The sequence below is a fragment of the Archocentrus centrarchus genome, chromosome 10, assembly GCF_007364275.1.
Source record: "Archocentrus centrarchus isolate MPI-CPG fArcCen1 chromosome 10, fArcCen1, whole genome shotgun sequence".
Taxonomy (NCBI): Eukaryota; Metazoa; Chordata; class Actinopteri; order Cichliformes; family Cichlidae; genus Archocentrus; species Archocentrus centrarchus.
Window position 1 is genome coordinate 31,176,636 of NC_044355.1, and position 126,645 is coordinate 31,303,280.

The window sequence follows — 126,645 nt, forward strand, 5'->3', positions numbered from 1 at the left end:
ATTTTAAAAGTATGGATTGCAAGATAAATAATAAAATAAATTATGGATAAAATGGTTGTATGAAGATGTGCAAATACGCAATGTTCAAGTTTACAGTCTATTAGGTGTTGAGAGGGGTGATGGAGGCCACAGCTCTAGGGAAGAAGCTGTTTCTCAGTCTGTTGCTGAGAGCACCAATAGCTCTATAGCGCCTCCCAGATGGTAACAGAGAAAACAGATAGTTCCCAGGGTGTGTTGCATCCTTCCTGATGCTGTCAGCCTTGTTCTGTAGATGGCTGTTATATACACTGTCCAGGTTAGGGAGTTCAGTCCCGATGATACGTTCCGCCGCTCTGACCACCCTACGTAGGTCCTTCCTCTCTGAGGCTGTGCAGCTGGAGTACCACACGGTCATGCAGTTGGTGAGGACGCTCTCGATGGTGCTGCGGTAAAGGTTCACCAGGAGTAATAACGTCACGACTCACATTGCATAAATAAATTTGGTCCCGTATTGTTTAATGGTAGAATCTGAAATTTGAAACGTCACTAAATCTAGCGACAAAGTCGTTAAGTTGCCAACACTGTGTATGTTTCTGTGTGTGTGTGTGTGTGTCACTATCTGCGTGTGTCTGGATGTGTTTCTCTGTATGTTTTGTGTGTCCATGTGTGAGGTGCCTGACCTTCATCAACTGAGACCAACAGTCCAGCGTTGAACCACGTGCATGCTGAAGAGAAATCCATCAATCAGTTTAAAGTGTAATCTGCCAATCAGAATGCTCCTCTACATTTAAATCCACCAATTAAAAACAGCCTCCAAAGCTGTCAGCTGGACTGCATGAACTGCTGACATACAGCCACTCTGTGGCAATGTCATGGATCGGTGTGCTGTATCTTTGTTTTTTCTGGTTTTTTTCATTTCAGGGGGTTGGCAGGCTGTTTTCTCCTCCTCTTTGGGCGGGGCTGGAGGCTGCCGTGTGGAGGCTCTGCACACCTGTTGTGAATGCTATTTAAGGATCTGCTCTGGCCTCCTGTCCTTGCCGGTGTGTCTGCTAATGCTCGGGGTAAAACGTCTTCGTCAATCCTCTATCAGCAGCAGTTTTCGTGAGGACTCTCGCGTGTTTTTGTGCTCGAGTTTTGGTACTGGACGCTCTGTGCTTAACCGTGGATTGTTGTTTATTTGTTCTCTACAGAAGTCATCTCGTCCCCTAGTCTGCCTGCCTGCCCTCCTGAAGAAAACAGCACACCGCTCCAGCCATCTGCCTCCCCTCAGGACTCATATTGCTCCCCACGTAAGCCTACTCCTCTGCTACCCCCCCCCAATGTCCATTCATTAATGCTAACTACAGTCCCTAACGTATCTCTCCCTCTCCCTCCGTCTAGAACGACCCCTCGGCGGTTACACCCCTTCCCACAGTTTAAGAGTTCGAGTTCAGTGTTAAGGGAATCTCTGAGAGCCATCTCCTGGTTTATGGTGTTTCTGGTGATAATAAATTGCATAACCCACTATAGTCTTACCTCCGTCTGTGTCTGCAATTGGGTCCTCCTTCACTGCGCTCCTGGATTTGACAGTCAAATCCCTGCTGAGTTTACCTCGGCACACTTGGCGAACAACTGCTTCTGAATCAAAGACCGTAGCTTCTATCAAAATACTTTTTGAATTGTAAGCATCACAAGGACCTGTTCTACACATCAGTGTGATTTTTATATCCCTGAGGTCAATAATGTGGCCATGGGAGCAGTTTAAAAAAGGAGTTCTGTCCTGGTGTTGACAAAATCTTCTCCCTAAAATTACAATTGATCTGTATGGAGGAGTGGGAAGGTACTCCCTCTACTTGGACCCACACAGTTCAAAAAGTTGACATCTGTCAGGGTTGAGAGACACATCGTTTGAAAGAAGAGGAGCGGCGCTACATTTTGAGGGTAAAGTGGAGGCTGTAGAGTTAAAACTGTGGACACAGCGGCAGTTTATTAGAGTTCAAAGACGAGGAGGTTGGATGAGGATTTGAATACTATCTGAACCAGCATTCACACAAAAATACCCCCCTCCCCCCCATTAAAAATGTCATGTGACCACCTCATTTGCATGTGGAATAGAATAGAATGCCTTTGTTGTCGTTATACAGGATGTACAATGAGACTGGAATGTTATGGAATGTTGACTTTATCTGATACTTTGTGAATCACACAAATCTCTACATTCTAGGACTTTGATCTTCAGCTTTAAGTACACAGGAGAAACTTCAAGTGAACATTTTCAGTCTAGAAGTCAGTTTGCTCACAGCTTTCCTCTTCGCAGCAGTCAAACGTTTGACTTTGGCTGAAAAACATTTGGAAAGTTTGCAGAGTCAGAGAATTGAGATTGCAGCATGTCTCGCCACCCAAGAGAGAGCATGTTCCCCGACTCTCTTGACTGGGGTTATCAGCCGATTGAGGCTGAATCCCTCACAAACCCTGGAGAAATCTGCAGTGAACTTCTCGTGAACACACAAGACCGAGAAGTTCCAGCTATGCAGGACCAGCCCAATATGCAGATTGCAACTGATTATTGGGAAATAATGTTCAATCAAGCCCGGGAGCGCATTATGGGCTTGATGAGAGAGAAGAAACAACAAAGAGCTCAATACAACGATGTGTGCTTCAGGCTCCAGGCATCGGAGAAAAAGCAGGAAAAGCAGCAGATGATGCTTGAGCAAGCCCGGCAAAGACTTGCCGAAGTCCTTGAAGAGAAGGACGAACAGGAAGCCAAATGCAGAGAGATGGAGTTCAAGCTCTGCGACATTCAGAATAAGAACGAAGTCTTGCAAGCAGAGCTTGACGAAGCCCTGCAAAGAAATGGAGACCTGCTGAAGCAGAAGGAGCATCAGGAAGAAATGCAGAGAGAGACACAGCATATTCTCCAAGACACTGAGAGGAAAAATACAGACCTGCAAATATTATACAATCAACTCAAGGACAAAAGTGATAAAGTAGAGGAAGACAAGAAAGATCTGGAGAAAGTCTGTGCAGGGATGCAGAGCACGATCCATGAAATGGTGACAAAAAAGGCAGAACTGCAAAATTTGTGTGACAGTGCACTGCACACAAACACTGCAATGATAGAGGAGAGGCAACAACTGTTGAAAACACATGAAGACCTGCAGTGTACACTTCAAGGAGTGCTGAAGAAAAATCAGGAGTTTCAAAACATGTACGGCAAAGTACAGCAAATAAATAAAGACATGCACGAGGCAAAGAAAGTGCAGGAGGAGAAATATAGAGAAGCAGAAGAAAAGAATGCAGAAAAGCAGGAGAAAATAGAAGAACTTGAGAAAAAGTGCAGTACACTCGAGGAGCAGAATATAGAAAGTATCAATCAGCTGCACAACATCATATTGCAGCACAAAGATCTGCAGGAACGCTGCCTCAAGAAAAAAAAGCGCTTCAAGTTTTTCTGGAGTATCTAGACTGCTTCTTCAGTCCCACCTGGACAACACTAGCCTCGCCGTCCTTCAATCATCTCCTTCACTTTGACCTCTCCTCTCTGCCTAGAGCTCTCCCCTAGCCATCCTCTCCATCAGCTTCCTCTTCCCCCCCTCCTGGTTCTTTTTCTTTCACCCCCCCAGCCGGTGTCGGCAGATAGCTGCCCCTCCCTGAGCCTGGATCTGCTGGAGGTTTCTTCCTGTTAAAAGGGAGTTTTTCCTCCCCACGGTCACCTAGTGCTTGCTCAGAGGGGATTGTTGGGGGGTTCTCTTCTCTATCCCTTTCTTTTCACTCTTTATTTAAAGGAAAGGAAAGATAGAAGACTATCTTTCCTTTACTCCATTCTTCCGTATCATCCCCAACCTGTTTCTTCATCTCTGAAAACATAGATTAATTGGATTTGGTGTTAATAAAGGCATTTAAATGCCACCTAAAATTAATTCTGTTTGTGGATGTCTACTTTTTTCTCTTTGCTTACAGTCTGTGTGCAAAGCCAGACTAAAGGCTTAGCACACAAATATGAAGGTTGTAAAAAACTGTAGTGACCAAAAAGCATTTTTACAGTATGAAAATGATGGTGATGCTAATCCTTATGAAAATGACCAGAATTATGGATTCCATGTAACCGAGCTGAGACTTGCAGCAAACCAGTGAAGGAATGGTCCACAGCAGCACTGGCCTCACATTCACAGCTAAAACTGCACCTCTGCTTTGCCAGCTAGATGTAACACAACAATAGAAGTTGCCATTCTAGCGCATTGGTGGCCATGTGCACATTTTACCCTCCAGAGGTCAGGGGTCAGTGTGACAGGGTGGATTTAGACTGCCTTCTGTAAGGTGATGCTACAGTTGCTGTGTTTCTCTGGAGTGGTGTTCAGAGATGAGCTGCTGTTAGTCCAGGTAAACAGTAATAACAGCAATCAGAAACAGACCTGTTCTTAGAGCAGAGTGAATCCTTTAAACACGATGTTTAAAGAAGCAGCAGATTAAAATGAATGAATGGCTTTAAAAATCAGACCTGAAAGAAATGGAACTGATTTTATGAGCAAAACTGGAAAAAAAAAAAAGCACAAATCAGCATAAGGGAATTTTTCTGCAGGAAAATAAGCCCATGTGGGAATTATAATTATTATTTTTAATTATTAAGCTCTGACTTGCTGCTTTTAGATAGTGTTTGACAACCAAGAAGAAATTAAAGAACATTATTAGTACAACGCCCGCCAGAGCCACTCTTTACATCTTTACATGCTGTAGTGCCGTTTGAAGCATTTCAGCTTGCTTTACCTCTACACGTATATCCCAATGATTGAATATTGGGGACCTTCTAAATGTTATTCTAGCTGTGAGGCAGCAGTGCTAACCACTACACCACCGTGCTGCCTGCATAAAAAAACAAAACAACAATAAAAAAACACAAAACCTTCTGGAGTAACAGAAGGCAGGCTGATGAATGTCTGCTGAATCCTCCAGGATCTCAACAGTTCTGCACCACTAGCATCAACCTCAAACTTAAAATGGGGCAGAAAACTCGGAAGCAGCTCAAACAGGTGATCAATGTACAGGAAAAGTATCAGAACTGGTAACGTCATTCAGCTTTTGGTACACTGGGAGGCTCCAGGAAATTGTCCTTGGGACCATTTTTGACCATTTTTTAAAAAATGTATTCATATTTGCTCACATCTTTAAATTTAATCACCTTACCAGAGACGATGAGTCTGCAGCTGTTGTAGCCGCTGCCATCACCTGTGTTCACCTCGCACAGGTACAGACCCGAGTCCTCACTCCTGAGTCTGGACAGTTGGAGTCTGAGTCGTTCGTCTCTGAGGGCATCTTTGTCACTCTGGACTCGCTCTGAAAACTTTTCCTCCTGGGCCTCTGAGAACTCGACACCATCATAAACATAATAACGAATTGAGTGTTTTTCATCAGCTATCAGTCTACAGCGGACCTTCAGAGACTTGCTGAACGAGTCTGATTTGGTGGTGAACGTCCACTCAAGTGTGATGTTGTGGTTCTCCTCTGTGGGGCTATTATTGTAGCAAAACTGTTGTGTGTCCATGTGTGCGCATCACCATCTGTATTTTGATCTGTGTGTCCGTGTTCAGATCCGTGTCTGTAATCAGATTTGTAAATGTGCCTGTGTTGGGCTAACTGTGAGGTGCTTAATGTCAAACAGTTTAAAGCATGTCGGGGCCCCGGGAGTAGACTGCCTTCACCATCAGCTCCTTGGGGGGAACTGCAGCAGGGTTACAGGTGCTCCTCAGAGTCTGTTACAAAGACCGTGCAGACCTGTGAGACAGATCCTCTCAACTCAGGCACGCAACTCTGAACACTGAAAGTGTTTTTCACACAAAATGCAGACAATGAGGGACAGAGGAAAATAAAGGAACAAAAGAAGCCAGTTAGAAGGAAAGAAATGTTCTTAATAATAAAGCCACACAGGTTTAATATGCTCAGGCAGCACAGGTCTGACTGCTGATGTTACATTTCTGGCCTCTAAACTCCTCAAACTCAAACTCAGCTGCCATCAGTGCAGCTTCTACATCCTTGCTAAACAAGGTGAGTTGTTTTTTATTAGTTTTAGCAAATCTTTATTAATCCATTGTTAAAGACAGTTGGTCAGTTTAGAGAAGCCACTCTTACATTATTTTAAAATCACCCCAGCAGGGAAATAAAAAACCTGGAAGGATTCAAATATTCAAGAAGTTTTACTGCAGATATTTTTACTTTAACAAAGTGTGAAAGTTACTGTGAAATGAGTCATTATTTTCCAATAAAAAGCACTGCTGCTGCTGTTTCTGCTGTGGTGATGTGATGCAGACATTACTGAACAGCAGAGAACACATGGAGTCAAAATGACAAAATACAATTGTTGTGTACTTTAAAAACTCTACATGTGATGATTGTGTGACTTCATAGATCAGCTTTGTGTAAACTGTAACCTGACAACAGTGTAAAATGACTCATGCTGAGTTATTGTACCATCATTGTGTCCATTTGCCAGTGGAGCGCATACAGAGAGGTTTTCAACCAATGCGAATGTGCTACCTTGCAGTCCTCCAAAATCCAGACTGCATTTTTCTGGATGTTGATGATGCTGTGATTCAGTCGAAGGCTGATCAGCTGAAAAAGGGCCCGAACAGGGACGGGAGCAAAAGTGAACACCAGGACCCTATTCCAGGAAGCACGTTCAGCAAACTCCGTTTAAAAATACACTGAGCTGATTAACTCTCAGATCAGCCAGAATCCAGAACAGCCATCAGACACACTTTACTGATGGGCCTGTGATATCAGTTACCCAGATAGCAAGAGACTCCACAGTGATCTGTTTGCTACAGTTTGACAATTTCATTTTTTTCTTCAGTAAAATATTTATGTACCGATGGGAAGTAACAACCTCACTTTTTTAAAAAACAGAGAGAGTGTCAGGATTTCTTCCATTACTGGATAAAAATGCTTAAAGAGATTCACAAAAAACAAACAAAGAAGAAGCAAATCTCTGCTTTAAATGTTCTCAATGTAAGCATTGATAATTTGATCCAACATCAACCTTCACTGACAGATGATGACGTCCTGGCAGCCACATCAGAGATGTTTTACTGACTTCTTGCTGTTAATACTAAGAGTCACGTTATAGTTACTGTATCACATTTAACTAGTACCACTTTCCAAGTCTTTAATGAATGTAAAGTTTCATCAGAAAAGGCAAACATATTACAACTGCCTACGTTTTTATACAGCTATGTGTATGTTGGTCAGCTATATTAGATATTTCAGTAGTTAGTTGTGAAAGGATGAGACGTTTTAAATAAGGAATACAGATTATGTCAGAACAAAATAATCCCATCTGGATCTGGATCGAGACGGGATGAGCTGGGAAATGACCGGGGCCGAACTGGATCCAGACCTGAGCCGGTCTGACTCCGTGATCCTTATCGGTTTTGGATCTGTCCTGCAGTGCACTCGGACTCATTGTAACACCTTCCTGTGGATCTGATTCTGGATCGACCCACTAACACAGCTTTAGGTGATTTTCAGTGAAAACTAAGTCGAGGTTCACCCTGTTGTTTAATTTAATTTAATGACTGAATCTCAATGTGTGCACAAATTTTGGCATGAAATGAATCAGAACATAAACTCTCTGCTGGCTGCATTTTTTAAAAAAGTGCCTTTAAAACATTTCATTATTTCAGTTTCAGTGATTTCAGCCTCGTCTTCACTCAAATATTCACATCATCTCCAAATTTGACATTATTCCATCAGTGTGACCACTTATAATACATCAAGTGATTGATCACTGATCACTGTGTTAAACAGTGATTCCCACAGGAGCGTACATTAAATGTTTGCAGTGCCACCAAACTGAAAGTCTGACGGCATTACTGTCCTCAGAGTCAGAAAGATATAAACATACATTTTACTCTGAGCTGATAATAAATCACTGCCTCCGTCCTTAAATATTGTTAAGTACACAAAATAGCAAACTAATGTCTGACTGTGATTTTGTGCTTGTAAAAACTTAAACTTCTGTAAATGAATTGTGTTGACAGCAACTTCATGAATGAGGAAATGAACTAGGCTGGATTACAAACCAGGTTGAAGTTTTCTCCTATTATAAGTGAAGTATCAGAGTGATCAGAGAGTGAAAAAGGTCCATATATACTAGCAATACATATGTAAGTCCATATTTTGAATAGACAAGAATAATAAATCTACCTTCTGGATCTGTTGTAATGTTGCTAATGCTGAAGTTTATCTTCCTGCTGATCAATGACGCTTCTTTGTTTGGAGTTGTAGCAGGCTCAGTAAGTGTGAGGAGTGTGTGTGTGCAGATGTTTTAGACAGATGTGTTTCCTGTAAAATGTCCATTCAAGGGTGGAAATCCCATTTTTCCAGTACACACCAGTCCAGGGATTGGAACCAGCATCCACACACACACACACACACACACACACACAGCATCCTCTCAGTCACACTCTTCTCCTCTAGGCCGCTGCTCCCTGCTTAGTTTGGTGTTCTGATGAGTCATCTGATAAAACAAAAACAACTTCTGAATAGGTTTACCCAAGTTTAGCCTGAGTATCACAACAGTATGTGGAAGAGCTGGCTGATCAAAACAAGTTACAGCATATGAAATGTCCTGCTTTACTTCCACTTTTAAACCAGGCTCACCTACCTGTGATTCCTTCTGTGTCAAAATAGTTTTTTAGACCCTTGAACTTTACACCAAAGCTGACGTGTTTTGCATTTTGTTCACTGTAAACAGAGGTGTATTTTGGTTTTAAGTATCATCAGCTTTGGGGCTCAAATGTATAAAAGAATGCTACAGAGCTTGTAGTGTGAGAGCATTCTAACTCACATTCAATATTTAGCAGCTATGCTGTTACACTATGTGAAAAGAGCCGTTGTAGGAAAACCAGCGAGTATGTGAACATGCTCTACTTTTAAGTGGAGTTTGTTGCAGTTCAGTTTATGTTGGCATAGCAAGAGAGGCTGATAAGTGACATGTTTGCTTATTTGCCTCCACGATTGCACAGTTCAGAATTCCAGAATTGTTCAACCCAGTGCCGGGCCTGTTAGCTGCTGTACAGAGCAAAGTGCAGCACAACATGTAGGAGGTTTTGTAATAGCCTGCCCATAAATGCCTGGTATTGCAGATGTCAGGGAGAACAGTGATCCACAGCTACCCACCATGCCTGCTACACACTGGGCTTTTGTTCTCATCTCTCTGCTGTCCTTCAGCGCAGCAGCACCAACAGCAGACAACTGCAGCCAGCTGACCCAGCCTCTTCTAGCTAACGAGCTTCACCAGGTACAGGTCACGTCACCTCTAAACTCAGCTGTCTTTCTCCCACGCGCAGGTTAAAAACAAAATATGTGGTTTATCGAACAATTAGGCCCAGAGTTGTTTTGTCAGTGACTGAGTTTTCCCAACTCAACGGATTACAGCCTTCTTATGCGGTACTCTTTTTATTTATTTATTTATTTTTTCCATGGGCTCAAATATAATTGGACAGTTGATGTTAAATGGGTTTCATGGACATGGGCATTTCCATTTGGAAGCTTTGACAGTGAACCAAATAATGTGGTTCACTGTCAAAGCTGTGGGGTGTTTGAGGAAGTGGACCTAAATGCAGATTGATCAAATAAACACAAGCCAATTTATTGTGGCTGTTGCAAGGCACAAAAGCAAAATAAAACATCCATAAAACAGAAGGAAAACCATCAATGCATAAATAAAAGCCAGGACAGTACAAAGACTGACACTAAGGAGGGAAGGGCAGGAATTTTCCTAAAGGTGAGGGGTAATCAGGGGCAGCAGAAACAGGAGGGTAACAAGGTACAGCTGTAGACAATTAAGCAGCAGCAAAATAAAACAGGAAGTCCTGGACTCAGACGCGGTTTACGAATCTGTTATAGAGCCGATGATCACTGATTTAGGTGATTTTAAGTGAAAAATATGTTGAGATTCATACCCTGAATTTCAGACACTTTCAGAAACTTTCAAAATGTTGATTTAAGTCACTTTAAATCCATTTAGTTCAGTTTTCAAGTCTTAATGTCATTTCAGCTTCATCTTCACTCAAACGTTCACATCATCTCCAGGATCCAGACATTTATCCATCAGTGAGCTTTTACAGCATGACCAATTATTGATCAGTGATCAGTGATCAGTGTGTTCTGTGTCTAAAGCTTCATCCAGATCAGTGTGATGTAACAGTGATGCTACAGTAACTACAGTAAATGCTTCAGAGGAACTGACTGACAGTCTGACAGCTGCAGCTGCGCTCAGCGTCACAGAGTTAGAAAAATGGAGACTATAGATTTGATTCTGATTATAAATCCATGACATCATAGCGGTCTCCATCCTTACATCCTTTTGACAAGTGAACAATTGTAAAAGTGCTCATGTTATGTACAAAATAATGAACTTACATCTAACTTTTGCTCAGGGAAAAGGTGGGAGAGCAGCTGAAACTAATCACAGATAAAGACACAGGACTCAAACCAAGGCACACAAGAGACTATCAAAATAAGACAGAAAGAAACTAACACTGAGACCAGGACTAAGACCTACAAACTTAACACACACACTGAAGATAAACACTACAGAGACGGGGTTGACTTAACACAGAAGGCACGAAGGACAAAACACAGACAAACATGCCAAAAACAATACCCCACCCTCCCATCTGGAGTGGGGTAAATATTTCTGAACCTAACTGTATTTTTTCACTCTGAATAGATCATGGGCAGGTGGATCTTTATTGAGGGGCTTGCCACTAATGATAGTTTGGGTGACAGTTTGAGGTATGTGGAAAGTACGTGGATGGTGCTGAAAACAACAGCAGACAGTCGGACCCTGCAGGTAGAGATAGCTGGCCGACTGGTTCAACAGCTGCAGCCAGTGCCGCAGTGAGTATTTTTGGCTCCACATTTTTCCACATTTAGTAGCTGTCCATCAGACCTCCTCTTAGAAAATGTTTACAGATATTGATTTTTTTATATACTAAAAAAGCATGCTTGTGCAATTAATATACACCGATCAGGCATAACATTATGACCGTTGACAAGTGAAGTGGATAACACTGATTATCTCTTCATCATGGCACCTGTTAATGGGTGGGATATACGTAATAGGGAGAAAGTGAATATTTTTTACTCAAAGGTATCAGAAGCAGGAAAAATGGGCAAGCGTAAGGATTTGAGCAAGTTTGACAAGGATTAAATTGTGATGGCTAAACGATCGGGTCAGAGTTTGATTAAAACTGCAGCTCTTGTGGGGTGTTCCCAGTCTGCAGTGGTCAGTCTATATAAAGAGTGGTCCAAAGAAGGAACAGTGATGAACCAGCAATGGGGTCATGGTCATGAGCTGCCAAGGCTCACTGATGCATGTGAGGGGGAGAGTTGGCACATACAACCTACCTAAGCATTGTTGCAGACTGTGCACACCCTTTCATTGAAGACAGTATTCTCTGATGGCTGTGTTCAGCAGGATAATGCCCTGTCACAAAGCAAAAAGGGTTCAGGAAAAGTTTGACAAGCACAAGTTTGAGGTGTTGACTTGGCCTCCTGATTCCCCAGATCTCAATCCAATCGAGCATCTGTATGATGTGCTGGATAAACAAGTCAAATCCACGGAGGCCCCACCTCATAACTTAGAGGACTTAAAGGATCTGTTGCTAATATGTTGGTGCAGATACTACAGCACACCTTCAGGGGTCTAGTGGAGCTCATGCCTCAATGGCTCAGGGCTGTTTTGACAGCAAAAGGGGGACCAACACAATATTAAGCAGGCAGTCATAATTTTAAGCTTGATCGGTGTATATCTACATGTAAAATACACTATAAAGACAGAAGTACTGGGTCACCTACACATTACACCTACAGGAGCTACTTCAATTCAGTCCCCCCTCCCCCAGCAGCCTAGGTCTATAGCAGCATATCAAAGGGAGGGTTCAGGACTCAGGTACTTGGCCGTGGAAACCCATGCCATGAAGTTCCCAGTTTTTGATGTTAATGCCAGAGGAGGTTTGGAACTCTGCGATCAGGAGAGTGTTGGCAACTTTTCCACACTATGCACCTCGGAATGCTGCGACCCCCCACTCTGTAACTATACATGGTCTGCTGTGGTTCCTAAACACTTTCCACTTTGTAATAATACCACTTAGAGTCGTGGATAATATGGGTGGGAAGAAATTTCGCAAGATGACTTGTTGCATCCTCCTATTACAGCACCACGCTCAAATTCACTGAGCTCTTTAGGATTACCTGTTCTTTCCCAAAGGTTTGTAAAGGCAGAATACATGGCTAAGTGTTTGATTTTACACAGCTTCGGTGAGGGAACTGAAAACACCTGAATTCAAAGACGAAGAACTGTGGCCCAATACTTTTGTCCATATAGTGTATTGCCATCAAATTGTGTGTCACATAGTGCCAATCTGCCCTTCTAAACAGTACAATTCATACTGTTTCACAATTAGAATATTTGTTGGGCATTATGTCCTCTTGCTTGTGATGTTTTTCACATTTTAAGTGGATAATAATAACAACAACCAAATCTTTGTTGAATATTATTATCTGCTCTGTTAGTGGTATATGGTTGTATGGATAGCATTGCTGGTTGTGAGTCAGTCCACCAAATATAAGTCTTAGTTAGATCACCTTGAAACTTTGTAATTATTCCTGGTAGATAAATTGTACTGGCTAATGCTTGATCAGCACCACCTTTAGCTCAGTATTTTTGGTTTGGAGTTTCCCGATTTTTAGAATATTCTATTTGGTACATTCATCCAGATCCTGAAGGATGAACTATAACATCCCCTAATATACAAGTCACCATCATTATCTGGTTTTGACACCAACACTAAACCTAAACCTAAACCTATGTATTTGGCTGTTCAATTTATTATCATTCAACAAAGTGTACTAATATCAAAGACCATACCTATACATTTAATTTACAAAGCCTGACCTACATGTTTCTTTGCATATCTACCAAATTCTTTATATTTTGATATATTAGTGTTCCAAAGATGGAAGACACCACCATCCCGACCGATGTCCAGGGACCTGACAATTCTTCAATCCCTAGCTCCCACCCTGTTGGCAGTAACTCACCCGATCTGGACAGCATGAAGTAAGTCATACTTCTAATGTTGATCAGCCAGAATTAAACCCTACCTTTAAAAAAGGCAGGGTGGTCATCACTTACTGAAAAACGTGTAGTGGAAAAAACTTCAGAACTCTCTTAGTTACACGTGTATGTAACACTAGAATAGTTTAAACTTGATGATGCTGTTTCTTTTCTTAATCTGTCTGCCGCTCCACAATCAATGTAACTGTGAAAAGCTGTTTTTTATTTATTTGTTTTCATTATTAATTTATTATTGCAAGTTTGTGTACGTATACACTCAATTTATTAGGTACACCTTGCTGGTACTGGTTTGGACTCCCTTTACCTTCAAATCTGTCTTAATTCTATGTGGCACAGATTGAACAAGGTGCTGGAAACACGCACCATGAATTGAAGATGTTGATCCATACTGACATGACATCATCACACAGTTCTGCAGATTTGTCAGCTAAACATCCATGATGTGAATCCCCAGTTTCACCACATCCCAAAGGTGTTCTATTGGACTGAGATCTGGTGGAGGCCATTTGAGTACAGAGAACTCATTGTCATGTTCAAAAAAACTGTTTGAGATGATCTGAACTTTGTGACATGGTGTATTATTCTGCTTCACGCACGATAGTACACCATGTCACAAAATTTTGATTATCCTGCTTCACGCAGGATAATACATACATGCACTGAGTGATTATGGTGTGGGGTTGTTTTTCAGGAGTTGGGCTCGGCCCCTTAGTTCCAGTGAAATGAATTCTTAGTGCTTCAGCACACCAAGACATTTTGGACAATTTCATACTCCTAACTTTGTGCGAACAGTTTGGGGATGGCCCCTTCCTGTTCCACCATGAGTGAGCACCATGGCACAAAGCAGGTCCATAAAAACATGGATGAGCGAGTTTGGTGTGGAAGAGTTTGACTGGCCTGCACAGACAGACTCCTGACCTCAATCCGATAGAACACCTTTGGGATGAATTCTCATCCAACATCAGTGTCTGGCCTCACAAATGTGCTTCTGGAAGAATGAACATAAATTCCCATAAACACACTCCTAAACTTTGTGGAAAGCCTTCCCAGAAGAGTTGAAGCTGTTGGTGGGCCGACATCATGTTAAACCGTATGAATTAAGAATGGAACGTAATGACAATAAAGTCTTCTTGAATCTTGAATCTCAAGTTCATATGCATGTGAAAGCAGACAAGTGGATACTTTTGGCAATATAATTAAATTTCAATTACATTTTATTTATATAGAGCCATACTCAGAGCAATACTCACCTTTATATTGTAAGGTAAAGACCCTACAATAATACAGAGAAAACCATAACAATCAAATGACAAATTAGCAAGCATTTGGTGACAGTGGGAAGGAAAAACTCCCTTTTAACAGGAAGAAACCTCCAGCAGAACCAGGGTCAGGGAGGGGCAGTCATCTGCCATGACCGGTTGGGGTGAGGGGAGCGAGACAGGAAATAGTATTGAGTTTCTAATATTAGAATTGATCTGAAAATTGGGATCAAAAGTGTCAGTCAAAGATCCATTCAGATCCATTCAGGTGGGGAAAAAACTTCACAGGGGCAGCTGTGTGATTGAATATTTCCTTTGGTCCTTCATTAGTCATCCACATCAGATTTTTTAGATGTAGATATTCAGAAGGACAAACCCAAACCAAAGCAAAGTCTGTTGTTGTTGTTAACATACTTCGTTCATATTAGCAAAAGGTTTTTTTCACTCGATTTTTGCCAAAAACCAAGTTGCACGTCTGCATGCATGACTCGCCAGAGCATGACTGTAGACTCAATTCTTGTTTGTTCTTAAACAGCACAAGTTTTTCCACCGAACTCACAGAACCTCCATTCTGCTTGTTGTTTTAGGGAGGATCACTGTCTCAGGAATGCTCAGAACATGTCCCTGATTGATGGCAAAGATTTAGAGTTACACAGTAAGTTGCTTCAGTGAAGAGCATACAGTTAACAGTTTGTCACAGTGTATCAGAATTATTGTTATTATGTTTGTGTTTTGTTGTGCAGTGAAACTGGCCAGTTCCCATCACAGGCTCCTGAGGACCTGCCCTGACTGTCTACTCATGCACACCTACTATAAAGGAAACAGCCACCAATTGTTCTACTTGTTTGGTAGGCATGAGCAGTGGTGGAGTATTTACTAAAATAATTGATAATTAGTCCTGAACTGAAAATTATATATACTTCATGTACTATTATTTCTATCTTTTAATACTCAAATGAGTGAATAAAACTGTTATACAGCACTGATGTATTAATTGTACGTGGTTCACAAGATGACCCTAACCCACTCCCCTTTTTGCCTACGCTCACACTGGGCTCACACTGGGCTTAATGCTCCAGGACCAGGTTCAAGGAGGCAACTCTGATTCAGGAAGTTGCGTGCTTTCGGGCCCAGTTAGCAATCGCAATACATGTGCACTGCACCCAAGTAAAACTGAACTGTGCCCGATCGCACTAAAAAAAACAAACTGGACTGCAGGAGTCAAACATGCTCGAGCACATTCTAACACTGAGTTTCCTTCTACCGTCCTCTGCAGGGAGGAATAAGAGAGTGTCAGCTTCTGATCTGGAGACCTTCAGAAAACAAGGCGAGTGCCTCAAGCTTCCCCCATCACCAAAGTTTCACTACGACCCCAACAATGGTAAGCGCCACATGTCCACTTTGACATGGAATATGAAGTCATTCTGCTACATAACATGAATGCAGAAAAGCATCCAGTGAGCAATTTACAGCGCAGGGAAAAGGGTGCTATCTTGGAACACATCATCCTTTTCACATAATACAACCAGAGCGTGTTTTCACGTTTCTATTCATGAGCAGAATGAAGCTTTAGAGGTGCTGGTCCAAATACGTCTGGACCTAAAGTAGCTCTTTCCTCTGTAGTAGGCTGGGAAAATCCTTCTTTCAGTTTATATGCCATGGAGAATTACTTGGTTTGTGATGCAATCTGTTTCCTTGGGTAGCCCTGATAAATGTGAGCAAGTAAAATTTAACATAATTAGGTGTGCTATAGAGAATTCAGGGGGGGGGGTTTAGCAGGAGGTCTACATTGAAAAAGCAGATTCTGTGCACATAGACTCGATGAGCTGACTCATTTCGGTAGTTATATTTTTCAGCCGTCTGGAGTGGACGTTCCTTCTCATTCTCGTTTTTGCTGGATGATTTCTATGCTGTAGCAGTATCTCAAGAGCAAAATGATCAGTTCATCTAACCGTTCCTGTTTGTCTGTGAATATCTTTTCTTTCCTTTACAGAACTGTGTCCTGTACAGGAAAAGAAATCAGAATCCACACCACCGCAAAGCATCCCCTAACAGAGCTTTTAATAACAGTGCCACTAATATTGTCAGTCTTCAGCTGTTGATTGATTTGTTTTTATTAATGATTAGTTGAAATAAAGGAAGAAGAAGAAGAGAAGTTTGGATTTTAATCCAAATTTTTAAGCACTGATCTGAGAAATTGAGGAATGCTGCACAGTTACACAGCAGCGACCTGATGAGCAAGTCGAAACCCTGCTTTGCTGTGTTTTTAGACTGTTATGGGGGTCATACAGCATATGATATATATTGCATTCACTAAAACCTGAAACTAGTGAATCAGATGATAAACTCAGCTCAAAGGTGTTCCTGAGATCACAGGTCATGGGAGCCAAAGGCAAGAGGATTGGACTTTATACAGGAGTTTCTCTGCAGTGTTAACCATGTGTTTGGTCAAAATTCATTTGAAACAAGAATCTGTCAGAACTTTTGGGATTTTATTTGTTATTATCTTTCTGGTTTATGTGTCATTTTTTTTTTTCCTGTGCATAAACTAATGAATCAAGTGGCTGGTATTGTCAACTAACTCTGCTTCTAGTCTTAAGTTCTATGGCAGTTTTTACCTTTATTTAAAAAAAAAAAACAAGAGCTGGGTTATTCCATCTCAAATCAATGTGGACCTTCTGCTCGACCGTCAGCAGGTCCAAAGTTTGAACATATATAATGAGTGATGTGAAATTTTAGGTTTAAATATCAAATACTTTTTAACATTTTTTTTTTTTAAATGGTTCATCAGCCCACTTTTACAAAATCAGTCGTTTGATTCCCACTCATTCCTCTGTCAGTGGTTTGTTGTTTTCTTTCCACTTATGCATATAGTATAACATACAGAAAATGCACTGTTGGCTTATTGAAGGACTGTGTACAAGACAGTCTTGATTTTGGTTGAATTCCTATAATTCTTTTCTGTGCCAGAGACACATAAATGGGAACTAACACTAGTGGGGCATCTTTTAAAAAGTCAGCTAAAACCTTCAGCTAAAAAAGATCTAATACTCTGGTCAGGATTTTATAGCCATGCGACAGCATAAAGCACACCAGAATAGTCTCACAGTCACTTCCAACCATTTGAAAAATATTAAGAGAGGGAGAGAGTGTTTCAGAAAGAACTGAAAGTAATTATTAGGCATTTCTAACTTAATTAACAGATGGCCTGTCAACATATGGGACTGACTTATTGTTTTGTTTTCTTCAAAATGGTATCTAATCACAGTCACATGGTAATACCAGGTGTAACTGGATCATTAAGAATCTGTGTTCGTCGGCTTTATTCTAAAACCCTAAATTAGCTTTAATTTTATCGCTAGGAAAACACAAAAATTGGTCGACTTTAACCTGAACTAACATTTTTTAAAAGCTACTTTTCCTTTGAAAAATCTATATTTCTGTCAACACGTATGGTGTTACAGAATTGTAATTTTACAACCTAGTCCTCCTTTTTTCAAAGCTAACTTAACCACGGAATATAGACAGGCCAACTTCTAGTCACTACCTATAAATATAAATCTGATGACAGTTATGTACACTAGCAGAGTGGCGCAGCGGAAGCGTGCTGGGCCCATAACCCAGAGGTCGATGGATCGAAACCATCCTCTGCTATTTAGCTTTATTTATTTATTTTTTTACCCAGCAAGGGTCCATCACCATGAAAAATATGTTTCCCTCCTAGAGTTCAGTTCAGTAGCCTTCAAATTCCGCGTCCCTCTCTTTAATGATTAGCGGTTTCTCATATGAGACTTATTCTTTCTCACGTGACTTGAACGTCGCATAAAATATTATCTCGCGAGACGATCCTTGCGTAGACTACGTTGAACGTGGCTTCCCAGGTAGGCTGCGGAGAAGAGTGTTTACAGGGATGCACTTGTTTGGAGACAAAGGTACGGTGTGTACATTGACATCTAAAGATGGTTTACGCAGCAGCTACTCTTCGGACCCTGTAACGGCCTGAGTTCAGACTGAGAGCAGTAACTGCCTCGCAGCTGCAGCTGCAACTGACAGCTAGTGGCTGAGCCCAGCTTTCCCTGCTGATCGTCCAGCCCGTCGCTGTGATATGGCGGAGAGCGGGTCGTCAGCTGAATTCTCCGGCTCCCTGACGAGCTCCAGTCTTCCACCGCCGAGGACCCGCATCTTCAAAATCATCGTGATCGGGGACTCCGGGGTCGGGAAGACCTGCCTCACTTACCGCTTTTGTGCCGGCAAGTTTCCCGAGAAGACCGAGGCCACGATCGGGGTGGACTTCAGGGAGAGACTGGTCGAGATTGACGGCGAGAATATCAAGGTGTGTACTGCAGGCGAGGTTCATTGTTGCGCCTCTTGATCCTCTGGGTGTCTTGGCTGGACTCCAGGGTTCAAGTACAACAAATGACAAAAAACGGTATACAATACATATTGATTGACAGCTAGTGGTAGGTCTCATCAGTGGGCCACTTATCAGCAGCAAATGCCTTCCTCGGGGGTACATCAGTAGTACGTGAGCCGTATTTTACTTTAGCCTGGCTAAATGCCAACCCTGATGTGCACACCATTACGATAATTTGGTGACTAGTTTTAAACAGCAGTAATCCTTCGTGCAGTTCTCATTTGTAGGCAAGTGAAACAAAAAGAATCACCCACAGACTGTATTTAAAAGATGGACGTAGTCACTATGACATCAGCCATTTTAAGGCTTGGAAAATAATCAACAGTGAATCATTCAGAACTTCTAATTTCAGCTATTTATTTGTTGATTGTTTGATATTAAATTCTTCTAATACTCACCCCAGTATGTCTCCTTTTAAAACATACAACGCATTCCAGTTGAAGTCAGAATTATATTTACAGTACAAACCTACTGAGCTATGAGGGCAAAAACAATGGCTGACCGAAGGCCAGAGAGTCCTGATCCCCAAAGATCCTCAGAAGGGACCAGTCCAATCCAGCTACCAGCCAATAACCTGCCTCAGCACAACATGAAAGCTCCTGCATCACAGCAGCTAAGATGAACAGGCACATGCTCGATACATGAGCGGGGCCCAGAAAGGAACTGGCAGTAACACCAGAGGAGCACATGATTGAGAGGAGCTACTGGTGGATAGAGCAGTCACTCGAGACTGTAAGACCAGACTGACAAACCTGTGTACTGTGAGAAAGCCTATGACTGGAATGCCTAGAAATGTACAAGATCAGCAGGACCTTAAGAGCCTTCATCAAGAACTCAATGGGGATGTGGAGAATAACACAAGAGGCCAACTTCAAGCCAGCTGCACAAGTCACCATCAAGTGTGCAATTTACCAAGGAGATGCTCTGTCCCCACTGCTGTTCTGTATGGGCCGAAACCCTCTCAGCCCAATCAACAGAAACCCGAGAAAAAACAGGAACCAGAAAAATCCTGCCAATGGGATACACCCCCAAAAGAGCCAAGATCCAGCTAAGATCCATACGGACGTACTGGTGATCACTAACCAGGGTGGAGTGCTTGGTGTAAGCTAACGAGTTAGCTGTATCCATAAACAGCACGGGTGGAAATCAGAGATTGGTAGGCTGGTGCTAAGTAACATGCAAATAATCACCTGTAAGTGTTTAATCTTTTTAATAAGTTTGTATTTCTGGTGCTCAATAACAAGTGCAGCCACATTTCAGGTCTAGCTGACTCATCCCTAATCCCCAATACTGGTGCACAGATCGTGAAACCTGCAGCAGTGAAGTAGTTTGACTGGGTAGAATTTTGGCCTGAACCACCCATCAGACTTCTACTTCCAGAGACTCGGAGCCCAACCCAGGTTTAAGGGAAGCTCTCTTCCCGACAGCTGGCTCCAGCTGAAATCCTTGTTGTAGCAAAGCATGTGTAGAGTGGCAATCTTCCAAAAATCTTATGTTTTTGAATTGACTTTGGTCTAAAATTTCAAGAGTTACAACTGTTGTCCAAATATCCTCTGAAGACTACCAAAAGCAGCAATGTGTTGTCACTCAGAGCAACAGTGTGTCAATGTTGTGTTTTTAATGGTTTTTGGGTGGCAGTGGGACTCACCAGTAATAATATGGATATGGCTTTGGATAAATCCCAGTACTAGTTGGTACTGTTCTAACTAAAACCACTCTGAGTGGTCAGTAAGACTAGAAAAGCGGTATATAATTGTGAGTGCATTACATCGTTGTTTGGTTAATGTCTTCTGACAGGATTTCACTTCTCTGTTGTTTCATACAGATCCAGCTGTGGGACACTGCAGGCCAGGAGCGGTTCAGGAAGTCCATGGTGCAGCACTACTACCGCAACGTGCACGCCGTTGTCTTTGTCTATGACATCACCAACGCTGCCAGCTTCCACAGCCTCCCTGCCTGGATTGAAGAGTGCAAGCAGCATGCACTGGGCACAGAAGTACCCAGGATCTTAGTCGGAAACAAGTGTGACCTCCAAGACTCCGTCCAAGTGAGCACGGACGTGGCACAACAGTTCGCGGATGCCCACTCCATGCCACTGTTTGAGACATCTGCAAAGAATCCCAACAGCCAAGGAGATGGGAACTATGGAAACAGTGACCATGTTGAGGCTATTTTTATGACGGTCGCCCACAAGCTAAAGTCTCAGAAGCCCCTGGTGCTCAGCCAGCCACCTGAGGCATCAGGGGGAACCGTTAACCTGAGCAGGGGGAGGGATGATGCAGGAGACGGGACGAGGAGCTGGGGCTGCAGCAGCTGCTGAAAGAGGCACATGGAGAGGATAGAAGGAGATGAGGTCAGCCTGAGGCTGCTCATGGCCAATGAGATTGGAAGCAGAGAGAGCAGAGGGAAGAATGGATGTCAAGAAAGAGGAAATGGTTCCAGTAAAATGGCTTCACAATCGGGAAAAACACAGATGAATGTCTCCACTAGAAGAGGATACATTAGTTCACTGCTTGTGCTTAACTGACTTATAATGATTTGGGCTAGTATTTACTATGTGACCGTTTTAGGATTGGCACAGTACATGGAAATTATAAAAATGTGGCCAAAAAAATCTGATCTTAAATCAGTAATCATTCTTTAGTGATCGTTTAGCTCCCTCACCTAGCAGAGGCAGACATGTAGGGGGTGGACAAAATAACAGAGCACTTTACAATGTAATGCACTACATGCCATTTAATTAGGCTTTATGTTAAAATAGAGGTGCCACTGTGGTACTGTAAGTTTGTAGACTGCGTTATGTTAAAGGTGTTGGTGCTGTTTTCTCTGCCCCTTCTTGTACTTTTGGTTTGGATTCACTGTAATACTCTTCAGGCAGCTGGTTTTAATTGTCTCATAAAAGGCTCCCTGTGAAGTTTGCATCTAAACAGTGGTATTTGTACTCCAGAATACATCTTTTAATATGCTGAATGCATATTCAGCATATTAAAATATGCAAAGACAGTATTTTGAATATTTCAAATCTGGGATCTGTTCTGCTCATTCCATGATTTTTATTCTGTTCCAGTCAAATAATTCCTTATTTATCTTCCTCTGGAACTTTTAATTTCAAATGAAGCCCCTCTGTTCATACTAAGATGGACTATTTTATATATTGTCCACTACTCTATAAGCCCACTTTCTTCTGATTGGCCAACTTCTGGAAGCCTGCTGAGGGGAAGGACCCAGTGTTTTTGAGCTGTACCACCTTCTGCTAACAGATTACATTTCTTAGATTGTTATCACCCTCAGATGCTGATCAGTGGAATAGCGCTAAAATGAATTAAAAGAACCGGCAACAAGCGCATGCTAGCAAAGTGTGGAGATCATAAAAATAAAGGCTACTATTGTAAGTTGAAAACTCCTCAGGGTGCCTTTAAATCTTTTTGCTTAACATTCAGCGATTCAAAAACTGCCAAAGGAATTCCACTTATCTTAATTTGTTTGTAACTTATTCATATCAAGCTCACTGAAATACTAAAGTAGTATGAAATGCTCAAAGGGAATATCCACATTTTTCACATTTACTTTGTTTGGTTGAGCTTTAGCCAGTTTTGGCTTATCCACTCAGTTCTGAGTGGATTTATTGGGTTATAGAAGAGTGGGGGCTGATTGTGGGCCCTCTGTGGTCACGTAGCCCTTCTTTTTGCTCCCACTATATGAATTTTATTATTATGCTGGTGCTTTTACGTGAGTTGAGCCTTTTAAAGAAGGACCCACTGTTAAGTCTTTAAACAAGTAATGAACAAAAAATAATAATAATTTGCCAGACAGCGAACAATGGGCGTGATTTCCTAAACTGTAGTTTGCTCTCTGATTTGCTTGATCCACTCAGGTTTAATCTATGGCCTGGGTTTCATCCAGAGTTAAGAGGGGATGCAGATTAAAGATGGATAAGAAATTGAAGGACAGGCTAATATAGAGTGGTTTTGTAAGGTTTAGGTGAGAGCCTGACTCTGATATTATTGGCTAATATTGGCTATTTGCTGACTCATCGGTATCGGCGTTTATTGCAGCCAATAAATGAACATTTAAAAAGTAAAGAGATGTTGGTGTTGCATAGTTTATCCACCAGGGGGCACACTCCAATTTCTCTGTTGTTAGGAACCACAGCCAACCAGCTGATCTGAGTCAAACAGAGAAAAAAATGACTAAATGAATACACATAATGGCCATTAGGGAAATCTGCTTATGTCTTGTGTGTCTGAAAGAAAAAGAAAAATATCTGCCGCGATATCAGAACACCAGATTTTTAATTCACCACATATTTCTGTCAGTATGGGTCTTAAAATCCTGTCAGTCAGGTTCTTGTTTTGTCCTACCCAAAGACTTTCAGTGCTCCTCAGCACTGACTTCAAGTCTGTGGAACTTTCCTGCAGGGCTGAAACGACACTGACATGTTAGACCCCACCATCACCATGGAACACCATATTCATTTTATGGTTTGTGATGTGTCAGTTTAAAATATTCCATAGGTGTTTAACTAAGTTAAGATCTGGTGACTGAGAAGACCACAGCAGATGATTCAAATCATCTTTCATTGAGTCTTTGTGGATGGAAGGATTGTCCTCACACACCCGTCAGGATAGGAATGTTTCATCATAGCATAAAGGTGACGATTCAGGACAACTTTGCAGTAATTTGCAGTGACCCAAATGATTTCAGCATAGCCCCCCCCCCCCCCCCCCCCCCCCCCCACAGATGCAGGGGTCAAGAAAAGACTCAGGACATCCTCACACCACAGAGGCTCCGGCAGTGTGTACTTGCCTTCTCTAAAGCCTTCACGATCACTACATTATTATGACCATTTCATCAAGAGTTCTTCACATCTTTTTTAGCTAAACAATGGCTTTCAGCAATAAAAGGATTAAACATCAAGTTCAAGCCTTAGACAAAGTGCTGTCATTGATAGTGCCTGCTACTGGCATCGCACCTGCTGAGGAACTCTATAAACTCTGTTTCTGCTCATCGTTTGGCTCGAGGCTCTGCTGGTGCTGTTGACATCTGAGGCTGTTTCACAGAAAAAGACCTTAAAGCCCCACTTCATGCTGGTTGTTAAGTGCCAAACAGCAGATAGACATGCTTAGAGACTAGCCGCTGAACAGTCAGGAGACTAGAACAACTGTAAATTTGGTACAGCGCTAACAGGGGCTCCCAATGAAAGACAGTATAGTTACATAATGTCTTCTGTGTTTTTGTTTCACGTCTGAACAGTAGGAGGAACTTGCAGGTATTTGCAATTTATTTGCAGTCTGTCCGTCCATTATCCGAGCTTCAGATGAACCTTTGCTTACTGTACTGCAGTAGAGGACCAAGTAATCCATCTGAAAATCCAGAAAAGAGCTGGTATTATTTCACTACCTGATCTCTGGTCTTAGTCAGTTTTTGAATGGGTTTAGATGCCTATATAAGGTCTGTGAGTAACACATACTTAGCCAGTTTTATGTTTCCCTCTATAACATAAAATGTGAGAATAAATAACTGTGCTCATGAACTCTGAGTCTGTTACTTGTCATTTAGCTAGAAGTGGCTAAATGGCAGTGCAAAAGGTGTCAGGAGCATAATATTATGGGAGTTTAGCAGTGTTGATGCTGAAGCGATGTGGCCCCAGTGTAATTCATTTGAAGCGTGACCTTATCACTTTAGTTCTTGCTTATCACGTAGCTTATTTTCTTCAGTTAGCGTAAACTCTGGAAAAAAAAAACTTTCGGCTTTTTGTTGAGAAAACGGTCGAGATTGAACGTCCTGCAGCACTGTGGCTCTACTGATTCCTGCGCTCAGCTGTGACAACACACCAAGAATGTACTCAGTCATTCAAAAGGGAAACTTTGGTTAAGGAAACATTTTGTTTGCCTGCTTCTTTTTGTGTGTAGCTTCAGTGGCCAATCAAATTGTGAATAATCATACCTCCATGAAATTGTCAAGCTTTGTAGTAGGGATCTATTAAGGTGGTTGTGGCCTAAAACACCAGCGATCAGCCATCTGTGATGCATTCTTGAGATCTCTTCCAAGGCCATGAATTCCCCACTCGCACCTTTGTGTGACCGTAATATATGATGGGGGCGGGGGGGTCTCACACCGGATTCACACCTTGGCAGCTCAAGTGTTTGATGACTTGGATGACTGAGAACTTAGACACATGAATACCTGTCAGCCAAGTTGTTAATCTGAACATTGTGTCCCTCAGGTGTCTCAACATGTAGAATGATGTCCGTGTACCTGCTACTTAGATCATATGTAAGCCTGTGATACATTACAAAGCATGTCTTGCACTGTTGTACAATTATAAATGCTATCTTTCTCTCCATAAGCAACGACGGCCCCGTGGCTGGCATCCATATGGAGTTATTTTGCAGCTCTGTGTCCGTGCGTGTTTGACCACAGCTGGTCCTGTGGCCCTTCTGCTGATCACCACCAGGTTATGCTTATATGTGCTTGGTAGGCAGACTGTCAATCAAACCTAATGTCTTCCTCTCAGGACTTGCTATTGACAGGCTCTGTACACAGATGGGAAAAGCAAGAAACAACCCCAGCATACGTGGAGCCCCTCAGTGATGAGGAGGGGGGCAGGCACTGTGTGGGTGTTTTGATTGTTATGGATTTGGTTGCTGCTTTTTTTCTGTTTGCGAAGCGTCCTTTGTTTTTATTATAAAGCCGCCTTCACGCTGGGTTCTACTGTAACTTCCTTTGCTTTACTTTTGTTCTTTCAATCCACATGACAATACTGCTGTATATCTTATTATAAATGGCCAGAAAGAAACATGTCAAATACACAATGTGATTCATTTTCAAAGTGACTAATGGATTAAACTGGTGGAGTAAAAGGAAGATACTTGCAGTGGTTTTATATGTAACCTTGCAATAAACCACCCTCAATGTTTCAGTGTGGAGTCAACTCTCCAGTCCAAGTTTTATTTATTGCACGCATATAAAATATATTAAGTCAGAACAAAAGTCATATTCACACAACATAAAAAGAATTAAACATTAAAGTAGTATACAGATATTCAAGTTTAAAAATTAATCTGACTGAATTGTGTGGCTCTCCTACAGGTCGATGAAAAGTCCAGTTTTTTAAGACTTGGCATCTTGAACTCCACTGGAATTATGAAATTCCTCCTGTCTGAGCTCAAAAGTACATATACAGACAGAACATTAAATATAATGCGTCTGTGCTCAGAAGGAAGCGAGCAGGAATGTGAAGGAGCAGTCCCCAACAAGCATGTGTCTCAAGTCAGTCTGCTGTATGGGGGCAATTTGGAGGACCCCTCCTCTTCCTCTGCAGCGCCTCTGTCAGCGGATTGAGCTGGAGCGTTAAAGAGCCTGTTGTCTCCTCCTGCTGGACACAAAGGAGAACTAGCTCACTGGACTGCAGACAGCAAGCGTTTATTAGAGGTCTCAGGAACACAATGTAATTATTCGGGACTTCTCATCACTTCATAAAAGCGCACTGCAAGCCTACTGGGCCTACGAGGGTCTGCATCAGGAAAAAAGTGCAGCGGTTTTACAGGTTAGACACATGGAAGAAAACTGATTAATGGATTGATGGGTTTCGCAGGTCCCGTCCACTAAAAAGTAATGATAAAAGCAGAAATGATGAACCTAAAAACAGCATTTCCATTTGTCCATCTGCCACTGTTAAATATATTCTCTCTTATTCTCTGTATCAGAGACTATATGGTGATCTGATCAGCAAAAACAAAACCAAACAAAAACCTTTCAGACGTTTTTACTCAGATCATTTTCTCAGTGCTGTTAATTATTTGAATAATAATAATAATAATATTCAAGCTAGATCCAGCATATAAACTTCATGTTTAATATGCTGGATTTAGGTTACGAAAAATACCAACACACACTTTAACACGGGAGACATCTGTATTTAACTGATTGTTAGCTGGAGGAAATTCTTACCAGTTTTAGACCAACATTTTAAACTTACCCTGCAAGGTGCACATCTCAGTGTCCCCGGGATCGCACCGAGGAACCAAGGTCTCCTGGAAACCACAAACGAGACAGAACGTTTCATTTGAAGGCAAAATTAACTCAAATAACCACTCATTACAACCGAGGTATGCAGAAGAGCATCTCTGAAAGCATAAGCCTGCTGAACCTTGAAGCAGATGGGCTACAGCAGAAGACCAACTGGGTGCCACTCCTGTGAGCTTAGGGATCATTAACGCTTATCAACAAAGCGTACGCCGGGGGGGGGGGGGTAACATCCAATGTACACTTTTCAAACTCTCCTTCATTTGTACACCACTGCACTTTTGAGTGAGAACACTACCCAGGATAACATTTTTATCTATGTGCCAAATACAACGGTTAGTCCTGACAAATGACATCATGACTTTAGGGTCTGTTGTTCTATATGGTTTTCACTTTTTAAAGCCGTCTACAGTGGTCACGTGGTCCATACCAGTCCAGTTCTGGTGTCATAGCAGCCACACAGGGGGAGGCTGCGACAGCCCGTGTAGCCGATGAGCGAGGAGAGAGCCAGGCTGATGATGCAGCTTAGCAGTATGGTGGCATTGGCAGCCTTCACCATCCGATGGAGCACAAACGTCTGCGCGGAGAGACGGAGAATGTTACAGCCACAAATGTGTAAAAATGATGTGCAATCAAAACATTTCAGGAAGCGGTCAGAGTGACGTCTGAGAAGATTATCCAGATCTATTTGCTGCGCATCCAGAAGATAAACAGTCACAATAAAAATGAACAGCAATGACTTTCTTTTTTTTTTTTTTTTTTTTTTGAATGGTAACAACATAGTGGTGCCAGTCCAAAAACAAGTGTCAGGCTAAATGGCTCAGACTAAATTTGCAGCTTCATTTTCTAACAGTGAAATGAGGAGGTGTGTGACCCTTTGCATCACCTTGAGCACTCTCCACGTTCATGCAGACATGTTAGTGGGATCAACCCTTTTCAGCTCATTCTTGTTCTTGGGAAGTTAAACTTCCTCAAATTTCTTGTTTATTGCAACTGAGTTAGTCAAGAAAGGATTCACCGATTAAAACACTGATTGTGTGTCTGGCAGTTACCACTTGAGGACTGTTGTGGTGATGGAAGACCTCTTGGTCCTCCTCCCCATAGGTGAGGGTCAGACAGGAGTAACTTGATATGATGACTGCAGCCACGAAGGACAGCCCTGAGGCCACCACCATCACACTCACCTGAGGACAGACACACAAGTTCATCCACAGAAAGCGTCCTCTGTGTGCATGTGTGTGTATAACTATCTTTATAAAGCCCAGTTTGAGTTTCAGACTATAAGTGAAAGGATATTTTTGGCCAGTTCTCACACCCCTCCAAAGGGCAGTCTGAGTCTAAGTGTTGGTTTTAAGGTCAGAATGAGGTTAGATTAGGGTTGGGGCTAGGTTAGCTGTGAAAGTTAGCATTAGATTAAGAGGTTAGCGAACCTTTTGTCTAAAGAGGAAAATAAGGTAAAAGCAGAATTCTATATCAATCGTAACCCTTCTTCTTTCAGCTGCTCTCCTTTAGTGGCCCCCACAGTGGATCACCGGCCTCCACCTCACCCTGTCATCCTTGACTATCATAATCCAAATAATAATAATGATTTATGAGTCTGCAGCCTAACACTGAAAAAGGCGACACATGTTTTATCACTTCCTGTGACAAAAGTTCTTTCCACTTTAAACAATGTTGCTTGCAGTCAGCAGACTACAGTGCTGATAAATAAAACCAATGTGGAAGTGGCAAAACTGCAGTTCCTCTAATGTCCAATGGAGACTGGCTCCAAAAGCAAGTCAGTACTGTAAACAGCATATAAGACAGACACAGCCACTGCAGCCAGCATGTTAGCCACTGCCATGTCAGTGACCACTCATCCACCGGGATCCTGGTGATTCTTAAAGTCTGAGGCGTGGCTGCTTTTATTGGCAGGAGTACCAACACAGGCAGCTGTAGCTGATGTCTATCTCCTGGGGCCCAAGTCCACTAACACTGCTGCCAAGCTGGAATAATATGACTTAATTTGTGGTCCAGCCCATCAAGTTTGTGCTTCAGTTTCAGGGAATTATAGTATTTCATTTTTATTTTATAACTTGGCACTAACTAGCAGGTACTGTTACAACCATAGAATTTATGGAAACTTCTGGCTCAAAAATAAATAAATTTAAAAAACCAAAACAAACATGCTATAAAGGCTTCACAATGCAGTGGATGTGTCTGTGGATGCTGGCAGCATTGTAATCAGAGGGAATTTCTTTAACGTGTTGATGATGGCTTGGTTGATAAATCTTATGAGTCTTGCATTAGTAGCTAATTTTATTGCTTAATGTTAATAAAAGCTCTCTGTGTCAAACTTTATTTTGGTTCTCATGAGGCCCAAACCAACTGTATTTCACCAAATAACCACAAACTAGTTATGTTTTTAACCACGCAGAAGGTCTGATGAAGGACTCAATAACCAATACTATTTAATAACTGCTTTAATGTTTCAATTATGATCCCAATTCAAATGTTTCCCGCATTTTGCTCATTTATTTTGTTGTTATTTTTTGTTTGTTTTGGTTCCAAAGAAACAGACATGTTTGTTAGAAGAAGTAATGCTGGTAACCAGTATCAGTCCACAGTAAACCATCACACTGACCAGTATGGAGTTCTTCCTTTGGGAGGCAAACAGCGCCAGAACACCTGGAGAGGCCATGACCTAAAGAAAGTGGAAACAGTCCAACTGAAATGACAGAGAGCAGGAACAAAGACCGTTCACACTGGAGGAAAAAAGTCCCTCCCAGATCTAACGCTGCCTAAAGCTTTTGTGAAAACAAGCCTGAAAGAGTTGACCTGAGTATTAATAGGAGTGATGACCAAAGCAAGGTTCCTAACAGACTCCAAGAGACCTAAGCGACGAATCCTCTAACGTGTTCGTCACCTTATACCGTCACACAGCACACCTGGCCACACAGGTTTCGAGCCAGCCGATTATTTTCTACTGAATGACTTTGTTAGCGGGTCAGTCTCACCAGTCCTCCCCACAGCGGCGTCCTGGTGGTACTCAGCGGAGTGTCCTTGCGAAAAACAGCGTCCATGAACCCACAGACCACACAAAGACCAGCACAGGCCACCTGGAGGACGCCGAGAACAAGTACGCTCTTCTGGTTAAAAATGAAGTATCTGTGCCGGTCCATGTCCAGGTACTAACGCGATGCAAAGCCCCCTGAAGTCCTTCGTGTACCTCCAGTCAGAGGAAAAGTTAAGCTAGCTTGTGGTTGAAACCTGAAGTTAGTTTGATGCTCGGTGCCGTTTTCTTAGATTTTTGTGTCAGAAACATGAGTCAGAAACATTAGCGACAGGTGTCTCTGAAAATTAAAACCTAGTTGTTGTTGTCGTTATTGCAGAAAGTCCCATTTAAAGTATTTCTATCAAGTAACGTGAATCTTCCGGGCAGCTGACTGATCCCGATGTTGGTTCAGCAGGTAGGAAGTTTATCCATTAACCTGTGTGCCCCGATGATGTGTTGGTCAGGAACGAGCCGGGCGCTACGAGTCGATTAATTGTAGCGAACGAGAAGAGCCGAGTCCTGTCGGGGAGAGCCGAATCTTGGCCAATGGTATGCAGCTCCGGAGTTATGACATATGGCCAGCCGCCAACGCTGAAACGGTGCTCCAGGAATGATCTGAAGCTGTCAGCCTCATTAGATGCAGCCTCTCTGTTAACACAGAGTACACAGGACACAAGGTTACACGGTGTTGGTGTTATTCTGCATGAGGGGGCACTAAAAGGTGTGTCAGTCACGACCAGTTTAAGTGTACCTTTCTGTGCATTAAAGTCCAAAATAATGTATTTAAAGTTCATTTTGTAACATTTTGTTTGAAAAATGAATAAATAAATAAGGAATGGAAAATTCAACATGCTATAGATTATTTTGCTATAAAGTGTGATAATGTGTTTGTTCAATTATATTTTCACTTCTCTCTTTTTTCTTCTTCTTTCAGAAGTAGCTGCTGTTGTTGGCAGGTCAGCCAGGAGTCTCCAGTGGTCAGATGATGGTCCACTTGTATTATAAACAGACAGCTTTCCCAACTCCTTCATACCAGCTTCAATCGCACTTATTTAGCCTTTGATGTTAACGTCAAAAATACCGATTACAGGCTCAGTTGCCTACAAACTAAATTATGTGCACTGTAAAAGCTCTTTTAGTACTGTAGTTGAAGTGTTTAGAGTATTACTGAGCCCTTGGTCAGCAAGACTTGTTTGCTGTGGTTTTGACTAAAATGTTAAACAGTAGTAACTGTGTGTTTTTTGTAACATTTATAAAAAACATAAGGCTTTTATGAAAATGTTTAATACAAAAATTATTCCCAACACACAAACCATTCATAATTGCTAAATTAGGATTAAAAAAAGAAGGTGATACTAAATGAAGAGCCACTTGGGGGCAGTAAGAGCCGGCTCTTCTAAGGGAGCCAAGCCAAAAAAGCTGAATCATTCCAAAGAGCCGGACCTCCCATCACTAGTGTGCCCAGCAGCAGGTGGAGAGGAGGGAAAGGGATTTTTGAGTCCAGAGTCGACTTTAGGCAGCCAACCCCCACCTCCTACTCCTTGTTGTACGTTTTTTACCAAACTTCAGAAAATAGGACTGCAGGTGGTGGTGACTAGCACCGCTGCCCCACAGCAAGAAGATCCTGGGTTCAAATCCAGTCTAGGGCCTGTCTGTGGAATTTGCATATTCTCGTGTCTGTGTGGGTTCTTTCCTTCCTCCCACAGTCCAAAGATGTGCATGGGGTCAGGCTAATTTGTGATTCTAAATTGACCATAGGTGTGCCTGCAACAGACTGCTGACCTGTTCAGGGTGTACCTGGGGAAGCAGAAGAAAATGATGGATTCTGAAAAGCATGTGGAGTTTTGAGTATTTTGTGTAGTAATCCTTTAAATAAGTTGAGAATAACACATTTTGCATAAAGCAAGCCATATTTTCCACTGGAAAAAATTACACACTTTGGTGACTTATTTTTCTGTTAAAGTATTTTCATACATTTCTCTTGAAAATTGAATTAAAATAGACATTATTTTGATCCATGTCATATCTTTGTCAGATTAAAATGAGTATTGAGTTTTGATTATTGCATAAGTGGTTGTCAAATCTACATGAACAGCGTCTTACTGCAGTAAAACTATGTTTTGTAAACATTTCTTTCTACAAAAAGTCTTTGGTATTTTGTTACATCGTAGGTGCAGGCTTTCAAGTAAATCTTAGTCACATTTTATCTTTTTTATCAGGTCAGCAGATTTCCTACACAGGACTTGGTGTTTCAATCCCTGAAGATTCAGCACTCTGACAAGGTATGGATGCTCTTGTCATTGCTGGATGGAGCAAATAACCTGGCATATATTCAATTGTGGTCCTCAAGGTAAAGTGTTTCGGCCTTTTAACACAAGACACCCTCGGCCTAGGCATGCCCACCACAGGTGGATCAGACCTGGGTATGTGCCAGATTGTTGGCTCCTCCATGATCACCTGGAGGCCCAGAGAGGGTCCTTCCGTGCCGTGCAAATAGCGGCCTTGTGGTAGAACTTGTGATGAAGCCTCTGCACCCACCTCGACTGGATAGGTCTCAGCTTTCCAGACTCTTGACACAGCGGCAGCTATCAGGTCAGCATAGCGCAGCCTCTTGTGCCTCCTACCGGAACATACTCCCATGGGACAGTTAACTTGATGAGGAAAGCACACTGACAGGACTTTGATCAGAGAACCAAATCTGGCCACGAGTTGTTTGCTGAAATCTCAGGTGGAAATGAGAGTCTCTTATCCAAGTCTACGCACATTTCCCAGTCCCTGGGACCATGCAACTGGTTTGGTTGAGGAGACAATGGTCTTTCCACCTGTTTCTACCCCTGCTGGACGAAAGATGTCAAATGGGTGTTGAGAGGCATGGTGTTGGTGGTTACCCTCAGCTTCTCAAACTCACTCACCAGGCACCTTAACCCCTGGTTGTACCACCAGGTGTTTCGGCCTTGCGTTAGGCTGGTCTTGCTTCCTTCCAGGATATGTTTAAGTGTTCCTGGTGCTGAACATAATGGGCAGGCAGGATCTTCCCCCAGCCAGAGATTTAAGTTGGCGGGAGATGGCAGGACATCATCTGATGATGAAGCTCAGCAAGCTGGACTCCACGCTCCATATATCGGTCCATGTGATCTTCCTGCTCTCAACCATGTCCCATCTCGGCTTGGGATATGGCCTTGGAATGCCTTGCAGCTTCCTCCTGATGCCGTATCTCCTCCACCTCACCTTGTGCCAGACAGGTTATCCCTCTTGGATGTGGCCCGCTATGTCCCAGGGCTGGAGAGACACTTTTGCGTGTGCCACTGCAGTTGCCGGGGTCCATTTTCTCCCTGTGATGAGTGACTGTTCTCGCCACTGGCTCCTGAGAATCTGTCAGTTCCAGTCTTGCCTTGGCAGACTTGAACTCCTCCACCAGGCAGTGGGCAGCAGGACTCTGCTCCCATAGAAAGGAACAGGTCAGAGACCTGCTGAGGTGTCTTGGTAAACCAAGCCACTTCCTCACCTGTGCACCAGCTTTTCCAGCATATGTACAGGTAATCCATGTGAGCCAAAGCTCAGGCTTCAGACTGCACTAAACTGTTTCACAGTTTTTTTTCTACCCTTGCATCTGTATAATGTCACAGAGAGGGTATATTCTAATATGCTCTTATCAGACACTGGTCTGATGGCAAGCACAGAAATGAACTGTAAATCATGCAAAGCTTATCTTTTTTGAAATATTAATGCTTTTTTTTGGGGGGGGGGGGGGGGGGGAATACTGAATAAAAGGTAAACATTCTGAAGATAGAAATATGAATTCCAAGATTCTGAATACTTTTTGAGAACTGTAAAACACTCTTCAATTTCCCACAATTAAAAGCTTATAGTTTACAATCCTACACTGTTGAACATTAGGCCACAGTGTAAAATGGCTTTGGTTGCCAGGTCTATACAGGGAGCAGCACATTAAAAATAGGACTTTTCTAAATTGCTGCACAAAGAAACTATCACCCAGAAATCGTTATTATTACGTTATTATGTTATTGTTAACCAGGAAAAATGTAGACAAACAGTCTAAAGAACGATTATATTTTCCATGTCTTTATTGAACACAGTGAGTTTCTGTGCTAACAACGTCTCTAAAAGCCAGAGTCAGTTGTTCCAGTTAAGCAGATGAGAATGGGCCAAACAGAAGCTCCTGCCTGTAAATAAAAGCATACAAAGTGTGTCTACTTAAAAACTTTGCTCTTTTAAGAAAGACTGGTTTTACTCTGAGCCTCGCCTCAATCACAACGTTCGGAGGACTTTAGATGAAACAATTACAGATGTGCACAAAACTAGCTACAAAAGGCTCTCGAGACCAGGATCTTCATCAGTCCAGAATAACACAAATTTGCTAAAACTGCTGTAAAAGTAAAAACACTGAATGTTTGTAATGGAAGATAACAGGAAGGAAAACACTGTTTCTCCAAAAGAAAGACACAGATTCATAAAATTGCAGTGTGCGCCAAGTTTGCAAATAACCACCCAGGACAGCGTTCAGTGGAGAGATGAGAAAATAGATGAACTTTCTGGACACAATGCAGTGTTTGGAGGGAGGAGAAAAAAAAAAACTTCCTTTTTTTGGGGGGGCTGCTACGATAAATCAGGACATCAAGAACGTTTCCAGGAGAACGTCGGGGCCGCAGTCCACGAGCTGGAGCTTAGCAGAAGTTTGCTGACACACGATAATGAGCACACAAGGAAAAATCGAATGGTTACATAGAAGACAATTCTGGTAAGGCAATGGCAAATTTCATAGCGGTGACCTAAAAATCAAAATCAGGAAAGATGTCAGTGTGCACTGTGAGTAATGATTCAATGTGTTCAATAAAGATAAGAAGAGTACATCTGTTTGGCTGTTATTAGTTTAGTCAGATTGTGATTTAGATAAATGTTAGAGCCTAACTTTATCAGCAGTGGTTACAGAAATCCTCATTCCATCATCTGATGAGTCTGCATGGAGGCTGATTTTCCTCACCCTGTACTTTTAGTTTTGAGAGCATATGCACACACATCATTAGGTTAGAAAAGTGAAACAAGCTCACAGGTGACCAGGGGTACACACTTCATTATTTTCTCCCAAAGTCCTTAGATTACAAAGGCCCTTTACAAAGCTCAGGGAATACAGTACTTAACTAGTTTCAGATCTTATAAATAAATTAGTCACTGTAATGTTTATCCTGTATGCCAAGCAAACAGACCTGTAAAGTTAGACATTATTAAATTTATGGATTGGAATAGGTAAATTAGTGCAGAGCTGAACAGTTTAAAACAGATGGCATAAATACTGTGGGGTGTTTGGAGTGGAGCTCTGTTAGGGAAACAGCAGCTACGTGACACCTAAGAGGATACAGACAGTGGAAACTGAACGAAGTCATCATTACACAAACTCTTGACTTCCATATGAGTGATAGCGTATGTGATGAAGAGTATGGTGGCAATGTCAGACAGAGCAGCAACGCCAGCCGGAGCGGTGTCTCCTCCAATATCATTTGGTTTCTTGCATAGTTCTTGTGTTGCTTTGGCCTGATCGAGACCTACATTCATCCTGAATTGCTCAAGCAGTTTTCCATTTGAATACTATATGAAACTTAGGAACTTCCCAAATATTTACGTAATATCAATTTCCACAATGCTCCAGCAGTCTTGTAAGGTGGTAGCACAGGTAGGGGGGAGTGGGGGTTTTTTTTGTTTTGTTGTCCAGAGGTATTCATCTGCATTCTCACTGGCCGGGAACAGACGCCCCGCTCCGCTCAAATGCCTCTAGCTCTTGCTTGTACCAATCAGGAGCCTCTGGGCCGTTCTTTCCCGTCGGCTGGTGATCGTAACCGTAGGCGACTGTTAGCTCCTCGTCTTTCTCCACAGCCCTCAAGGTTCGGATGCACTTGATTGGCCCAAAACGAGGATGGACGAACCTGCGCAAACCCAGGATACACACATACACACCAAGTCAAGCAAGAAACACGATTGTTTTCGCCGTGCTTTCACTGTGAGATCTACTATGGCGAGGTCTGTAATGGCACCAAACTGACAGGTTTAGTATATGACTGGGTCCTGGGGTCAGTCTTTGGTACACTTTCAGTGTAGCAGAGAAAACATTAAAAATGGAGCCTATCACAAGCAATAATTATAATTTTTTTTAAAGGTTGAATGGGGTCTAACTGTGTTTTAAAATGATTTCTAAAAACCTCAAACATTTACTGTTTGGCATTTCACTAGATATGCAAAATTACACATACTGCACATTTTCTGTTAAAGATCAGGGCTCCAGATTTGGGACATGTGTTGCAGACACTCTACTGGCCTTTGGTTCTAAAGACAGTTTACACATATGACGCATTACATGTCACATGTTCAAAATAATACCCTACTTTCACTTAAAATGTCACATTTTAATAAAACACAGGACTATTAATGACAGCAATGTCAAAGAGTGATCTGAGGCAGCGACCGCAACGCTGCTCAAATCATCACGTGAAGTTGCTCCGAGCAGATAACAAAGACCTGTTGGCCTGCAGAGCTCTGCTGTCACATGTTTCATTTGTACCATACGTGACACATGGGTGCAGAAAGTGATGTGGCTGCAGGTCAGCCATCACTGAGCTGACCAAACAAGAGGCGCTTATTACTAGGTCACCTGATCCTGTTTCAATCAGACGTTTCAGTGAAACGTTTTGTTTATGACCGATGTGTCCAAAACTTTAAACATTTTCAATTTTAAATTGTTTCAGTCTGTTAAGCTGTGAAAAAGGAAAAAATCATCCAAACCCACAGGAATTAGTAGCATTTAGTTTATTAACCTCATGGGCAGTTTTTTGTATTCAGCATAAATTTGTGGAAGGGGTAAAAATCTTATAAAGTTAGACTTTAATTTCTATATAATTATGAAACAAATTTGACACGTGTTTGCAGATCTGATTCTTACATTTTAATTTTTAGTACTTTAGCAAATCAACAGTCCACTTGATCTTAGCAGAGCTGAGTTAACTAAAGTAAGCAACTGCTGTGATTTGGTGATATATAAATAAAACTGAACTGAACTTTGTTTGAAACATCTAAGTTTTGTGTTATAGGGAGATGTAAGGAGATATCTGCTGAACTTGTACTAGGCTAGTGTGCACTTTCATGTAACCCCACGTGGTGTAGCGCAGTCCAACATGAGGACAGGATATATGGAGCTTCCACATAAATTCTACTGAATGGAACAAGCAGCTGGAAAGTTACCCTTGTCACCACCAGAACCAGCTTTTTTTTTAAAGAAACCATGCTCAGTTGTGATCCTGAAATGTTTATTCTAGATGGGTACAATATAAACTGCTAATGCTAATATTTGTTTAATACCTGTTTAACTTTACTGACAGTGCTCATGTGTTTGCTAAGTTAGCTTTTTTTTAACATGTGGGTCAGTAAAGTCCCACAAATAAAGTGCTTCCAAGCTTTTCTCTTTTTCAGTGAAAGTCAGGGGGATTCAAGTAAAGGTACTATCTTTTACTGTTGATCTTTAACTGGAAGGAGACTAACTAAATATCATGTTTTCACTGTCTAGGCTCAATTTTCACCCGCTGACAGCTAAAAAAAGGCTCCAGCCCCTCCTACAACTCTCTATGATGCACTCTGTCAGTCAGACAGCATGACCAGTGAACTGTTCAAACTGTCTGAGGAAAAAAAAGCAATTCCATTAAGGAATTTAATGGAATTCCCTTAAAAATATTCTCCTATTTTTATAACTTAAGGATTCTTCTGGACCACTGTTTTCTATTGGTGCATGGCTACAGAAAGTTTCAGTTCAGTCTGATTGAGGTTAGCTCTGCCATGTCCACCAGTCAGTTTATACTCACGGGTCATATTTGCAGTTGGGGGTGAAGGAGTGGTTTGCTTTATGACCCAGAGAGGCACAGTATCTCTCTGTCTGGTCAAATGGCCGAGGGACATCGATCACAGTATCCTCATCCAGTGAAATTGTGTTTCCATTCAGCGCCCAGTCCCTGCTGTCCACCTGATGAGTCCATGCATAGATTAAAAACACAACAAAAACCCACAGAGTTCTTTAATGAGAACTAACGCTGAATGCAGGCAAAAACGCTCCACACCGTTACTTATCAAAAGAAGCCTCATATTAACCTGTGACTTTTTTGGGAGGACTGAGCAGAGATGGAAGTAAGTTATGATATTCAAACTGTAATTCTTTAAATTAGTTTAAGTAGTTTACCCAGGACACAACTGATCTTAATGACTTTTTCCTTTATTTGTGATCTGTGTCTCACACCTCAGTGTGCGTGATGCGTACTCCATTATAAAAAGCCATCACAGTGTTGGCCTCAGCATCAGTCTTGGCGAACAGGCCCTGTCCTGCTCCTTTGATTGTAGAGTCTGCCACAAACACCCTGACACACAGAGACAGTGCTGAGAGTATGAAGTACTGACCATGAATGCAAGAAGAAGAGTGTCATCTGTCAGCATCACGATTCCTATAAAGTTTATCTACCTTTGACTCTCATAGGGATCAGGGAGCAGAGCGTGGGTGGCGATGCAGGTGGATGTAGACTTGTCATATGAGTACACAGGACCTATAAAAGAAGACTGACACGTTAGAGTCCACATGCCTCTATTAACCAGGACTACAGAGCACAAACTAGGCAAAACTACACGAACATGGGTGGGTGGACAGGACAAGCAAGGCGAGCAGTGGCTGATGAGTGAAATGTGAAAATAGGGATCAAAACATGCCCGTTTTGGATAAACCTGTGCTCTTCGTTGGTAGTCTGATGGAAGAATGGCTACAGACGAGTGTGCTGGTCAAGCTGCCCCAGGCTCAGTTTGCAGTCAGTACATATCACACACATGCAAAGCTGTGTGAATTGGGAGGTAGTGGTTCCAAGTGAATGAGCAAATTACACTGTGACTTAAGCCCTCTCTTGTTAATCAGTTTGGACAGCATGCGTGATGAATAGAAGTTAGTGTGTATTGTGAAGCTGTTTTAATAAATCCTTTAGAACTTGAGCAAAGAAAGAAAGCCTTCACAGGAGATTCAAGAAGGAACGATCAGCTCTTTTCACGGCCGGTTTAATGCAGTTCAACGTGTTCTGGCTCGACCAGGAACTTTCACATTTGCACGTATGAAACTTGGCTGGTCTACACTTTATGTTAATCAAGTTGTAGTTGTGTATTTGTGAGCGAATGAAAAGCTGATTTTTTTTTTTTTTTAATTACTGGATTTGTAATGCTCACAGAACAGCCAAATTACATTAAAAAAAAGATGTTCCCCCTACAGTGCAGATTTAAAAACATCTTTTAACCTGGTGGGAGCAGAAGGTGAAGATGTCCAGGACAAATGCAGCAAGATGCAGGGGAGAGACTTTCAGTACAGAAAACACAGGCAGTGAAAATCATGAAGTGGTGTGTTTTAGGCTGCTCCATTTGTCAAGCAGGCAAACTATTAAGCTATTAAACAGTTTAATAGCTTGCAAATGGGTGCATGGGTGTGTTTGTGGTTTCCACTGTGTGATGCATCAAGTTTCCAGTAGCCAGGGCCGCAGCTATATACTTTCTGAGGTGTATGCGGACACATTTTTTCTGGCTAGAACCCTGTATCATCACTGCTGTATGATTCTGAATCTTGAAAATCCAGCATGACTGAGATGGGGGTAGTTTCTTATTAGACACATTAACTCCTTAATCCTCTAGTGGACATTCCCATTATAGAGATGACATCATTACTTACTATTGGGGCTGATGTCAAAGCGTGGTCTTCCAGTCTGGTTGGAAATCACAGCAGCGAGTCGAGCCTCGATTAGCTCCCCGTCCACAAAGCTTCCATAGAGAGCCGTGCAACCGTCAGGGTAGATATATGCTACGGAGTCACCAGTCATTTCCCCGTCCTCGTTTACCTCACCAAACACACAGCCTCTATCCTAGGCGCACCACAGTACACACCAACATGCACAATACACATGGTTAGAAATACTCCTGCTATGTTCTGTATGTGCAGAAGTTAAACAGTTAGCTGACTCACAGGGTAGTAGACCCAGCATTCCCCACAGCGGTTGTTGTCTTTGTACTGGCCCTTGAACACCAGGTGACCCTCTCCGTCGAACTCCTGAGCAGGCCCATTGAGCTCTCCGTCCATATATGTCCCGTTGAGGACACCCCCATCTTCATAAGTGTACACTCCCTGGCCCTGCAGAGCATCATCTACATAGAAACCCTCTAAAGTGCTGCGGGAAGGAAAAGAAGGATAGTTGCAATTAAAATTTTTAAATTAAAAGTTTAAATTCAACCACTTCAAGATGAGTAGGACCAGATAAAGGTTATTACTGTCTTGAGTATTTCTTTCTTAGTCCTGTCTAACTAATCCTCCTTATTCAGGAAAACCTCCAGCACTGAAACATGAAGCCGGCACACAGTTAAAAACTGCAGTTCCACTAATGGCCACTCGAGGCTGACACCAAAAGTGAGTCAGCCAGAAATAAATGTGTTTACAGTAATTTACAAAAAAAATGTTTTAGCTTTCTATGGACTAACTCTTCATTATGATTATGATTTTGCCTAGCCTTTTCGAGTGACAGGTGGGTGCAGCTGTAACTGCTTGGTACGCATCACCTCCACTAATTCCAGTCATTGAACTGGACTTCTCAACCTTGCCTCGGGTGTTTTTGCCTTGTGGTGGACCTACGATAGCGCTCTCTTACACACTTTGGATGAAGCAATCGCTCACTGAAGGAGCTGCCCAGTGCTGCCACAGTCCCACGCACGAGGTGGGAGCTGTTCCTCAGTATGGATGCCAGTTTTGCTCACATCCTCTTGTCTCCCACCACCTGCACAGGGTCTAAGTGCCATCCCAAGACAGAACCAGCCCTCATTATGATTTTGTTGTCTCTTCCTGTCTGCCGTCGTGATGCTGGTATCCCAGCAGACCACTCCATAAAAAATGGCTGCTGCCACCACTGAGTCATAGAAAGTCCTTAGGAGTTCCCCCTGTACTCCAAATGACCTCAGTTTCCTGAGTAGGTGAAGTCTACTCTGGCCTTTTTTGTACAGTGCCACAGTATTGTCAGTCCAGTCCAGTCTCTTATTTATGTGAACACCCTGGTACTTGTAAGAGTCCACTCTCTCAATATGTGTTCCCTGGATGTTCACTGATGGAGGGGATGTCTGCACCTGCGGAAGTCCACCACCGGTTCTTTGGTCTTCCCCCACATTAATCGGGAGGTGATTGCTCAAACACCAATCCACAAAGTCTGAGATCAGTCGTCTGTACTCGCAGAGTCATCGTTCATGATGAGGCCGCTGCTCGCAGAGTCATGATGATATATATCATTGATATATCCTGCTAACCAAGCTAGCGCGTGTTAGCTGACAACTTAAATCTGGAGTCTGTCCTTCAAATACTGACACGATGGCTAAATTAACAGAGGATGCACTGAATGTTAAACTATAAGACAATATTACAGGTTTCGCAGATTAGTGAATAAAATAAATATGTGATTACTAAAAAATAGATTCTGTGGTTAAAAGTATACTATTTATTGATGTAAAAATAATATTGTAGTATCTTAGGAGACTTTACAGTTTATACAATTGTGTACTGGAAGAAAATTTTAGGGGTAGTTTTGAAAGGAAAGGACATCTGTTATGATTTGATGATTAAATTGGACAGGTGTGGTCACAGGTGCACTGTTTCAGTGTTGTGCTGCATCTGGAATGGTCCCATTGACAAGTCCACTCTAAATGTAATATGAAGTGGGGGCAGGCCACTCAAACGTGTGTTTTACTGCATGTCTGGACTTGAAGGATGAGAGCAGGTGCTTTCTCGATGCCACTGCCAAAACCTTTGGCCACAAATGTAATGCTCAAGAACCTCGCTCTGTTTTTCTACAGGAAAGCACCCCGGCACTAACGAGGTATTAACAAGTGGGGTGAAAACGTGCATATGAGCAGAGCAAAAAAAGCTCACAGGAAGAATGTGTGGCCAAGCTTTTATTTTTCATGCACTGTGCTGCTCCAGTTTTTATTTTGATGTTTTTACATGATTCTGTGATACAGTGAAGAACAATCACGATGATGACATAAGTCATATAGAGCCATAAGACTGGTGTGTGCTAGGGTTTAATCCCGGGATCCGGGATTCCCGGGAAATACGATCAGAACCATTTCCCGTTTCCCGGGAAACGTTAGACGGGAAACCGGGAAAAAAGTCGCGCGCGTCGATTTGACTTTCAGAAAGAAAAGAAAGCTTCAGAATGTTAAATTTAAGGAAATATTGAGAGAAGGGTTCGTTTAATGCGAAAAGCATTACTCTTCATTTCAGGCACGTTCAGCCTCTGTTTAAGGCTTCAGCCTTCATCTCAAGCGTTTTAATAGAGGTATTACACAGTTGTACTTTTTTCCTCTTTAATTTGTTGAAATCGTAGGCAATGTGTTTACCCTAAGGTATTTTGTATTATATAATTTTATATTATTATATATTGTTATATTGCATTATATAGCCTATAAAATATGCCTGCCCTGAACAATAAAGAAATATCTGTTTAACTTCGAGTGTTTCTTTTCCTCGTTTGCAGCCGCTTACTAACAATCATGAATTAGGATACGGGCCTAATGTGTGAAGAAATTATCATGAAATAGATTGCTTTAACATATTTCGCTTTTAAAATGGAGTTGAGTAAAATGTATATTTTTTTAGGCTATAAGGATTGGCCAGTTTTTCAATAGACGATTCACAGCGAACCTACTTTAACCCTCAGACACGGTGTTATAAATTTGCTGTTGCCAGAATGGCAATGACCAAGTCGTAGTGCATTACTCAAGGCCCTGTGTTATGTCATATTATAGTGTAGTACGGTAGTTAACTTTTCAATGACTATTACAGCGTTCCACTGGTGGAGATATAGCGCAACAGATGTCGCCACGACAGCGTGGCTGAGCCTTTATCAATGCTGTGGAGATGAACCGTATTGTTTTGCACCAGCAGTTGTAAAATAGCTTGGTATAATTCCATGTACAATGGAGGAATATTCGAATTATATTTGTTAAGGGAGTGTTGAGGAACGATACAACACCGCATAGCTCGAGCACTCGAATGTCGAGATGTAGGTTTTATTGCGTTAATCAAGACGACGTTGCCCCCTACTGGGCATAACAGGACATAGCTGGAAAGCTACCTCTACAATATCACAATAGGTTAAGGCCGACACAGGCTACAGAAGGCCTAATTAAAATAAAAAAATAAATAAACTTTTTCCCGGGATTCCCGGGAAATGGCTCGTCATTTCCCGGGATTTGATCCATGTCATTTTCGGGAAAAATATTAAACCCTAGTGTGTGCAGTGTTACACTCTTCCTTTACTGTCACATACATAATCTTACAGGCTTACTTTTCTTTTAAAATCTCCATGAAAATAAGATGTTTGTCAGATAAATGCTGAACATATCTGACACTGACAGCTGTCAGATTCTGCAAGTGTTTTAAATTACTTGCAGAAACGTCAGAGTCTTTCTCCATCAGTGGTCCTGATAGATTATTTTGCAGAACTCAGTTTGTGTTACGTTTACAGTACCTTCCATCAAAGAAGAAGAACTTGCCCTTGCCATTTTTTTCTCCGTGGGTGAAATGCCCTTCAAAGCGATCACTGGATGAGTAGGTCACTGTGCAGAAACCATGGGGCTGACTGTCTTCATCCAGTGGACCTGAACACACATGCACAAAATATTTGCGTCTGGGGATTTCACTCGACTAAATGCATTCAGTCCAGTTGTGGTTTGTACATAAAAAAAAAAATCTAAGCTGCTTACAGATGCTTAAAGTCTATTTGGCTAACAGGAAATGCATAGAGGCAGCACGGTGGTGTGGTTGTTAGCACTACTGCCTCACAGCTACGATAACATCTAGAAGGTCTGGGTTCGATTCCACCTTGGCCCGGGCCTTTCTGTGTGGAGTTTGCATGTTTTCCTCGTGTCTGCATGGGTTTCCTCCCACAGTCCAAAGACATGCAGTTACTGGGTTTAGGTTAATTGGTCACTCTAAATTGCTCACAGGAATACTGAAAGGTTGTCTGTCTCTCTGTGCTGGCCCTGCGACAGGCTGGCGACCTGTTCAGGGTGCACCCTGCCTCTTGCCCTATGACAGCTGGGATAGGCTCCAGCCCCCCCCGCGACCCTGAAAAGGATAAGCGATGGATGGATGGAAATACATCATTGTTCTTTGAGTGGCCACTTTCACAGCAAACTTATTGCTTCTGGTGTCTGTTTGTTTGTTGTCAATATTACAGAAAAACTACCAGTCCAATTCAGACCAAATCTGGCCAGTGACCCCTAGATCACCCGGTTACATTTCTGCCATAATTGGGTCAAGGTCAGAGGTCAAGTTTTTCTGAAAATCGTGTGAACGACGTGACCTATGATGTTCAAATTCATACCATAGATGCATCTACTGAACAGCTCAGACGACTTAGTTCTTGCCAAAATAATGCCAATCACAGAAAGTGACAGTAATCTCAGTGGTTTATATTTATTATGATTTTAGCATTTCTTATTCCTGGTTTTTCCTGAGCCATCTGCAAGTCACTAAAGCTCATATGAACCCCATTAAGATCTACTGAGACCTGGTAATTCTTGTGCTTCCAGGAGATTTGTGCCACCTAAAGATTCTACTACCAGGAGGCTGAGGTGGAGCACTGACAGTATTTATTTTTTTGTTCAGTTACTGAACGCAGCTTTTCATGCTTAAATCTGGTACAAAAGAGAAACTGGTCGGATCCAGATTCTGGATTTGCAGGGTACCTGAATTTAACATGAGAAAAATTATGGGCATGGACAGTAAGACCTGTGTTATCGTTGTGATTCAGTGTTTTGAGAGTGGCATGTTTCTGAGACAGACAACGTTCAGATTAGCTAAAATTGTTGTGCCCAGCACCACTTGTCTATTCTTGATTTTTCCATTAGTGCAGTGTAGGTTAATTCAGGTGGTTTAAGTGCTGTTGCCATAGCTCAGCAGAAGCACTTCCTCATTAAATAGGGCAATGCAATTTAGAGCCCAACTGATTTAATACCAATACAGATATTTGGCAGTTTAGTAACTGGATATTCCGATATATCAGCTGATTTTTTTTTTTTTTTCCCATTCAGACACATGAAACATAATCAGATTTCCCCAACATGACAATGCACTACAAAAAAAAAAAAAAAAAAAAGTGAAATTGCAGAGGTGGACAAACTAAAGCACCAACACTCAAAGTGACTGAAGAGTGTTTCTGACATCTCTTCTTTTTTAAATTTTCATTTATTGGCTGTTTCAAATGTAGCTATCAATAAATTGTCAAATATCATCCAATAATATCAGTCTGCTGACCAGCCAGTCAGTGTCTATGTTCAGTTACCTTCTACAGTTCCTTCCAAAGAAAACTCACTCAATGTTCCAATTAGTTGTTAATTAGACACTGTAGCAATTGCAATACTTTACCTCAGCCAGGACATTAAAAGTAATGCTGGTGTCAATACATTTTGTGCTGCAACTGTAATTGTGAAAATAAACATTATTATGCTACGTTCCTGGAGTGAAAATAAACTTTTTTGGTAATAAATAAAAACTGATAATTTACAAGTGCTAATAAACCATCACTGAGGTTTGCTAACTCAGCTTTCTGAAAAAAAATTTAATTCGCCACACTTTCAATCAGCCACCGATAATGATGCGTTCAGGTAACATTTACATCTCTGTTATTGCTACGCTATGTTGACAGGGTTGACAGTGCACTTGCTTATTGTGGACAGGGAAATGTGGATATGTTATTAGCGTTTGCTTAAAGTATGTTTTCTTACGATCAGCTTTCATTCACAGTGAACAAGTATTGATGATTGAGATGACATAAAAGAAACAAAGTTACAGCTAAAAAAAAATATAAAGAAAACCAGAGCAATGCAGGACAATACCGCTGTATGTGCAGAATTCAATAGGCCAGACTACCAACGCTCAGAGCTGTGCTGACTCCGCGGCTATGGCTCAGGAAAACACGTTAAACCATTTTAACCAGCTAGTCCAGGGGCAGCTCTCTTACTCCAGGTGGTTAGAAAATCTTCAGGGAATTGAGAGATACCTTTATGACGGCGGTAAGACTATTTAAACAACCGTTAGAGTTTCTAAAGCGTGGCCAGTTAACTCACTTTCAAAGAACATAGTGATTAGCTCTGTGGCAGGACGCGTGCTAACGGGGGCTTCAGAAAAGGGTCCATTGCTTTCACTGTGCAACGCAGCAGGGTTTTTATTAATCCGGCTCCCCTAACATGATAGCACTACTTCACCCCGTAACGGTGAAATCTCAGTCCAACCACTGAACCAGGTGGAAAGACTCAAAACAACACCGCGGATATCCGTGCGTAACAGTGTTGCTAGTTGTCACAAAAGCGCAGCGTGGAGTAAAAACGTGTAACATTTCATGTCATTTTACACTTCCTGCCTTGTAGACTAAATACAACAACCTTGCTGGCAGCGAAAGGCTGATACCGCACATGCCGCCCTCGTGAGCCTGTCAGGCGGATTCCCTGGTCAAATAGAGGCCCTGGCGCTCCGAGCTAAGGAGCGGGCCCACCGACACGTTCAGTTACGGAGATTTGCTTAAGGAGACTCGACACCAGAAAGCCAAAGAGCTGAGAATACGCACCCCACTGAGCAAATTTACCGGTAAACGCTACAAATGGCACATGTTACACACCTTCTACGACCTCTTCTACATTTTCATCATCGCTGTCCATGCTGCAGGAGACTGCTGTGACCACACCACGGCTTTCACTGCTTTTCCTGCGACCCATGGGGCGTCGTTTGGGGACGACATGACAACCGGCAAGACGGTTTTTGTTTTTTTGTTTTGTTTGTTTTTTATATGCCAAACGTTAACCTAGACGTTTTCTCTGCATTATAATTTGTACGGAATAATAGGGTGTATTATATCATATAAATATGCTTATATTAGTAGGCTCATTACCTAGTGTGTGTGTGTGTGTGTGTTTTTTTTTTTTAACATAAAAGAAACATAAGTATTTCATGGCATCACTTTTAGCTGTTGCTGCTCAGTTTTTTCCTCCAAAAATCACTATTGTAAACCATTATATAAGGTGAGCTCTTCTTCCTTTGGCTGGAGAGGTGAAAAGATCATCTGCTTCCATCTCACCCTATCCCAAGCATGTCCTCCTTCACTACAGCCATGAACCTCCTGTGAGGTCTTCCTCCTGCCTGGCAGCTGCATATTCAACTTCCTTTGTCCAGTGTATCTGCTGTCTCTCCTCTGCACATGTTCAAACCATCTCACCCTTGCATCTCTAACTTTGTCTCCAAGCAACTCAACCTGAGCTGTCCCTCTGATATACTTATTTCTAATCTTGTCCCCCATCACCCCCAGTGAAAAGGTTGGCACCTTCAGCTCTGCCACCTCCAGCCATACATCAACCATACATCGCAGCAGGTCTCAGTACCATCTTGTAAACCTTTCACTTTTGCTGCTATCCTTCTGTCACGGCTCACTCCTGACACTTGTCTCCACCCACTCCACCCTACCTGCACTCTCTTCTTCACCTCTCTTGCACACTGTCTGTTGCTTTGGATGGTTGACCACATGTACTTACTGTAAACTCATCTACCTTCACTACCTCTGCTTTGTTTTCTGGGGTGGCTGTAGCTCAGGAGGTAGAGGAGGTCATCTACTAATCAGAAGGCTGGCTGCTCCAGTCTGCATGCCAAAGTATCCTTGGGCAGGATACTGAACCCTAAGTTGCTCTCAGATGCAACCGTCAGAGTACGAGTGTGTGTGATTGTTAGATAGAAAGCACTTGAGTGTAGAAAGAAGTGGTTGTATGAATATGGGTGAATGAGGCATGCTGTATGAAGTGCTTTGAGTGCTCAGAGTGGAAAAGCGCTATACTGTATAAGAACCAGTCCATTTACCATTTGTATTCTTCACCGATACCCCTGCCTCTCTGTGGTTCACACACATGTTCTGTCTTGTTCTACTGACATCCATTCCTCTTCTCTCCAGTGCGTATTTCCACCTCTCCAGGCTCTCTCCCACCTTAAATATTCATGGTTTGATCAGTTACAACTCTTCCACCTTCACTACCTTGCAGCTTCACTGTTACACCTGCCACCCTCCTCCTGACCTTCTCTATACTTCAACATCTGTAGTGCTGTTTCTCAGCATGAAGCCATACTGCTGCTCACTGCTGGTAACCTCTCTTCTTAGCCAAGCTTTAGGAACGCTTTCCCACAGCTTCATCATATGGTTCATCAACATTATCCCTCTGTAGTTACTACAGCTCTGCACGTCACCCTTGTTCTTAAAAATCGGTACCAGTACACTTATTCTCTATAACTCTTCTCATCTTCTCACTGTCCAAGATTGTGTTAAACAGTGTGGTTTAAAAGTCCACCGTCTTCTCTCTGAGACATCTCCATACCGTCACATCTTCATCACTCTTCATAGCTGCCCTCACTTCCTCTTTACTAATCCTGTGCACTTCCTGATTCATCCTGTGCACTTTTGTCTACTTTCTTTATCTCCCGACTATCCCACTTTTTCTTTGCTCATCTCTTCCTTTGAATTTTTTCATGTACTTCCTCATTCCACCACCAAGTCTCATCTTCTTTCCTCTGTCCAGAGGATACACCAAATACCTTCTTGGCAGTTTCTCTCACCACTTCAGCTGTATTTTCACAGTCATCTGGTAACTCTTACCTACCACCCAGCGTTCGTCTACTCCTCCCTGAACTCAGAGCAACATTCCTCCTTCTTCAGTTCAATCCAGTTCTTCACTTTCCAACATTTAATCCTTGCCTCTGCCTTCACTCGCGCCCTCTCCTAGAGGAAGTCATACCAACCAACGCTGCCTAGCTACAGTCTCCCAGGACACCACCCAGTAGTCTCCTGTCTCTTTCAGATTGCACCTTCTGCATGAGATATAGTCCACCTGTGTGCACCCTGTGTTCCTTCTTCTTGAAATATGTGTTCACCACAGCCATATATCTTTTCTTTTTGTAACATCCACTACCATCTGTCCCCCTTCACATATGATCCAGTCTGACACTCTCTTCACTTCCACAACACTGTTCACATACTCTTCCTTCAAGACATTATATAAGGAGACCAAGTAAGGTTAAAAAAAAAAAAAACAAAGCATTTTATCAAAGTTCTTCATCCTGGTCACAATAATAAACATGTACTTAACATTATGGAATGGCTGGTAAATAGAAAGATCTCCTCATTACAGTGAGATAAATACTGCTGAATGAATGTAAATTGAATGTAAGCACACACTGGCATCCATTCAGGTCTCAGAGATAACTATTAGTTTCTCAGAGGTAATTATTTACTTAATTCATATTTTATAGCTTTAACATAAGTCCGATATGTACAATATGTTGTTAATCTGTAGACGTCCATCTTCAACAATCAGGACACATTTCCTCTGTTTCTCCACAGCAGAGATACACAATACAAGGGAAAAAAGTGTTTAACTGTGTCTGTTTAGCTATTCTGTCATAAAATGTTTTCCGAAAGCAAAAACTGTGCCACAGTCCATTTAATAATATGACAAGCTTTAGTTTTGGATTTAAAGACTGTAGTTTTGGCATCAAATAAATAGTTTAAAGTCTTTCTTCATCCTGGTTACAATAATAAAGATGTGCTTAATATTATGGGATGATTGGTTAAAAAAAAAAGAAAAGAAACAATCTTGACTGTTGTTTGAAAATGAAAAGAAAGTAAAGTCTAGTGTTTTGTCTATCCACCGATCCACCCAGATATCTGAAATGAGTAACTTGATATTCCAAGATAATAACCTGAAATTTTGACTTATGGACTGAAAAAAAACAAACTAACTAACTAACAAACCATCCAGTGATGGAAACAAGCTTACATAAAGAGGTAATCATGGGTGTGTCCAACCTTTTGACTGCTACTGTATATTATATTTTGTTGTAGTGTTCACATACATTTGCTGTCTGCACAGCAAATAACTGGTGACGTCCGTCTAAGACATCCACTCACAATATCAGCTCTGCAGTATAACGTGTGTGCTCACAAGGTTTACACTGGCATGCTAAATGAAGCTACAGTCACTTAAGAACCTTCACAATTGTTTTGTATTTATTTATGCATCCCCATATATGAACACATAATACCAAAAATCAACATGATGTTTTAACCTGTAATTTTTTTTTCTTTTATAGAGTATTACTGGTGGATTTCACAGACAGCCCTTCTCACCCACGGAAGGGATTTTGCAGCAGAGTTACACAACTTGCTGTGGGATGTGCCAAAGTCCTTTTGACCCAGGAAGTACCTCCTTTTTGTGATGTAAAGCTGACTTTGTGTTGGGTGCAAACTGTGAGGTTTTCTAACAGAGCGATGGAAACCGACTCGCCTTTTTTGCTGGCTGCTGTGTCCCTTCTGTCTGCCCTTCATATGGGTAAGTCAAATATAACAGCTTAATGGTTGTTATGTAGGACACAGTACTGTCACAGTTTTATAAGTGTGTGTGTGTGTGTGTGTGTGTGTGTGCATGCGTGTGTGGTATGTACTGTACTACAGGATGGGCAAGTTTTCTACTTAGCTTTTCACTCACTCAGATCACTTAAGTCAGTGAACTTAATATGATCTTGTCAGCAGTTTGAAAATACTTTCCCACACACTGAAACTCATACATTTCAAAATGCAAACAATGTCCTTATTTAGTTTAAATCTGTGCATTTAACTTCATGCTAGTTTTGGGAGGTTACTGATAGATACTGAGATATCTGTACTTTTTGCACGCATGCTGGGGAGTGCAGATGTGCATACTTGTTTCATTTAATAATTTGTACTAAAATAGAAGCAGACGAGACAATATTCGGATCATAAACTTGAAGGAAGGAGTGGAGGGCAAGAACCCTATCCAGTTTTTCTAAACTTGGCTCCCCTCACTGCTCGGTCTGGATAGGAACCCCGTGGCCAAAACTCGCATTAAAATGGACCGCGCACATCGGGGTCTCGGCCCACAAGGCCCGCGACCCCGGCCAGTTATAATCAAGCTTCACAATTCCAGAGACAAGCAGCGGATTATGGCAGCGGTAAAGGCGACACCTGAGCTGAAACACGAGGGGCCGCGGATTTACGTGCATCAGGATTCATCCTCAGCAGTCCGCGAGAAAAGACGACGCTTTAATGAGACGTGCCAGGCTCTTATTAAGAAAGGCGATACCCCGCTACGCTCACTGTGTCTCATAACGGCACTCAACATGAATTCAATACGCCAGAGGAGGCCCAGAGCTTTATTGACGGGGAGCGGACTCCATTTAGCCCTTTACTCTCACAAGTATATGGATAGAGTCAAACCTTTTAAGTAATTATTCATCTTCATCTAAATATTCTGCTTCTTTATAACAGACAGTAGCCTGGTTTAATTTTTAATTTGGGGGAAGCTGGAGTGGGATTCTTGATTTCTGTTTTTCCCTGTGGAGTGGAGACAGCCTATAGCTACACCTGGTTTCTTCTTTTCACCACCGGTAGGTGTCTCTTTATGTTTTGTAAAATACCTACATGTACACTTGTTGTGTAACTCGCTTATTGTTTTTGTTTTGATGTATATAATTTTTTTGGCCATCAGGGTATGGTAACAGTGTTCATGCCAGGTAGTTCTGATCAAAGCTTAATGTTGGTTACTGATTTTATGTTTTGTTCTGGATCCTTTGATTTATTCTGGGGTAATATTCTGTATAAAATCGATTTGAGGTGGTTATATGAGTAATATAAGAATATCAACCCTCAACGTGAAGGGAATCAACCATGTTATTAAGAGGCGTAAAATACTCTCCACGCTTAAAAAAGACAGCGTTCAGGTTGCAGGAAACTCACCTAACTGATCTTGAACACCTAGAACTGAAAAGGGATTGGGTGGGACAAATTTATTACTCCTCCTATAACTCCAAAAGCAGGGGGGTAGCAATATTGATTCATAAAAAGTTAGCCTTTACTGTGGATAAAATTATAAAAGATGCAGATGGACGATTTGTCGTAGTCACTGGGCTCCTCCATGGTGAACAGATGCTTCTAGGCAGTGTATACGCCCCAGACACTCATCAGACACTGATGAGTGTCTGATCACTCATCAGTGTTTATGGAGTTGTTACCACCTTATTATGATCCAGTAACAAGAATTTGGCGTTTAAACCCAATTTTGCTGAGTGATCCTGATTTTATTAAATATTTAGAAGACCAATGGGAACTATTTATATCCAAAAATGACACACCTGATGTTAGTGCCTCTACTCTGTGGGAAGCAGGTAAGGCATTTCTCAGAGGCTCTATTATTTCCTTTTCAGCAGCAAAAAAAGAAGAACACCCTCAGCAAACAATTTGAACTTCAACAAGAAGTGGTTACCATGGAGCGGGACTTTAAACAGTCTCCATCCACCTCAGTGTTGAAAAAATTAGATGCAGCCAGATCTGCATTAGATCAATTACTTACTCAACAAGCAGAAAAAGCAATATATTATGCAAAACGTAGATTATTTGAATCTGGAAATAAACCTGGACGCCTTCTCGCCCGACTTGCTCAAGGGAAAAATGGGCCCTGTGTAATATCCTCTTTGAAGGACAAGAAAGGTGATGTACACTTTGAAACTAAAACGATCACCAAAATAATTAAACAGCTCTATCAAGAACTCTACTCTTGTGAATGCTATAATACAGCAAATCTCTGTGATGCTTTTTTTTTGATAAATTGAAGCTCCCTGTGTTGTCAGAGCAAAGCAGATCAGATTTGTGCAAACCCATTACAACCCAGGAGGTTTTGCAGGCTATAAGATCTCTGCAGGGCGGGAAGGCACCAGGCCCAGATGGGTTTGGGCCCGATTTTTACAAAAAAATGGCCAATCACATCGTCAACCCTTTATTAAACATGTTTAAAGAATCTTTTGAACTGGGTATACTACCACCAACTCGAAATGTATCCCACATATCCTTAATCCTGAAAAAGGATAAACCCCCTGATTTAAGATAAGATAAGATAGTGTTTATTTGTCACATGCACAGTTATACACAGTACAATGCACAGTGAAATGTATTTTGTACCTGCAACCTTATATACACACACATATAAATAAGAAGAATAAAAATAAAAAAAGTAATTCACACTATACTCTATATACTATACACTATACTCTATATACTATACACTATACACACTTTTTAAATTATAATATTTACATTGTGCAATAATGGTCCAGTTAGGGCTCAGAGTTGAGCAGACGGATGGCTTGTGGGTAAAAACTCTTCTTCAACCTTTCAGTCTTAGTCCTCAGGCAGCGGTAACGCCGGCCTGATGGGAGCAGGGAGAAGAGAGAGTGTCCGGGGTGGCTGGGCTGTTTTAGGATCTTCATGGCCCTCAGCCTGCACTGCTTGGTGTAAATGTCCTGCAGGTTGGGGAGGGTGGTTCTGATGGTCCGTTCAGCTGAACGAACCACCCTTTTTAGGGCCATGAAGTCCTGCTTGGTGCAGTTTCCCATCCAGGTGGTGATGCTCCCACGCATGATGCTCTCGATGGTGCAGGTGTAAAAGTTCCTGAGCACCTTGAGTGGGAGCTTGAAGTCTCTCAGCCGCCTGAGGAGGTAGAGACGCTGTCTGGCCTTTTTCACAGTGATGTTTATGTGATGAGTCCAGGACAGGTCCTGTCCTGGACTTTATGCACATCATACAGGCCTATTAGTTTGCTAGGGGTAGATGGAAAGATCTTGTCAAAGATCCTGGCAGGGAGACTAGAGAATGTGATGGCAACCTTGGTGAGGCCTGATCAGACGGGACTTATAAAGAACAGGTACTCCCATTCCAATGTGCGACGACTTTTAAGCATTTTACAATATTCACAGAATGCGAATTATAAGGCTCTAGCAATATCTTTAGATGCGGAGAAGGCATTCGACCGGGTGGAGTGGGAGTATCTATTTAATGTTTTGGGCAGGTTTGGTCTGGGCCTGGAATTTATTAGGTGGGTTAAATTGCTGTACAGTGCCCCCACTGCAAGGGTCTTGGTAAATGGCTCTACTTCTGAGTTGTTTCACCTGGGTAGAGGAACCCGTCAGGGCTGTCCCCTTTCCCCCTTATTATTCGCACTGGCAGTGGAACCACTAGCGGAGGCTATAAGAATCAACCCTGAGATTACTGGAATTCGTTTAGGAAATATTGAATACAAAATTTCACTCTATGCTGATGACATTTTACTATTTATTACTAAACCAGAAACATCTATCTCAAAATTAATTTCTGTTATTGATCAATTTGCTCAAATCTCAGGGTATAAAATTAACTTTGAAAAGTCTGAGGCCTTGCCACTGGGGGTTCAGAGGTCTGGTTGGGACCCCCCTGCTGACTTTCTCTTCAGATGGTCAACCACAGGTTTTGCATATTTGGGCATTAGAGTATCTGCAAATACCTCTGAGTTGTACAAATTAAATTTCAAAGCAGTTCTGGACTCAATTAAGAGTGATCTGAATAGATGGTTTGACCTCCCACTGTCCTGGATAGGTAGGATGAGTTTAATAAAAATGAACATCCTCCCCAGGATACTTTAACCTATGCAAATGCTACCTCTTAAAATTAATAGAACAACCCTCTCTGAAATTGAAAACTGCTTATCCAAATTTATATGGCATGGGAAGAAACCTAGACTTAAGCTCTCTGGAGCTTGAAAAAGGCGACTGGACTTCTTTTTGTTTCTTGAAGACGTTTCACCTCTCATCCGAAAGGCCCACGCCCTCTTCACACCTGGGCACATGTGTTCACGCACATGATCAATAGAGGGTCATAACCACCTCCAGGGGACTACGCCCACAGGGGTTTAAATACCTGGGTCTCTCCACCATTTGGTTGAGAACTGAAGAAGCCTTTCGGATGAGAGGTGAAACGTCTTCAAGAAACAAAAAGAAGTCCAGTCGCCTTTTTCAAGCTCCAGAGACTACTATGACCTGGATGACTGAGAATCTACACAGACATACTAGACTTAAGATGAAGTTTTTACAACTTCCAATTGACAGGGGGGGTCAAGCTGTCCCTAACTTATTATATTATTATTGGGCATGTCATGCCAGGTTAATATCAGGGTGGTTACTCTTTTTTACACCAATCTGAACCGCATGTAGACAGTTGGTGTTGTGAGCCCTGTTTGCTACTCTCTCTTTTGTCCACAGATCTAGCTGAGCTTCCGGTCGGGGTTAGAAACAATAACTTACTGCTTATAACATTAAAAGTTTGGCGTAATATTATGAGTCACATTGGGAAAAGGAAATATTCAAGTGCAATGCAGCAGCTTATTAAAAATAGAGCCTTTCCCCCTGGTATGGGTCCAAGTATATTTGACAATTGGTATAAAAAAAATTTTAAATTGGTTTGTGATTTGTTTGAAGAAGGTAGGTTTGTGTCCTTTAGACAAATACAAGTTAAGCATAATATCTTACAGAAGGACTTCTTTGGTTTCCTTCAAGTAAGACATTTTGTACAATCACTTATTTTTCCAGACGACCAGCCAATTTTAAACCCCATAGAAAGTTCACTGCTTAAATTTAACAAAGGTCCTGACCATAAAAAGAAATTCATTTCTTTTTTTTATAGGCAACTAATGATGCTAAATCCTCTCACAACTGAAAGGTCTAAAAATCATTGGGAAACGGATTTGGGGGTTGAACTTAGCAGTGAAACATGGTCGAGGGTTTTTTTCACTAATAAAAAAAACACTTACCTGTAACAGACTCAGAGAGAACCAATTTAGAATTCTTCACAGGCTACAACATACTCCACAGTTTATGCATAAACTTCACTCTCAATATTCACCTCTCTGTATAAAATGTAACACAGTTGTGGGTGACTATTATCATCTGGCGATGTGCATTGATAAACAGGTTTTGGAAGAATGTTGCTATAGAACTTTGTTCTATTTTTCATCAAACAATTCCTGTGGATCCTAGGTTGTTTCTTTTTGGCTTATCTGTGCATGGCCTGTCCCTGATGCCTGAGGAGATGAAGTTACTACGCAAACTTCTACATCTGGCAAGACGCTGCATTCTGTTACAGTGGATCCAAGGACAGCCCCCTTCTGTTACACAATGGTACAGAGAGACATTTAGGGTCCTCCCATTGGAGCGCCTCAGTGCCCTAATGAAGGGCAATTTGGGTGCCTTTTATAAAATATGGCAACCCCTTCTGGATTATTTACCTCAGGATTTAAATGATATACTTTTTTTTGTTGTTGTTTGGTTGGGGGGGGGTTGCTTTTTTCTTTTTCTCTCTTGTCATTTTTTTTCCATAAAAAGTAAATGTTCAATAAAATATATTTTTAAAAAAAATTGTACTAATGATTTTCTAGTGCTGAATATTTCTGCAAATGCAAAGACTCATGGGAATGTTAATGTTTACACTCAAATCCTTAATTTTGTAGTGTTGTCATCATTTATATTGCTTTTAGACTTTGATTTTTGTGGGTCTGCAATGTGTCTTCCAGTGTTTGTGTGCCCAAGAACGGTGGAAAGGTTAATAGTTAATCTTGTCCATAATTGTTTTTCAGTTGTTTGATGCATTTTCTTGACATTTCGTTCTGAGAAGCATCTCCAAAGCATGGTGATGCCAGCAGACTCTAGATGCTCTGCAGAGCATTTGCACAACTCTAAATCGGCCTTGAGGACGGTATTGGCCAGGAGCTGAGCAGAGCTGACACTGTGCTTGGAATTCTGCTCAGTTTTATCATGAAGGTTTACAAAGAGAACCTCATGGCTTGGATTTTGTTCCAACGTGCAATTTTATCCACTGAAAATAAAATCTACGGTTTATTAAACTGTCCAAAAAAAAAAATGAAGCAGTAGAATAAAATATGCATGTGAATCATATAAACCGCTGTCACTGTCTCCACTCAGGCTACCTGGCTCGGTTGGTTGGAAGGTCCAGGATGACCCACAATATCATGCCTCCTGTTGTCAGCGGACCTCCAGAATTTGAGAGGACTTTCCGTGCACAGTAAGAAGACTAGACTGTAATGCTATAGTCAAATGAGCATAAGGGTTAGACTGATCAATTAACTGTAGCTGTGAAAAGACACATCTTCTGAAACTGCTAATTCTTAACTCGTAGAATTAGCAGTTTGGTTACAGGGTGATATGGGTTACATTATTATACTTTCAGCTGTTTAAAAAAAAAGAAAATCTCAGACTCTTAGGAAACCTCACCAGAATGAAAAGTTGCAGCATTTAATGTCAATTTAAGTGCACATACAAATTTGAAACGGTCAGTTTAACCTCTTCAGATAGCAAATAAAAAGTGGGATAAGCAGGGAGGTGAAGAAAGTAGACAGGGGTACTGGGAAGCTAGTTAAACAGCAAAGAGAGCGGTGTCAAAGGAAAAGGCTTATAGTGGGTTGTATGTGAGGCTGGACACTAAGGAAGGAGAAAAGGACTTGTATTGATTGGCTAGGCAGCAAAATTGAGCTGGAAAGGATGTGCAGCAGGTTAGAGTGATTAAGGATAAAAATGGAAATGCACTATCACATGAAAAGAGTGGAAGGAGTACTTTGAGAAGCTGATGAAGGAAGACAATGAGTTAGTGAGTCAGGAAGTACAGAGGGTTAGTAAGGACGAAGTGAGGACAGTTATGAAAAGAATGGAGAGGGAAAGGCAGATGGTCCAGATGACATCCCTGTGGAGGTATCAATATCACTTGTTCATATATGGGTATGTATAAATACATTCAAAGAACTGAACAACACAAAAGCGAAGGTTCTTAACTACAGTGACTGTAGCTTCTGATCATCAATGGAGAGGTGGAGGTATGCCGGAGAGAAGAGGCATGAAAGTCAGGAGAAACAAGACAAAATACAGGGAAGGTTTACAAGATGTTAGTGAGACCTGCTATGATGTATGGTTTGGAGACGGTGGTGCTGAGCTGGTGGTGCCAGAGCTAAAGATGTATGGATTTTCACTGGGAGTGACCAGAATGGACAAGATTAGAAATAAGTCTGTCAGGTTAAGCAGTTTGGAGACAAAATTAGAGAGGCGAGGCTGAGACGGTTTGGACATGTGCAGTGGAGGGATGGTGGATATAGTGGACAAAGCATGTTGAAGATGGAGTTGTCAGGCAAGAGGAAAAGAGAGAGCTCAGTGGAGGTTCATGGATGTAGTGAAGGAGGGCATACAGTGAGTTGGTGTGACAGCAGAGGATGCTGGGGATGGGGTGAGATGGAGGCAGATGATCCACTGTGACGACTCCTAAAGGGAGCAGCTGAAAGAAGAAGAAGAAGTTTAAGCTTTTGAGATCAACCAGTTCACCAGTTAGTGTTAGGGTAAAGTTGTACATTCGCCATATGCTAAACGAGTATAATTTCAGACACTAGAAGATGTTACCTGTCAAATCAACTCTCCTACAGCTATTTGATTTTCTGTTTTAATCCTTTCATGCAAGAATTATGAGAACCTCAAGTCAAGATTTTTTTCCTGAGTGTTTTTATTCATCTTTAGGCATGAAAAAAAAAATGCAACTGAAACTTTGTTCATAAACCTTTTTTTCATGGAGTTACAAACATGTCCACTCAGCTGGGCACCATTCGTTTGACTTTTGAACCACCGAAATCTGTATTTAACAAACCAATAACAGAAAATGATCTCTGGAGCTTGAAAAAGGCGACTGGACTTCTTTTTGTTTCTTGAAGACGTTTCACCTCTCATCCGAAAGGCTTCTTCAGTTCTCAACCAAATGGTGGAGAGACCCAGGTATTTAAACCCCTGTGGGCGTAGTCCCCTGGAGGTGGTTATGACCCTCTATTGATCATGTGCCTGAACACATGTGCCCAGGTGTGAAGGGGGCGTGGGTCATATTTAATCAGTGGTTTCAGTTGAAACCAATTTAGGACTCCGCTCCATTGTTTCCTGTGGCCTATTGAGGTCACTGGAACAAAGGTGTGAATGGGGGTTGAGACGTCTGGGAAGGGAGCTCAGGACAGCACTGTAAGCGGGGGAAAGTTGGTGACGTAATCCACCTCCTCTGTTCAATGATGGTTGTTCACAGTGGACATAGATGGCTTCTTTCACTCCTCTTTCAAACCATCTGTTTTCCCTGTCCAAAATGTGAACATTGGCATCCTCAAAAGAGTGCCCTTTTTCCTTCAGATGCAGATGTACTGCTGAATCTTGTCCTGTCGAGGTGGCTCTTCTATGTTGTGCCATTCGTTTGTGAAGAGGCTGTTTGGTTTCACCAATGTAGAGGTCCGAGCACTCTTCACTGCACTGAACAGCATAAACTACATCGCTGATCTTGTGTTTGGCGGGTTTGTCCTTGGGATGAACCAGTTTTTGTCTTAGGGTGTGACTTGGTTTGAAGTATACTGAGATGTCATGCTTGGAGAAAATTCTTCTGAGTTTCTCTGACAAGCCTGACACATATGGGATGACAATGTTGTTCCTCTTGTCCTTCCTATTCTCTGTAGTTTGTGTTTGGCCTTCATTCCTGTGCATCTTAGCTGATTTGATGAAGGCCCAGTTGGGGTAACCGCATGTTTTGAGGGCTTTCTTAATGTGTGTGTGTTCCTTATGCTTCCCTTCTGCCTTAGAGGGAACACTTTCCGCACGGTGTTGTAGGGTCCTGATCACTCCAAGTTTGTGTTCCAGAGGGTGGTGGGAGTCAAAGAGGAGATACTGGTCTGTGTGTGTGGGCTTCCGGTAAACTTCAATGTTGAGGCTTCCATCTTCCTCGATAAGCACCGCACAGTCCAGGAATGGTAACTTGTTATCTCTGGTGTCCTCCCTGGTAAAACGTATGTATTTATCCACTGAGTTGATGTGACGAGTGAAGGCTTCTACTTCTTGGGTTTTGATTTTGACCCAGGTGTCATCTACATATCTGTACCAGTGGCTAGGTGCCGTCCCTTTGAAAGAACCAAGAGCTTTACTTTCCACTTCCTCCATGTAAAGGTTGGCTACAATGGGAGACACTGGGGAGCCCATGGCACATCCATGCTTCTGTCTGTAGAATCCATCATTGTATTTAAAATATGTTGTGGTAAGGCAGAGATCTAAAAGTGCACAAATCTGATCTGGGGTGAGGCTGGTTCTGGGGTGAGGCTGGTTCTGTTCAGGTCATAACCACCTCCAGGGGACTACGCCCACAGGGGTTTAAATACCTGGGTCTCTCCACCATTTGGTTGAGAACTGAAGAAGCCTTTCGGATGAGAGGTGAAACGTCTTCAAGAAACAAAAAGAAGTCCAGTCGCCTTTTTCAAGCTCCAGAGACTACTATGACCTGGATGACTGAGAATCTACACAGACAACAGAAAATGATATTGCATCCTCAGATCCTCTGTCACTACTGATAGCATCGACTAATCCTGATCCTGTTAAGTACATTCAAATAACAAATAAAAATAACAAGAACAGCTTCTCACGACTGGCCAATAAGTAGCAGCGTATGGGATGATGCACAAGCATCCACTGCTGATGTGCAACTATAACAACAAAACATACAAACAAGAGAACAGCTTTCATGCATCGTGGTGACTGTAGTGACCACAAACAGCTGTACCTGTGACCTGTGACAGACACATCCTAACATTACCTGCGTTTGTTGTCAGTCAGAACTGTGTGGAGTTCTACCCTCTGTTCCTGGTGTCGCTGTGGACCTGCGGCATGTTCTTCAGCGAGGTGGCTGCAGCTACAGCAGGGCTGGTGTACATGGTCGCCCGACAGATGTATTTCAATGGATATGTCACATCCGCCAAAAAAAGGTTTTTCATCTCGCTACATAATTAAACACATAAACGCACACAATGGCAACAGTGACTGTGAAGTGTCTGATGTGTGACCTTCCACGATATGTTGACTGAGTACTTTGTGCTTTGCAGGTTACCTGGTTTTATCCTGGCTTTGGTTGTCCTTGGCATTCTGTCTCTGCTGGGTTGGATCGGAGTACTGCGTGGAATACTATACAAGTACTTTCACATCCAGCTTTGAAAAAGTTCATCAAACTGTGCAGACCAACCGATAAAGAAATAAAAGATATAAGTGACCAACTTACTTTCCTTCATTTCTATTTATCATAGTTATTTAAAAAAAAAAAAAACAATGGGTATCTCATAGGTAAACATTTAAATGTACAAGAAAGTTAAACAGGCCAGGATTGTTATATTTTTATATTTAGCATTAAAAATAAAATAATTAAATAATTATTTTCCAGTTTTCACATTTTCACTCTAGTTTTATTTGTTCAGTTTAGTTTTTTCAGTGTTAGTTATTGTGTTTGGTTTCTAAAGACTTGTTCGTTTTCAGTTAACTAAAATGTTTTTCACTGTATAGTTTTAGTTTACTAATATAACCTTGAAACAAAGACATATTATAGTACATACAGTATAATGTACATGTTATATTAAACTGTGTTTTACTGGGTGACCATGTCCTGCACAGCTTACCAAAAACATAACATTTTCCAGATCTTAAAAATAGTGGCTATCAACAATCTGTTGTCAAGATAATGCAATCCGTTAAATGTTGTTAACCGCAGTTTGTCACTCACAATGTTTGCATACAGATGTACATGGACTGAATGAATTTTAAACTGGAGGTCGTAGTTGTATGGTTTGGTTCATTCTAAAAACAAAAGACATTTTATAAGATCTGTGGTAGAGTGTGCTGACACAAAGTAACTGGAAACGCTATAAATGAACTATTCTGATGTCAGTATCCTAACGCAGTCTGCCGCATTTCATTAGTTTTTATAGCGAGTTGAGCATCGCCCCCTGGCGGCTGTGAGGTGTAACTGCCTGATGGTAGCAAACGAAGCTCGGCTGCTGAGAACCTGAAGCAGTGCTAAATTACTCTAGTCTTTAATTTCCCTCTCGATATTTAGCGCAGCAGCTGTTGTTTCTCACATCGTCGGGTATGGGTCCTTCATCTTACCGCTCATTTCAGGCAGCTTATCCCTGACTATGTGTGGCAGCTAATTTTGAACAGTATCCGGCTAGCGGTTATTAGCAAGCCAACAGCTAGTTAGCAGTAGACCGTGCTAATGCTGTTTTTTCCACAAGTTGATGCCTCTCAAATGCCAGCGATTCGTGTGATCTTTAAAAGGGTATGATACCACTCGGACCTGTGACCTTCGGGCTTAGCTGTTAGCATTATTATTGTTGTTTCGGGTCAGTTTTGTGACGTACGGTCTCAGTCACGGCGCTTCACCTGGTGTTAATAATAATATGGAAGTCTTGTTAAAATACATTTATTATTATTATTATTATACTTTATTGTTGATTAAAAAATAATTTTGCTGTTAAGAGAAATTCGGAGTACCACATGATAAGAAAATATAAGCGTTTATTAATTTCTACCCTTTATTTCCGAGTGACTGTAGTGGCAGCGGACCAGAACACTTTGGGTCAACGCGTAGCATTTCGTCTTGTTGTGCAACATACGTGCGAAAAGCTGTGCGCTCGTGTTCAAACAGGTGTAGCTTCTAGTGATATATTTGAATGTTGTTCCAGTGTCCCTGAGAGTCGCAGCCCTGCATTCCAAAAAGGAAGACGAGTGCTTCACCATGAGCTCAGAAGATGGTGAGGCGGGACACACTCACCTCCACAGCGTGTATTGTTAAGTTTCTCTGGGTTTGACTGTCCTGTTTGATGGCTGCAGGTGACGTGGAGAACCAGGCTGAGCTGGAGGAGAAGACCAGGCTCATCAATCAAGTGTTGGAGCTTCAGCACACTTTAGAGGGTAGGCATGTGCAGATGCACACCTTTGACTTATTAAAATGGAAATTAATGTACATTTTCACTGAGCAGGTATATAAACTGTAAGGTGCTGGTCTGAGATTAGACTTGAAATTGTGACCGTGGTCCTTTAAATTGTGCTCCAACAGTAGGTGTCTCAGTAGGTGTGATTTCACAGCTTGTAGATGCACCTGTGAGTGCATTCACAATGTAAACAGTCAGTCCTAAATTCAAACACTGCAGATGGGCCCTTAGTAGAAAAGTAATTGTTGACTACTCTGTGAATGCTGCTCAGAAATGCATTTGTATCAGCAGGATGCCTCCTGGTAGATAACACACACGGACACACAACATCGGCAGATAGACATCACTCAGAGTGGATTTGAACTGCTTCAATGCTTTGTTTAATGCACAACTGTGTAGGTTACCATAAGCCCAAACAGCCCCCAGTTTTCTCAATAAAAAGACTGATGACACCGCAGCAGCAGTATCAATGCTGGCATAGTTTAATGTGGAGTCTACACACGTGGCAAAGAGCACAAAGGTGGAGCTGTTACAGAGATGACGAGCTCAGATGGAGTGAAAGAAAACGTTTTTCTAGGGCCAAAATAGCAGCGCTTGTTCCTGTAATCATTAAACCATTAAAATCTTTACTGGGGAAAAAGCTTCATCAACAAGCTTCAACGTGAAGAAAAGCAAACTTTGTAGCTGCTCCCATCCACTGCTTGTTTTATAGAACAATCTACAGTAAAGATACAGAAGTAAAAATAAAATATGCAAATGAACTGTTAACTTAGTCTGACACCATCTTTAAATCAGGCAGCTTGCTGAAGGCTTTCAGCCGTCCTGCTTTATAAGGCAGAGATACCTGCAGCAAGCAGGGGTGAGTCTAAAGAAGGACACGGTGTACGCCACACACACACTCACTCATTCACTAGCACACTTAAACACGCAGACACACACGTGCACAGAAACACACCAAATCTTCCTCATCCAGGAGATGCAGCACTGTCACAGCTCCTTTTTTGTTTTTTTGCCTGATGTAAGAATGAAGATCAGTTTTCAAGAAGACAGAGTGAAGCTGTTTTATTTGATGCCTTATTTTAGGCTGTTTGTTTACTTTTGCATTTGAGAAAATGTTTTCTTCAGAAACCCAGATTTTAATGTGGCGCACAAACACAATGAAAGGGTTTAGTTCTTTTGGCAGACGTATGCAGTTAAACTAAGAGGAGTACTTCTTAGATTGCTAAAATAATCGATGGACCAAACGCGTTAACTTGAATGGCACAGGAAAGTTCCTAAACTGTGCTGTTTGCTGTGTGGCAGGTAACGTCACAAATGAGTTTGCACAGCATGGTGTATGTGTGGTCATAGAAAAGGGCCAAAGCTAATATTTGTATTCCACTTAAGGCATATTTGATGCAGTTTTAGTGGCTCACTAAAAGGCAAAGTGTTTGAATACCGCTGGGGGAAGGGCTACTCCAACACAACCCCACAATCTCTGTGCTGTGGACAACACCCTTTGTTTCACACTCACACCTGTATGTAGGCCTGCATCACACATTTTGAGTAGCTGGTGGGAGCAGAGTAGGATTTCTGTTAGATTTGTGTCAGTGGATGATGATCACTCATGTTCTGGTCTATGACGTTCTTTCCTATTAATGAATTAAAATGATTATTAAATACAATTTCCCTTGCTGTGATTTCGTCTTCCCATGTAACCAAACACTGAAATGTATGAGTGCTTGCACACACATTTACTCGTCTGTTTGGGGAGTGGAAACATCAGCAGAGATATGACAGAAATTAAGAGCAGAATAGGTTCAGGTTAATGTAACTGTGTGTGTGCTGAGACAGCAGCTTATCTCATTTCCTTTACTCTGTTTCTGTGTGTGTGTGTGTGTGTGTGTGTGTGTGTCGGTGAAAGATGGTGTGTGTGAGTGAGAGAGAGAGAATTTTTTAAGATGCCATCCAGTGTTATATGTTTTTAGCTGCAATAATGGTCCACCTATGGTCATATGTAGTGGTAAACTATATGAATAACCTAAGGTTTCCATCGTGCAGCTTCCTCATTAACGTGTGAATTTGTTGATGTTTTTCTTCGATGTGTTCAGACCTCTCTGCTCGAGTGGATGCTGTAAAAGAAGAGAATCTGAAGCTGAAGTCGGAGAACCAGGTTCTGGGTCAGTACATTGAGAACCTCATGTCGGCTTCTAGCGTCTTTCAGACCACCGACACCAAGAGCAAACGAAAGTAAGGAGAACTTCAGAGAGCCTTGATCTTAACCCACCCCTCCACCTTCCCTCAACTGCATCCAGACTGTCCCGGAGGACTGGACTCATGGACCCTTTAATACTTCCTAAACCTGTTTCTGTCTCTAAACATGTCTGTAAATATGGGGATATGTTGTTCATGTAATGTGGCCACTAGGGGCAGTGTTGTGTTCATAAAAACAGAATGTATATGAAAAGAAAGGAAGGGAGGGACGAAAAGGAGCTGCGCGTTAATATTTAACTTAACTCATCAGCAGACGCATACTTGAGGGTTGTGTAAGGTGGCCACAGCTGGCCTGAAACCTCTTCTTACATCTGAATGCAAACATGAGTTTTCCTGAAGTAGGTGTGAGTCAGAGTTAGAGGAGTGTAAATTCAGCAGAGGAAAAATACTTTGCTGTGTTCTTCCAAATTAATGAGATTTAGCTTGTAAAGTATTTGCCCCCTTTCTGATTTCTTCATTTTTTTTTTCAGATCATCAAACTAATTTTAATTTGTGGACGTTACAGTTACGTCAGTGCAGTTATGTTTGCATTCTGGTCGCAGAAAAACAGGAAGTGGGTGAGAGGGAACAGGTGAGGTGCCTGGAATAAGTAAAAAAAAAAAAAAAAAATCATCAGTCACTTTTATAGAATACTGTTGATGTAAACACTTGTAGAAAGAAACCCGACTTATTCAGACATGTAAAACAGGCTTTTCATTTAAGCAAGGATAAGTGCACTGAGTTTCAGAACAGCCGTGTGGTAGGAACGACAGTGCTGATGTCATATTTACACACAAAGCCTTTTAGTCTTCAGTTATGTGTCTGATGGAACGGGTCAGCTGGCTGTATGACGGCTCTGTCTTTGCACCATATTCATATATTCAGGCATTTTTGCACACATACAAAGTAAACACAAACATTATATCTTCCTCTGGCCCTTTGTGTAGCGCCTCAGTTCATCCTCTGAAACAAGCTGTTTGAACTGTCTGGATATGCTTCCGCCTTCAGGAAGCCTGCTGAGGGGCAGCACGCAGTTCTTGTGAGCTGTGCTGCATGTACTGTCGTGGGTGTCTTGCACCTGGAGCTGACGGCTAAATAAATGTTTGATTTTATATGACTGTTATGTCAGTTTGACATAAAAAAAAATAAAAATCAGTTGTAACAGTAAAACAAACTGATAGACTTTCAGTCATTTCGATTATGCTACACTTCATGGAGACCTTGTTCCACAGAAAGGCGTTACCATAGAATTTATTTTGGATTGGAACGGGCACTGGTCAGAAGATGCTTTGGAAAGCAGCGGTGATGTTACTGTTCCTCCCACACAAAAAGAAAAATGTCCACAGCACAGTCGTTGGTGAGTTGAAATGTTTACGCTAAATTCTGCGTTCTCCTCGGGATACTGCTCGTGTGTTCCACTGATGGTCGGACGGGAGCACAGTGAGGAGAGTGACCTGAGGGAATGGGGAGCACAAGAGGTGAAATACCTTCTTTTTAGTTCTTAGTCAGTATTGCTGCCATTGCTATGGGTCCAGCAGATCTTAGAATGTGTAGTCTTGTTACAAACTCAGCTCCGTGTAAAATCCTCTTTGTCATTTCAGTGTGATGTCACTTTTTCTTTTGTTGCTGCTTCTCTCGGGTTGGGAGTGAGCACCGCTGACACTGTTCGAGGTCAGAGTTAAAACCATGACGTGTCACTTTGGTTTGAGCCTGTATGTGCTGAATGGACTTGACACTGATCGACGAAGCCTCTCTTTAACCATGTTGTTAACATTTTGTTCTGTTGCCAATGTGAAAGACTTAGTTTAATAAAGTAATGATCTTTTGGTGACATGTTTGTGATATTTGGCGTTCATTGGTCATCCATCTGTATGTTTGAACAGCAGCTAAAACAGGCACCAATACAAGTGTGATTGCTGGATTACTGTTTTCTGATTTCTTAAGCACGTCTTTCAGATTCTGTTCATCTGCTGTTTGTGGCTTACCAAGGAAAAAAAAAAACAACTCAGGAACTGTTCGGGTACGAGGAGACTGAAAATTAAATCTAGATCAGTATCAGTGGTAGATTAAGCTACTTCCTGTGCAGCTCTGTAGCATCAGACTATAGAGCTGCAAAAAGCTCTCACAGATACAGCGCGTATCTGCTAGATACACACAATAATTATGAATTCTCAGTGTTCTTTTGTTTTTTGTTCGCATTACATAAAATAAAATGTCACAATATTTTGATAGCATAAAGCAACACCGGTACAGCTGATCCAGGTGTCTGTCACACCTGGATCACATGTACAACCAGATGACACTTGAGACCTGTGCCAATTGTTTGAGCATCAAACTAAAGAACACTGAGCTTCAAAGTGACCTGTTTGGCAGTTGTGCGTTTGCAGTACTGTATTATATGGACTTTGAAGAACCTGTTTTTGCAGTTTTGTTTTTCATGTGAATGTAGATCAGAACAAAACGAGCTGAAATGAAATCCTCAAAAGACAACTCGATGCCTGACACATTTCTTTATTTGTAACAAAAATTAGAATAGTGCAATAAATAACTCACTGAGTAGCTCTGGTGTTACATTAGTAAAGTGTTCGGGTGGAGTATCTTTAAGCAGCTAATCTGAGCCACCACCGTGGTTAATTTGGTCGCTTCCATCCATCCATCCTTACTCGTTACACTCAAAAACAGCCAGTTTAGGCACTTCATGTAAACCTGCTTTTAGAAGTCCATGCAGTCAAAGTCTTTGTCCAGCAGGTGGAGCACTTATTGCACTTTGTGTGAGCGAGAGCTTCCTTTGTCTCTGTGGTCGTCAAACTTTAATGAGTATCTGACAGACAGGAAAAGAGTGAATGTTAAGCAAACCATAGCTGCAGAAGACCACACACACACACACACAAGCTGCTGATACCATCACCTGCCACTGCCTGGCTTATAGTTGATGTAAACAAGAGCTTTGTGTTCACAGACTGATTTGTCTTTAGATTTCGGGCGCCCGCAGTTTTGCACACGCCACTGTTTGTGATAGATTTTTAAATGGATATTTTAAGTAGTATTGCTGCATTACCTTTTTTTTAAGAGAGGTTACATTTTTTCACGTTTACACTGAGGTTTGTATTTCATTGACTTTGTGACCAAACCTGTTCCAGTTTAAAAAAATATTAGTTCAGACGTGTGCTTTAAGTGGAACACCTTGGTGCGCCTCTGTATAGCTTCAATCAAACCCTGAGGAGGAGTTCAGTCAGTCAAAGTGTGTGAAACTGGTTTGTGTAGCTAGACAAAGGCGTTTGCAGCAATGGCTTCTTTCTGGTACTGTCACAGGAAGAGCATGAGGTCAGACTGGTTAAAGAACAAAGCTTCATACATGAATGGATTTGTGCTTATCCACCTGACTTGGTTTTAATGAATGATCCTGTTTAAGTAGTTGCCAAGGTTCTGTCTCAGACCATGGGCCTTCAGTACACTCTGTGGGGGTTAGCCGCCATGTGTGAGGTGGATGGGATGAGAGCTAGTAGTATCTCTGCTGGAAAATGGAGGATTCCTTCCTTTAGGTTGGGAGTAGAGTTGCTGTGTGATGGTAAAATGAAATGTTTGTACTGACCAGGGTTATTATAGTTAACGAAAACGAACGAAATAACGAAAACTGAAATTGAAAAAACATTGTCGTTAACTGAAATAAATAAAAACTATAATTAAAAGGAAAAAACGATAACTAATTAAAACTGAATTGTGAGTTTACAAAACTAACTAAAACTAACTGAAATTATCGATAAACTGACTTTCATTTTAAGCCTTGTGGATTGATATGAAATCATTGTTTCCGCTCTCGGAGTTTAAGCTGGGAGCGCCACAGGACAACTGTGTGTGTGAGTGCGCATGTGCGTGCGCTCACCGCGCTGGTCCGCAAAGTAATTGCTGCGGTCTGCCGAGAAAGCGGCAGAGTCCCGTATGGAGGTTCTTTGAGTACAAACACCTGCACACGACCATAAGGTAATTAACACACACAATCCACCTACACAAGCATAAATGCGGACATGAGGTCGACAACTTCCGTAGGTTGTGTACAGAGGCCGCAAAGACCCTGCAGGTTTAATTAGCGAGCATCTAACCAAGCTAGCTCCAAAACAGAAGCAGCTTCAGGTGGTGAGAACATCAGGATGCAGATGGATTTGAGCTTTGACTCCTTCAAAGAGTTTGTTTTTGTTTAACACCACATGTAGGCGTTATTAATCTGCTGCACTGATGCTGAAGTTTATTGTGGAGTTTATTGTAGAATTTATTGAGTTTGGGAGTTCATGTTTTTCTTTGTTTCTCCCTGTTGATGTTCATGTGTGTCCTTAATATTACACAAATTTAGCATGTCTTGTGAACAGTTGGTTGTTGACTATATTTCTTTAAACTGTATCTTTTGTCAAGTTTTCATTACACAATAGTCACTTTTGCGCCTTGAATCTTGCACCTGATCAGGTATGAAAATACTAAAACTAATACTGAAACTAACTGAAACTAACTAAAACTAAGCATGAAACCAAAAATAAAAACTAATAAAAACGAGCAAAACCACTCTGAAAACTAATTAAAACTAACTGAATTAGAGAGAAAAAAGTAAAAACTAACTAAAACTAAACTATAATGTAAAATCCAAAACTATTATAACCCTGGTACTGACCAAGAAAAACTTGTCTGTCACAGTCTGTCCACATGCTGTATGGAGGTCAAAGTTAAGCTAGTGCTATTTTGTGTCAAAAGTAGCCAGATGAGGTCACAAAGATTCAGATATTGATGAAACTCTGGGAGACACTCAAACTGTTGCTTAGCTGCTAGCACTGCTGTGAGCTGACCGCAGGGGTTCTTAAAGGGCTTTAGAGGTGCGTGTTAACAGTCAGTAACCTGAATGATACAAATCCAATGAATAAAACCAACCAGGTGAGTTAGTACAAAAATATTCAAGCATGAACTGCAAATGTACATCATGATCAGCTGGTCTAACCACGCTTCACACGACAGGGAAGAACTTTTTCTATGTTAGATTTCTGTGCAGGTCAAACAGTGGCCAACTGCCCGTCAAGCTGTGCACTTTTTTAGTAGATCAGATTTTTTAGTGTGTGTGTGTGTGTGTGTCTATTTGTTTTTTGAATTGTTAATTAACTGAGCAATGTTTTAAAGCACATGCAAACACACTTAATCCAAGTACTTGGGTCAGACCTCACTCAGCAGAGCCCAGACATCAGAGTCGGAGTGGATCACCAGGCGTAGCGCAGAGACCGGCTGCAGTGCTGCGTCAATCTCACCTTCAGCTACTCCATTCTCAAATTCACCTGGAAACACACAGCAGTAGTTTGCGTGTGTGTGTGTGTAAAAGCACAGATGACAGTGTAACTTTCAACATGTTTACACTTCCTTTTCTCTAAAGGTTTAGTTTTTCACTAATACTAAATGTAGAGTACTCAGATTGCAGGTTACTGCTGTGCTGAAGTGCTGTCTGCATGGGTGTTCACAGTGACACAGCATGTTTAATGTAGGACAAAGAAAATAAATAAAATCCTCAGTACTGGTAATTTACACCTGATATGGGAGGGTGTGAAATCCATGACGGGGATGCGGTCCAAGAAGGGTTCAATTTCTTTTAATGGAAAGTATTAGTTTGACCTTTCTACAGAACTGAACATTTTTATAATCATTTTATGTCCGTGATTTTAGGGAAGAACAAACGGTTTTAAAAATGGAGTTCCTGAGCAGAATGGATTGGATGTTATCGAGGGTGATGTTGGGAAGCTTGTCGCGGGTGTGTGGCACTGGCGGTCATATTCTTAGAAAGTGTGCTGAACAGTTGGCAGATAGTTTGCTACTTCACCTCCATAGGGTGCCTCCAATTTGGACTTTGTGTCTGTACCAAAAAAAAAAAAAAAACAGCGCTCCAGAGGCACATTTCAACTACAGGCCTGTGGTGCTTTCTTATAACAATGAAGTCATTTGAGAAGATTGTAACAGAGGTGCTTTTGAATTCAGTGCAGACACATCTGGACCCTTTCCAGTTTGCCTACAGGTCAGGGAGAGGTGCTGATGATGAGCTGAACATGTTACTAAATATGATTCTGGCACACAGAGGGTGCAAAGACTTTTGCGCTACATTTTTATTGATTTTTTTTTTCCAGAGTTTTTAATTGTATTCAGCCACACATCGCAGCATAAAGACCGTTCATGTGACATGGTCATATTTCCTCCACCAGGGGGGGTGGGTTCTTTCACCTCTTATTTGTGCTGCATGCCACTGAGTTTGCTTTCATTGGAAGCTTTGTGGTTTTTATGTTGACAGCACCTTCATGAGACCGTTGTAGTCTCATGAAGATGCTGTCTGGTTCTCGTGTTGCACTCATTTGTCAGCTGGCACAGGTCACTGAACCTCAAAACCAAAAACAGACTGCAGGGAAGCAGGTGTGACTCTGAATGACCTTCCTCACTTGTGGAAGGTTGAGACTGAAGAAGGCCCAGTCCTGGCAGATAGTTTGCAACATGAAAAACAAATGTATTTAAATAAAAAAAATAAAAAAAATCATGTCCCAGTTGCCATTGGTATAAATAACTCAGTACGTTTTTAATGTTGCTATTTTATTCTAGACTAAATCGTAATGTGTCCTTGTGTTTGTTTGTTTTTTATAACTGTTTACTTGCTGATTGTGTGATTTCTGCTGACTGTACAACAAATTGCCCCTTGGGGATAATAAATGTATCCATGGTCATGTACAATGAGGGTCACAATGAAACGTGTTGCCATGCTTTGCCTTGCTCATTAGTTCTAAATACAGCTGATGGATGAATTTGTTGCCATCTCAGGTAATGCATGGTATCAACTGCATTCTCAGCTATAAGTAGATGAATTCAGATGATGTGACTTTAAGACTGTCGGGAAGTGTTTCCAGAATGTTTGCTTGTGGTTGTGTGATTTCTGCTGACTGTTCAACAAATGAGTATTTCACACTGAACTGTTTATTGACTGTTGCATGTGCTGCAAACTGCTTCCTTTGTTTTATGTAATTACCAACAATGATGAAGCCATCCTCTGACTTCCTGTAGCGAGGACCGATGGGTTTGTCTCTTGTCAGCTCCTGAAAGAAGAAAACAAATATAGGTACTGATACTGGCCTACCATTTGGATTTCAACATAATCCTTAGATCTTAACCACATCACAGCTCTGTGGTCAACACTGTTAATCAATACACTGAGGTAGAGTGCAAACCTGCAGGAGATGGCTGCTAATGTATTCACAACAACCCTGACAAATGTCAGACTTCAAAGGTTCCAGACCAGCTACATCTATACATGAGTTTCTGCATATCCCATAATACTGGCTGATTGCCTTTGTTTTTTTTCCATAATCAGTCCGGTGATGACATGAGCTCATCTTTATATGGGGCAGCCATGGCTCAGGAGGTAGAATGAGTCATCTGCTAATTGGAAGGTTGGTGGCTGGCTCCTCCATGCCTTGGACAACTAAAAACAATGGTAATATGTCTGTGTAGGTCGGGGCTCTTCAACTCCTGGCCTCGAGAGCCCCTGTCCTGCAGGTTTTAGACATGTCTCTGATCCAACACACCTGAATCAAATGGCTGAATTACCTCCTCAGTATGCAGTCAAGTTCTCCAGAGTCCTGCTAATGACTTCTATATTTGGCTCAGGTGTGTTGAAGCAGAGACGCATCTAAAACCTTCAAGCAAGGGGCTCTCGAGGCCTGGAGTTGAAGAGCCCTGGTGTACATCACAGTAGATTCTGGAGCTTTAAAAAAAAAAAAAAAAAGGGCGACTGGACTTTTTTAAGTTCCTTGAAGATGTTTCACCTCTCATCTGAAAGGCTTCTTCAGTTCTCAAACCAAAAGGTGGAGCAACCCAGGCATTTAAACCGCAGTGGGCGTAGTCCCCTGGAAGTGGTTGTGACCCTCGATTGTTCATGTGCATAATCACATGCGCCAAGGTGTGAAAGGAGGCGAGGGTCATTACAGTCAGTGGTTTCAGATGAAACCAATTTGGGACTTTGCTCCATTATATCAGTTAGGTCACCTGAATAAAGATGGTGTCCTGAGCTCCCTCCCCATTCACACTAAAGGGTTAATTTTAACAACTTCTTATGGAATGCACATATTTTGATAGAAACTAAAATAGGACATATTGATGTATTTTTATATGGTTTAAGTAGACTTGAGCGTGTAAGCAGAGTTTGGTGGGTGTGGCCTGAAGTTCAGTGACCACACCCCGTGACCCTACTTTGAGGACTTTTTTTTTTTTTTTAAATCTGCTGAGGGTACCACTGATTCTTTTGATGTTTTGTAGTACCCATCTAGTTTTGATTAAATGGCAGTGAAGAAATCTCTGGGATCTGTAAGAAGACGTGAGATACTGATCTCCTAACAGGACCAAAAATCAATGAATGGAGCAAATCCAGGTGTTGCTGCTGCAGATCTGCATGATGGTCCCACAATTTTTTTTTTTTTTTTTGGCCAGTTGCATAGATAACCCATGACCTATCATTTGGAATTGTCTAAACCATCAGATCTTCAGTCAGATTCGAGATAATCAGGGGTAAAGGTGCTTTAGTGCTCAGGCCTCCCAAAAAGTGGGCACCACCCACTCAGCATGGAAGGGGTTAACCTGAAAATGAGGTATTAAAATTTACTTTCCCTATCACCTACACCATTATCATGTAATATAATCAGATTTGGAGATGGTGATTTTCCAAGTTGATTTGATGCTATTCTTATCTTAAGTGGATGGTGGAAGTCTTCAATCACAAGTCCGTCCATCCATCCATGCATACATACATCCATATTTGAGGGTTGCAGGGGGCTGGAGCCTATCCCAGCTGTCACAGGGTGAAAGGTGGGGTACAGTTAACACAGAGACAGGACAATTTGGAATTGCTAATTAACCTTACCCATTCATGTTAGGTTAAGAAACAAGGGAAGAAACTGGAATACCTGGAGAGAACCCACAGGGAGAATTTCAGTTCAATTCAGGTTTGTTTATATAGTGCCAATTCACAACAACAGTCAGCTCAAGGCGATTTATAAGGTAATCACCCAACAGTATTTTGAAAACTCTGGCAGAATCCGGCTCAGAGACCGATGGCCATCTGCTGGTTGGGAATGAGGGGGAAAGAGAAAAGAATTATGACAAAAAAAATAGAGCATAGGGAGAAGGCAAAAACGTGGGGAGTGAAAAGACTCGAGTGGTGAAGAAGTGCTCAGTGCATTATATGAAGTCACAGAGCAGTCTGAACTTACAGTATAGTAGCATAACTGAGGGATGGTTCAGGATCACCTGATCCAAGGATTTCAGCCCAATACCTAACAGCAGTCAGGGTGTTGTCTAGCCTGTACTGGGGCCTGTTCCAGGAAGCATGTTCAACAAACTCTGAGTTTCCTGTTCCAGAACAGCTGATCAGAGTTAGCTGAATCAGCTCGGAGTATGATCACTCTGAGTTAGCGCGTGCGTGCGTAAGGAAAGAAAGCCATCACCAATGGAGCTCCGACACCATGATTCACCATGGCAACGGGTAGATAAAGAGCGGAGCCACCATTTTAATCTGATGGATGGAAAATCGCATGTGTCAGTGTGGAGCATGACGAGTCACTTTAATCAGCCTGACCCACTCTGACATCATCATAGACAGAATAAAAGTCTGTTATAAAATGTATCATTTCTATTATAATGTCTGCCGTCATCATTTACACAACATGAATCTCCAGCAGATGAAGCTGAATCCTAATTTTACATTTAATTTATAAAATCTAATTATTCAGCTGCAGCCTGACGGACAAACTGCAGGAGACAGAGAGTGGAGATTAAAATGTGGAGAAACAGCTCAGACTGAGTTTACTGACCGACCTCCATGTTAGAAACTGAGACAGCAGCAGACCCCGGGGGCGGAGCTGACCTCAGGTCAGTTTTTATTTAATAAACACTGTTTTTGCTGCAGTTTATGACAATTCAGTTTATGGCCATTTATTTGTTTAAATAATCATACAGTAAAAAATGGAATCTATTGATGGAATAGCACCCTCACTTTATTAATTCTTTTAATGGAGAATTCAGGTGGACTCGGACACGGTTTGCGGATCCATTATAGAGCCGATGATCACCGATTTAGGTGATTTTCAATGGAAAATATGTCGAAATTCATACTCTGAATTACAGACAACGTAACTTTCAAATTCCATTTAGTTCAGTTTTCAAGTCTTAGAATCGTTGCAGCCTCATCTTCACTCAAACATTCACATCATCTTCTGATCCAGACACTTTTCCATCAGTTCCATTTCAGTGCTTGTAGAAACATGAACGTCTGCAGATGAATTCGCTCCTCTGACGCTCTGACAGCCACTTTATGAATGAGGAAATGAATCGGAGCGTCAGACAGGTGGTTCAGGTGCAGCAGGAGGGGAGGAGTCAGAGAGACACTCAGAGTTTGTTGGATAAAACCTGCCAGCGAGCAGGTTAGGTTCACAGAGTCCGTTACCCCGGGAACTGGCTCAGAGTTGGAGTAGCGCTCTTTCTGGACCTGAAAACCCGAGTTTCCCTCGTTTTAGGGTTAATAAAACCAGAGTTGTTAGCAAAACCTGCTTCCTGGAATAGGGCCCTGGTCTATGCATTCCTCCATGGATATGCCTCCACAGACCATCACTGACGGACTGTTCAAAAAGCTGCCCGTGAGCTCTCAGAACACACCCTTCAGTTTGATGTCACTTACACACCTGTGGGGTTGTGTGGCTTCATTTTACACAGTTATGAAGGTGTTGTGTTGGCAAAATCTGCCCACAGAAAAATAAACTAAACAAGCTGAAGGTGTGTTTGTTTTTAAAGATCAAAGTGAGTGTATGTACACAGTATATTTGAGCCTGTGTGTACACTTTTGTGTTGATTAGAGAAAATCTAAAATGCATTAAAACTTGTGCACCCAATTCTTCTTTATGTCATTAATGACTTTTTAAAGTCATCAAAGTTGTGTGCTGCACAAGTGTTTGACTTTTCCACTTCCTCCACACACAAGTTTACACTAGGTGAAACCGAAGAACCCATGGCACACCCATGTTTCTTCCTGTAATACTGGTCCTTGTATGTCAAATATGCAGACTGAAGACAGTTCTAAGAACAGACACATTTGGTTGGTATTGAGGGTGGTGCTGAGTCACTGGACTGAGACAGTAACTGCAACACAAGAGACTATTGTATGGGGTAAGATAACTGTCAAAAAGAATGTATGTGTAAGGAGTCTAAATTCGTACATGTAAGTCAATAAACGTGCATAAATATAAGATTTGTATTTCAAACGCAATCTATAAAGTTACAACTTCTCAACAATACAAGTACAAATCACAAATTTACAAGTACAAGTTACAAAGTTACAACTTCTCAACAATACAAGTACAAATCACAAATTTACAAGTACAAACCTCTAACTATTGAACGTCATACTGCGCATGCGTTAAAAGACAACATTCTGGGCGCCTGGGTGTCTTTCCCTGTATCTTTCCTCCATTTCCTGTCTCTCTCCCCTGTCACGAAAAGCCGCTGTGGCCAAACATTCTTATGGAGGATACTTCTTCCTGGTTGGTGGCTTATTGTGTTGATTATGAAGTATGATTCTGAGTTTCCTGTCATTTTTGTGGAGTTTCCGTTGAGGTACATAACCTAATATTATGTGTTTGCTAGGCGCAGCTAACGGAGATTTTGAACACCGCTCACAGTCTGGTGTCAATGATAACTAGCAGGTTAGGTTCGTCAGGGAATGCCAGGCAAACGGTTAGAGAGGGCAATTCATCACAGCCTGTCGAGGGGCAGCAGACAGACAACAGACAACAGATAAGACAACCAGTAAGGCTTTCTCCACCGGAATAGTTCGGAATGAGCCACCAACCAGGAAGAAGTATCCTCCATCCGCCATAAGAATGTTGTCTTTTAACGCATGCGCAGTATGACGTTCGATATTTAGGTTTGTACTTGTAAATTTGTGATTTGTACTTGTATTGTTGAGAAGTTGTAACTTTGTAACTTGTACTTGTAAATTTGTGATTTGTACTTGTATTGTTGAGAAGTTGTAACTTTGTAACTTGTACTTGTAAATTTGTGATTTGTATTTGTATTGTTGAGAAGTTGTAACTTGTACTTGTAAATTTGTGATTTGTATTTGTATTGTTACGAAGTTGTAACTTTGTAGATTGCATTCGAAATACAAATCTTATATTTATGCACGTTTATTGACTTACATGTACGAATTTAGACTCCTTACACATACATTCTTTTTGACAGTTATCTTACCCCATATTATTGATTCATCTGCTTCCGTACTGATATCTCTCACCTTCTCCACAAAGTGTTCTGAATGTGGTGTTTGGCACTGCCTACCAACAGGTTGAGGATAGAAGCAACAAATTTGGAGATGTTGTATGTAACAGAGTTGATCATACAGTGCATCTTAAATGTACACCCTATTTATGCATCTTAGGTAACAGACTTGGTGTAGCTTTCCCTGGGTATAATCTGTAGGTCTGGTCCATAGTGCTGTCCTGTTCCAACTCCTTCAGACAATCTATTGCCATTTTCCTGTAACCACCACCGAGGTCTCATGTCAGGGGCTCATGATAGTCTACCTGGTTTAGCAAAACTATACACCTACCCTTGTCTCCCGGAAGGATGATGATGTCCTTACTGAGCGACGGGAGTGCCTTCCTCTCCTCAGTGCCGATATTGGATGTCAGGGGATTTGCGTCGCTGAGACAGGCTGAAAGTTTCGTCCGCACCGATATTGTTTCAGATAACCGATTCTGTCTTTGTGATCAGCCCCACTAGCAACTGAAAAATCTCATAGTGGTGCTAGTTTCGATTGCTGTGCTGCTCTACTGTTTATAAGGTTGGGAAACCTTCAGTCAGCTGAGACTGAAGAAGTCACTTGGATGAGGGATGGAACATTTTTCCCTCGGAAAATGCTAAATCCAGATGAACACAATCAGCTTTCTGGGAGTTCATAGAAATCATTAAAAGCCTAAAATTATTATGGTATTCATGACCCATGATGACTGTATGTAAACTTACAACTATCGTGCAATGAGAAGCTTTTGGACCCGGAATCATCCTGTGTAACAAGGTTTCTCTCTTTTCTTCCACAGTGATTCCATGTCTGTCTAACTTTACTCAAAGGTCACCGCTGGCATGACCACTTTTCCCCTTTAGTGTGGTAGAAGTGTCAACTGACACACACCGAGCTAAAAAGAGGCACTCGAGTGATAACAGATAGCTTGTTGTGGTAGATGTTTCCTGTTGCCTTGCAACTCTGTCTCAATTCATCAACACCTGAGATGAAAACCAAGGCCTGGTCAACAGCAACATTAGAACTAAAGCGCATACACACACACACACACACACACACACACACACACACACACACACACACACACACACACACACACACACACACAGGTTACTCACATTGCTGGGCAGTACTTCCACTGTTGTATTGAAGAATTTATCTCCACTGGTCTCGATATTGCCACTGCGAAACAGGTACCTGCACAGTAAGAAAAACAGCACAGGCTGAATAAACTATGCTGCAATGCTAACATCTACATATAGCAATGCTCCTGAGCTAAAATATTGCACCGAACTGTATCACATTATTATCACAAATATCACACTGTATATAAGCTTCATTTCTACATTACCGTTTCCTGTAAATTGGCATTTATGTCACTTGCTACAATGAAAAACCTAACTTGAACCTATCACTCAGGTTTAAACTTTAATTCTCAAACATCCAGACATTAATCTAAATAGAACAGACACCAGAAACATGTGTCAAGGTGGTTTAAACTGCTATCATGTTGTATCACTCTTGACATCCATTCATCTGTACACATCCATACCTGGAGAAAACCCATGCAGACATGGGGAGAACATGCAAACTCTGACTTTGATGTTCCCTTTCTGTTCCACTAATAGCACAAGGATATTTAAACATTTTTAGTAAATTACTTCAAAGCTATTAAATTGTGATGTAAAATAATTAAATTAAATTAAATTATTATCAAATTTGGTAAAGACTATGGCTGCCCAAAAAAAAGATACTCTGATAGTAATCAATGCTAAAAATTTAAATATCAGATTAAATACTCATTTGTAAAAGTACTGACACCAGCATAAGCTCTTCTCACTCACAGCACTGAATTTAACATTGAATTTAAAATCCTCCTTGACTAGTCAGGCCCCATCTTATCTTAAAGACCTTATAGTCCCGTATCACCCCAACAGAGCACTTTGCTCTCAGACTGCTGGCTTACTTGTGGTTCCTAGCATACTTAAGAGTAGAATGGGAGGCAGAGCCTTCAGCTTTCAGGCCCCTCTTCTGTGGAACCAGCTCACAGTTTGGATTCAAGAGACAGACACCCTCTCTATTTTTAAGATTAGGCTCAAAACTTTCCTTTTTGATAAAGCTTATAGTTAGGGCTGGATCAGGTGACCCTCAACCCTTGCTTAATTATGCTGCTATAGAGGCCAAGGCTGCTGGGCTTTCCATGATTCTTCTTCATTCCCCTCTTTTTCACTTTCTATGTGTTTATACACCACTCTGCATTTATATCATTAGTTATTATTCATCCCTGGTCTTCCACAGCATGTCTTTTGTCCTGTCTCCGTCCCCTCAGCCCCAACAGGTCACGGCCTCCCTGAGCCTGGTTCTGCCGGAGGTTTCTTTCTGTTAAAAGGGAGTTTTTCCTTCCCATTGTCGACAAGTGCTTGCTTATAGGGGGTCGTCTGATTGTTGGGGTTTTCTATTTATTATTTCAGGGTCTTTACCTTATAATATAGAGCACCTTGAGGCAGCTGTTGTTGTGATTTAGTTCTATATACACTCAAAAGTTTAGACACACCTTCTAATTCAGTGTTTTTTCATTATTTAAAAATTGTCTGCATTGTAGATTAATACTAAAGTCAGCCAAACTATGAAGGTATACATATGGAATTATTTAGTAAACAAAAAAGTATTAAACAAACCATAATATGTTGAATGTGTTTGAGACCATCGGTTGTGTTGCGAAAAGGTAGAGTTGGTATACAGTGAATAGCTCTATTTGAGCAATGTTTTAATCCAGGGATCCTCAAATCCAGGCCTCGCGGTCCGTGTCCTGTAGGTTTTAGATGTGTCCCTGATCCAACACACCTGATTCAAATGGCTGAATTGCCTCCCCATTATGCAGTCAAGTTCTCCAGAGTCCTGCTAATGACTTCTATATTTGACTCAAGTGAGGCCTGGATTTGAGGATCCCTGTTCTAATCTATATTATGGCAAGAACTACTCAACTAAGTAAAGAAAAATGACAGTCCATCATTACTCTAAGAAATGAAGGTCAATCAATCTGAAAAATTTCAAGAGGAACTGAGCTGTCAACTGATCACCACCTGGTTGTGAGTTGGATCAGGTGGCGGGGGGAGGATGCTGGACGGAGTTATAATGAGGGTGCACAGGGAATGCCTGGCAGAGGCATTCACGAGACCTTGAGGTGACTGTTTGTTGCGATTTGGTGCTATATAAATAAAACTGAATTGAAAGAACTGAATCTTCAACTCCCACCTCCAGCAGAGCTTTGACAGCATTCTGAAGGAGGCTGAGGACATTTCACTCTTCCATTGTTTAGGCTGCTGCATGGAGCTGCAGCTGCAAGGCGGTTGGTACCCATCATGGTGGTAATCCCTAAACCAGATCGTGGACACCGGAGATGAAGGGAGCCATCAAGATAAAGAAGGAGTCCTATTGGGCTTGGTTAGCCTGTGGGACTTTGGAGGCAGCTGATGGATACCGGCAGGCCAAGCAGAACGTAGCTCAGGTGGTGGCTAAAGCAAAAGCTTGGGTGTGGGAGGCCATGGAAGAAGACTTTTGGACTGCCTCAAAGTTGGACAGTGGAATACATATTTTGAGAACTTCCTTAATCCTACTGACACAGAGTCTGGGGACGAAGAGATGGGATGGATTTTTGAGATTTGGCCTGAGGTTCTGAAGGCTCTCAATGTTGTAGGCTGTCTTGGTTGACACACCTCTGCAATGTTGCATGGAGATTTGAGGCAGTGCCTCTGCATTGGCAGACTGGAGTGGTTATCATCTTTAATAAAGGGGACTGGAGGGTGTGCTCCAACTATAAGAGATCACACTCCTTAGCCTCCCTAGAAGTTCTATGCCAGGTGCTGGAAAGGAGAGTTTGTCCATTAGACGAGCACTGGACCAGGTCTTTATCCTCTCAAGGATATCAGGGTATGCGTGGGAGTTTGCCCACCCAGTGTGTTTTGTGGAATGTTGTTACAGGCCATTCAGTCCCTGTACAACTCCACCAAGGGATTGGCCCACATTGCTGCCAGTAAATCACACTCATTTCCAGTGGGTGTTGGACTCCACCAGGGCTGCCCTTTGTCACCGATTCTGATCATAATTTTTACGGAAAGAATTTCTAGGTGTAGCTAAGTGACCTCAGAATCTCATCTCTGCCTTTTGCGGATGACATCCTGTTGGCTTCATCGGGTGGTGACCTCCAATTTGCACTGGAGTGGTTTGCAGCAGAGTGTAAAGAGACAGGTATGAGAAATAGCACCTCCAAATGCTAAGCGAGGACATGGTCCTCAGATGGAAAAGGATGAAATGCCCACTCCGGGTCAGGGACGAGTTGCTGCCCCAAGTTTCAGTATGTCAAGTACAAGAGGTGGAAATGAACTTTCTCCAAAAGGTGTCTGGCCTCTCCCTTAGAGATAGGGTGAAGAGTGCTGTCATTCACAACAGGCTGAGAGTAGAGCTGCTTCTTCTCCACATCGAAAGTTGAGGTGGTTCAGGCATCTGACTTGGATGCCTCCTGGGTGAGTTGTTTGGGGCGACTACTCCTGACCGCTGCATTTGGCACAGCTAACCATGCCAGCCACCTAAAAAGCCTTAGAAATGACTTTTGTCTTGTGTCTTTTTCACATTACTTTTTTAGAAGAACATTTATTAAGAATAAAACTCAATTATACAGTCTGTGCCTTTTGTTTTGCTCATGTGCTCTTTTTTTTTTCCATTTTCAAATTGTTAGGAACATGAATTTTCAACTGTAACTTGAATGCCTGGTATCATTACTTATATTTGATTGTCAATTTTGAATTAACATTTGCTACAGCAGGGTACCGCTTTGGAAATTCAGTTGTTTTCATATTTATTGTCATAGAAGTGAAAATGAAAACTGAATGGCAGCTGGGATAGGCTCCATCCTAAGAACCTGAAATGGATAAACAGTTAAGAAAATATATGGTTGGATTACTGCATCTTCATTTTTACTCAAATACCACATACATATGTAGGAAATGTATAAAATTATTGTGGGATTACAGCTTCATGTTTACATGTTTGAATATAATTACTTATTAGTTGTCTTACTTTGGTCTTTAGGATTCAAAACTGTATTTGCACATGCAGTGGTGCAAAGTCAACATTAAACTTGTAGTGTAGGGGACCAACATGGCTTCTAAAAGTTTGCAATTAAATTTGCAAAGTTAAAGCACTTTGCAAAACAGAGCAGTTTCTTTATAAAGATAATGTGCAAACTGGGTCACCATCAGCCATTGAAAAGACTTATTGAAGAAATAGCACTGGAAAGAAGAATTTGCCAGTCTATTTTTTCATTTTTAATAGAACTATAATTTCAGAAAAGGTAAAGACTATAGGAAATTACATAAAAAACAAAACCAAACAAAAAGCTAACTGACCCAGATGTGTGGATTGGCTGGAAGAAGTTGAAGAGGATGTAATCACCCTCGACGGGAGTAATTGCCCAGAAGAAGTCTTGTCCTTTGTAAGCCCTTTCCAAACTGTGCTCCTGGTAGTGTTTCAAGCTGCTCCTCACCTCTGCAGTTGGGTTATTGTGGGCCTTGTGCAGAGTCTGCTTCCCAAAATCTTTATCCTGAAGAGGAGAGGAGGCCCAACAGAAAACAATACATTTACAAACACCACAGCACGTCCAAGTCACATCCAAACTGGTTCAGTTAAGATGTGCTTTGACCCAGGGAAAAAGTGCAACAAGTTTTAAGTGACAAATGGGGATATTTAAATAACAAACCATCTTGTGTCATCTGGCTTCATGGACAGATAAAGTTGGCTATCATCTGCATAACAATGGAAATGTATGCAACTATGCCTTCTAAAATGTTATGGTCAACAGTATCAAAAGCTGCACTGAGGTCTAACAGGACAAGCACAGAGATGAGTCCACTGTCAGAGGCTGTAAGAAGACCATTTGTAACCTTCACTAATGCCGTTTCTGTAGTGTGATGAATTCTGAAACCTGACTGAAACGCTTATAAATAAATAAACATTTTAATATATAAATAAGCATTCCTCTGCAGATGATCAGTTGGCCATTTTACAACTACAACATTTTATCTGCTCAGGTTAAACAGCTGTGGCCAGCTCTACAGGCTTTATGAGTTTCATCTGAATGATGTTCATAGTTCAGCAGTCAGGCCTTCTTATCTACCTCCAATAGTCTTACCAGAGAAGTTTTTCCACCATCTGACAACAAAGGCCTACTGAATTCAACAGAAGAAAAGATAAGACTAAAACAAATTACCCTGGCCTGCCACCATTACCACCACTTTAACACTTTAAAGTGGTGCTAATGGTTAACAGTCCTGACCCTTGAACTTCAGGACTGTTATCCATTAGCACCACTTTAACACTTTAAAGTGGTGCTAATGGTTAACAGTCCTGACCCTTGAACTTCATTACTAAAGCCATTTTCAACACGAGTTATGAAATATGTTGGAACTTATCACCAACAGTCTCACTAATAAACTGTACCCTACTCAGGCAACACTGTTGCCCGAGTAGGGTAAGTAGTAAACTGAGTAGTGTTCTATCATCACAGCAGGGTTCTAGCCAGAAATATTTCACAGACCAGCACTGTTGGACCGGTGGGGTGGGGGTACCAAATATCTTGGTATGCTAAAGCATTAAGAGTTCCTTTCATGGAACTAAGGGGCCAAGCCCAACTCCTGAAAAACAACCCCACACCATAATCCCCCCCCCACCAAACTTTACACTTGGCACAATGCAGTCAGACAAGTACTGTTCTCCTGGCAACCACCAAATCCAGACTCATCCATCAGATTGCCAGACAGATTGTCAGACTGCATCTGACCCTTTGCATTGCCCTTGCTTGGATGTAGCTGCTCAGCCATGGAAACCCATTCATGAAGCTCTCTACGCACTGTTCTTGAGCTAATCTGAAGGTCACATGAAGTTTGGAAGTCTGTAGCAATTGACTCTGCAGAAAGTTGGCATCCTCTGCACACTATGCGCCTCAGCGTCTGCTGACCCTGCACTTCGTTATAATACCACTAACAGTTGACTGTGGAATATTTAGTAACGAGGAAATTTCATGGCTGGACTTGTTGTACAGGTGGCATCCTATCACGGTACCACACTGGAATTCACTGAGCTCCTGAGAGCGAACCACTCTTTCACAAATGTTTGCAGAAGCAGTCTGCATGCCTAGGTGCTTGGTTTATACACTTGTGGCCATGGAAGTGATTGGAACACCTGATTCAATGATTTGGATGGCGGAGTGAACACTTTTGGTAATATAGTGTATCTGCATTTTGGTTTTGTCTGTCCAAAGTACATTGCAAACCTAAACCATAATCCCATGTTATTTTTAAAGATTGGAGGCTTTCTCCTGGAAACCCTTCCAAACAAGCTATACTTGTTCAGTCTTTTTCTGGTTGTGTGGAGGGGAAGAGCGGTGCTTCCACTAAACAAAGATAATGAAGCCTTCCCTTTGCAGCTTTAGATTGTAAACTTCAAGGTAACCTTGATGTCCATCATGGAACAAGTTTTCAGAGAGTCAAAGGTACACTCACCTTCAGATGCTGCAGCTTCCCGGGCAGAGAGGAGTGAAGACCAACGTGCTGAAAGAGGGAAGGCTTGTACCTCTGCTTGAGTGTTGCTTTCTGTTGTTCGCAGTGTTTCTACATAAAATAAGAGAAGATGTGGGTGACTACACTACAGGATGAGGATGTTGAGTTTTTAACCATTGAAAAACCTGTTTCAGAAAAAGCACTGCATAATTGTAACAATGAAGCAATGGTGTTCAGGTCATTTGTATTTGCTTCAGCCTTCACGTGTGTGTATAAAACTGTGTATTTGTGAAATCAACAGTTTAGAAAGGCACAGATATTGTATATTTGTCTACAGGCCACCTCTGACAGTCAAGCTTTAATGACTAGTCAGATCCACTCTTGAGTAAAAGACATGAAAGCACTCAAGGAATTCAGATTGTGATTAAAGAAAATGTGCTCCAGACTGAGGAGATTGTTTAACTGTGATCAAAACTATACAGCCAAGACAATGCTGGGGTAACTCCTAGATAAGTCTGATCGTGTTAAAGTTGCCCAATTAAAGCCGAGGTTTGACTATCATAGAATGTGTGTGACCCGAACCTCGCAGTTCACAGACACTTATGAGGACACACTGATCCACACACCAAACTCTTATATAAAATTTTGATACTACTTTAGTACTTTAGCTTACAGACACTTCCCATTCATTCTGACAGACATGAATGGGATCTACCAGCAAGGATGCTCAAAAATCAGAGCCGGAGAGTTAGCTCTAAACAAAAGTTGCTCATTTACACAAAACGAGCAATAGGAAAAATGTATTGCTAAAGGCTTTCTCATTCCTGGAAATACTATGTCTGGTTTAGACAAGGGGTGTCATCTACATAGGGTGTGCAGGGAGCAGAAAAAGGATGCTATATACATCTGGTTTTTAACACTAGAACTCCCATATAGCTAAAGATGGTTATGGCAAGGAACATCAGTAGCGGGAACATGTGTATGTGTAGATTCTCAGTCATCCATGTCATAAAAGGTCAAAAAAAGGTGAGTGGACTTCTTTAAATTTTTTTGAAGCCGGTTCCCCTCTCATCCAAGAAGCTTCTTCAGACTTCTCCACCAAAAGGTGGAGAATCCCAGCTATTTAAACCCTAGTGGGAGTTGTCCCCTTTGGAGGTGGTCAATGACACATTATTATTCATGTGCTGTTGCACATAAGCTAAGGCTTAAAAAAAGGGTGTGGGTCATTACCCCCAGTGTTTTCAGGTGGAACAACTGTGAGACCTTGCACCACTTCCCACCCTCAATCGTGTGACCTATTGAGTTCACCTGAAGTAAAGTGTGAGTGGGGGTTGAGGCACCTGGGGAGGGATCTCTAGGCCCCGTTTCCAAAACGTTTCTACTGGAAACTGTGTTGTTTTAATGTGTTTCGGCCTCCCGTTTACACGAAAACCAAGTGAAACTAATACTCTTTGGAAATGGCCTCCAGAGTGGATCGTTTCTGAAATGCTCCGGACGAAAACGATGCTTTTTGGAAACGGGGGCACTTTCCCATGCGCACTATGGTTGTGATGCCACAGTTTTCCACACATGCGCTAATAGATGAACAACAATCGCAATGGCAGATTCACGAGTGCTTCTTGTGCTGCTCAGTCTTTTGAACTTAACAGCCCTATTTAACAAAATCTACATTTGCTACACCATCATGTGGATCAGTGGAGATGCATTTCAATCATGCATCAGATACTGTGTGCAGCAGCAATCCAACCTTGTCGTCACTCCACACAAAGGTTCTCACATTGGCCATTTTGTAAATAATGAAAAGATCTTTGCTGTGCATCCCACTGAGTCCCAACATGTATGCGCATGTTGCTTAACCCCTTAACTGGCAGCAAAAAAATCACCTGACAAAAACTACATAACACCCTCTGGTTATTATTGGCTTTGAACAACCCATTTCATAGCCTATTAACTGGCTGCGTCTGGTCCGCCGGCCGAATGAAGTGCATTTATATGGCAGGCTAGACCCGCCCATTTTGACTGACACCTCATTCGGCCAATCATGTTAAGAAATGGGTTTCCCAGAGCCAATAATACTCAGAGGGCGTCACGTAGCTTTGTCAGGTGATTTGGTGCAGCCAGTTACATGATTGGCCGAATGACGTGTCAATAAAAATGGGAGGGTCTAGCCTGCCATATAAAAGGGACTACAAACGGCCCGTCACCGGGCCCTTGCCAGTTAAGGGGCTACACAAGCTTTGCAAAACAAAACTTGTGGCCTGGCAACGGGAACTACATCGTTTTCAACGTTTCTAGCATTTCCGTGTAAACGGAGATCATTTCTGAAATGTTCCCAGGAAACCCTCTGTGGTAATGATCCACATGTTTTTTCACACATTGGATCAGAAAGCATTCAATTTCACCAAGTTACACTGTCTGGTCATTATGACTGCTATGACCATGGATATGACCATCTTTAGTTGATTGGTAACATTACAGATCTATGTATTCTTTGATCTTTTATTGATTACAGATTATATTTATACATATATTTTTTTTATTATAAATTTATGTAAATAATGTGTTGTGGTCAGAATGGTAGAAACCCTCGTAATTCTCTGCTGTCTTGTAATTTTAATAATATGACAATGTTAGAATACAATATACACATATTTAAGAAAACTCAGGGTCTTATAGTCACATGGGGTTTATAGCAACAAAGATATCACACTGCAAAATTTTAAAAAGGTCAAAATGACCACCTTGGGAGTTCTAGCATTAATTTGACTTACACCATCTCTCTCAGGGTTGCAAGCCTTCACCCACAGAATGTGATCCAACAGCCAGTCAATAGGTTTGTCTCTGTGAAACATGAGGAAGAACTCAGCGATCATTGGGAGGTCACGGGTCCGAAACATCTTGCCTGGAGAATTGCACATATACACAAACGCATATTACCAGAAAAAAAAAAAAATCAATAAGAAAATAAAATAAAACTCACTTTAATACTAATAGATGCACAAAAACACACCTATAAATCCAAGCTGGGAGAACTCAAGGTAGAGCCATGGCTTTGAATCTTCCTTTGTGGCGTAGGCCTTCATGTCATCATAGTAGCTCGACTTTGCAACAACATCATCCTCTAACTGGAAATTCATACGAAAGTTTTTAAAAACCTAATAATTTCTCATCCTCCAATTTATTGTGCTTGTGTAAAATTGCAACGCTATAAACATACTGAGTGTGATTAAAAAGTGAAACACTCATATCAGGAAGAAGACACTATTTGTACAAAATAGCAAATGACCGCTCCATTAAAACAGTCCTTGAGAAGTTTGAAATTGAGCAGAGCCATCGTCCTGTCAGGTCACTCTTGCGGAAGAGGAGAAATCAGTCAAACTAGTCTCACCTGTCAGGACAAAACTACTGGTTCACAACAGGGTGTAATTTCACATTTTCCACATGTCTGTGATCTCATCTTTGGTTCTAGAGTGAGTGCTCATCCATTTGCAATTTCAGTTTGGCCTTACCAGTCATCATTTGTAAAAGCCCCCTCAAAGCTACTGGGTTAGTTTGATTATTGTTTATTTGTATAAGGATGTAATACAAATCATAGCACACACACCACAGCATTTATAGCCTAAGCACATTTGCGATGTCCACACCCAGATGAGCTTTTAAAAAAGGTTCTGTTTGCAAGTATCTATAAAACTATCAGGTGCATTTACACTTAAACTGGTTCTTCTTGGAACCAGTTTTAGATAATTGCTTATAATTCTGACTAATGAGCTGTGTATTATTATAATTTAAATATTCCAATAAATTTTTACATCAAAATCTTGGCAATGTCGTGAATTTAAATAAATAAATAAATAAAATGAAATGCACCCTGGCCCTGCCCGTGGAATATACTATCCTTTTTAATTTCACACACACACAGACACACACACACAGACACACACACACACACACACACACACACACACACACACACACACACTACCTTGCGTGCTGAAATCAAGACTATAATGCTGAAAATAGTACAAATCAGTAAAACACAAACTAAGACCTAAGACACCTAAGACTTATAGAAATGCCACCCCATTTACCACCAACACCAGAAGCTAAAGTCGGATCCCAACCTGAACATAAAAGATTCCTTTGTCTTGAGCATAGAGCATGAGGAAGCTGAAGTCCAGATTCTGCTTCGTCCGCCATCTACAAACACACAAGGAGCACAAACAACACAAATTGTTAGTTTATTGTTTAGCACACCAAATGCATTATAATTCTCCTATTTTCTTAAAAGTCTTTATCTGGTTCTACAGTGTATATACTGGTTTTGTTTCCTCTCTGCCACTGCAGGAGCAACCAATACATTCTTCCAATAAAATGATGCAGTTAATGTGGGAAGACTTCAGAATTACCACAATTGACAAAACATTTATAGCATTCCAAGAATACACCATGTTAATTTATGGATGTACTGTACTTGACTCTTTCTTTGGAGTCTCCAAATGTCTCCTTAAGGGTGGTGAAGTTGGGGTAGTAATACTGCGAAGGAGAGATCACCTCCAGCAATCCAGATTGCACCTCCTTGGGAAAACTACAAAGAGAGAGCTGGTTAACTTTGAGTTCAACATCCAAACAGAGCAAATGTGTAAACCACTACACTGTGAAGCCACTATCTAAAGGTGTGCTGTGTACTTCCAAAATTATATATTTCATGGCTTTGTATGGAATTTAAAAAAAAAATGCATTAATGAAGTTTTCTGTGTTGTGGGAAAAGTTTTTTAAATTAAACGTGTACAAAAGTCATGGTGAGGCTGATATGACTGTTTCCCTTTTATTCCACTTCCTTGTTGTTCCTTGTGCAGCCATCATATTTCAAAAGAGGGCTTTTTTTTTTTTTATTCAATATTGATATGTGAAATATTCTGCAGTAAGCTGAATAACTTTAAACCACTCAACGGTTTAGTGAAATCTTTGTACCCCATCATCTTTACATAAAAGATTTTTGCTTTTGTTAAGAAATAATTGGACTTCCTTTGGTTGTATTCTGGGATTAATCAAACACAAGTTATGTGTAAGCTGACAAAAATAAGGACTGTCCTTGAAGTAACAAGCCTTTTTCACACACTTTTCCAATTTGTCTTGAAAAGACAAATTGGAAAAGTGTGTGAATGAAAGCACCCTAAAGCACCCTACTGTAACATTGTAACTGACAAATAAGTTCCTCAGAAATTTGCTGTAAACAAATAAAATGCACGATTAAGGGGCATGAAGGGGTTCTCAAGTTGAAGGCAACTTTTATACGCTTCAGTGATGCATTCAGTGTTTCTACATCTGTTCTATTTGCATAAAAATAAACTTTGGTGTTTTAAATTCTAAATTTTTGGTGTTTGATTTTTTTCTTTGTTGTAATAGTGCTACTTATACAATTGGGAAGCCCGTTTATGTCCCCTGAAATGGTGCCACGTTTGTGAGGAAAATGCATCTGTGGGTTGAGCAGCAGAGTTGAGTATGAGGGTTGTGCCCATGAGAAACTTGTCTCTGCAATGCCTGACAGTTTATTCTGCTACTGACTCTTGTTTGGTGCCATTTATTGGATTGGATGATTGAAGTGGAAGAAATGGAAACACCACAGCTTAACATTTCCTTTGCTTGTAAAGCGCCACATAGAACAGTCTTTGTGTTGAGGTTAATCATGAAGTGAAATACTTCCTCAGGAAATCTTCCACATCTGACTAGCAGCCATGGTTAGTCCAGGGTTGATAAAATGACCAGTGAATACTTAAATGCAGTATAACCTGCTGCAAAAAGTCAGCATGAACACTGATAACACTGAAACTGCCCCATGGGAGGCAGTCTAGATTTACTCACTTCTTCTTGATGGTCTCTGCTACACTGTTCACGTAGTCTGAGTTTGTCTGAAATGACAGGAAGACAGAAAGGACCGGGTCAGGGATGTGAGGGGGATTTCTCACTCAGTTAAGTGTTACAGACTGAGACGGTGTCATTGTGCGAGTCCATTGAAGGCCAGGCATCATATTACTAGTTTCATTTTTGAGGAGATAAAGCCTCTTTCCATTCCTGTTCACTGATTTAGTTACTCACGGTAGAGGATGTTAGCCTTTAATACTCTTAACAACACACACACACACACACACACACACACACACACACACACACACACACACACACACACACAGAGTATTTAAATTGTAATGAACCACAAAAATAAAAAAAATTTGATGGGCAGGTATGAAAGCACACAGGCGTGAACTAGACTGACATCAGGCCTTAACCCAGTTAAAGCTTTGTGTCGGTGAGAGGGAGAAAGGGGGCAAAGGTAATTCAATCCTCTCTTTTTTATGATGAATGATAACATGGAATAAAATTAACAGTTATGGGAAAGTTCAATGGCATTCTCAGAGGAAATTAAGTGCTTATAACACTTGTAACTATGCTGTGTTCCAAGTAATCAAACAGCTGCAAATTTGTAGTCAAACATGGCATTTAATTTTTTTATTGCATCTATAATGTTTTAGTGTTTTTAATATTAGCTGGCGACCTGTACTGGGTGTACCCCCCACGTACACACACACACACACACACACACACACACACACACACACACACACACACACACACACACACAACCCTGAAAAGGATAAGCGGGAGAAAATGGATGGATGGAACGTCACTGACGCAGTAGTTTGAGTTCAGGAGTATTATGACTACATGGTTTAATATTAGTGAGCAAGCAAGCTAAAGTTAGCCAGTTAGCTGCTATTGGGTATCAAACATACATATGCAGATGCCGCATTGAGTGCTGAATCGCAAGTCAACGTCACTGCCATATTGGATGTGGCAAACTTACACACAGAGGTGCCTCACCCTGATGGTGCGTGGAGCCGTTCAAACCATTTTACAGTCAAAACGGGATCACACGGGGTTACATTTCACAGGTGAACGGGAATCCAAACAAAAAAGATTTAAATGTATTCATCTTCTTCAGTTTTCCTGTTTGTGTGAGGTAAATGAGTATGATTCTCAATAGATGACATGACCCCCTTTAACAGCACTAAGCTCAATAAAACATTTCTGGTACCGTGTGTGTGTGTGTGTGTGTGTGTGTGTGTGTGTGTGTGTGTGTGTGTGTGTGTGTGTGTGTGTGTGTGTGTGTGTGTGTGTTTTTAGGGGTTTTGAATAACAACCCTGGATCAGGCCAGTTCCAGACCATCTTCTGCTGTCTAACGCTGAAGTTCGGCATGTTTCAAGCCCATCGGGTGATGTGGCAGCAGAGGATGAGACCGTGTCCCTGTCTGCTTTTGAGGCATCCCCTTCTCCAGCTTCAGAGGAAACTGAAGAGCATCCATCACTGCATCACTGTGTGGGACCGTAGCTACCCACCAATCTGCACTGTAGCCTTGTGGAGAAAGCTCTTGTTTAGATCTCAGGGTTTGTTGTTTGCCAGGTTTTGAAAGAGCCGTGTGTGCCGTGGTGCCTGATGCCGTACCCACATCATTTGATCACACTAAAAAACAAAGGAGGACTGATGACTCCTCCTAAGAGTGCTGTAAAGGTGATCAGATCAGCTGAGTTTTATTCGCCAGTCAGCGTCAGGGCGAGCTGTCAGTGTCCTTGTGACTGATTGATCTTCCAAACCTTCTGTTTGCCTGCTGTCTGCTCATCACTGTTTTTGCATTTCAATCAATCAATCTTTATTCCAGACACAAAGATGGTCCATATTAACGTAAAATAGGGAGATAAAACACATACAAAAAAATAAATAAGATAAACGATAATGTTCACTGAGTCACAAATAAATGATGAGACCAGTGATTCCACAATCTTGAGGTAAATATGACTGTACTCAGTGCAGGGTTTACTAAGATTGCAATTATGCCATTACATGACACAGATAATCTACACATACACATATTTGTGCTTTGTGCTTGTTTTTGTGTCATAATACATTTAATTTAGCACTTCACAAAAGTTGGAAATAGCTCTTTTTGTTTTACCTTTTTAACCCTAAAATTTTATTGTATGAACTAAATCATGGATCTATATTTTTAGTAAACAGTTTCACTGGTAAAAGAAAATGAAGTAGATCAGTGTCTATTGCAGTTTCTTATTGTAATTTGTAAATTTTGTTCATTTTTTGTGTTAAAGATTGCCATTAATAAAACTTAAATTGATAAAAAAAAAATCACTGAATAAAAAATGCTTTTTTAATTTCATTAATCTGCAGATGTTATATCTACATGTCAGGATCTGATTATTGTAGACATTTATCATCACAGTTACAGCGTTACAAACATCAGTAGCTGTAAACACTGTAAAAACATTAGAAATACATATGCTGGCTTGTTGTCTGTACCCTAACATATTTATCAGTATTCAACATTTATAATTATCAGAGAAAGTTACGTTATTTTTGGTGCCTATCAGTTTCCCAGTATATATGGTATATTAGTGCATGTGTGAATCTGTGAGTGAGTCATTAATTTAAAGAACTTTGGAGAAAGGCGCTTTATGAAGTTCAGTCCATTTACTTGTGTTAGTTTGCAGCGCACAACCAATATGGTGAATGCGCTGACGCATCACAGCAACAGGCCGACCTGCTCAATGCAGTGTCTTGTGCCATGCCTGCTTACACACACACACACACACACACACACACACACACACACACACAAAAATTGCAAGCTATGTCACCTAACAAACTACTGTCTGAAATGGATAAGGTTAGCAAACTATCCCAGCTGTCACAGGGTGAGTGGCAGGGTACACTCTGGACATGTCGCCAATCTGCCATAGGGCTAACACAAATACTTGCACTCATGATCAATTCAGAGTCACCTTAACGTAACCCCATGCACATCTTTGGACTGTGGGAGGAAGCTGGAGAGAACTCCTGCAAACATGGGTAAAACATGTAAAGTCCACAAAAACCAAAAAAAGTCTCTCAGACTGGATTCAAACCCAGGACCTTCTTACTGTGAGGCAACAATGCTAATCACCACACCACTGTGCCACCCACCTCAAATTATTTTATCAGCTAACTTTAAAAACTAACCAATGTCGCCGCAGCGGAGTCCAAGGTAGTTGATGCGAGCAGAAAATCATCAATTAATGCAAAAACTTCTAAAACTAACAGATTTTCTAAAGTAACAGCAAATATGGGGGCAGTTAGCCAGCCAGGTATAACTTAGCTACACAACAAATCTGGCATTCATTCATTCATTATATCAGTGTCAACTTTAGCATTACTCTGACATTAGGTGTGCAGTTGTTATACTAGCTGCATGACATACAGTAGTGTAGTCTTTTGCATGTCTCGTCTCTGTTTTGCATGAGCAGTTTTTGGAGAGATTGCTGACTGGAGTTCACTTTACAGCTGCAGGTATCTTCAATTAAAAGGTTATGCAATACTCAGCAAACAGTTGTGGTTACACTGCTTCTTCATGTTTCTCTTTAAATGAATAATTTTAAATTAAAACACAACAGTTAGATAAGAGTATCAGTACCAATCTCGTGTCAGTTTTCTTCTCCAACACAACCACATGCGCTTTTTATCAGATAACAGTAACAGCGTTCCTTTAAAGCAATATTTTTGACACATACTTATGCTACTTTAAATGGCTAAGCTGACTGCATAAATGCGTGTGAGCATGCGTGCAACCTCAGCAACAAAGACGATGATGACGAGATCTTGGCACTGTGAGGAAGTCAGGCTGAAAAGCAGAGAGCTAAGTGTGTTGACCAGGTAACTCTGCTTCTCACGCTTCACGGTGGGGATGCCGAGCACAATGGACACTGAGGGAGGACACAATAGATAAGAGAAAAAAAAAAACAATGGTCACTGTGTGCTTCTGCTAGCACAGCAGATAGAAAACAAACTGTTCCTCATTTGCCTCTTGCGTTCACTCTCCCAAGCTTCTGAAATATGATGTTGTAAACTAAAGCTTATATCACAAAAGATTATTACAAGAAGATTCATTAAGTAGTAAAGGTGTGCATTTTTATTATATGCAAGGTCTTCATACCTCCACGGCGTCCCTGTCCCAGCACTACATTAGGTACGAGGCTGTCTCGATGCTTTCTGAGGTGAGGCATGAAGATGTAAATGTTGGGCAGAAGGAATGTTCGATAGCCAATAGGTAGCTTTCCTATTCCTGTAAACACAAGGGAAGAGGAACAGAAGCATATGGTACTGTAGTTAGCACACACAACAATCTAACAGGCTTTGTCAAAATTTAAGAAATAATTAATGTTCTAATAAACAAAATAAATATGTAGTATGGTAGATAAAATATGACAACTGTGGCACCATCCTAACCATAAACTGCAACTTCTGCAGACAAACCTGGTACATGTGAAGATTGCTGGCATGCACAGGGTACCATTGCAAGCTGCAATTTACACATCATTTGCAAGTAAAATGACTTACTTGTTGTTTTGATGAAGTGGAAGTGCATAAAGAACATGTACTATTACAGTACAGTTTCAGCTAAAGTGGTGTCTGTGCCAAAATTTACTTTTCATGATCAATAAAATATTTTGTGCGCTATGGTAAGTATTTACCCCCCTTCCTGATTTCTTAGTTTTTTGCATATTTGCCACATATATTTCACATCATCAAGCAAATTTTAGTATTAGACAAAGATAACCCAAGAAAATACTTGGATTTTAAACAATCACTTAATTTATTAAGGGAAACAAATCTATCCAAACCTACCTGGCTCCTATGTGAAAAAGTAATTGCCCCCACTCCCTTGTATTAATTGTAATTAACCATATTTCTGGAAAGCTGAGTTCTGAAAAAGCAGCACATCATGCCACAATCTGAAGAAACTCAAGAACAGATGACAAATGAAGTAACTGACATTTATCAGTCTGGAAAGGGTTCCAGAGCTTTAGGATTGCAGCGAACCACTGTGAGAGCCATTATCCACAAATGGAGAAAACTTGAAACAGTGGTGAAGCTTCCCAGTAGGATGACAGAGTCACCAGATGGTGGCCCCTCAAGCACTGTGCTCAATGCCTTCGAGAAGGCTGGGTGCTCTGAAGTGTCATTTGGTACATGAGTGCATACCACAGTCAGGACCCATTCCCTGGCCCAAAAGTGCAGGGAAACGACCCTCTGCTCAGCTTGCTGCCTGTACGTAGGTGTTTTCTGAAACACCAACGTACAGGCAGCAAGCCAGAGGGAAACAAGGATACCCATCCCCAGCCTGCTGCCTCTCACCAAGGGCAACTCCAGAATGAAACAGTCCAGCCAATCTCCAGGAGATTGCCTGTATCTAGCCAGTATCTCTCAACCTCACGCACTAGCTGAAGCCCCCCCCCAGGCCTCCACCCAACACACACACTGCACCCGACCCTACGGCACCTCCTGCAGGTGGTGGGCCTACAGGATACTTTGTGGACCTCCTTAATCCTACTGACATGCCTTCTGTAGAGGAAGCAGAGTCTGGGGATAAGGGGGACAACTTGCCCATCACTGTGGGTGAAATCACTGAGGTCGTTAAACAACTCCTTGGTAGCAGGGCCCCTGGGGTGGATAAGATTCGCCCTGAGTTCCTGAAGGCTCTGGATGTTGTAGGGCTGTCTTGGTTGACATGCTTCTGCAACATTGCCTGAAGATCTGGGCAGTGTGTCTGGATTGGGAGACCAAGGTGGTGGTCCCTATCTTTAATAAGGGGGACCACAAGGTGTACTCCAACTATCAGGGGATGACACTCCTCAGCCTCCCCAGAAAGGTCTATCTCAGGGTGCTGGAAAGGAGGGTTCATCCATTAGTCAAACCTGGTCATGGAATGCTGGACCAGCTCTTTATCCTCATGTGCTACATGAGGCCACTGTGCCACCGTGCACCGGACAGCACGGTGTGTAAATATTGTTTAGTATAAATTGTCTACTTTTCCTTGTTGTTTGTAATATTTTGCTCTCGTGTTGCATATTTCCAAATTAATTTGCATTTAATCAGAATCACTACTAATAGTCAGGTGAATTTAGTTAAAACAACTATTGCTGGATGCTCTGCCACCCACCTTTAAAGTTTGTGCTGTTGGGATGGGTATTGCTAGCACTTTTGGACAAGTCATTCAGCTGTTCCAGGATGCTGCTGAGATTCCTGCTGACCTGCCCGCCCAGGTCCTCAGCCACCAGCAGACGCCTGTAGAGGGTCTGGAAGTCAGGCAGCACCGTTGAACCTGGATACATATGGCAAAGTTTGAACTGTTAAGAACAACTCTGTGTATTCAACCACTCTGATTGTTTATAGGCTTGAGTTTTACTAAAAATCATCAAAATCATCCTTTGATCAGAGTTCAATAATATCTGGTCAACATAACTAGATATGTTCCTTCAGAGGGTGGAAAATCTAATTTAAGTCATCTTCAGATTGCTTGTTTTCCTGAGTGACAGCAAACAAATCCTCAGAAGTTGAAATCAGAAACCTTTTGTCATGTTTGCTTGGCAGCTGACATTTTCCTGCACCCTGCTCAGAACGGGGGTTAGATGGTGCTTCAGGGGCCAGGTTGGCTGCATTCACGAGACACCATTGGTCCTGGGAGGCATCGGTTTGTCTACACTTCAGAGGGTGGTTGATGTGTAAGTTTGTAGGGTTTTTTTTGTGGGTTTGTGGCTAGTGTCTGCGTGCGTGTGTGTGTGTGTGTGTGTGTGTGTGTGTGTGTGTGTGTGTGGCTGAGCCTGGGGCTTACTGAGCCTCAGCTCCTATGGGCCAAGTTTTTGGAGGGTGGTGGGTCACATGACTGCTGACCTGCTCATGTGGGGGTTGTACAGTGGCTCTCCAGCGTGGGGCAGATGCTCTGTGGGGTGTGGGGTGGTTCTTGGGTGCCAGTGCTAGCGCCAGTGCTTTTTTTGAGTGTTTTGACACAGATCTATGCAGCAGCTGATGATCCCAAGTGTTTTACTAACCTCTACCCCCCCCCCCCCCCCCTCACTTTTTTCTTCTCCCATGTTCTGTCCCTCTTATTTTTCTTTTCCCCTCCATAATGATTCATTAAATAAATAAATAAATAATTGGAGCTAATGATGTATCAGAAGAATATCAGGTGACAGCTGGTGGCACATATGACATCTCCGCTTGCTACCTGGTCCACCTGCAAGAGTGAGACACCTGTCAATTCATTCCTGAGGTTCCCAGATGAAAAAAAAAATGTCTCTGATGAAACTCAAGACTTTGTCTAGCTGCTTTAGTAATGCAGCAAAGCGCAGCAGACTGTCACACTGAGCTTAAATGAAACAGTTGTTAATAAATGTGTCGAATGCTTTTACTAATAAATACCAGTTCCATAAAAACTGCACACATATATATGAATATTCACAAAAATAAAGAATTCCCCACTCGCCCTGTGGGTTATCTTTTTGTTTGACCTTCAAGCTCGGGTCCCCTACCAGAGACCTGGGAACTTGATGGTTCTCCGTAGTATCTTAGATGTTCCTAAAACTGTGCTCTTCTGGACAGAGATCTCGGATGCTGTTTCTGGACTCTACTGGAGCCATTCTTCCAGTTTGGGGTCACTGCCCCGAGTGTTCCTGTTACCACGGAGCGCACTGTTACCTTCACCTTCCACGTTCTCTGAGCCCTTGGTATTTCTCATGCTTCTCGTGTTCCTTCTTCCTGATGATGCCATCACTTGGCATTGGTTGGTTTGCCATCACCAGTTTGTCCTCTGGAAGTCCCACGGGATCTTAATTTGGTCATTCTCATCCACCTTTATGGTCATATCTCATTTCAACCTTGGGACTTCTAGGCCATACTTGGCACAGATGTTCCTGTATACTATGCCAGCCACTTGGTTATGGCGTTCTGCCTTGCCTGCTAGCATCTTGCACCCTGCTGTTATGTGCTGGATTGTCTCAGGGCCAGCCTGCACCTGGGGTCTTGCCTTGTGTGGTAGCCCCCAGCCTCTATCAATCTTGTGCTTAGAGCTTGATCCTGTGCTGCCATGATTAGTGCCTCTGTGCTGTCTGTCAGTCCAGCTTTGTCCAGCCATTGGTAGGATTTTTCTATATCAGCCACTTCTTCTATCTTCCGGTGGTACATGCCGTGCAGAGGCCTGTCCTTCCATGATGGTTCCTGTTCTTGCTCCTCTTCTTTCTTGGGTTTCTGCTGCCTGAGGTACTCACTAATCAGTTGTGATCAGTTGTGGCCATCTTCCTGATGTACTTGGATGTTTGCCGTTTCATCCTGGATACCGGTTCTGACACTCGCTAGTCTTCAGCCTCCTTCCTGCAACTTAGAGTACAGTCTCAGGGTGCTGGATTGGGGGTGAAACCCTCCATCCATGGTAAGGAGCTTTCTTGTCTTGATGTCACTGGCTTCTATCTCCTCCTTTGGCCAGCTTATTATCCCTGCAGGGTATCTGATCACTGGAAGGGTGTACGTTTCATTGCCCGGATCTGGTTCTTCCAATTCAGCTGACTCCTCAGGACTTACTCTCTGCAGGTACTTGGTGGTTGCAGCTTTCCTAGATGCCTCTCCATGGTTCCCATTTTCCTGTGGTATTCCAAGGTGCTTATAGCTGTCCTCAGTGTCTGCACTGTTGCCTTCTGGTAATGCAATCCCCTCAGTTCTGACTACCTTCCCTCTCTTTGTTACCATACAACTATGCTTCTCCAGTCTAAACAATATTCTGATGTTGTTGCTGTAGATTCTAGTGGTTTGGATCAGTGAATTGATCTCATTCATTTTTTCTTCAAGCTCTGTGTGTGTGCGTGCGTGCGTGCGTGTGTATGCTTGATAAAAAAACAAATCAACGGACACATTGATATTGATCTGGTCAGTTGAGTAGCAGAGGGGGTTGTTAATCAGTTTCAGCTGCTTTGGTGTTAATTAAATTAACAACAGGTGCACTAGAGGGGCAACAATGAGACAACCCCCAAAAGAGGAGTGGTTGTACAGGTAAAGGCTCATCTTTTCTGACTGGTTTTTTACTAGTTTCGCATTTGGGTAGGGTCAGTGTCATTACTGGTACTGTAGCATGAGGCGATACCTGAAACTTACAGGGGTTGCACAGGTAGTCCAACTCCTCCAGGATGGCACATCAATATGTGCCATTGCCAGAAGATTTCTTGTGTCTTCCAGTGCAGTCTCAAAAGCATGAAGGAGATACCAGGAGACAAGCAGTTACCCTAGGAGAGCAGGATGGGGCTGTAGAAGATCCTAAACCCATCAACCTGGATTGGTATCTGCTCCTTTGTACGAGGAGGAACAGGATGAGCACTGCCAGAGCTACAAAATGACCTCCACCAGCCACTGGCGTGAATGTCTCCGACCAAACAATAAAACAACAAAACAACTTAAAAAGACTTCATGAGGGTGGCCTTTCGAATAGTTGATGATGGCGCCAGTGTGTTTGGCTGGCCGTCTGCCTGTCTCTGTAATGCTGTGTGTTTTTTGCTGCTTGCTGCTCACAATGGCCAATGCTTTATTGGTGTACGATCGCCAAATGTTACTAGATATTAGAAGTTCTCCCAAACTTTTATAGTGGGCAATAGTGGGCATAAAACTCTTCCCCCTTTCCTATCAGCAATTCCAGCTTTTCTTTACGGCGCCCCAGCGCCTTTTCACCGTAGGCGCTACCGCTCCTGAGGGAAACACAGCATTTTTTTTGGTGAGGCTGAAAGCTGGGTTGGAGCCTTTATATTTAGCTTCTGGAGTTAAATCCGGATCCGGGCTTCAACTCTCTGTGTCATGGTGCTCACCGGACCCCATCAACACCTGCTTGGTACCTGTCGTCAGCCCGGATGAGATATCATTGTCTTGCCACCCCTGCTCTCCACGTCCCCGTTGGCGCAGTGTGAATCCGCGGAATCTGCGGCCCCTGCGTTGTGTTCCCTGGACGGCAGACGCTCCGGACCTGCCGGCTTCTGCCCGGATTGGCCTGGTGAATGCCAGATCGCTAGTAAACAAAATGTTCATCCTGCAGGATTTCTTCCTCTCCCATGAATTGGATTTCCTCTTTGTGACTGAGAACTGGCTAAATGTTGGTGAGTCCAGCACTTTCACGGCACTCCTACCAAGCAATTGCTGCTTCATTAACACTCCAGGGAGGAGGTTGTTTAGTGATGGTCTACAAGAGTGAGTTTACATGTAAACAAATTTGGCTGCCGTCCTCCTTTACCAGCTTTGAACTGCTCTTATTTGAATTGGGTTGCCCTCACACAGTGCTGTGTGCCCTGGTCTATCAGCCTCCTAAATACAATAAGGACTTCATAAATGACTTTTCTGTATTCCTATTGGAAGTTATGCCCAACTATGATCGTGTCCTTATTGCTGGAGATTTTAATGTCCATGTGTGTTGTCCTGGCCACCCTATTCCAAAGGACTTTTTAACTCTCGTTGACTCTTTTAACCTGGTGCAGTCCATGTCTGGTGCCACTCAGGTGCCACACACATTAGATCTTGTATTAACACATGGTCTGCCTGTTCTTAACCTGGAGATCTGTGAGGCAGTGTTTTCTAACCATATGCCAGTTCTGTTTGAGGGCTGTACTGTAGTCAAACCTCGGCCTGCTGCTCGCAGATGTTGGATTATGAACCCTTCCACAGCTCCTCAGTTCTCCACTGTTTTCACACAGAACTGTGTCATTCCTGAGTATGTAGGTGATGATATGGAGGAGATGAGTTTATGGTTTCATAACACCTACTAAAACACTATTGACATTGTGACTCCATTAAAGATTAGGCAGTCAGTAACTAAACATGAGCCTTGGCTGAATGACATGACCCGCTCTGTCAGACATGAGTGCTGCAGAGCTGAGCGGAAGTGGAGAAAAGACAGATTACAGGTGTCCTTTCAAATTCTAAGAGACTGTTGGCGTCGCTATCAGTCAACTGTGCACGAGACTAGGACTAAATATTTCTCAACTATTGTCTCAAATTGTCACAAGCCTCATGTGTTATTTAAAACCATCAGTAGTGTTCTAAATCCACCACAGTCTGACTGTACTGAAGCCTCTTCTGATGTCTGTGAAAGATTTTTGCAATTCTTTATCAATAAGGTCACCACTGTAAGGGCTCTTATTTCTCCTCAGTCTCTTTCTCCTGTTCTGCTGTTTTTGACACTTTAAGCCTGTAATGTTGGAATTTCTACAGGAGATTTTTGGTCACATGAAGCCTTCAGGTTCTCCAAATGATGTTATCCCTCCTTGTCTTTTTAAAGAAAATTTTCCCACTGTTGGTCCCCCGTCTGGAGCAGTGGGCAGGAATCAGGGCCACATCTTTTAGTTGGTTTCAGACATACTCGACAAGTAGGAGTTTTTGTGTTGGTCTTGGTGAATTTGTTTCCACCACTGCTCCACTTGTGTGTGGGGTACCACAGGGCTCAGTTCTAGGCCTGCTCCTTTTCTCTCTTTATCTATTTGAAAATATGGTATCTCTTTCCACTGCTATGCAGATGGCTCTAAATTTCCTGTTTCAATAAGAAAAAAAACAGAGGTGATGGTCTTTGGTAACAACTCTATGACCCCTTTGGTAGATCTGGGCGCTCTGGCACAGTATCTCAAACCAATAATCACAAATTTAGGAGTCAAAATAGATCCTGACATGAAGCTTGATAGCCACTTTAAGGCTGTAGTAAAGTCAAGCTTTTTTCACCTGAGGCAACTGGCCAAAATAAAGACAATTCTCCAAAGACGAAAGTTTGAAACAGTTTTCCATGCCTTTGTTAGCACTCCGCTGGATTACTGTAATGCACCAGTATATGGGGCTTAGACGGTCCACTATTGCGCGCATTCCACTGGTGCAGAATGCTGCTGGGTGGCTTTTAACTGGTGACTGAAAACATGAGCACGTTTCACTTCACTGGCTACCCTTTCGTTTTAGGATCCAGATTAAAATTCTTTTATTTGCTTTTAAATCTCTAAATGGTCTTGCCCCACCTTATCTCTCTCTGAGCTACTACACGTTTACATTCCCACCTGGTCACATAGGTCGGCAGACCAGCTGCCAACCTGTGTGACCTAGGTATTTTAATGTATTTTATTGTTTTATTGTACAGTACTTTGGACCTTGTGGGTGATTTTAAAGCATGTCATAAATAAAGCTGGATGGGATTGGACTGAGGGTCTGACATCCTCTATTGGCACGCCGTGCTCACTGCCCAACACTGTGGAGCATGTCTAGCATTTGCTAGTCATGAAATCCTTTGACCCATTGTCCGACTCTACCTGGTACAGTGGGTCTTGGGCTCCTCCTGTTGCATGACAATGCCTGGCCTCGTGGCAAGTGTATGCAGGCAGTTCCTAGAGGATAAAGGAACTGAAACCGTTGACTGGCTCCCATGTTCGCCTGACCTAAATCCAATAGAACACCTCTAGGACATTATGTTTCAGTCCATTCGACACTGCCAGGTTACACCTCAGTGTATCCAGGAGCTCAGTGATGTCCTGGTTCAGATATGAGAGGAAATCCCACAGGACCATATCTGTTGCCTCATTCGGAGCATGCCCTGATGTTGTCAGGCATGCATACATACAAGCACGTGGGGGCCATTCAAACTCCTGAGTACCATTTAGAGTTGCTGTAATGAAATTTCGGCAAAATGGACTAGCCCACCACATCATTTTTTTCCACTTTCCATCAAACGATTATGTCTGTGTGTGTGTGTGTGTGTGTGTGTGTGTGTGTGTGTGTGTGTGTGTGTGTGTGTGTGTGTGTGTGTGTGTCTATTCAAATCAGAAGGACAGTGCTTTAATCCCTGGCTCCTTCAACATGCATGTTTAAGAATTCTTGGGCAAGATACTGAACTCCACTTTACCCCTAATGCATCCGTGAGAGTGTGAGTGTGTGAACATTAGATTAAAAATGCATAGAAAGGCATAGAAAAAAGCACCAGTATGAATGGGTGTGGGAATGGTGAATGGCAGCAAAAAGCACTTTGAGTACTCAAATTGATTAGAAATGTGGTATACAAAATACCAGTCCTTTTATCATCTCTCTCTATATTTATTTGCTGTAAAAAATTTAAAATCAAAAGCGATATCAGCATTATTCTTTTTTAAACTTGTATGTCAACATCCATCCATCTTCTTAGTGCTTATCCAATTTAGGCTGATCAGTTGCAGCAAAACAAATGCACCTTTAGCTGATTTTGAGAACACAATACCTTCACAACCATGTAAAATAGAGCCACACAACTTCACAGGTGTGTAACCAACATCAAAATGAAGGGTGCATTCTGAGAGCTCACTGGCACTACAGTTATTGGAATACTTATGACTGAACATTTTTTTTTCTTGAACATTTTAGTGCTTTATGACTGTACACTGGAGCAGCATATCAGCATAGCTTGGATTCGGCAGAAGAAAAGTCCTCAAATACTTCAAAATATGCCAAATAAAAGCTCCAGTAATAACTCCATGTTCTAAACTACTATCACATTATTGTTTCTCTGCTTTAACTGTCATCTTAAATACAGTCATTAGTAGACCTTTTTTAAAGCAGACATAGTGATTTGTGACAGCAGGAAAAGCACAGGTGCAATGATGATGGCTCAGTTCCATTAAGTGTCCCAGTAAGCCATGATAATAGCTGCTAAGCGGGGTGAAGCAGCCTGAATACACCTGTGCTTTCCCGATTGTCATGTGAAGATGTCTGCTGTGAAATGGGTCTGTTGTCTCAGCTGCAATGCTTTATTAACCATATGAATATTATACGCCCAACAGGTCAGTCAGGTGGTTTTATGCAAACTGTGCGTCAGCCTGCTTATCGTGAACTACCTTACCGCTCCTGAAACTCAGGGAGCTCGGAAAGAGGCTGATAAAGAAGAGCGGAGCGAAAAATGCGATAGGAAAAAAGAGTGCTCCCACGAACACCTAGTAATGACTCAAGTTGGCTAAGCAAGGCGCACTTTTACCTACATCTGAACTGTATGTTGGGTGTGTTTCCTTCCCACCAGAATACACACGGTAATATTATGATGTTAATAAAAGGAATTGTGTTTATAACTTGTTGAATTGTCAAACTGTTCTTGGCAAACGAGACTTTCCACATCCTCTTCAATAAGAATTTTTTGACTCCATGTGAAACAGACATAGCTGTACAAAGAGTGTCAAGTGCTGAGCTGCCTACAGGTGTCTGTGTTTAACACCTTTAACCACCGGCAACTCAGATGTACCAAATCCGTTGCCTGCGGGGTAAGGTTTAAATAAATCAAATTCCACTTCAAACTGTGATGCAGACGTTAAAACTACACTAGTTTCTGTATCCAGTAAGCATGAAGTTTATCTTTGAGTCCGCAAGAGAAATTTAAGGCCAGGTACACTCACCTTCATTATTGGGAATCGATGTAATCCAAGTAACCGACACAAAACACACGAAAGCCAGGAGACATCCAAACTTATAGGGGAAAAACCTCATCTCATTTCTTATTCCCAGTCCGACCGTTTTTATGTGCCAAATTGCCGCCGATGGGACAACAGGTGGATGCGAACGGTACAGGTAAAGTGCAGGTGAGGGATAGAGAAAACGCTTAGCTGTTGACCACAGTTGTGTCTCTACCCTACGTGAAAACCAAACATTACCAAAGCGTGTCTACTTCAACGCTTTTCCGCCTGGTGAGGACGCTGCTGCGCGCTCGCATAATGACAGATCATGTAAAAACACTGAAAATTGTTTGGGGACACAGGTAACGTGCTTTATTTAGGCACGGCTAACAGCGACATCTGCTGGTCGACAGGGAGAACGCTGTTCCTGTCATGGCGTGAAGCAGTTTAAGACAGGCGCACACAGTCCAATAAAATTAAGAGTAAAAACAAATCGCCAACGCTTTATTATATTTCTATGTAATATTTTAGACTTAGCTGGAGGAATACACATTAGCTCCTTTTTTTCAGCAGTAGTAAAATTTTAGTAAGACAACGGAAATTCGTAATATGTTTAATTAAACCTTGGACTTCACGATCGCCTGTGTAAGCTCCTTTTAGTGACTATTAGCGTTATTATTAACAATACTAATCGATTTCAGGGAGTTTGTGCAGCCTGTGCGGCGCTTTATGTATATATAGACTACGGTCGGGGATCGTTAACATATGGGGATGTAGCTCAGTGGTAGAGCGCATGCTTTGCATGTATGAGGCCCCGGGTTCAATCCCCGGCATCTCCAAGTTTTTGTCACGTGTTTTTTTTTTATTTTTTTTTTTTTAGTGTTATTAAATTCCGTTGAATCTTAATTTATTCCGACCAGCCGCCTACAGCCAAACGAAATTTTCCGGTAAAGTAGTTTCTGTAATGATCTATGGTTGGGAAGCAGAAGTTAAAAGTAACTTGAAGTTAAAAGTTTTTATTTTAAAGTATATACTTTAAGTAAGGTCTGAGACAAAATGCATTCTATTAAAAAAAAAAAAAGGCCCAACACAAACTGCAGCATGTAAACATGTATTAATTTCTAAGATGTAAATCCAGGAAATGAATGCTTCAGATAGATGACATGGGCATCTAACACAGACAACCATTCATGCTTACAGCCAATTTAGAATCACCCATTAAACCCAAGCATGTCTTCAGACTGTAGGATGAAGTTGAAGTACCCACAGAGAACCCATGCAGACACAGGGAGAACATGGAAACTCATACAAAGGCCTCAGGCTGGAGTCAAACTCACGACCTTCTTGCTGTGAGGCAGCAGTGCTAACCACCACATCTGTGTCCATTCTTCATACTGTAAAATTATGTAAGTAATTTAGAGCAAGATAGGTTGTCAAAATAATTGACTGTTTTCATCACCAAAATCACCTCGACTGGAAACAGAGAGCGCAGTCAGAGTAACAGAAAATGCGATCTGCAGCCAAATGCTTTCAAGATTAGCTGTACAGCACATGCTATGGTATTATTCTAGCTGACAGTATTGTCAGATGTGGTTAGCACACAGGTTATGTGTATTTTATATTTTAGAACCAGGGGTTTACAAATAAAATTAAAAGATATTTTGAGGGGTGAGAAGCTAGTCATTATTTTATCATCGTGATCGTTAACATCATCTTAGCATGGACATAATGGACATAAATGCTCTTTTTATTGCAGGTGCAACAACAGCTGGGGCTCCATTCCCAGTAACTGCCAGATTCAGATATATACACACTTCTAAGACTGAGCATTGCTGTCCTATCACGGCACTACAGAGGATCTACACAGCAACAGCACCCTCGCCTAAGGCTGAGGCTCACAGTGTTTAGGCGGTTTTTCCATCTGTAGAAGCTGGTTGAGTTTCCACAGTGTGAGTACTGGGCCTGATACTTGTTTGATCTTTTTTCTCATTAGTTGGGTGAACCAAATAACCCTTTTATGCCTCTCCTATTTATTTAAGAAAAGAGTTGCAAAAACATCAAGTGAACTTTTTTAAGTACTTTGTTGTGAGTTTTGTAAGGTCACATGATCTCAGTTCTGACATCTGCGTTAGTAATCACTCTTCAACACTGCCTTCTTTGTGGCCATGACCTCCTCTCTCCTCCACCCACAGCTCCTCTGGTGGTTCACCACCATCTGATCACCAGCCACCATAGGTCACCTCCGTCACACCGGTGGCAGGGCTGGCCATTGTGAGTGCCATACAGTGTAGCCTGGTGACCTCAGGCTAAAAGGATATTCTGTCATCAGGTATTCTGTTAAAATGATGGATACTGGGACAATATACTGTCCGAGCTTCAGAATAACTGTGTGATTATTGGCCTTTAAAAGTGTCCGTCAGTCAAAGTGTAACACAGATGTGTTCAGAGGGATCACATGTGTGCAGCTATTCAGAAAGGGTCATTCAGACAAGTTAACAGAGGCAGCATGCACACCAAAAAGAGCCATTTCTGTCACTGTGGGTAACAGCAAGATGAGCCACACACAGCCCCATTCACATATTACCAAGATCCCCCACCCATCATCCATCACCCATTACCCCCGAGTGACCTTTGACATCTCCCAGCAGCTGCATTTATGGGGAAACAGGCTGTTGTCACGGTGACTGAGGAACTGTTATATCTTCATCACCCCTTAAACACTTTACATATTATGTTGAACAAAAAGAATAGAGAGTCCTCAAATCTTATTTTTTTTTGTAGATTATTCATGTTAATGTCATAACTTCAAAATTAACTTCATGAATAAATTCATTTGAGGTTATTTGTTTTTGCAGTAAAATGATTAGTAGATCTTCATTCTGGTGGCAACAGGAAAAGCTCTTTGAGGCAGGAAGTTCAGTCACACAGACAGGAAGCTGGCGGCTCGGCTGTGCGGCAGGCAAAGCATGACCCAAACCAGTGACGTGCGGTGAGGGTCGTGACTGGTGAGGCACTGACGTCATCACATCAGATTTACAAACATATAGCTTATTCACCATTTGATTGGCAACAGTTGTTTTGTTTAACATTAACATAGTCTGAAGCAAACCTTTTAGCTCCGGTGTTGGTCTTCCTTTAATTATTATCTTCTGCTTCGATTGAAAGTCCAGTTTAGAAAATTCTTTCAGTTGAGTTATGTAATCTTCCATGTTGAACATAAGGCCAAGCAACAGGAAAAACTAACTGGCCTTGCTAACTGTTTATGGTAGCTTGCCGCCGAGGAGTCGTAGAGTCCCTGGGATCACCAGCGCCCCCTACCATGAGGCACGAGAACTGCGTGCCTCACCTAGAGTCTCTTCGCAGCAGTTTCATGATCGCTCAACACAAGAATGCATTACACACACATACAGTTGTTAATGAAAAAAACAAAAAATAAACTGTGCATTATATACACCAGCTAAAATATGGAAATTTAGTTCATATAGTAAAAGTGCAGTGAGACCGGAAAGTAATCCGGTCTCACTGCATAGCATGCCAGCACAGTTAGTAGTCATTGGCAATGACTATACTGAGCCGCACCACGGATTGCGCAATCCGTGGTGCGGCTCGCCGGGCTGGTGCCTCACCGTTCGTCTCTTAGTATTTGACCGGCAAATGCAAAAATTCAGCGATTTTGAAAAAACTAATCTAAAAATGGTGTAGTTAAATGGAAAAGAACTTTAAAATACAAATCACTGAATGAATATAACCATTTAATTTATTTTTTAATTTTATATTTCCACGATGACAGGTGAGGCCGTGCCTCACCTGCCTCCCCTGACTGCACGTCACTGACCCAAACGCAGGGCTCGGCGAACTGACAGTACACACAGGGATACATATACAAAATGCTGATGGGCTTGGCTACAACACAAAACACGCAGACAACATGGAAAAACAGGAAAAACCGCACGAGGGAGGACATCACGAAGAACTGAGGAAAACACAGAGAATAAATCCAAACACAGGATAACGAGAGGGTGGCTGACAGGTTGGATCACAGCCGGGGACGATTACTGAGGACGGGATGAGCAAAACTGGACATGAGCACACAAAACACGGGACCAGCAAAATGAAACAGGAAGTAACAAAACACTGACAACTGAGCAGAGGAGGCCAATTAAGGCAACATAAGGGAGGCAGGATGGACTGAAAACTCTGGGACTAAACTCCAAAGAAACTAGAATTCCAAACATCATTACAAGGATGTAGAAAATCATAAATCAGAACTCAATAAGTCGAAGTAAACACAATAAAAGACCCACGAACATGACAAACACTCTCTGAACTCACATCTGTGTATAGACCTGAGAAAACATCCTGATGTGTGTGTGTGTGTGTGTGTGTGTGTGTGTGTGTGTGTGTGTGTGTGTGTGTGTGTGTGTGTGTGTGTGTGTGTGTGTGTGTTAGATAGACACTTTAGACCTTTTTAAAAGCAGACTTCAGGAGGAATCTTTTACCATTTTCAGGGTAAGAGACATGCGTTTTAGCTGTAAGAAATTAACTCAGCTAGCAGCACTTCCTGTGGAGAGAAAAAATGTGACTGATGTCAGCCCTGAACCTTTGACCCCTGTCTGGAGACTCTGTTGTGCTATAGGGGGGGGGCATTTTGCTGGACTGGTGTGGACCCACTTGTTCCCTCAGAGAGAAAGGCTGCTGAAAATCAGTACGAAGTTGTTCTGAGTGATCACTTTTATCCTATAATGAAGCATTTCTGTGATACTGTCACTACTACAGCAAATGAACATTTACACTATCTTCTTCCTACTGAAGTTACTGAAAACATGAAAACCATGATCATCATGAATGTCACGCTCCATCACTGCTGGATAATGTGTCCAGGTTCAGATTTTTGTCAGCAAACCCACAACAAATGAACTTCAGTGCAAGAAACTGAAGTGAAAAAGCAGCAAATTGTCTGCAAAGAGCATCAGTCAGTCGTTGGATCTGCCTGCTCTGCTACAGACACACATAAAAGGAATCAGGTTTCCTAAAAAAAAAGTCCTACATGTGTTTCTACCAGCAGCCTTTGTCCCTCAGCAGACAAAAAGCAGATTAGATGGAGCTTAATGATCCCAGTGGGATGGTGCGGGGGATAATATGAAGGGGACTCATCAATGAGAGAAATAAAATTAGCATTGACATGAATCAGCCTGTAGGAATATGGAAAGTATGAGTATCATGCTGTGCTCTTGGTAGTGTTTCCATTTCATGCTTTTCAGTTTTTCATCAACATGAATGTCTTAATTGAGAGAGTTTAGTAGAAGGATATCAGTCGCACTCAAAGAAAGAGGCCAACATGAGACACACCCCCCCCCCCCCCCCCCCCCCCACACACACACACACACACACACACAGTTAGTTCCTTGGATTAAACACAAAGAAGGAATGCAAGGGAAAAGCAGCAGCAGAACGAGAGGAAGCAGCAAATCTGTCTGTCTTGGTTCTAGTTTTGTTTTAATCCTCATGTTAAGAGGATTGTGTGTAAAAATGTCATCATGAGAGAAGATGCACATGAACATGCAGATGTTGCACACATGCAAAGACACACACACACACACACACACACATGCACGCACACGCACACACGCAAGCAAGTCTAAACCCCTCTTTGCTGTACATCGCTCACTAATCCTACACGAGTCAGATGTTGGATTCCAGACTCATAGAGCGCCCTGCCAGGACTAATTGTTTTAAAATTAGATTTTATTATAATAATAATTTGTTTTCATGCATCATGTGTTGTGGGCATGGAGCCGACTGCAGGAAGAAAGAAAAGGTTGGTAAACTAAGGCAAAATCTTGGGATGCAAAGAAGGAAGATATTTCTGCAAACACGCGGCCCTCCATTTGTCAGGCTGGTGTGGCAGTGGGTGGGGTAGAGGGTGGGGGTTAGGAGTTAGGCTTTGAGGAAAGGAGCAGGAGCAGAGAAAGGACCCATCTGTTCCCATAGTGGCAAATGAAGAGAGAGCGGGAAGAGGTGGAATGTAAAGGAGGAGGAGGAAGGTAAGAGTGAAAACACTTTTGTCATCTTTAACGCGCCCGTTTTGATTCGGTTCAGTTTGTTAGGTGGCCTCACTTCAGAGCTGCTGTGGATTTGAGATCCCGATAAATGTATGTGATGGATGAATATGTTGTGGTCAAGGATGTGAGCTATTAGAGTCCATCAGATGATGACAATATTGCATTTGTCCGGACCAATTCATGATCAGAATTACTGCTCTGTAGTGCCGACATCGCTGTTTGATTTCCTTCAAACTGTTCAGGCCAGTATATATTTTTTTTAAAGGTAAAGTCTGACTGCAGCCACGAAACAACATCTGCCCAGAAGACACTAAAACTCAAGCTTTTAAATCAAACTGAATTATTCTGTTTGTAAGCAGAAGAAAATGGATGGATGGAATTTGTCTGCAAAGTTCACGATGCCTTTGCACTAGTTGGATCTTCTTCCTCATCCACAGTAATGTTAAACACCTGGACTGTTAGAGCAGGTGAAAAGAGTGCTGCTTAAAATCAAATAACACCAATATTAACTGTTAAATCACCACTGTAGGAAAAAAAAAAAAATCATCATAATTTCCAATAATGTAATGTTAAATCTAAGAGAAAAAAAGAGATGCATAAACAAATCAGTGTTAGAAAATTCTAAATTTGTTAACTGATGGAAATGAACAGTGTGACTGCTGCATCACTCATATTTTTATATTAATGGTGGTTTAAACGGCTGTCTGTCGTGTGAAGCGTATGCCTTATAGACATGAACTTCCCTTCACACGCACAAAGTGTTTTTAGCAATATTTCTGCTTTTAGCCCAACACAAGCAGACAGAAATGAAACATTAGCCGGATATTGTTATTATCTGCTAATGTTTCCTTGTCTCTGCAAGAGGCACAAATTACACCAGACCAAATAATAAAAAGTCCTGAATGCAGCTTTAACTAACAAATATGTATTGCCTTACATTTTAGAGCACAAAGTTTATACCTGGTCATGACATAACAGCTACGAGCCCATTGCCACAAAAGCAGTTTGTGTGCTGCACAAACGTATTTCACAGCACGTAATTCTGGCTTGTTTCATTGAGAATGTTTGGCGAATGTTGGTTTTTGACAGTCTGCTCCTTCTCAGCCTTCAACCTTTACTCTCAAGGCTGCTTTAATCTCATTACTTTAACGCTCTGCGTGTCCTCCATTCATCCTCAGGCCCCTCCTTCTCTGCCCCCATGCTTTAACTGAAATGGTATACCCTCTAACTTAATTAATTAGAGGCATCTTCTGACTGACACACACATGTAGCAGTGTCCTGTATGGCAGGACGCAGTGCCCTCCCCTCTGTATTTTATGGTAATTCCCTTCCATCTTCTGATTGCATGTGGTAGATTCTTCCACCCTGTGGGAATACACTCTGGATGTTTCCCATCAATTTCTTTCACTCGCTGCTTTAACTCGTTCGCGCTATTGTGACGCGGGGTGTCACTGGTTATTTTGAGACGCTGATGTTCAGTCATTTAATGAGGAATAATTTGAAAGCAAGCTGAACACATTTATTAAATGCATTAGAGCACTCTGTTTTCCCTTCTGTTAGCGAACGCACCGCAGTGGAGAACCAACTGGAACTGTATGGGTGAGAGAGAGAGAACGTGAAACTGTGTATAGTTTCAGGTCATCTACACTGCCTGAGGCCTCTCTGTCAGGAACTCAGACCTGATCAGCTCACTTTCACAACCAGTTTTTGCTGGACGGCTGTACTGAAGCTAAAATCTAAGGAGAGAGGATTCTGACATATGTGTCTCTTTTGTCCAGATGTGACAGGGAGAAGTGCAGGATGGAGGATACATCCTCAGTGGATCTGTTACACCGATATGCAAATTGCAGAGTGTCTAGAGAGGAGGGGAGGTTGGTGTGCCAAAGAATAACCTTTCAAAACACTTGACGATGATTGAAGTGGGTGCCATGGAGCGGTAGTAACAGATGACTTCTTTGGCAGGACGATGGTGGTGGGACAGGCACCTGGCTTTTAGATTATTTGGTTACACTGTAGGTGCAAATGTAATGTACTCACATTCATAGAGCACCTTTCTAGTCTTGCTGACCCTTCAAAGAATATGCACACTTTTCATAGAAAGGCCCCTGCTGGGATTTAAACCAGGAACCTTATTGCTTAAGGGGGCAGTGCTAACCACTGCATCAGACCTCACGTCTGTGTCAAGGCACCCTCTGATCTCTGCATAGCCTCTTCCTCATGTGCACCATATATAATAACTCTTATGCTGCTTCAAATTTGACCTGAACAGTATGTAAGGGTTAATTTGATTGCTACATTTATTATGATATTGTTATTACTGGATACCCTGTCTTTCATTCTGTCACTGTCTGATTTGTCTTTATTGGCTTTAAATGGATTTCCAGGGCCTGAAAAACCTGAAACTTTCCACTGAATTAATGTTTTGTCCCAAACCATGTAGCCAAGATGAAGCTGTGGATTATTTCCCTCTACTTGAGCTGTGGATGGACGCAAACAGCTTGTACTGCTGCTGTGACTCTGTCGCCCTCCTCTGCACCAGTGACACCCACTGAAGATGAGAGCTCCAAACTGGTGGTAAAAGAAACCACATAAATATTGATAGGAAATAGATAAGATCTTTAACATCTCTCACACACATTATATTATTACAGAGCTTGATATATAATACAGATAGGACAGGTGCAGGACTGAAACAAATGAAGAACACGCTGTTAAAGTGACAATCCACCCTTCTCTTAGGATTGGTTGATGAAGTATGGTTACCTCCCACCCTCGGACCCTTCCACTGGACAGCTGCAAGCCTGGACAGGTGTCACCAACGCTGTGAGGGCCATGCAAAGGTTTGCAGGCCTCAAAGACACCGGAGTTGTAGGTGAGGATTACAAAAGCTGTTTAAGCTTCTTCTCAAATCTATATGTGATTTGTGACTCTTCTGTTCTCTGGTGTTCAGACAAGGAGACAATGGCGCTGATGAACAGTCCACGCTGTTCACTACCAGACCAGGAGGAATCATCCATGCTACCGGCCGACCAAGAGAGGAGAAAGATGAGGAGACGGAGGAGATGGGCTGTCTCCATGTGGACACGCAGGAACATCAACTGGAGGTGGGATGAGATTCATGAGCAGACTGTGATCAATTTAATATAGTAAAGTCTTACCTGAGTGCTTTCTTACCTCGGCAGGCTGCAGTCATATCCCTTCTCTTCTCATCTGTCTCGGGAGACAATTCGCTCTCTGATCTTCTACGCTCTAAGAGTGTGGGCAGATCCAACGCCGCTGGAGTTCCATGAGGTGTTTCAGATTATGTCTTATGGTCTATGAGAAAGATGTTAGACAGAGAAGGTGCTGCCCTGTCACAACTGTAACCTCGCAAAGCCCCGGCGGCTCACGGTTTTCCTTCATTCTGTTCTGTTGCTCTCTGTCTCCAGGTGGGAAATCCAGATGCAGCGGACCTGCAGGTAGACTTCCTCCGTGGTTACCATGGTGATGGCTATCCCTTTGATGGGGCAGGTGGAGCAGTCGGCCATGCTTTCTTCCCCTCAGACCCAGCTCGGGCAGGGGGAGTTCATTTGGATGCAGAGGAAGAGTGGGCTTTCAGACAGCCAGGTAGATCAACACTCTGAAAGCTTAAAACTCTGGCATTTTATTAGTCTTTAATTTAGTCAGTTTTTTTAGTGCATTTTAAAACAATAATGTTTCAGAAATGTGGATGTCATCATGGTGGCTCCAGCCATTTTTTATATACAGTCTGTGGCAGGGGTGGGCAAACTATGGCCCGTGGGCCACACCTGGCCCATTGGTCTTTTTAATCCGGCCCGCCAAAGATTGGTACAGAATTGCCCAAATCAAATCATATCATAATTATGACTGATGTCGAGGATTCCGAAAATTGCTAAAACAAAACTAACACCAGACTTCGTTGCACTGGCAAAAACAACACTGTTCCCACTAAAGGTAAATGTAAGTATTAACACTGTAATGCCTTTTTTATGTTTATGTTTGATATGTATGTATCTGGTGCTGGCCCGGCCCGTCTGTCAAATTTCAAAAAGTCACTGTGGCCCCAGAGCCAAAAAGTTTGCCCACCCCTGATCTACCAAACCAGTAAAAATATATCAGTGTATATTAGAACCACAAGCCTTAATCAGCTCATCATTGTTTCTTCTCTTCCTTCCTCTCCTTTTCCTTTCCAGTCTCTGAGGGAACTGACCTGTTCACAGTGCTAGTCCATGAGTTTGGCCATGCACTGGGCCTTGCTCATTCCTCGTCCCGTCACTCAGTCATGAGGCCATACTACCAGGGTCCTGTTGGAGACCCCCTCCACTACCGCCTGGGACCCCAAGACCTGGAGCACATCACCCAGCTCTATGGTGAAACTTCTCCCAGCCAAAAACAGGCTTTTCCCACACATCTCTGATCAGTGTCCCCCCTCATTTAGTCAGGATTTAGTCAGGATTTAGTTTATTGATTGTGGTTAATGCATGAGGATGTGTAAACAGGACTAAACACATAGGTATAAAGGACGAATGAGGACCACTGTGAACGAGCTTCCTGGTCTGACCTCTGGTGTGTTTATCGAGGAAGGATGGAATTTTGTTTCTTCCCTCCAAGTTAGGCACCGATCCTTGTGAAAGCCTTGTATTGTAAAGAATCAAGAATCAAAAGGAGGAAATTCTCAGAGGAAAAGTCCAACTGCTCCGTTGCTCAGAAAGAATTCCTAACTTTCTTTGCTTTTTTTTTTTTGCTTTTGCATAATGCTGTGCATGCTTGACAGGCAGACCACTGTGTCTGTGAAAATGCAAACATCTGCCCACATGTTTCAAGAAGATACATCCTTGCATTTTATCAACTTGTTATTGTGAAAAGGTCCATTTTGATCACAACCATGATCTTTTATTAACCCTAACCAAAAGGTTAACATGTAAAAAATCTTAATAGCTAATTAATTGTTTGGCACAAAATCTTTATACAAAGGGCTGTGGTTCCTAGAAGTTAAACTTTAATGTGTTCATATCCATAGCCTACATGTACGCTGTAGCTCCCATCTATGAGAATTCTCCAAATTAAAGACATTAGAACATTTATATCCATTTATCCATCCATCCTTAATTTACGTCTGTCTATTTTCTCTCTCTCTCCATGTAAAGCGTGTACACATAATGTGGTCAGCATATGAACTTATGAACTCTGCGGCAGCTGATTCCCACTTTTCTGGGATGGCTTAAAGCTGTGGCTTTTAAACTGTGGAGTGGGGCCCTCTAGTGGTACATGGAGACGGTGTAGAAAGGAGCATTGAAGGACTGAAAGGAAAATATGGAGCGAAAACATAGCGAGAGTTTGTTAAGTCTCGTTTTGAAGCAGGGACTGGGTTGACTGTACAAAGCTTGCTCATTGGCTAATGACTTGTGATTGAAAAGTTCTTAGCCAATGAGCGAGTGGAAAATACCACTTCTAATCCTCTTTTTTGAAACATGGTATGACCGAGTTTACAAAATATATTTACGTTTTTATTCAGTATGACCCAAAATGGGTGGCCATGAACTACGCAGTGTTTACAGACGTCAAGCAAGAAAGTTGCTTTCCCACGGTCTTCTTTTTGTAACCACAGCACCACCTGGTGGCCATTAGATAGAATGCAGGTTTAAGGTATTTACACATTGGCTTAATTTTTCTGACCAGAATCCACATCCATGTCTTATACTGTTTTCAACTGTGCGAGAAAGCTGCAAAATAATAATAGGCATGTGACTGTACATCACAGCTGGAGAGTACCTGCATACTGAGCCTGATGATCTCTTATATTATTATATATTTTGATTATCCAAGTGTTCTATACACTTATTTTACAGCTACTTCAAATGGCATATACTGTATATGCATATATGCTGTATATGTGGCGGCTTTTTAGTTTAAATTGTTGTGATTTTTGATTTAGGTAAAAGGAACCAGCTGCTGCCTACGGATGCTCCTCGCCTCACCACAGAATCTTGGTTACTCCACAGAGGCCACCACCACCACCATCATCATCATCATCATCGTCATAGGCATAGGTATGACTTACAAAGTTAGATCTACTCAGAGATTTTCCTGTAAAGACCCACTCAACAGTACTGGAGATTCCAGCTCGAAAATAAGCATTTTCAAATACTTACTGGATTTAGTTTCAGCCCCAACATCAAAACTACATATTAGCTTCAGAGATATTAGTGCTCAGCCTTTTAGATTTTAGACAGGTCAAAAAGTGAGGATGCTTTGGTCTGTCTCTGTCTGAGAAATCCATTTAGTCTAACTTTTATGGACAAAATTACTCTTAGTCATAAACATGCTAGTTAGCTACAAGAACTGCAGTTGCGTGCATCACGCTGCACTCTTCTTCCACGTGTGTGTGTTTTTTTCATCTAATGTCAGTATTGAGACTTTAAAGAAATTTAATGTCAGCCACCAAATATATTAATGATTAATAGATTAATATCCACTATTCAGTAGCTCTTCAGTCTCGTTATAGTCATTCTGTTTCTGCATTATGGACTCAAACAAAAATGACAATGTCACAGTGAAGTTGACCTTTTGGAGCAAACTAGATGGGATGTACTGTCTCCGTCTGTTATCCAAATGAAGACATAACATTCTTTTAAGAAGTGTCCCTGTGTGCTTTCTTCCTTCAGCCCTCCCATAGATCGCTGCAACACCAGTTTTGATGCTGTGGCAAAGATCCGAGGAGAGACTTTCTTCTTCAAAGGTCTGAAAACGGATTTTAGAAATGTAGACACTAAGAAATAGATTAGTTATAAAAACTGTAGCTGTGGTTAACAGGATACCACACCATCATTTTCATGGTCTTTCCTCCAGGGCTGACGATGTGGAGGGTCAATGGTGGGGGTTTGGTGTCGGGGCGTGGGTCTTCAGTGAGGAGGCTGTGGAGGGGTCTGCCCCCTGAGCTGCCTCGTCTGCATGCTGTGCTGGAGAGGCGGTCGGATCATGCCATCATCTTTATCAGTGGTACAATAAAATAATGTTAACTGTTGGGCAGAAAGTTTTCATATAATTAGGTCTTCTGTTCTTTTTCCTCAGCAAATGTTATCTACAGCCTAGAATATAGATCGTAATGGCAAAATAAAGGAGAGCGTAACTACTCAAAATGAGAAAAAATGTGACCGTGCATTAACCTACTTGAAACCATCTGTATCAGTTCCCAAGAAGAACTGATGGCATTTCACTGATTCGCTAACCTCTCCAGAGGGTGTCTCCCTGCAGGTTACCAGTTCTGGCTGTTCAGGGGCCTGTCCCTGCAGGAAGGCTACCCTCTGCCCCTGTCTGCACTCAGGATGGACCTCAGTATGAATACTGTTCATGATGACGGCGATGATGACGACGATGAAGAACAGGCAGCAGGAGAATTGGAGAGATGGGGGCTGGTCTGGGACCCAGAGGAGGGGGCTGTGTGGGGAAAAATTGGAGATGCCAAAGAAGAGAATCAAGGAGACACCTGGACACAACTGCTGAAAGAGGGTGTGGATGGAATTACTACAGACAGCAATGGTGAGGATCTGAATACATGTGTGCTTTCATAGATCTACAGACTGAAGTACCTCAATTTAAGCATAAAATAAAGGGACCCTATGTTGATTTAGTTAATCAATTTAGGACTAGAATCAGAGTCTATTATTTAAGAAAAATGTTCTTCTTCTCCAGGCTCCGTCTATCTCTTCAAAGGAGAGTCCTACTGGAAGTTCATGTTTCCAGGTTCTTCACTGCATGATGGATACCCACGATCCTCTGCTGCAGACTGGCTGGGCTGCACTGACTCTTCCTCACCTGGTGTGAAGGACCTCTCCTTTTCTCTGTCTTCACCAGGAGGAAGAGAGGAGCTCAGGGAGAGTTGGAAATATGGAGGAGAAGAGGAGGAAGCGGGGAAAAGGAAGTGGGACAGACACAGAACCAAACACAAAGAGTGGCAGGACAGAGGTTCACACATCTGGACAAAATGCACATGCCAAAACGGAGCCCTGGGTGGCAGGACGACATTTTTATTAGCTGCCTTGCTGCTAGTTACATGGATGCTTTTGGCTGTTTAAAGCTGTGCAATTAAATGAAAGACAGAGGTTTCATTAGGCTCAATAAGGAAGCTGTAAAAGCTTCCACATGCATCACATATTTGCCCTTTACTCTTGTTCTGAGTGTGAGACTAAAAGTGTGCCACAGGAGTCAGGAATTACCCATGCTCATTTTATTAGGCGGCATATTGATCCACCAGTGTTGGATATGATCAGTGATGATGGGGTGCAACTGTTAGGTACTGCCAGATGAAGAAAAAAAATTACTCAACACAGACATTAACTGTCTCATAATTTGATATGATCTTTCTTTTTTTTTTTTTTTTTTGGTTTCCATATTTATTTGCCTTTTATTGTCATTATTAACTTATCCCCTCAATTTTACATTTAGTATATTTATTTACAGATATCCAGATATTTTTTAATTATATATAAATTGATATGTGTATCTACACTGATCAAGTATAACATTATGACCACCTGCCTAATACTGTGTTGGTCCCCGTTTTGTTGCCAAAACAGCCCTGACCCACTCAGGCATGGACTCCACTAGACCCCTGAAGGTGTGCTGTGGTATCTGCACCAAGATGTTAGCAACAGATCCTTTAAGTCCTGTACGTTGTGAGGTGGAGCCTCCATGAACTTGTTTGTCCAACACATCCCACTGATGCTTGATTTGATTGAGATCTGGGGGATCTGGAGGCCAAGTCATCACCTCAAACTTGTTGTTGTGCTCCTCAAAACATTCCTGAACTTTTTTTGCTTTGGGGCAAGATGTTTTATCCTGCTGAAAGAGGCCACAGCCATCAGGGAATACTGTTTCCATGAAAGCATGTAGATGGTCTACAACAATGCTTAGGCAGGTGATACGTGTCAAAGTAACATCCAACGTTGCCCAAAGCAGCACACTGCCCCCGCTGGCTTGCCTTCTTCCCTTAGTCCATCCTGGTGCCAGGTGTTCCCCGGGTAAGCGATGCACCCGGCCATCCACGTGATGTAAAAAAAGACGTGATGTATCAAACACCATCTTCCATTGCTCCGTGGTCCATTAGTTTTGTATTGAGCCCACATGCTCACTGTTGACAATTTTGGCAGTGAACAGGGGTCAGCATGAGCGCCCTGACTGTTCTGCAGCTGTGCAGTATCCTGACACCTTTCTATCAGCACCGACATGAACTTTTTCAGCAGTTTGAGCTACAGTAGCTCATCTGCTGGGCCTTCAAGGGCCGGCCTTCACTCCTGCAGCTGCAGAACTGCAAGTCTGTAAATGCACAGTTTAAAAATGAGGATATAAATCTGTGCAGCAGGTACAGAGATTACATTCTTTAATTTTATCAAAGCCTGCGTTTACCACAGTGGAACGCCACCTCCGACCGGACAGTCAGTGATGTATGTAGCCTGGAGTCTTGAGCATGCAGCAGAGGTGAGTAGTGGGCTAATAAACTCACTACCTTGTGAATGTACACAAATAAATGTGTGCTTGATGTGTACTTGTACTTGTTAAACTTGAGGAGCATGGGGCATTAGTTGGAGTGCTATTTTCTCATCCATTTCACACTCATAATACCAGTATTTACATAACCTATGCTTCTTCCTTCCTTTGTCTTTTGTTATTAGAGGTTGAGCTGATCTGCTGTATTTCATTTAGCTTTTACTTAGCTGCACATACTTATGGGACCTTCTGTTCTTTAAAGACTTACTGCCTGATGTGAACTAATCAAGAATATGATGATGATGAAATATTCCTGTAAATATGGTTTGAAGTGGAGTGTCTGAAATACGTCAACTTTTTTCAAAGCATTCTGTAGATGCTGCTCACACAGCAGATGGGGGGGGGGGGGGGTATTCAGCAACATGTCGGTGTCATTCCATAATAAAGTAGTGAGGTCAGCGGAGAAGCATCTTATTTTAGCAGTGATGTAAATATGAGAAACAGTGGTAGTAGGTTACAAAAACAATGGCTCTTTAGTAACTCCAGGAAATGCTCCTCTATCAAAGAGTCATGACTGACAACTCTGTCTGAGCCTGGTTCTGCTGCCGTTCTATTCCTGTTTTAAAAAGTTATATAAATGGTCAATTATTTCTTTATTGTAACTGTTTCTTGGCAATAAATCTTATACTGTTGGAAAGTCTGTTTATTTCCCCTTAAATGGAGCCACATTTGTAAGGAAAACACATCTGTGGGTCGAGCAGCAGAGGTTATTCTGCTGTTGACTCCTGTTCGGTGCTCTGCGGGGGCGAGCGTTGTCATCCTGGAGGATATTCCTCTCACCCCCTGTGGGGTGGTACTGATATGTGCGTGGGGTTTGAGGGTTCTGTGCAGTACAGTGGTGACTTTTACAGAAAGGTGAGCAGAGATGACTGCAAGAGGTGGAGGAATTTTTCAAACCATTCCTTTAGAAAAAATAAGCAATAAAACACCATGAAAGCATCTCACTACACATAGAACTCTATTATTGGAAAACTGTGCATAAAGTATTAAAATAGAGAAAATCATTCTGCAGGAAAATGTCCCCCATCATTATTAAATTGATTAGCATTACTGCTGCATTTGTTTAAGGTTGAGCTCATTTTAAATACTTTATATTCTGTTTAATGTCCAGCATCATATTCTGTAAATCATGTGTTTGTAGTGGCTCTGCTGTGAGGACCGGGCATGTCTGGAAAAAAGAAAAGAAAAACAGTTGTTCATGGAAACGCAGGCATGCATCTTGATTTTTAAAAAAGTATATTGAAATACATTGATAACAAAAAAATTAATGAATTAAAAGGCTCGAGCAGTGTGTGACATGGTTAACTGTCAATATCTACAGCGGGAATTAAAAATATTGATGAAAAATGAATGTGGAGTGTTGACAAAAGAGCTGGTTAAAGGTATTACATTCACTCAACCAAGTGATTTCTCATAGATGCTAATCTGAAAGTGCAACTGGTCAACTTGCCTGTTTTATTAGACCAGACCTGCTGCCATCTCCTCTCCATCATCGACAGGTCTGAGATCAGTTGTGAGACCAGTTAAAGCAGAGCCAGTGGCACCTTGCCTCAAACACTTGTCTCCCTTCAGTTTAACGCAAAACACTAGAAGAAGAAAAAAAGCTCAGGGCTTCTCAGCTTCCCCAGCTCAAGTCATTGTTAACAGGAGACGGACACACCTGTTACATGGAAACAGCGACAGTTTCTAATGAGTACAAAACAAGCAGAGCTTTCAGCGGCAATAGCAGACTGTGGCCACAAGATGTCAGTAATGTAAAGATTGGGTGCAAACAGGTGAGGCGTTTTATGACAGGGCTGTATGAGCTGAAAGGAGAGAGATCGCTTTACTTTGGTACGTTTTAATTTATGTCTATTTTTAGATTTGACAAGGCAAGCAGTGCTTGTCCTGACAGAAAGGGGTAGTTTCTTAGATGTTCCCAGGACTGCACTCTTCACACACTCTCCACAGGACCTTAGCTCTGTTGTTCTCAACTACCTCTGGTGGTGTCTCCCATCAGGCCCTGAGGACCTCTAGTCCACATGCAGCACACTATCCTGTACACTATCCCAGCCACTTGGTTGTGTCTCTCGGTGTATGTGGTCTCAGCTTGCATCCTGCTACTATCTGTTGGACAGTCTCGGGGGTATTGGTCTACAATTTGGGTCCTGTCTGCTGTGGTAAACTCCTGCCTCTATGGATCTGGAGCTTAGTGCCTGCTCTCGTGCTGCCATGATCAGAGCATCTGTGCTGTCCTTTAGGCCAGCCTTTTCTAACCACTGGTAGGATTTCTTGATGTCAGCCACATCATTAGTAGATTCCATGCAGGGGCTTGGAATGTTCCTCTTCCTGTTCCTCATCACTGTCTGTGTTCAGCTGCCTTAGGAGCAGTTCATCTCGGGGGGGCTACCTTCTTGCTGTATTTGCAGATGCTCCATGCTTCATCCTGGATTGTGGCTCTGACACTAATCCTTGACCTCCCTCTTTCCATTGCTCATAGCGCCTCAGGGTGCTGGACTTTGGGTCAAGACCTCCATGAATTGTAAGGAGTTTTTGTGTCTTGATATCAGTGGTGTCTATCTCCTCCTTGGCCTGTGATATACCCAGGTACTTGTAGCTATCTCATATATCTGCTATTTGGCCTTCTAGCAACTCCTATATCCATCCATCCATCCATCTTCTTCTGCTTATCCGGGGCTGGGTCGCAGGGGCAGCAGCTGAAGCCGAGAAGCCCTCCCTCTCCCTATCCACCTCCTCCATCCAGGGGGACCCTGAGCATTCCCAAGCCAGCCGAGAGATATAATCTCTGGGTCTGCCCCAGGGCCTCCTACCAGTAGGACATGAACACCTCACCCAATAGGTGCCCAGGAGGGATCCTAGTCAGATGCTCGAACCACCTCAACTGGCTCCTTTTGATGTGGAGGAGCAGCAGCTCTACTTTGGAGCTCCTCCCCAATGACTGCACTCCTCACCCTATCTCTAAGGGAGAAGCCAGTCACCCTGCAGAGGAAGCTCATTTCTACCGCTTGTATTCACAATCTCGTTCTTTAGGTCACTAACCAAAGCTCGTGACCATAGGTGAAGGTAGGGATGTAGACTGACGTAAATCGACAGCTTTGCTTTCACACCACAATGGACCGGTGCAGCATCCGCACCACTGCAGATGCAGCCCCAATCTGTCTGTTAATTTCACGCTCCCCGCGCCTGTCACTCGTGAGCAAGACTCACAGATAATTAAAATCCTCCACCTGGGGCATCAACTCGTCCCTGAGCCAGAACAGGCAAAAAACCAGGAGATAAAATTTAACCACAACAAGAGCGTGGTCCGTATTGTCGGACATAAGTTGAACTCGTTTCCTGTACTCTTTTTTTTTTTATTCAATTTTATTTATATAGCGCCAAATCACAACAAACTGTCGCCTCAAGGCGCTTTGTATTGTGGGTAAAGACCCTACAATAATACAGAGAAAACCCAACAGTCAAAACGACCCCCTATGAGCAGCACTTGGCGACAGTGGAAAGGAAAAACTCCCTTTTAACAGGAAGAAACCTCCAGCAGAACCAGGCTCAGGGAGGGGCAGTCATCTGCCGCGACCGGTTGGGCTGAGGGGAGAGAAAAGACATGCTGTGGAAGAGAGCCATAGATTAATATCAATTAATGATTAAATGCAGAGTGGAGTATAAACAAAGTAAATAAGGTGAATGAGAAACAGTGCATTATGTGAACCCCCCAGCAGACTAGGCCTATAGCAGCATAACTAAGGGATGGTTCAGGGTCACCTGATCCAGCCCTAACTATAAGCTTTATCATAAAGGAAAGTTTTCAGCCTAATCTTAAAAATAGAGAGGGTGTCTGTCTCCCGAATCCAAGCTGGAAGCTGGTTCCACAGAAGAGGGGCCTGAAAGCTGAAGGCTCTGCTTCCCATTCTACTCTTAAGTATCCTAGGAACCACAAGTAAGCCAGCAGTCTGAGAGCGAAGTGCTCTGTTGGGGTGATATGGTACTATGAGGTCTTTGAGATAAGATGGTGCCTGATTATTCAAGACCTTGTATGTGAGGAGAAGAATTTTATGTTGCCTGCTCTCTCTTTCTAGTCCCTGTCAGTACTCTAGCTGCAGCATTTTGGATCAGCTGAAGGCTTTTCAGGGAGCTTTTAGGACAGCCTGATAATAATGAATTACAATAATCCAGCCTAGAAGTAATAAATGCATGAATGAGCTTTTCAGCATCACTCTGAGAAAGGATGTTTCTAATTTTAGAAATATTGCGCAAATGCAAAAAAGCGGTCCTACATATTTGTTTAATATGTGCATTGAAGGACATATCCTGGTCAAAAATGACTCCAAGATTTCTCACAGTGTTACTGGAGGCCAAAGTAATACCATCCAGAGTAAGTATCTGGTTAGACACCATGTTTCTAAGATTTGTGGGGCCGAGAACAAGAATTTCAGTTTTATCTGAATTTAGAAGCAGGAAATTAGAGGTCATCCAGGCCTTAATGTCTTTAAGACATTCCTGCAGTTTAACTAATTAATGTGTGTCATCTGGCTTCATTGATAGGTAAAGCTGAGTATCATCTGCATAACAATGAAAATTGATGCAGTGCTTTCTAATAATACTGCCTAAGGGAAGCATGTATAATGTAAATAAAATTGGTCCTAGCACAGAACCCTGTGGCCTGTGTGGTGAGCACTCCTATATCCATCTCCTAAATCCACACTGCTCAAAAAAAAGGAACACAACACATCAGATCTCAAAGTGGGAAAACAAACATTCTGGATATCTATACTGATATGGACTGGGTAATATAATAGTAAATGGACTGGTTCTTATATAGTGCTTTTCTACTCTAAATGAGCACTCAAAGCACTTTATACGGCCTGTCTCAGTCACCCATTCAAACAAGCACTTTCTACATGTAAGTGCTTTTTAATCTAACATTCACACACACAATGACACTGTGATAAAAACATCAGGAACAACTTACACTGCTCAAAAAATTAAAGAAATGCCATGAAAACTCATCAAATCTCAGTGGGAAAAGAAAATCATGCTGGATATTTATGTTGTCATGGAATGGGTAATGTGTCATCTGACGGAAATGAAAATTATCAACCTACTGAATTGAAAGATGCCCCGAAAATCAAAGTGAAAAAATTATGCCGCACTCTGGTCCATTTTGCAGAAATGTAATGGTACTCAGTAGTTTGTATGGTCCCCATGTGCTGGTATGCATGCCTGACAATTTCGGGGCATGCTCCTAAAGAGATGATGGATGTTGTCCTGGGAGATCTCCCAGATCTGGACCAGAGCATCACGGAGCTCCAGGATAGTCTGACCCTTATGAAAATTAACCATGGTTTTAATATGGTTAAATAACCATGGTTTACCATGGTTTCCTGTTTGTCATAGCTGTGATGGTTTTTTGGGTCATTGCTATGGTTTTATCATGATTTGACTACAGTTAAACTCTTGTATAACCTTGATCATAAACCATGGTTCTTACCATGGTTTTTATTTTACTATGATTTTGACTGTTTGGTTTTTTTTTTAACCATGGTCTTTCCTAACTATGATTTTACCATGGTTTTTACAGTAAGTACAGTAAAATAATGTACAATGTACCAATTATGTGTCATTTCATTTAGTAATGCCACATAATTAGGTTTTTATCAAGTTTTTAGCAAAGGATTTCTGCAAGGATATATACATGTTTTCCTGATGTAATATATGCTATCATGTAAGGAATGGGTAAGAACTATGTAAAACGTCAAGCACAAAAATGTATGTGGGATGTGAGTTTGTAGATAAATGGATACTCCAAGCTTTCTGTTGGATGGTAGCATTTACTGTGTTGGATGAAATCATGGTAGTAACATGGATACGGTAGTGCATCTTTTTTTAAAACCATAGTAGTCCCATAGTTACGATGAAGTGTTATATGTAAACCATAGTAATACCACAGCTACCATGAAGTGCTATGAATAAACCACAGTACTGCTATGGGTAGGACCATA

General features: G+C 41.9%; 8 protein-coding genes and 2 non-coding genes across 17 annotated transcripts; 7 read left to right on the top strand and 3 right to left on the bottom strand.

Annotated features, from left to right (window-relative positions):
• The first annotated feature begins 9,064 nt into the window (after window positions 1-9,064).
• LOC115787359 (uncharacterized) lies at window positions 9,065-16,936 on the top strand. The gene is made up of 7 exons (XM_030740036.1): window positions 9,065-9,250; window positions 10,685-10,854; window positions 12,965-13,078; window positions 14,943-15,010; window positions 15,099-15,203; window positions 15,632-15,736; window positions 16,349-16,936. The coding sequence occupies exons 1-7, from the start codon at window positions 9,080-9,082 to the stop codon at window positions 16,405-16,407; spliced, it is 792 nt and encodes a 263-aa protein (XP_030595896.1). The 5' UTR covers window positions 9,065-9,079; the 3' UTR covers window positions 16,408-16,936.
• Window positions 16,937-17,937: 1,001 nt separating this feature from the next.
• On the top strand, window positions 17,938-18,009 carry trnam-cau (transfer RNA methionine (anticodon CAU)). The gene has a single exon. It is a non-coding gene; the product is annotated as a tRNA-Met (tRNA).
• Window positions 18,010-18,204: 195 nt separating this feature from the next.
• rab33ba (RAB33B, member RAS oncogene family a) lies at window positions 18,205-23,495 on the top strand. The gene is made up of 2 exons (XM_030739238.1): window positions 18,205-18,688; window positions 20,595-23,495. Exons 1-2 carry the CDS (start codon window positions 18,461-18,463, stop codon window positions 21,087-21,089), a joined length of 723 nt encoding a protein of 240 aa, XP_030595098.1. The 5' UTR covers window positions 18,205-18,460; the 3' UTR covers window positions 21,090-23,495.
• Window positions 23,496-25,797: 2,302 nt separating this feature from the next.
• On the bottom strand, window positions 25,798-30,329 carry LOC115786806 (uncharacterized). 2 transcript variants are annotated; one of them, XM_030739239.1, is made up of 6 exons: window positions 29,794-30,329; window positions 29,421-29,480; window positions 27,850-27,981; window positions 27,228-27,374; window positions 26,751-26,805; window positions 25,798-26,147 (listed from the first exon to the last, which is right to left on the bottom strand). In XM_030739239.1, the coding sequence occupies exons 1-6, from the start codon at window positions 29,956-29,958 to the stop codon at window positions 26,038-26,040; spliced, it is 669 nt and encodes a 222-aa protein (XP_030595099.1). In that variant the 5' UTR covers window positions 29,959-30,329; the 3' UTR covers window positions 25,798-26,037. The 2 variants fall into 2 exon arrangements, with proteins under 2 accessions (XP_030595099.1, XP_030595100.1); XM_030739240.1 differs by having other exon boundaries at window positions 25,816-26,144; window positions 29,794-30,326.
• Window positions 30,330-34,903: 4,574 nt separating this feature from the next.
• On the bottom strand, window positions 34,904-46,691 carry setd7 (SET domain containing 7, histone lysine methyltransferase). 2 transcript variants are annotated; one of them, XM_030739094.1, is made up of 8 exons: window positions 46,562-46,691; window positions 43,412-43,541; window positions 39,868-40,069; window positions 39,577-39,766; window positions 38,341-38,422; window positions 38,122-38,239; window positions 37,694-37,851; window positions 34,904-35,770 (listed from the first exon to the last, which is right to left on the bottom strand). In XM_030739094.1, exons 1-8 carry the CDS (start codon window positions 46,656-46,658, stop codon window positions 35,578-35,580), a joined length of 1,170 nt encoding a protein of 389 aa, XP_030594954.1. In that variant the 5' UTR covers window positions 46,659-46,691; the 3' UTR covers window positions 34,904-35,577. The 2 variants fall into 2 exon arrangements, with proteins under 2 accessions (XP_030594954.1, XP_030594955.1); XM_030739095.1 differs by lacking the exons at window positions 34,904-35,770; window positions 37,694-37,851; window positions 38,122-38,239; window positions 38,341-38,422 and having other exon boundaries at window positions 39,626-39,788; window positions 46,562-46,685.
• On the top strand, window positions 45,615-60,915 carry mgst2 (microsomal glutathione S-transferase 2). 3 transcript variants are annotated; one of them, XM_030739098.1, is made up of 5 exons: window positions 45,615-45,657; window positions 50,068-50,306; window positions 56,776-56,875; window positions 60,474-60,626; window positions 60,744-60,915. In XM_030739098.1, the coding sequence occupies exons 2-5, from the start codon at window positions 50,246-50,248 to the stop codon at window positions 60,850-60,852; spliced, it is 423 nt and encodes a 140-aa protein (XP_030594958.1). In that variant the 5' UTR covers window positions 45,615-45,657; window positions 50,068-50,245; the 3' UTR covers window positions 60,853-60,915. The 3 variants fall into 3 exon arrangements, with proteins under 3 accessions (XP_030594958.1, XP_030594956.1, XP_030594957.1); XM_030739096.1 differs by lacking the exon at window positions 45,615-45,657 and adding an exon at window positions 45,811-45,959; XM_030739097.1 differs by lacking the exon at window positions 45,615-45,657 and adding an exon at window positions 46,314-46,530.
• A 706-nt stretch (window positions 60,916-61,621) lies between these two features.
• Window positions 61,622-70,754, top strand: LOC115786616 (short coiled-coil protein B). Of its 2 annotated transcripts, none has more exons than XM_030738857.1 (5): window positions 61,622-61,774; window positions 62,373-62,441; window positions 62,521-62,601; window positions 64,712-68,449; window positions 69,518-70,754. In XM_030738857.1, the coding sequence occupies exons 2-4, from the start codon at window positions 62,426-62,428 to the stop codon at window positions 64,852-64,854; spliced, it is 240 nt and encodes a 79-aa protein (XP_030594717.1). In that variant the 5' UTR covers window positions 61,622-61,774; window positions 62,373-62,425; the 3' UTR covers window positions 64,855-68,449; window positions 69,518-70,754. The 2 variants fall into 2 exon arrangements, with proteins under 2 accessions (XP_030594717.1, XP_030594718.1); XM_030738858.1 differs by lacking the exon at window positions 61,622-61,774 and adding an exon at window positions 61,783-61,966.
• LOC115786614 (alpha-1,3-mannosyl-glycoprotein 4-beta-N-acetylglucosaminyltransferase B) lies at window positions 67,539-105,411 on the bottom strand. 2 transcript variants are annotated; one of them, XM_030738855.1, is made up of 15 exons: window positions 105,045-105,411; window positions 96,797-96,958; window positions 94,790-94,918; window positions 94,426-94,559; window positions 90,615-90,661; window positions 89,224-89,337; window positions 88,874-88,949; window positions 87,763-87,877; window positions 87,524-87,654; window positions 84,756-84,863; window positions 82,605-82,798; window positions 78,318-78,396; window positions 71,884-71,950; window positions 70,050-70,162; window positions 67,539-67,674 (listed from the first exon to the last, which is right to left on the bottom strand). In XM_030738855.1, exons 1-15 carry the CDS (start codon window positions 105,133-105,135, stop codon window positions 67,657-67,659), a joined length of 1,578 nt encoding a protein of 525 aa, XP_030594715.1. In that variant the 5' UTR covers window positions 105,136-105,411; the 3' UTR covers window positions 67,539-67,656. The 2 variants fall into 2 exon arrangements, with proteins under 2 accessions (XP_030594715.1, XP_030594716.1); XM_030738856.1 differs by lacking the exon at window positions 96,797-96,958.
• A 397-nt stretch (window positions 105,412-105,808) lies between these two features.
• On the top strand, window positions 105,809-105,880 carry trnaa-ugc (transfer RNA alanine (anticodon UGC)). The gene has a single exon. It is a non-coding gene; the product is annotated as a tRNA-Ala (tRNA).
• Window positions 105,881-110,966: 5,086 nt separating this feature from the next.
• Window positions 110,967-120,966, top strand: mmp17b (matrix metallopeptidase 17b). 2 transcript variants are annotated; one of them, XM_030739588.1, is made up of 13 exons: window positions 111,018-111,085; window positions 112,882-112,974; window positions 113,544-113,677; window positions 113,843-113,975; window positions 114,054-114,207; window positions 114,286-114,394; window positions 114,532-114,709; window positions 115,297-115,473; window positions 117,039-117,153; window positions 117,769-117,842; window positions 117,953-118,102; window positions 118,358-118,642; window positions 118,796-120,966. In XM_030739588.1, the coding sequence occupies exons 2-13, from the start codon at window positions 112,941-112,943 to the stop codon at window positions 119,176-119,178; spliced, it is 1,926 nt and encodes a 641-aa protein (XP_030595448.1). In that variant the 5' UTR covers window positions 111,018-111,085; window positions 112,882-112,940; the 3' UTR covers window positions 119,179-120,966. The 2 variants fall into 2 exon arrangements, with proteins under 2 accessions (XP_030595449.1, XP_030595448.1); XM_030739589.1 differs by lacking the exon at window positions 112,882-112,974 and having other exon boundaries at window positions 110,967-111,085.
• Window positions 120,967-126,645: the final 5,679 nt, after the last annotated feature.

What these genes read in the sequence shown, in the direction of transcription:
- mmp17b (XM_030739588.1), top strand. Translation starts at nt 112,941, where the DNA reads ATGCAAATTGCAGAGTGTCTAGAGAGGAGGGGAG. An exon ending in ATGAGAGCTCCAAACTGGTG is followed by an intron (nt 113,678 to 113,842) that starts GTAAAAGAAACC and finishes CCCTTCTCTTAG; the next exon opens with GATTGGTTGATGAAGTATGG. An exon ending in AATTACTACAGACAGCAATG is followed by an intron (nt 118,643 to 118,795) that starts GTGAGGATCTGA and finishes CTTCTTCTCCAG; the next exon opens with GCTCCGTCTATCTCTTCAAA.
- setd7 (XM_030739094.1), bottom strand. Translation starts at nt 46,658, where the DNA reads ATGGGTCGCAGGAAAAGCAGTGAAAGCCGTGGTGTGGTCACAGCAGTC. An exon ending in TGTAGAAGAGGTCGTAGAAG is followed by an intron (nt 43,542 to 46,561) that starts GTGTGTAACATG and finishes ATGTGTGTTCAG; the next exon opens with GTCCACTGGATGAAGACAGT. An exon ending in AATGCTGGGTCTACTACCCT is followed by an intron (nt 39,767 to 39,867) that starts GTGAGTCAGCTA and finishes TGGTGCGCCTAG; the next exon opens with GATAGAGGCTGTGTGTTTGG.
- LOC115786614 (XM_030738855.1), bottom strand. Translation starts at nt 105,135, where the DNA reads ATGAGGTTTTTCCCCTATAAGTTTGGATGTCTCCTGGCTTTCGTGTGT. An exon ending in TCATCGTCTTTGTTGCTGAG is followed by an intron (nt 90,662 to 94,425) that starts GTTGCACGCATG and finishes CTGTCATTTCAG; the next exon opens with ACAAACTCAGACTACGTGAA. An exon ending in CTCCCAGCTTGGATTTATAG is followed by an intron (nt 87,655 to 87,762) that starts GTGTGTTTTTGT and finishes GCAATTCTCCAG; the next exon opens with GCAAGATGTTTCGGACCCGT.
- LOC115787359 (XM_030740036.1), top strand. Translation starts at nt 9,080, where the DNA reads ATGCCTGGTATTGCAGATGTCAGGGAGAACAGTGATCCACAGCTACCC. An exon ending in CCAATTGTTCTACTTGTTTG is followed by an intron (nt 15,204 to 15,631) that starts GTAGGCATGAGC and finishes CGTCCTCTGCAG; the next exon opens with GGAGGAATAAGAGAGTGTCA. An exon ending in TCACTACGACCCCAACAATG is followed by an intron (nt 15,737 to 16,348) that starts GTAAGCGCCACA and finishes TTTCCTTTACAG; the next exon opens with AACTGTGTCCTGTACAGGAA.
- LOC115786806 (XM_030739239.1), bottom strand. Translation starts at nt 29,958, where the DNA reads ATGGACCGGCACAGATACTTCATTTTTAACCAGAAGAGCGTACTTGTT. An exon ending in AAAGGAAGAACTCCATACTG is followed by an intron (nt 27,982 to 29,420) that starts GTCAGTGTGATG and finishes GTCTGTCCTCAG; the next exon opens with GTGAGTGTGATGGTGGTGGC. An exon ending in ATGACACCAGAACTGGACTG is followed by an intron (nt 26,806 to 27,227) that starts GTATGGACCACG and finishes TGTGGTTTCCAG; the next exon opens with GAGACCTTGGTTCCTCGGTG.
- LOC115786616 (XM_030738857.1), top strand. An exon ending in GCTTCAGCACACTTTAGAGG is followed by an intron (nt 62,602 to 64,711) that starts GTAGGCATGTGC and finishes CGATGTGTTCAG; the next exon opens with ACCTCTCTGCTCGAGTGGAT.
- rab33ba (XM_030739238.1), top strand. Translation starts at nt 18,461, where the DNA reads ATGGCGGAGAGCGGGTCGTCAGCTGAATTCTCCGGCTCCCTGACGAGC. An exon ending in TTGACGGCGAGAATATCAAG is followed by an intron (nt 18,689 to 20,594) that starts GTGTGTACTGCA and finishes TGTTTCATACAG; the next exon opens with ATCCAGCTGTGGGACACTGC.
- mgst2 (XM_030739098.1), top strand. Translation starts at nt 50,246, where the DNA reads ATGGAAACCGACTCGCCTTTTTTGCTGGCTGCTGTGTCCCTTCTGTCT. An exon ending in TCTGTCTGCCCTTCATATGG is followed by an intron (nt 50,307 to 56,775) that starts GTAAGTCAAATA and finishes GTCTCCACTCAG; the next exon opens with GCTACCTGGCTCGGTTGGTT. An exon ending in GTCACATCCGCCAAAAAAAG is followed by an intron (nt 60,627 to 60,743) that starts GTTTTTCATCTC and finishes TGTGCTTTGCAG; the next exon opens with GTTACCTGGTTTTATCCTGG.